This window comes from Antedon mediterranea, chromosome 5, assembly GCF_964355755.1.
Source record: "Antedon mediterranea chromosome 5, ecAntMedi1.1, whole genome shotgun sequence".
Taxonomy (NCBI): domain Eukaryota; kingdom Metazoa; phylum Echinodermata; class Crinoidea; order Comatulida; family Antedonidae; genus Antedon; species Antedon mediterranea.
The window spans coordinates 11,632,262-11,760,455 of NC_092674.1; the positions used below are offsets into that span (position 1 = coordinate 11,632,262).

The 128,194-nt window shown below is 33.2% G+C and overlaps 9 protein-coding genes and 2 long non-coding RNA genes across 12 annotated transcripts; 6 read left to right on the forward strand and 5 right to left on the reverse strand.

Annotated features, from left to right (window-relative positions):
- Window positions 1-4,628: 4,628 nt before the first annotated feature.
- On the forward strand, window positions 4,629-15,631 carry LOC140049257 (zinc finger protein ZIC 4-like). The gene is made up of 2 exons (XM_072094102.1): window positions 4,629-5,811; window positions 12,963-15,631. The coding sequence occupies exons 1-2, from the start codon at window positions 4,734-4,736 to the stop codon at window positions 13,400-13,402; spliced, it is 1,518 nt and encodes a 505-aa protein (XP_071950203.1). The 5' UTR covers window positions 4,629-4,733; the 3' UTR covers window positions 13,403-15,631.
- A 6,154-nt stretch (window positions 15,632-21,785) lies between these two features.
- Window positions 21,786-42,293, reverse strand: LOC140049300 (methionine--tRNA ligase, mitochondrial-like). Of its 2 annotated transcripts, none has more exons than XM_072094149.1 (12): window positions 42,253-42,293; window positions 33,742-33,937; window positions 32,626-32,816; window positions 31,399-31,485; window positions 30,021-30,134; window positions 29,327-29,438; window positions 28,204-28,334; window positions 26,244-26,350; window positions 25,470-25,569; window positions 24,633-24,744; window positions 24,333-24,548; window positions 21,786-23,311 (listed from the first exon to the last, which is right to left on the reverse strand). In XM_072094149.1, exons 2-12 carry the CDS (start codon window positions 33,905-33,907, stop codon window positions 22,938-22,940), a joined length of 1,710 nt encoding a protein of 569 aa, XP_071950250.1. In that variant the 5' UTR covers window positions 33,908-33,937; window positions 42,253-42,293; the 3' UTR covers window positions 21,786-22,937. The 2 variants fall into 2 exon arrangements, with proteins under 2 accessions (XP_071950250.1, XP_071950249.1); XM_072094148.1 differs by lacking the exon at window positions 42,253-42,293 and adding an exon at window positions 34,528-34,612.
- Window positions 42,294-44,611: 2,318 nt separating this feature from the next.
- LOC140049677 (alpha-N-acetyl-neuraminyl-2,3-beta-galactosyl-1,3-N-acetyl-galactosaminide alpha-2,6-sialyltransferase-like) lies at window positions 44,612-69,473 on the reverse strand. The gene is made up of 7 exons (XM_072094625.1): window positions 69,430-69,473; window positions 69,077-69,140; window positions 66,227-66,455; window positions 54,104-54,531; window positions 51,863-51,970; window positions 50,975-51,249; window positions 44,612-44,805 (listed from the first exon to the last, which is right to left on the reverse strand). The coding sequence occupies exons 2-7, from the start codon at window positions 69,085-69,087 to the stop codon at window positions 44,612-44,614; spliced, it is 1,245 nt and encodes a 414-aa protein (XP_071950726.1). The 5' UTR covers window positions 69,088-69,140; window positions 69,430-69,473.
- A 7,323-nt stretch (window positions 69,474-76,796) lies between these two features.
- LOC140049679 (galactosylceramide sulfotransferase-like) lies at window positions 76,797-78,076 on the forward strand. The gene is made up of 2 exons (XM_072094626.1): window positions 76,797-76,822; window positions 76,924-78,076. Exons 1-2 carry the CDS (start codon window positions 76,797-76,799, stop codon window positions 78,074-78,076), a joined length of 1,179 nt encoding a protein of 392 aa, XP_071950727.1.
- Window positions 78,077-81,687: 3,611 nt separating this feature from the next.
- Window positions 81,688-84,733, reverse strand: LOC140049680 (alpha-N-acetyl-neuraminyl-2,3-beta-galactosyl-1,3-N-acetyl-galactosaminide alpha-2,6-sialyltransferase-like). The gene is made up of 4 exons (XM_072094627.1): window positions 84,728-84,733; window positions 84,007-84,434; window positions 83,226-83,333; window positions 81,688-82,746 (listed from the first exon to the last, which is right to left on the reverse strand). Exons 1-4 carry the CDS (start codon window positions 84,731-84,733, stop codon window positions 82,404-82,406), a joined length of 885 nt encoding a protein of 294 aa, XP_071950728.1. The 3' UTR covers window positions 81,688-82,403.
- Window positions 84,734-84,735: 2 nt separating this feature from the next.
- LOC140049566 (uncharacterized) lies at window positions 84,736-92,672 on the reverse strand. The gene is made up of 3 exons (XR_011845303.1): window positions 92,619-92,672; window positions 91,906-91,962; window positions 84,736-84,929 (listed from the first exon to the last, which is right to left on the reverse strand). It is a non-coding gene; the product is annotated as an uncharacterized lncRNA (long non-coding RNA).
- A 2,219-nt stretch (window positions 92,673-94,891) lies between these two features.
- Window positions 94,892-96,592, forward strand: LOC140049682 (uncharacterized). The gene has a single exon (XM_072094633.1). It carries the CDS (start codon window positions 94,892-94,894, stop codon window positions 96,590-96,592), a length of 1,701 nt encoding a protein of 566 aa, XP_071950734.1.
- A 221-nt stretch (window positions 96,593-96,813) lies between these two features.
- LOC140049683 (uncharacterized) lies at window positions 96,814-98,157 on the forward strand. The gene has a single exon (XM_072094634.1). The coding sequence runs from the start codon at window positions 96,814-96,816 to the stop codon at window positions 98,155-98,157; it is 1,344 nt and encodes a 447-aa protein (XP_071950735.1).
- Window positions 98,158-98,173: 16 nt separating this feature from the next.
- LOC140049684 (uncharacterized) lies at window positions 98,174-98,764 on the forward strand. Its single transcript, XM_072094635.1, has one exon. The coding sequence runs from the start codon at window positions 98,174-98,176 to the stop codon at window positions 98,762-98,764; it is 591 nt and encodes a 196-aa protein (XP_071950736.1).
- Window positions 98,765-98,778: 14 nt separating this feature from the next.
- On the forward strand, window positions 98,779-99,240 carry LOC140049685 (uncharacterized). Its single transcript, XM_072094636.1, has one exon. It carries the CDS (start codon window positions 98,779-98,781, stop codon window positions 99,238-99,240), a length of 462 nt encoding a protein of 153 aa, XP_071950737.1.
- Window positions 99,241-103,587: 4,347 nt separating this feature from the next.
- LOC140049263 (uncharacterized) lies at window positions 103,588-104,483 on the reverse strand. The gene is made up of 2 exons (XR_011845219.1): window positions 104,133-104,483; window positions 103,588-103,662 (listed from the first exon to the last, which is right to left on the reverse strand). It is a non-coding gene; the product is annotated as an uncharacterized lncRNA (long non-coding RNA).
- Window positions 104,484-128,194: the final 23,711 nt, after the last annotated feature.

Genomic DNA, 128,194 nt, shown 5'->3' on the forward strand with positions numbered 1-128,194 from the left:
AACCGTCAAACATACTTTTGTAGGTCAACATTATTAACAAACTTTCCACGATTGAATAGCTATCATTTAATTTTTTTGTCGTAATTCCGGTAGTTGGTATTTAATTAAACAATACTAGGTATACGGTACCTATGTTACTGAGGAAATCATGTAAATGCAATTAAAAATACCGCTACACAATGTTATCATGAGCATGACATCAATAATTTCCGATTTGGTGTTACTCCTTGTGAATGGCATTCAGCAACAAAGGAGTAACCATAAATTAAACGAAACGATATATTTTACATTACACACTTGCTTAATTTTACGGGTGATGTAGGCCTCCTACCACCCGTACCGCAAATTAATTTCTGTAACTTACATTCAACGTTCAACCACCACTACGTAATATCTTAATCCCGTAGGAGGAAAAAAACACATGAAAGGACATTGATTAACTTGTAGTACTGGGTTGTCTTTTATTTTAATGAAAAATTTACATCATCATTTCCGTTAACCTGGGTCTAATAATGGTTCCTCTAGCCTAATTTTCTTTCTTTCTGTTTAATTTAGGATATTTTATAGATCATTTTTTATGTGTAGGGCTAAAGCGCGTAGAAACATGGTATTAAGCGCTATATAAAACTACAGATATTAGGCGTCAACAGATTGGATATCATTTATTTTAACGTGAACTTAACATACTATCTTAAGACACAGTTAACGCGATGGATCGAAATGAAAATAATTCAATTTTATTTGGGAACTGCAATTCCATATCAAGAGAAACAAGCGACAATACAACAAAATAATACAAATAAACACTTGCATAAAGAGATTCGATAATGAACCATTAACGTTTTATTAAATCAATTCATTAAAAAATGTATACAATATTGACTGTTAATTACGGTATTTAAATTAAACTCTGAAATACAACTATTACTGACCGTATTCAATTCTACAAATTAATGTAACTATACTTTATTAATTCCTATGTTTGGATGGCACAAAATGAATTATATAAATCCTCTAAATAAAAAAAAAGTCACAACTCTTACAAGATCTTTGTATTGATCTCCTTTCATTCACACGTGTTAATTTGACAGTATCAATGTAATATACTTATTGTGAAGAATTGCGATAAGATAAAAAGTGAAAAAATACATGAATTAATATATTCCACAATCACAACAACATAATAAATATGAACCCGACTGTCAATTGATTTTTTTATTGATATATTATTTATGTGGTTATTAATTAGGCCTATATTGGTTTGTAAAGATTTAACCTAAATGTATACAGTACATGGTATTCGGTAACAGATTATGGTTAGGCCTAATCATAAAATGTAAAATTAAATCCTCAACTAATGAATTATCATAAAAGCGGCAAGTCTTTCATTAACCAGATAAACATTGATAAAATACAATAGGGTTACACAGAATATGAATGGCTCCAAGCTAAGAACGGGAAGGGGTTGAATTAGCAGCTACTAAGAAGGCTTAATTAGGTGTCAAGTAGGATGGTTTAGGTATAGAATGTTTACCAATTAGGACTGTTCCATATATCGGTGTATTGACCACATCTTATAAATACATAATCACATGATGATTTAAATATTATATAGGCCTAAGTACGATCTATTGTTTTAACGTGATATAATATTTACACTTAAAATAAGATGACTATAAAATAATGCATTTGGCACCAAGACACACTGAAATGCAAACATATAAAACTAAGTATTAAGTCATTAGCAACAAAAAGCATTTTCTTTCAGATTTTCCAAACATCAATCTATTTTTGTAACGTTGATTCTTTCCACCAATCAATCGCTTGTACCGTTCCAAAATCTCAATAGAGTTACAACAAACACCATGCGCCAATAAGCATTCAATCGGGACGTATAACAATAACAGTATTTTTCCAAAGGTAAAATCGCAATGCATCATTATGTATACCCAGTGTTTGGCTTTTCGATCCGACAATTGTTTGTCAACCGTTAGATAAAAAATATGCCGAAAAAGAAAAGTCTACATTTTCCGCAGGATTGAGTTTTGTATTGACGGGCATGTTATTTCAAATTCGCATGGATGAATCTTTCTGTTTTATGTAACGCAAGTCGATTTAAGAAAATTCAATTTTTACACACGCTACGATATACTAAATTGGTGTAAATAGTATATAAACAGTATCGTATATTGAACATTCTTTGTAGGTCTATTCTTTGTAGGAAAATCGCAGTTACAAACCGAATTGAATAGATTTTTACAATGTATAAAAAATGTAAAGTAGACTTATATGATAACATATTAAAAATGACAAACGAATCGATATGCTTTTGTCAAGAGCCAAAAAAAACACCCAAAACAATATAACACATTTAAATTATAATTAAAAATATACAAAAGACTTCAATAAAAGGTAAAGGTATATTCATAAAACATGCCACATTATCAATAGGCCTACTCAATACACCTAGAACCTACGCGATAGAACAATATGCTTTTAATTAATAAAACAAAATTATTACTATAAAATAGAATAGTTTATATTCCGTACTTAGGCCTATACCATAACATTGTGGTTTGATTATTGACATTCTCACATGGGCTTTTGCGCAGTTTGAGCATGGAAGTAGCTCTATGATTGGAGTGAAGAACAAAGAGTGACGTAATATTAAACAAAACCCTTGGAGTATCACACTAGTGTGTTATCAAAGGCCTGGCATACCATTCATTGTACACAGAATAAATATATTTCCTATTTTGTATACATATTTAATATCAATCAATATACAATATATTCCTCGGTTGCGTGATACAGTTTTCATATACAATTAAGGAATTATTTTAAATGTTAGTTAAGGTTACATCACTTAAGTGAAACTGGATTTGTGAATTTGCCTTGATAAGCTACGGTACCATATACAGCTTTTGCCGAGATACACAGGAATCTGATAACTCGTGTGAACAAAAAGCACATTGGATATTGAATCGTTACAGACAACAAATGAACGAAGGGAAGACCGCTTTTACTGTGAAACAAAAGATAAAACTAGACCGTTAGAGTTTTACTTTGCGTTGTATTAATAATTGATGTTGAGTTCACTTTGGAATCAGGAAAACAACAGGAAGAAATAAAAGATAGAGACGAGTGTTTGCTGTCGCTCGTGTGTCAGTTTCTTCGTAAAGGCCTATAAACAATACAATGATACACATTATTATTTGTGTTTTCAAAAAACATTATCTACAATTTCTTTGCATTTCTCCTTCTTTAGGTAGGTTGTTTTCTTTAGTTTATAATTTAGTCACTTTTTATTTTGTTTTGGTTTATAATATTAGGAAAAGTTATTCTTAAAGTTATTATCGTTATTATATTTGATGATAAGCACATTATAAAATAATATACACACAACGAATTGTTATTTTATAATTATATAAATGCGATGGGAGCAAACGCAAATATTTAGTTATATATGTACATTTAAACAGTCGACTGTTCACCGATTTCGAGTAGTTTAGGCCTTTTTAGATTTCTTCAATATCATATTCGGGAAACACAGCATCGTTATATTATATTTGTTTCACGTGTATCGCATCATAGATCATAACCCATAATCTTCCGTGATACAGGCATCACATGTGAAAGAAATGAGGTGCTGTATTACCAAATATTCCTATGATACTTGAAAGTATGTGGATATACATCACTGGGAATCGTGTAAATTACTGGCCTGCAAAGACAAATATTTACGGCACGAATAAAAACAGACATATGGCCTCTTTACGTTTTTAAAACTACCGTAATTATTAGACTAAGCAATACGTTATAGTCCATGGTGAGTTTGATATAATGAAGCCTATTATGCATAATTATCCTATTACAATTGATGTAGGCCTACAGAAGACTTGAATAATAGGACATTAGTGCAGATTTAATTTATTATAGAAAAATACCAGTTACTGAGATAGGACTATAATTCTATAATTGTCTGAATTTGTTTCATGAACTGGTGGCAAAACTACAAAAAACAAATAATTGTTATTGTAAGTAATAATGTACGGTAACGGTAAAGTTTGTGTTACGGTACTTAGCGTGAGCCGGAGTATGTAAATATAATACTGCGGCCATAATTATAAGTAAAGTTATTGTTGTTCATTAATTACAACTCGGTAATAATGTAGTTTAGCTTTCTTTCTAAATAACTTTTTTTGTTGTTAAATTACTTTTATTTCACTTTATTTTAAACACTCGAAAGCGTGCCACTGATTCAAAAGTGTAGATTCCAAATAAATTAAAATTGTTATTACAAACATATTTCAGAGTTTTCTCTTTGAGGTTTAATAATTTCATTTAGTTGGTTTAATTTATAGTATTATGTGTATACTCTTTTGTTTTAATAAAATAGTCGAACGAATACAACCGTTTCACAACTGAACGTTCTGATAATCCAGTAAAGTGTTGAAGTGCCTATTTCACGCATGCGTGAGCATTATTGGTCTGTTTCATTGGACGTTCAGTAACTTGTCACTCACAAAAGGATCAGCCAATCACGCGGAAGCTTAATTACCTTTAATTCAATCGTATACTAATACAAGTAATAAGTATTCTGGCTGAGTTGTATTTTAAGTGTCACTTGGAGCGGTTCGCTCCAGAAGTATATTTTTGACCAGTAACAAGTTTAGTCCAGTATACTACGGTACAATTTGCAATCGAAAAAATTGAAGAAAACTGTTTAGAAAATGACCACCGAGGCGTTGCAGACCCCTTACATGGATCATTCTCTTGGGAAGTGCAACCTTAGATATGCAGTAGACGTAGGCCAGAATTTTAATGTTTCTGGGTTTGGTATAACCCATCCACACCACCCAACGGCAGATACCGGCGGTGATAGTATCACATTGAATCCTTACAGCATGGAAGGTTCACATCTCGGTGCTCTGAAACTTAGCCCAACGCATATGACGGAACATACGAATGTTTCGCAACCAAACTACAGCAGTCAACAAGTCAACGGCTACGTATCGCATCCTCACCCCCATCCACATCATGGAGTTAGTGGTTATGCTCCACAGCCCTTCGCCACAGGACGTGATTTCCTATTGAGAAGGGACCCACTCTCAGGTCCAATGTCGCGTGGCGGACTACCAACACACGATGGAATGACAACAAATTCAGCAATGTTTCCAACTAGTACCTCTTATCATGGACCACATACAGACGCTGGCTCGACAGCCCATGTTATATTTCCTGGTTTGCACGAGCAGGCCCCAACTGGTCATCATATGAATGGACAAATGCGGTTAGGTATTCCCGGGGATATCCACCCCAGACATGACCAGTATAATCCAATGCAGGCCACAAGGAATGATTATCTCACGTCTTCCATGACATCACAGCTTCATAATACGCACATGAACCACATGAATGCAAACATGAACAATTACATGAATATGGGAGCACATGGACCTGGTGCATTCTTCCGATACATGCGTCAACCAATAAAACAAGAACTTAGTTGCTTATGGATTGATCAAGACCAGCCCGAACCTAGGAAACCGTGCAACAAATGTTTTACAACAATGCATGAAATTGTAACACACATAACTATTGAACATGTTGGCGGACCTGAACAAGCCAACCATACATGCTTCTGGCAAAACTGTCCTAGAGAACAAAAACCATTCAAAGCAAAATACAAGCTTGTGAATCACATTCGAGTACACACCGGCGAAAAACCCTTTCCTTGCCCGTTCCCAGGATGCGGAAAAGTTTTTGCAAGATCAGAAAATCTGAAAATTCACAAGAGGACACATACAGGTATGTGAAGTTTGCTAAATATTTTTTCTAATTTCTCATATTATTCCTAAATTGAGGCAATTTGTTGCAAGACTTAATAAGTATTATATACTATAAGTAATGCGTTATTGTAATGGTAAATGTTAATTTTCAACAACTGCTTTAAAATGTGTCACAATGATGTCTCTGAAATCACAACAAAGATTAATTTCTCATTTCTCCAAAATATTTCTTTTTAATTTCAAGTTTAATAAAGTAATCAAAAGTCAGTTATTCTAGATAGTTCAATAAAATATTTTGTTCCGCAAAGTTAAACAGTTTATTTATGTTTACTGGCTTAGTTACTAGGCCTCCAGGACAAGAGAGTTTAATTTCAAAAGCTAACGGAAAACTGACATAGCTTTTTCTTTGGATGAGAGATATCTGAGAAATTTTAGCTCTTGGTCCCTCCTAAAACGTCATTCCAGCGAAGTTGCCCTTCAATATTATATTTCAATATGGCTTTCGAATCAAGCCAAAATGTTAAAACTTTCCTACAGTTCTTCAGTGCGCCAATAAGTTTGTTTCTTATCTCTGATTTATGGGCGCTCTAAAACGACAAATATCTCTTTTATAAATAATATAAAATATTACATTACAATTAAATTGTAACCGTGCTTAATTACTTTAGTTAATTATTATTAATATTATTATTATTACTCACTGTTAAATAATATTGTATACCAAGATAATCAGTGCATTTACATTACATTAGGCCTACATTGTTATAATGCAATATTTCAGAGATCTTACAGAGAAAAGTTTATTGTCGCAAGACTCTTTGAAAAACAAAATATCACAAACCAAGTTTTTGTTACAGATATAAACGCTACAATTTGTATTGATATTAAATTAATTATGTAAGATGTATAATTATTATCTATTGGCACTCGAGGAAGTTCACATGGTTTATTGTTGGATAGGCCCATTCAACTAATTACATACGACGAGGCTATGGTGCTAATAAATTACAAGTCAAGACGATTTAATGGGTGTTTTACGCGAAAAACTTAACACCTATACTTCCCAACAAATCAACTTTAATTGACAATTAGGTGAAACACATTATGTTTAATCTCAATTAGAGTGGCTACCACAATTGAAACATTAGTATTAATTTTTCTTCTTGAAAATTAACAAAACATAACAGCAATGTATATGTATTATGTAACGAAAAAGTCAAGGAAACCGAATTGCGTACCCGGCACCTTCCAACTACTTACGTAATCGCTAAAGAATGTTAAATTGATGAATAATAATATTATTTAAAAAATATTTCATTCACTTGTACCTCAATTATTAAATGTTAATGTTAAACTAAGGTAACCTTAACAAATAGGCCTTCTTATTATAGCAAATAACGTTTATCTTCGTTTCAGTATGCTATGTTTTGTCACATAACTCCCAAGCAATTTTGATTGATGAAAAATGTGTGTATGTTTTTTTTCTTAATTAGGCAGTTCGCCTGTAGGTTTCATTGCGTAATCCCGCCATCCGTAACAGGGATTAAATACTCTCTAAACTAATCTGTGTCTTTCACCAAGGAATTAAAACTTTTAAAATAAAGTTTGCAATGAAATAAACAGGACGAGTAGTAATAAACATCATACAGTTCCTATAGGCACACCGCACCGAGACTCCGTATACATTTGTATAGTTTATCATGGGTGTTTAGATTTTAGTTCCTAGTGAAGTTCATTGTAAAATATAATAAACGAATCATATCCTATTTTAATCCTTTTTTTAAACCACCTACCCCCCTCTCCCCACTTTAACACCCCGATACAGTATACTAGAAAAGTATATGATTTGTAAACACAGAAACATATAATTATTTCTGAGTGAAAGATTTATTACCGGATAAAGAAACAGTGACCAGGAAAATCCATGATTCCAATAATAAAATAATAGGCCTACCCTTAATATTTAAAAAAAAGTATACAGATTTGAACACAAATAAAATTTAAGTTGATTAGGCCTAATAATTTAAAGAAATATCATCCAATATCCTGTCGGTTGGCGGCGTATTTGTTTTGTTTTATACCATGATAATTGGATTTCATTAGATTAGTGACGTCATCATGACAGCATTGTGTATTATTATCACATCAAGTGCTTTTTTGTATATTTACCTCTTGTGATTATTATTCATCCACAATTAAATACTAAAGTCAGTCTGTTAACCAAACATACAAAGGTACACACACAATAGCATCAAGGGCATGTTTCATTAGAAATATCAAGTAATATACGTGGTCAACGATTCTACTTATACGATACTTCGATCATCAACTTTTTATAGTTGATTAATAAATAGAGTAAAAGTATTAATTAACTGTAATAATATTGTACTGATAAAAAAGTGTTTTATCCAAATAGTTTACAGTATGTATAGCATGCCTCTATTATACAGTACACTTACAACTGCAGAAATAAGTCAATCTTTCAACACTCCATTGTTAGTTATTCGGATATTATTGTAGGACTTAAGCCTACATGTATCCTATTTCTATAGTGATTTACACCTTCGAAGTGATGATAGGCGTGCATGCCTTGTTATTTAGTACGCGTCGTTGATTTTACTGTGGGCCTAGCTATGGCTGTAGGAATGGGCCACTTTTGGCAGGCCTTACAAACGGGTGACAATCACTCAATTAGAATTAAGAGATCATAAGTTTTGTTGTATTCTGTCACAGATGTATTGTGAAATGTGAAGTACTTCCACAGATGGAATAACTAATCTGTTTCTTTACCCTTCACAAGTTTATTGAAGTAAAACAAGGACCAACATGATTGACGTTTACAATAAATTTGATTATCTTTAATATATTATCAAATTTGAATAATTAACTTAATAATTTACTAATAATAACTGGTAAATAATATCTGTATGATATCTGAATAATATATTATTATTGTGCAAACTTATAATTATAGAATATAAATATTTTGTATTGAGAAAAATAACCTCATAAAGTATATAATAAGTGGGCTATATGCCAATCTAAAAAATACTTCAACAAATTATAACATGGATGAAGTAAATAACACTATGTAGTAAATATAGGCCTAATACATAATACACTCTCTAAATTATAATTAAGAAGTAGGGCCTAGATCAAAAAGATTATTAAAATTACTTAAATATGTACTGACTGATAAATGACTTCATAAATAAAATTAGGCCTAAACATAAATAATTGTAATAATCAATAAAATATACCAATGAACACAATTTAATTATTATTTTAACGTTTCCAATCCATCTAATTACCAATGAACTTCGTATTGACAAAACTTCAATCCATCAATCTTACTAACTTTCAATGGGCATGTCAAGCAACTTCCACTTTATCTTTTGACTCGTCTATGTAACGTGACAAGATAATCCAGTAAAACAATGGTAGATTAAAAAACAAAACGTTACGAGAAGTTCGTTACATCTGATTATTCTGACGAGTTCATTAATTAAATGTTAAAGTTATGTTAACGCCTCCGTGTGAGCGACAGGTTCCATGGCTTAACTGACTACGTATGTAGTGTTAACAACACAATTGAATTAAATACAGTTGGTTTAATCAGGGAGAAATAACCATGGTTTAATTATGAACCTTGTTCTTTATAAAGTTTAGGTTGCTATGGCTAAGAATAAATCTCAGTTCCTTTTCGAAAATAGAAAAACAAAATAATTAATCAAGAGACAAACATGTTAAAATGAACGCAAAATAACCCAATAAGAATTATAACTGTATGTGATAATTTAGTATTTATCGGAAGCTCTCTAAATTGGTAAAAATATAAATATTTTTTGTTGGTTGATATACTCGATGAACTTTCAATCATGCAATGTCATACAGTATACTATAGCCATGTCTAGTAACGTTTAGATTATAATTTTGCAACGAAGTTTGCAGGTTTTCTTTTTACCATAATTTATCAGTATTTTGGCCCTGTTATATGAACTTCGTTACTTAGCGGAAGTATACCAACTAATTGAGATATAGAAATTATAGTTAAGACCGAGTATTAATTAGGTATAAGTTAAACCTATAGGCAAAATTGTAAGTAGGCCTATCGACTGCTAAACCGTCTTTATACCTTTAGACCCTCTGGCGTAGATTTTCTTTTAATAATTGAGATAATATTTGCCTCCTACTGTCTATGGGTTTCCCTAGCATTATTTCTACGCGTGAAAGCTTGTAGAGTAAGCGTGAGTCAGCCAGCTCTCATAGCCGTTCCCCGCTGGTTGTCAACTCGGTTTCAAGCATTGGGTAACGCATCAAATCGTCTGCTTAAAGTTTGTATGGCTTACATGATCGTCTGCTCTCATGCAGAGCTTGTTTACCCGCCATGTTGCTAGATACAACTTTAAGTTGAATGTAGCTCAGTTGTTCGTCCAACAATATTGCTGATGTTACTTTGAGGCTGTGAATTCACACTCTTCCCATTGACATAAGAAATGTAATACTATAGGTATACTTTATTCATATTTGTTACACAGGCCTACCCTTTAACAGTTGATCACTATACATATTTTTAGATACAGACTGTCATAGAATTTCGAATAGGTGGGTGCCATCGTGGATTGAGAGTTCTGTCTTTATATTTCCGCACTTTAATATTTTTTTAAACAACTAAACACATACAAAAAAATTAAATATTTAATCATCAATATAATTTGTGCAATGTCATTTTAAAATAAATTATAAATAATAAAGGACAGATACCATGTGGTGATTATGACATGTAATAATGATAAAAGTTCGTCGCGTTTAAATCTTTTACATTTGTAAGCAAAGCTACAGTAAGTTAGTTAATCCATCTAGACATTATTTGTCAACGTCAATCAATCACCCTTTTAGGCATGGGTTCCATGTAAAATTATTTTGTTTTCCCATCTTTCCTTCAGTAATATATGCGCTGAAGATAAGATTCATGAATAGCCTATAGTTATATATAGTTCGTTGAGAGTGAATTAATAATCACAACCATACTTTTTATAAAGACATTTATAGACCACGTTTACTGTGGCCGGACCGAACATTTGGAACATTCATTAAACATGAGTGAATGCAATCAGTTTAGAGACACGAAAACAATTCCTTCATGCAATGTTGTATAGTATTTATGTCATGTTATCCGCTAATTATAATTAATGTTATAAGTTGATGAAGCATTATTATCATTATTCAAAATTTCCAAAACGAATTATAATTCCTTAGAAATTGACTTATTTAAGAATAATCAATGCAAATTGTATACAAAATACAGTAACAGTACAACCTTTAACCTTTAACCTCGTGGTGAAATACACTAATTGATTACCGCATCATCATTGCACCTACAACGATTAATCAATTCATTTACAAACTTTAGGGTAACGAAGCTTACTGATGAGGTGTACACACTCTGATTGACATGTGCTAAAAACCCGCTCATAACAAACTCTTTCACATTACAACATCTTTCATACAATCTTATTTTAAACATTTATTATAATTATTTGTAACCCAGTTTGTAACATTAAAACCTATAGGCCTAAAGTAGGCCTATATTGCGTATAATTCTGTGAGAATTCTTAAAAATATTCGACTTATACAAATAAATTATTTTTTTTCACATTGAATCACTATCCCAACAAGTTATACTATAAGACTCAATTTTGTTTACAAAAAACTTTATTTTACTTCAGGATTTGCATGTGTTTAAAAAATGAAAGTTATTTTTTTAACGTCTGAATGTTGAAGCATAGAATTACTCTCAATTTACTCTAATCCTCAATTAAGCTGGAGAAGTTTTTGACAACTTCTACCAAAGAATGTTTTCAGACCATCTGTCACGTCACACATAGGTCTCAAGAGCTATAATTGATCCAACTTTAATATCCTGTAATTAATTATTGACATCAATTTGATAATGCTGTTAGGAGAACATTCTCACAACCGGTGATAATGTAATAATGAATAATAATCATAAATCATAATTAAAACATGATTAAAGTGTAATAATTCGTTGCATTCCGTAGGCTACGTTTCCAGTATGTTATTCGTTACGGTATCTCAAAACCGGAAACAGCGAAATGCAGTCGTCGTCTAACTGCGCTGCCACAACACCAGCGTATTTTGACTAAACATTACAGTAGGCCTAAGGTTAACCAAGGCCAACGTTTTTATCTAAAATTTAGAAGAAATATGCCCTGTCATTGCTAAGATTCTCTTTCTGTAAGCAGACTTCTTAATTTCCTGACAGATAAATTCACAATTTAATTAAAAAAATTAAAATAAAATGTCTGTTTAGCTTGCCTGGAGTATCTAACAACTTGACGATTAAGCCCCTTCTTAACAGTCATCGCAATCCCCCATCTCCGGTTTAAGTAGTCTGCAGATCTCAAAATTGTTTAATTACAAGTTTTATATAAATTGTAATAAGATGTATGTTTATTGATAGATGGTCATTATGTTCTATTGAGAATCGAGTAAAGCACGAGGACCTGAGGGATAGTGGCAGTAGATTTACATTTCCTGCTGTTGATCCTTTTTTCCTCTACTATTTTTATAAACCTTTATTTTGATTGGTCTATGAGCATGCGTGAATTATTATTGCAGGTTAACGAAAAGTTATAACATGAACACTTGTCGGACTGTAAAGCCGAATCATTCCACCCATGTTTTTGTATATATCTATAGGCCTAATAACAAAATTTGCCTACAGTGATTTTTTAAAAAACTTTATAACATTTTACTTAGAGCATGCACAATATTGTGTAGGCCTGTATCCCCACGAAGAAACTTTATTACAAAAAAATATAACTAACTATGCAGATAGTGCATTGTAGGCCTAATTGTGCAATGGTTAAATACAACCTTCAATGTTAACAATAAAGATGAAACAGCTGTCGCGATTGCTTGACAATAATATTTTGTATATAATATTACACATTAAGAATTGTTCCTATATAATATATTGTTTGTACTAAAATCTTAACACCAGGGTTGGGTCTAATAAATGTTACCAGTTTTGTAATATAATAATTTCGTTATATTTTTTGTTCATGTTTGTTGTTTATAAAAAGTACATTCGTTTGACGTTTTCAATACAGTACGGTACTAACGAATTCTTTACTTATTTTTCAGGTGAAAAACCGTTCAAGTGTGAGTTCGATGGCTGTGATCGCCGTTTTGCTAACTCGAGCGACCGCAAGAAACACAGTCATGTACACACCTCGGACAAACCTTACAACTGCAAAGTTCGTGGATGCGACAAAAGTTACACCCACCCTAGCTCATTACGAAAACATATGAAAGTACACAGCAAGTCTCCACCACCACCCGGACTGTTTGAAGATTCATCTCCAAAAGCTTCACCCAACGCGACGCAAACGGAGGACATCTCTATCACGACGGTATCGTCAAACCCGCCTAACATCAATGAATGGTACGTCTGTCAGACGACGGGTGGCATGCCTACACCACCCAGTAACGAACATTCTCCTGTTAACTCGAACTCTACATCAATAACGACTGGATTACATAATAATAATAACAACTCAACGACGGTAACAAATTTGATATAGAAAACTGTTTACAAGAAAAAAGATCAGAGCTGCAATTCTTGTATACATAACTAAAGTTTTGAAACTAATGATTTCTTAATGTTTTTACCATATTTAAAGAAACTATTGTACTTTTAAATATCAGGCTACTTATTTTTTTTTACAAATCTAATTGATTTTCCAGTCCAGTACATTGTTATTGCATAAAAACTACTATTTATATCTATTTTTTTCTAAGGTACAGACAACATATTTTAAATAAAATTATATCCTAATTTTTATTGATCAGATTTTTTTTTTCATTTTGAAAAACACGAATCATTTTGTTTAATTAGGCCTATATTTCTGTATTAATAATGAATACGAATGTTTTCAATCGTCTTAGCATTCATAGACAACATTATTATTAAAATATAACTATAGTGATGTCTGAGAGCAGCAGATTGAACATCGTATCAAATTATTGTGGCAAATCATTTGGGATGATGACACAAAGTGGTTAATAGTTTAAACTTAAGGACCATCTAAAAGTTACTACTGCAGTTACAGTGTAGTCAGAGCACTTTGTTTACTCTTTATTCTCGTAATATATTTATTTATCAACCTGTTTACTGCTTCAACGTCTACTGCAGTTACTGCAGTAAATACGGTATCATATATGTTTTAATATCCTAATCTAACATAGACAACTATTTTTGATGATAATGAGTAGGTTTATGCCACTTATTTGATATAAAGGCCAATTAACACAGACGAGAGGTAAACGGAAAACCGTATAGGCCTATGTACCGTTATATCTCTCCCGAACGGAAACTGCCTGTCCGCTAAGCCTGCGCGTTGTGTAAATGGTCATAGATCCTATAAGTTTATTACAGTTACCGCTCGTCTTTGTAAATTAGACTTAAACTTAATTAAAAATTTTTATTTATATTATTTACAATTGTCTAAGTTGTGTATTCCAATAACTACAACTAGTTCTAACAACTTGTTTTTTCCTTTGTCAAAGAATGACATTGATATACTAAACAACATGCCAATTACATATGATAATAAATGAAAATTTGCGGGCTACGATATGTTTTTGCGTTAATTTTCAAACCATATCCCATTTCATTAACGATACTCTATAAACAATGGTGAAATTGAACCGGGCGGTTAGAAAATCATGTGCGTTAACAACGTCACAAGTTTCCTAGCAACAAACCAATGACTACAAATAAAGTTACGTGGTTTGTTACGAAAATATCCGTCTTGTTATCATAAAAGGCGGGGTTCTGAAGGCCAGTTGTAATAAAGTTAGAAAGCTGCGCTCAACATAGTACAATGGACTGCTCCATCACTGTTTCTAATTATGGGTTATCCATTCTTAACAATTAATGATTTGTACCAATTATACCGTCGCAAAATGTATTCCTTTGAAGTTAGTATTTTACAAAAAAAGTATTATTTACCTCGCATACAAATAAAAATTGTATTAATTATAAACTGATTTACAATACACACTTGAAACCGAATTCTTGCCAATTATCTAAAAAAAAAAAGAAATCCATTTAGAAATTCGAATACATTCCAAAGTGAATAACATAATAATTTAAAAGAGTATTTTGCATACATATGCCTACATTTTACAAAGTATTATGAGTATCTTAAAAAATATATAGCAATTTTCTTTGGAGAGCATTGATATTCTCTATATTACATGTTGCAGGACAATTGTTTCATTTGCATACAAGCAAATATGTTTGATAATAATATCACTTATTTGAAAGAAATTTAATTAACAAAAGAACAATCAATTGTAGTTTTAAAGATGTTTAGTTGAGTGTAATCAAAACTCAACATTGTGAGTTTAGTTTAAATATAAATGTGTAAAAGGTAAACTTTTTCTGTAAGAATGTTAGTTTTTTTATCTACATTCCGTGTAATTGTGATTGTACATACTGTCAAACAAATGTGAATAATGCCGTTGTACATTAGAACAAAAAACTTTTTAGATTTCGTAAATTAAATCTCCTATTTATTATTTCATACAAACAGAGTGTTAGTTTTATTAGGAATAGAAAATTTATCCCATAATATCAATTAGACTATCAATGGTTGTATTATAATTTATATTGCGTTACCATGGAAACATTCGACACGATCGAATTCTGAACCAAATGTAAAATCTATACAGGTATTTCAAGACTTATATTATCGATTGTAAAAATGTGAATAAAAATTTGAATATTTTGTTTGAACCATTACAAATCTGGTGTTTAGTTTTTTATTTGAAAACATTAGAGGGAGCATCTAGAACAAGAAATAAAAAGTTTCAAGAAGATAGTTTCTTAAGATTTTCCTTAGTTTTTAATGCTGCAACAACTGAATCACTGTTACAACAAAGAGCGAAAAATAAGAAAAAAATAAAAATAAAAAACCGGGAAAGCAAGAGAAAGAGAAGAGAAAAGAAATTCCAATCGATCGGTATTCAGTATAGGCCTATAATGCTGATTATCATGTTCGAAAGAAACCTACAATAAATTTATAACCAAGGAGAAATAATATTTGTCTACAGACCTTTGAAGGACCAAACCAAATTGTCTTTTCACCATAAGCAAAGCAATTTCCCTCTAAGAATAAAAATTCATTTGTTTCCGAACCAAACACTTACTATATTACTTACTTACTTACTACTACAATTATTTGAGAAGAAGAACTCAGATGACGATTATGTAACACTGAAACTTGAAATGGCAAAAACTACTGTTTATGTTTATAGGATATTCGTTACTATGATAAAATAATATTAGTGTAGGCCTACTTATATTTCACCATAATACACATTTCTAAAAATAATTCAGAAATTAGGCCTTTCTTTCATAATTAAGGCTTTGTCTTTTATTTTGTTTAGGGCCTAATTCGAAGCAAAATACTCAGAATCATGGAAACATTTCTATGAATCAGGAGATCCTCAGTTATGCAATACCGCTACACGGATTTAAACGAATGTCATTTCTATTTCCAAGAAACCATTAAATGTGGTAATTTTCTGATTGAAGACACACTTTCACAATTCAACTTTTTAGAATTCAACGAAATGTTGATTATTCTGTGTGATGACTTAAAGCCTACCGGTACGACTTATGTTATGATAAACTTCGAAAGATGACGAGAAACGACGATGGAAGGAAGAAAATCACGAAACCACGTTTACACTGACTCGGTCATTGACCCTTAAATAGTATTTAGGCCTATAATATTATGAGTAGTTTCTTTTAATTTTACAATTGTGATATACCTTACCCCTGTTACCTCGAGGTCAAAGATTCCGTTTCAAGGGCGGACACCCTCAACCTGTCTCACCGAAACTGAAATATGCAATGTTAAGTTAGATCATATACAACTATATTATGACTAATGCAAATTCCAACGCCCATCTTTCTTCGGAAAACAAAATGAACACTTTTTTTGGAAAATTCTAAAATGATCGTACAACTACTATAATTAACGTATTATTTCTTGAGATCTTAGCGTTGGCTTTCTGTTTGGATGAAGCCCATTCAACTTATCGAAGACGCTCAGAAATAATGCTCAAAATGTATAATGATGTGAAAGGATTTTTATAATTATTTTAAGTTAATAATAATAAATACAATTTGGCACATTTAGACATCATTTGTAATAATTTGCTCACGTTATTTTATCATGCGCGCGACAAAAGTCAAATTATTGATTTTATTCAAATGAAATAGGGCCAAACAAACTTAACGAAAATATTAACAATTGGTAACTTGCATATATCTGATCAAGTGGCCTACGGTTTATGCTAACTGCTTGAGCTCACAGTAACAAATATTAAGCAAAAAGTTCAATGTCAGGCCCAGTATGATTTCTGAATGCAGACTTGGCCTACAAGAGTTGAAAGTTAGCGTCACTTTCTTGGCCTGAATTTCGGTCATCCACCTTACAATAGAGCCTGAAGCATATTCGTTGTCGTTGGAATCTGAATCTTAACTACTATGATACGAGATACAGCTCATTTATACAGACAACACAATTCTAAACAATTATTATGTACTGGTACCGTATATAAAATCTAATTACATGGTGTTATTTTCTTTCTTTAAAGCAAGAGCACATTAATAATGCCGAAGAATTAGGTAGGGTAGGCCTTCATATCTATAATTTTATTTAGCATTAGGCCTACAATCAATTTAATATGTTTGATTCGAAATTCAAGAGAACTTTAACACAGTTCTTCATGGATAAATCTCTGCATGGTTTTTATAAATAAATGTACGTGTTTTTTTGCCAAGAAAAGTGATTTTCATTTTGTTTATTATAAACAATAATGTTTGTCTACAATGTCTATCGTTTCGACAAGAAGACAAACCGCATGAAACTTCAAATTGAATTTGGAATTTTTGTTAATTCCAAGATCTCAAATGTGTGTAAACTAATACGAAATGCTGTAAACGTCGTTAAATTAAGTTTTAGCTGGTTCAACGTATTTGTTTTTCTTGTAAACGACTTTTTAAATTCAATACTAACGACAATAACACTTTAGGCCTAGTTATAAACAATATGAAAAATGACGGTAGCAAGCTATCACACAAAAAGTGTTGAAGACACTGCAATCATCATCTCAGTCTTCGTGGTGGGTTTAGGTCGAATGCTAATTTATTTCCCTTCATTTGTTTACTATTATTTACTTTAAAGAAATCACGGATTTGATTTAAATTACATTTTAATTATATCCTATGAATTTCGATCATAGAGTAGGTGCCTGTATCCATTGTTTAGCACAATAGCCAGTGAGCGTGAGCGACAGCAAGAAAACCCAAACGCCCTCTACCGATCTATTCAAATGAGTTGTCTGTTATCGAAGATCCAGAAGATTGACAGAATTTAAACAGTGGGGCTGTTCAAAGAAAGTATAACAGTACAGGCGTAGAACAATAGCTAACTCAGAGTTTAGCCTCATTTAAAGAAAAAGAACAGACAAATCCTTTTGAAAATTATCACACACTTGTGAGAAAATTGTAGCGATTCTTTTGGCTCGATAAATCGTAATCGGAAGTGAGCTTGAATGGGTGTAAACGCATTGACAAGACACGCTGACTGCGACTCTCCATGTGCACCGTTAACTTCTACTAAATCACCCAGGAACCAAAACATTGCTGTTTAGTGTTTTAGTATATCTGTTATTTACGGATTACATTTAATTTGTATTGTATAAAATAAAGACAAGAACATAATACCAAGGCAATCCTTGCCTTATAATACAATATAATTTTGGTTTGTGTACGGTGTTTATCCAAACAGAAGTCAACTGGTTCATGTAGAGACTGATCCCCGGACTGATCATTGTATAAACCATTTTAAAGATTTAAAATGATAGTTAGCATAAACAGAAATCTTTTTAATTCCTTGTGTACAGATGTTAGGTTTTGACAAGATGACGTCGGACAGAACAGGACAATCTTGAACAATACCTTTATGTTCTGTGTTCTTTTGTGCAAACACAACAGATTTCAAATGAAATTCCTTGTTGTTATTATATCATTGTTAAAATACACAGGCACATCACTGTAAAACAACAATTAATTATTGTACTGTAACTCATTAGGTAATGATGGATTATACCTATATAATTAAGCGATAGAAAGTTAAATTAATTTTCATCAACAGGAGATATATTATTTCTATTATTTGTATTTGATTGTATGTTTTGTATTAATAATGAAAGGCTTATTAATCACTATCAATAACAATATTAAAAAGAATATAGCAATCCATTGTACTATAAACACACTTAAATTAGGCTATAATTGTTAGATTTATTTATAAGAATAGTTATGTGTTTTAATATACACGATTTTTGTTGTAATCTTTTCTCTATTATCATTATTTACCCTCATTTTCACTTATAATATATAAATCATCTTTTAATGTAGGCCTATTTCTTTTTTTTTTTCTCTTTAATGTTAACTTGTAACATAATTTTTCAACATTTATTATTTTTAAAAACATATTTTGCATTCGTTAACATACATACTTATATCTATGTTATAATACTTCATAAAAACAGGGGGAGTTTGCAATGTAATTTTACTCTTTTACTCTACCCTTCTGATAAAAACAACAATTCATACAAATAAATGAGTGTTTAATATTAGCCATAGTAAAATGTAAAAATAAATTCGTTGAACAGCAGCCAGTGATATTAAACATCGTTTACACCCCCTTGTTCATTTTTGATGCACCCCGTGAAGTAAGCTAAATGCGGGTCCCTCCCGGACAATTTACTACTAAAATGACTGTATATCCTGTCTAATAAAAATTCCGATATAACCCCTACGACGTACAATGTTGACAGTTTGCAGGGAACCTTCGAATTATGAATGAATGGGGATGTTATAGTATAACATGTAAGCACACGATTAGGGTAAGTGGATGGGCTATTATTTGATAGTAGGCCTAGTATCTAAAAAACAGTGAATAGGTTAAGACTGATGGACGGGTTCCGCTACAAAGAGAGTTCCAAGAGGGCAGTTTGATTAGCACTTGATCACATTTACCCCTTACACATTAATAAAGTAGGCCCAGGCCTCTGTATCTTGCAAATAGTCTGATATGGTAACAGATTTCGAACTTTAGATAATTCTACTTTTAAACATATATTGTTTCTAATGTTTTTGTTGAATATGCCATTTATAATGTCACATTAACAGTTATTTAATTTGTTGATCAAAAATTGGATCGAATAAAAAAAAAAAAAACAACAATTATTTATCTAAAAAAACTGTAGGCCTAAATTAAAGCAAAAAAAAAAAAAAAAAAACAATTTAAATTGACTGGAAGTCGTGCAATGGGGTTTTGGTTGAATTTAACCGTTCATTTTGTCTTTTTCAGTTAAGTTTTTAGAAGTGATTAATTTGATAAAAACTGCGAAATGGCCTACCGTCTTAAAAAAAAAATAATCTTCATTTTCATCTCTTAAAAATTGCAAGCGACATTGTAGGCCAATTGCAGGCGTGGATTGGAAAATTCCGTACGTATACGTAAACTTACAAAAACGAAAAGTACACATTGTGACATTAATAATATTATTTAGGCCTATTATTAATTTTAGAATAGGCCTAATTATAGTAAATAACCATATTTTAATGTATCAAATTGATCTAAAACTGAAGAGGAAAGTAAAAGTTACAATTATTAGACCTATATAATAATGTGTTTTTGGGTTTTTTTTGCTAATGAATTACAGTTTTTTTTCAAGTAGGCCTAAATATATACATTTTTCGATAAAATTTTTAGTCAAAGTGAATAACTATTATGTGACATTACAATGGCATATTTAACATTTTTCAGAGGAACTATGATCTTACCTTTGCTAAAAGGCGTACGTTGATAATTATTGTTGTCAGGCTTACGATTTTATTTCTGTTTTGTATTAGAGATCTTGAGCCAGATTTATATTTCTAATTTGATTCATAAAAAGTACGCATTATTTACGGTTTACCGTATGCGTTTATGCACGAATTGTACATTTATTTAGGGCCTAAACCTCATTACAATCTTTACTGAAACTAAACTATGAATGATGCTATGAGCGAGGTTTTGGAGGTTTGTAGGCCTATCTTTTCAGCCAAAAATTAACTTGATACGGTAAAACCTTACCATCATTATATTTTAAACCAAATATCAACATAGTTCGTACCAAACTCTGCCTTTCGCAAGTTATCATCCTTCTTTCATTTGTTGTCTATTTTCATTACAATGTTTTGCATAATTCGTCTCTTCTTTAATCTATTACAAATATTTTAGTGGACTTATTATTATATTACATAATTGTATTCAACTTTTATTATTCAGTAGGCCTAAAGTCTTACGTATTATTAGACAAAATATACACACGTATTTTATTCGGTTTTTGAATGCGATCCATCCTCAAAGGACTTGAGCTCACCGGGGAGAGGCTTGCGTGAGATGGCCTGATAAGACAACGATCCCCTCGATATCATTTAATTTAAAAGATGAAATGTGATCGTCAAACATTCGTAGACCTGTTTGAGTTGCTTTCATTTCAATTGCTAGGCCTGTATTCCAACTGTATTATATCCTAGTAGGGTGTATGGGTTCTCCTACGGAGGTTAATTCTTAATTAGAGACTGGGTCAAAATGCAAAGCTTATGAAGGCTTAATATTACAAGCCTATTTAATTTTAATCAAATTTTGGTGTCAACTTAACTAGGCCAAACATGCCGGGGCGACAGAAACATATTCTAGTCTACAATCAGTAATTAATTTCTTATTTTTTATATTTCGATCATATCTAATAGATACTATGAAAACCAATTTGTGATAGGCCTATTTGACAATATGTTTTACATTCACAAAACAGGGTTTAATAAAGGTACACTGAACATTACACACAGTTTAAATTGTCCAGTGTATGTAGTTGTAAAATACACGATTTTTGTTTTAACAGTTAATCGAAAGAACACATTATTTTTTTGTAAACAATTAGTTCCTTTATTTTTTGGTCAAAAAAAAACACAAAAAAAACAGGTAACAAAAAATACAGGAGAGGTTATTATTAGACAGTTACACTGTAATTTCACTTTTCCCTGATTATACTATGGGGCACATCTGATTCTTAACAAGTAAAGTTGGTCATTTAATGAACGGCGATGGCGCTGTTTTGAAATGAAATTCGTTCAGTATTTCTTTTCCCCCAATTATTTCCAATACTAAATATTATATATTATGAGTTAAATGTAACCATTTAAATACTTTGTTGATAAACGGTACGAATAAATGGATTAAACCATGCATGATTTTGACATTAGATAAAGAAGATGATATAATAACGCAGTCATATGATTTATTGTGTTCAAATTCTTCTGACTTGGGTGGGTTAGATATAATATTGTAATGGTAACACTCTTATTTTTACATTATGATAGTTATTTAATTACATAAGAATTAAAAGTAACAGTAACCTTAGAATGGTAACTTAAGAAAAGGTGACATATATTTCAAAGTCTAAGACTTAACCTGACAGTAAGGAATCGAGTGAATGAAAAATACTTATAGTATTGTATTTACGTACTGTTTATTACCATTATTAATGTTTAATTTTAGTTATTTAAATTTGTTTTTCTCTCTTTTCTCCTAAACATAATAATATTATACAAGAATAAGTCAATAAGTTTATATATTATATAAACTTATTCTTATTATATAAACTTATTCTTTCATATCAACTGTGACCCGATCTGTCACTACTGTAGTACCTCAACAGAGGGCGACAAACAGTATTTCATAATTTTAAAACAAGTGAAAATAAGCATCAGCTCAAAATAATGTAGCATTAAAGATTTCATTTCATTCTTCTTTTATGGAATTTATTTCAAAATATAATAGGCTTTTGGACCCTGTATTTATATATAAATTATTCTTGTTTTGAAGAATCGTGGACTCAATTTTGCAACAAAAAATCTCTAAATGGTTAGAGAAGGCAATATAATTATAAAGTATAAAAATTAACGTTTAAATATACATTTTATTAAATCTTAATTTTTTTAAACATAACATTGTCATTTGTACCAAGTTTCCTCAATGAATGTTGATTGCCAAGTTGTGTTCTAAACATCTTTAGGTGTTTGTTAGTTCTTTCTGTTTGCAATACACCAAGTCTGGTAAGAAGTCTATTGCAAAAAATTGGAATAATAGGCTGGAGCAAGAGACTACATATTCTAAGTGAATCCATAGCAACATGGATAACAGTATCGAGCCACGCCCTGTTTTCATCTGTTGGATTTTTCACAAGTGTCCATGGTTCATGTTGCTGAATGAAGGCATTTGTAAGGCGAAGGCAAGACATGATGGCCTCTATGCTTTTATAAGGTTTGAAATCTTGGTAATACTTATCAACCAATTCTGAAAAGAAATAATAAATAATGATTCTATGAAAATTACCTAATGGTACAATTATAGCACATTAAATAAATCATTGTGGCAAAGTACAGTTGTAAAAAAAGCGTCAGTCAGTTTTTTTAAAGCTGATTTTGTGGTAATGAGGTTTTGCTAAAAAATACTATGGTATATGGCCAAAATCTAACATAACAATAGAGGGCACTACAGAAAACTCTCATCTCATGCACGCAATTTCTACTAAAAATTTTAAACCTTGATTACAAAAAAAAAAAAGAAGCTGGCCCTAGATTTCATCAAATTTTGAGTTGGTTGGGATTAGTCAAAATAACTTGTTTACGCCTACATTGGATTTGAGAAAACATTTTTTCATTAAAGGCTGTAGGTTATCATAATAGTTCTGGGATGAAAATTGTTCTTTTGTTTTCTATAGGAAGATACGTATCTATCATCATTCGTTATCGACCTAGTATAAACAGGCTTTTATCCTTATAAGGGTGTGCGTGCGTTGGACTACTGTTTGTGAGATTGTGGGGTTGAACACATGGGTACTTGGTAAGGTCAAGACACAACTTTGCGCTGATTACTAGCTACATTATGGGAGTATGACTGGGGTAAAAATATCTACAGAAGTTGCTATTGTTAGTTCATTTTTATACTTGGTGACCTCTTCAGTCAAAGACTGATCTCCCAGAGGGCCCAGTTGGTGATCAGTGGCAGTGATGTACTAATACACCGGGGTAACCCCCTACTTGTCTCGAAAGATGTACTAGGTTCTTTTAAATGCACACGAGACCTACGGTTTATAGTCCTTATCCGAGAAGACTCGTTCTACCACCAGAAACATGGAGTGAGTGAGCCTCGAACTCTTGCCGATGTTATGGCTACGTAATTACGGTTCCACTGTCTTAACCGCTCAGCCACTCACTCACACAAGTTCCAGGTTTAACAGCATTAGGCGCTTTATAAATCCAGGTTATTATTATTATTAAACATAATAATGAATTTGCATGAATACTTGAGTCACCTGGCAAATGTTCTAGTTTTTCTAACAATTCATAATCTTCTTTTGTAGCTCTTGATCGGCAGCTACCATCTGGATGAATTGGGAACAAATCAGTGTGAAACTCTGGAAATGTTTGATCAGGGTTTAGTGACCTTGCTGTGACCCTTGAAAGAAGATTTCCAAAAGTGTCTGCTAATTCCGCATTTAAAATGGCTGCAATTTTCTCTTCCTTATAATCTAATGAATAAACATAAATGTTAATATCACTGAAAAGAATTAAAGTTTTCATAAAAAAAAGCAAATTAATATCAATATTCTTACCTCCGTCAGAGTGTAGTAGATCTTCACGTAGCAGACAAAATCGAAATCCATCGCAAGTTAATTTCTTAACGCACTCATTTGGATCAACAACATTACCAATACTTTTCGACATCTGCGAAGAAAGAAATATATGTAGAGTTTAGAAGGAGTCACACGACCAGTTTCTGTGGAGCGACTTCACTATTATTTTAATTGATATCAAATATTATTGTATTTGTTACCTTTTTATTGGTTGAATAAATGTTATTATACACACCGGCGGTATAGATTCTTGTCATTTGATTAGAGGATTGTGAGTCACATGACATTCAATAAATACCCTGGCCAAGACGACAAGAAAAAGGCCACACCAGAGAGGGTGCAATATTTGTACTAGTTTCCGGCAAAAGGGGAATGCTTCGTGACAGGGTTTGCGCTAACATAGGTGGCTAGTTTTCATTGATTTAAAGGTAGAATCAATTTAGCGATGGGCTTAGCATCCAGTATTGCTAAAATCTCTGCTAAAATTATGCGATAAATTGTGACATTTTGACACTGGACAGGCAAGGAACTACTACTACTTAAACTAATAATTTTCACCCCTTCATTTCTCACGCTTGTGCTACCAAATCCTCGGAAATATACCCCATAACGCTGCACCTCCTCATATTTTCCCACACCCACAAAAATATACCGCGTAAATGCAGCACCTCCCCATATAAAAATATTTAAGCGTAACCACCCGGGATAAATACTCTATTAAACTCTCACATCATCAAGAGTGCAATTTCAGTATATGCAGATCATTCTTGTTACACAGTGAGAGGCCTTAATGTAGTAAAGAAATCTTAAACTGACCTTTGAACCGTCTCTCGTCCAATGTGAATGGCAGACGATGGATGCAGGAGGTTCCATACCAGCAGCCATCAGAAAAGCTGGCCAGTAAATAGCATGAAATCTAATACAAAAATCATTCTAATAAAATGGTCTATTTATCTATCTGCACAATGTAAATTCTGAAGAGAGGCTAGCAGTATAATCACTAAATCCAGAGAGTATATATTGCATGACCTTTGACATTTATGTTGTGCTGTCTCATTGGTTGCATAATATGTATTTTATTTAGAGAATTCCTTAATACAGAAAGTGATCAGACCTCTAAGAAGCAATACTGCCAAACTGATTGAAATAGGAGATAATACAAATGTTTATAATTAAATTCATTCCTGCCAAAAATGATCAGAAAACGTAATAAACCACCCACACTATCAAACTAATTTGACAAAAAAGTGTGATACGCCCAAATTATGGTGGTGATATGACATCATCATGTCCATATATGGATACTTCACATTTGTTGTCACATAAAGTTTGATAGTGTAGACAGCGCTTAAAGAGATCACGTCCAATTAATAAGCCACTCCCCAGGGACTCTTTGTCAGACTTCCTAGTGGCGTATTTTACCACAAAGTACCAAGTTGGTGGTGGGTTGTAGTAATACCAATTCTTAGTAAAGAAAAAGTGCATGGTTTATCCTTTTTAATGATGGTTAATAAAATAAAATAAGTCAATTATTAGATTGCTTATATTCTTTCATCCGTTTTAACTACGGTAACGGTGCGTAACACATACTTTAATATATCCTTGCCAATGATATGAGTGGCTGGCCAAGAGACTAGTTTATCTGGATATCCACTCACAGTCAGATAATTAACCAGAGCATCAAGCCACACATATATCTACAATAATAAAAATGGAATATTTTATGAAGCAGCTACACATACTAGACAGAATATTTAAATCAAAACATTGGTGAAAAAAAAACCATTTTATAATAATCATATAAAAAATGTTTTCAGAACATTTTATTACACCTACTTTAAATTTGTCAAATCTGATTACAATTGGAAAGATCCTATCACAACAAAAAAGGGATTCTGTCTACGATATACTGTAGTGATGGTGCATTAAACGTTTATTTGAACAATCAAATACCACACACAACATAAGAGGGGCTTGGATGATTGACAAATTTTAGTTTAATGTGTTTAATCATTTTTATGATTTTAAAATAATCAGTATTTCTTTTTAGTTAAATTTGATCAATTGTGTCTGTTAAAACTTCACTTTTCCTCTTAAATTTGACCTTTCAAAGTACCGAAATAAAATTCTGAAGAATAAACAAATTGACGGTTGTAGCATAGCAAATAGTATGAATTTAACAAATTGACGGTTGTAGCATAGCAAATAGTATGAATTTAACAAATTGACGGTTGTAGCATAGCAAATAGTATGAATTTAACAAATTGACGGTTGTAGCATAGCAAATAGTATGAATTTAACAAATTGACGGTTGTAGCATAGCAAATAGTATGAATTTAACAAATTGACGGTTGTAGCATAGCAAATAGTATGAATTTAACAAATTGACGGTTGTAGCATAGCAAATAGTATGAATTTAACAAATTGACGGTTGTAGCATAGCAAATAGTATGAATTTAACAAATTGACGGTTGTAGCATAGTAAATAGTATGAATTCAACAAATTGACGGTTGTAGCATAGCAAATAGTATGAATTTAACAAATTGACGGTTGTAGCATAGCAAATAGTATGAATTCAACAAATTGACGGTTGTAGCATAGCAAATAGTATGAATTTAACAAATTGACGGTTGTAGCATAGCAAATAGTATGAATTTAACAAATTGACAGTTGTAGCATAGCAAATAGTATGAATTTAACAAATTGACAGTTGTAGCATAGCAAATAGTATGAATTTAACAAATTGACAGTTGTAGCATAGCAAATAGTATGAATTTAACAAATTGACGGTTGTAGCATAGCAAATAGTATGAATTTAACAAATTGACGGTTGTAGCATAGCAAATAGTATGAATTTAACAAATTGACGGTTGTAGCATAGCAAATAGTATGAATTTAACAAATTGACAGTTGTAGCATAGCAAATAGTATGAATTTAACAAATTGACGGTTGTAGCATAGCAAATAGTATGAATTTAACAAATTGACGGTTGTAGCATAGCAAATAGTATGAATTTAACAAATTGACGGTTGTAGCATAGCAAATAGTATGAATTTAACAAATTGACGGTTGTAGCATAGCAAATAGTATGAATTTAACAAATTGACGGTTGTAGCATAGCAAATAGTATATATTTAACAAATTGACGGTTGTAGCATAGCAAATAGTATGAATTTGTCTCAGCCAGAAGACAAAAAAAGAACTGTTATAATGTCCTGTCATTAGCTAGCCTTGCTAGATAATTGATATATATATATAGGTAACTTTATTTCCAAAAAATGTAACAAAACCACGCACTGCGGATTTACAAAATCTGATAAGTTCTTACATGCATGCCTCTTACAACAAAAAATATAAAATAACGTAAAAATTATGATTCAAAATAACAAAAGCCACTTATTTCTGTTATTACTTATGTTCTGTTAGATTATTGATAAACATTTAAAATGCTAAATAGACATTTCGAAAACTGTATTACATTTTACAATTATAATAAGATATTGCTAAAGAGACATTTTGCCAATTCAGAAACAAGTTATAGTACTAACCGTTTGGGAAGGATCATTCGGAACTTGTATTCCCCACTGTAGACGGTTCCGTTGACGGGATACTGATAAGTCTTGTAACCCAGCTTTAATCCACTCTCGTACAATGTCAGCAAACATGCTTGGATAAATCGCTACAAATATAACATATAGATAAATATAATAATGAAAATGTCAATAAAGATCCGGCACAAGTAACAAAGGGAGTGAGTGGCCAAGTGGTAAAGGCAGTGGATCCGTAATACACAGCCATAATATTGGAAAGGGTTCGAGGCTCACTTGCTCCTTTGTTCTGATGGTAGAACCGAGTATGTTTTTTTTAAAACCTCTGTGTACTAGTTCAAACAAAAACAGCCACTGTCTTAAGTGGGCCTTCTAGATCAGTGATAATCAATTTGTTGATTATGGAACTTGCGACTATGAAGATGGCAACAGATTTAATTAATGTATATTGAATTTAATATATATATATATAAAGGGAAGTGAACTAGATGATGTCTCTCATCTTTTCTAAGAGTGTTGAGCTGCCACCAAAGCAATCATCCAGTCCATGACAGGGGCTGATGTGGGTCATGGAAACCCTTACTTATACAGATACACTAGGCACTGCACCAGATGTGTACACTGGAAGTTCATATCAAAGAAGACTTGTTTTACCAACAGAACTATGTTTTGAGGAGGACTTGAACCTGTGCCCATAATAATGATTTGGTTTACACAAGTGCTGCTGTCTAACCTAAGCCATGCCTGTTCGTAATCTTTGTAGTAAACCCTTTCTTCATGTTAAATTTTCTCGTGTCAATGTTTGTAAAAATGGTATTTTCTGTAGACTCTCGTCTTTGTACAATTCATGTCTTTTAAAAAATAATTCTTTAGATATCTTTAACTGTAATTTCTCTTAATTTAAATGTATTATTAATGAAATTATTTAAATAATCTTATTTACATTTTTGTATATATTTATTTTGGCTTATATTTATAGTTTAGTTATTTTATTTTCAACCTGTTATTGGTGTTTTACACTGTTGGCTTGAAATAAAGAATAAAGAATAAATAAAATAATAATAATGGAATTTACTAGTGAATGAAATATAAATATTACATTAACATAATTACACTCATGTACCTCTCTTATTATTTTCAATCCATTCCAACAGCTTTGATTCAAACTGACTTAATCGAAACATGTAGTTGTGTTCTGTTGTCCAATGCACTGGATGGCCACTTTCTACAGACAACTTAAACAAAAAATAAAAACAAAATCAAAGACGCATGTCCCAAAAACATGAAGAAAAAAAATGTATAAAACTTTGATTAGGCAATTTTGTAGCTTTAATAAAGTTAATATCGATTTCGTCTATGAAAAAGACAAAATAAACAGATCAAATTAAAACCAGACAATGGGCTTTTGGTTTACTATTAAAAAAAATGCAGCTTTATCAGGGTAAAAATAATTTGTTTCTACAATCCTATGTTTGGTTTTAAAAGCAAATAAATATTGTATTATAACACATGTTGACTGATTGTGTATGAAAATCAACCTGTAGTTTGCCGTCTATAATTATTTACATAAAATCAAATGGTTTAGGCCTTGTTAAAAATATGTGCTTTATAAAACAAATAATGAAGGTTTTTTACTTGTAAAAAGAAACAAATCACTTGATTTGGTGAAAGATAAAATTTGATATTTTGAGTTCATGGAATTATTTGTAACATTGCACTCAAAAACATTCATTACTTGTATGAGAATGCCTTTCTAGCAATGTTATATCTAAATTGTATTAAACTCCCTTGTAAATAATCTTAAATAAGAAATCTACCTTTCCGTCTGGTGTGTCAATAACTTGAGAAGGTGTCAAAAATGATTCATCTGAAGTGCTGTACCAGCCTTCATACTTGCCCTCATAAAGGTAGCCAGCTGAATATAACTTGTTCTACAAAAAGATATGGATACAATTAACAATGTTAAGTATGGGTGTGTACAGTAAGCAGGCCTTAAAATCAGTCTTAACATAATCCTAAAATGCCTCTTAGAGGGTCCTATATACCAAACCTTACCAATTATAACCAAGCCCTACCATTATGAAGTGTAAATTATACAAAATAGGATATGTTTATAGAGTGTTACTGTTAATTGCATTTTCATTTAACAAAATCAAACTTTTGAGGCAATTTTGGTGTTAAAAATGTTAAATAATTGATCAGCCTTGAGAATGTTCAATGCGTCAGAAATGCGTCAACTAGTATGTTTGCGTCGACATATGACGGAAAATGTTGATGAGATTATTAACATTAATTTTCAACATTTTTTACAACAAAATCGCTCTAAAAATGTTAACTTTATTGATGAAAATGCAATTAACACTCTAAATAGATACTATTTTTTATGATTTACATTGTCTGGTTGGTAGGGCTTGGTTTTAGGAGGACCCCTTCTGAGATGCTAGATAAATACAAACAGCACACATAGTACCCCAGGAGTGGAGTTGTGGGTTGGTGGTTATGATGCTTGGCTACCATTCCAAGGGTCCTGGGTTCAAGTCCCGTCACATATCAGGATTTTTTCTAAGGACCAAATTACAACTCCACTCCCAAAGACTTTGTTTATGTAGAGCATCTTGTGTATATATTTGTCTTGTGAACCTCTGAGGGTCCCTGATGATCAGCATTAGCTGGATGGATCACCCTCAATAAATATTTTTTGAAAAATGTGTAACACACCTCTGTGAAAGTACATAATATAATAAGGAACAAATGAGGCCTTGTGTTTGAATATTGCAGGTGTGTTACAAATTGCACTTATCAACACTATCAAACTTAGCTAAATTTATTCATGAAATTTTGTATTTGTTTTAGTTAGATGTTGCTTTTCGATATATCATTATGTATAAGACCAAATATTTATGTCTGGAAGTGATTAGTTTGTTTTGGTATTATATTAAAAGAATGTTCTTTCATACCCTGAAAAAGGGTAGATAAAGAAATAAAGAATCATTATCATTGTCATGTACTGTGGGTGTGCTGTTTATAACTTGATGAAGTTTAAGTGTGAAGTAAATCACACTGGGTGGTTTGATCACATTTCCACACCTCAAAAGACAAGGCTTGCAAAAGAGGCCTACAACATAATTATTACTGACTTATTTTGAAGCTTCACAGTGGTGAATTATTATTTTCTTACCTCACTGAGATACTAACCCAAAAATGTTCAACTGCCTTTTGATGACGATGGTCAGTTGTCCGCACAAAATCAGTGTATGAAATCTCACAAAGGTCAAATATCCTCTAAGAAAAAATTAGAAAACAAATGAAAAAAAAATGAAAATAAGGGCCAGTTTTGTTTTGATACCGAAACTAAAATAAACTAGATTTGAATTTATGGATGAGTTAGGTTCTGTCGTGCAAATGCCATGTTCACGTCATACGCACAGAAAAATAATTATGCCATTGTGACCTAATGAAAATAAAATGTTGTTAGTTATATATACAGTATACACTATATACACTACATAGAGTGCAGCATAGTTGAAAATAACGGGACTGCCTTTTATTCCAATTTTTAACATAATGACGTCATCAAAACTGGAAAATAGAAACTTTGTTGCGGATAACCAATGAATATTGATTAAATAACAAATTTTATTCCAGAAAGGTGAAGCTTTATCTACAAACACTAGAGTTAACTCTGTTCTATTCAGGCCTAAGCGGCAGTAAGTACTTGTTTGATGACTTAACTCTGTTATACATCTGTGTCATTGACACCAAACTCTGACAGGTTTTGATACCTGGACAAGAAAGTTAATTCTGAGAGGCTGCAATTTCATAAAGACATTAGTGTGCAAACATGTAGCTTTAAGGGTTGTCAAACTTAAATGTTTAATGTTATGTGAGTTATATCAAGTGGTTAAGACAGTGGAAGCGTTATCTATTGCCACAATATTGAGGCTTACTCAATCCATGTTCTGGTGGTTAAACAATAAAGGATATTGATAAGGACTGTTTGTGTGCACTTTAAAGAAGCGAGTACATCTTTCGAGACAAGTAGTTATCCTGTTGTGGTAGTTCACACGGGAGAGCGCCATAGTTGCATGCACTAATGAGACATGACCCTTAAGCGTGGTTCTCAGCGCAACAATGTATCAACACAAAGTGCTGTATTGCTTAATCACAAGTGGGAACCGATGACGCAATTATAGTGCTGCAAACATCGCATGTTTGATTTCATGCAATTATTAGAAGGGCATTTGCTTACGTTACGTAGATTGCGTTACGTTGCGTCGCCAGTGGGAACCATGTTTTAGGGAAGAAGCATGTAATCAACAAGTGTAAAATCACATTCATTATGCAAAGCGCATTTGAACCTGTTTATTCATGAAAAGAATATGGTATTTATTTTATTATACGAACAAATTTTAATTTAAGTACTTTGAAATCTGATGACACCTTGTCACAAAAGATCTTGGGTTGACAATTATGGGAATCTGCCGATTGCTGAACCTTCTGTCCATGCTCATCTGTTCCAGTTGAGAAGATTGCACCTGTGTCTCCACATATCACTTGCCATCTGTGAGTGACATCAGCAAGAAGAGCAGAATATAGATGACCAATGTGCGGTGCTTTTTAAAAAAAGATGAATTATTTATAATGTAACAATACAGTTAGATATACTAATAAATAAGCGGATTCTAATAATTTAAGCAGGCTGCTATAAATACCAGAATGCATAGAACATGGATTGATATTTTTCTTTTGTATCTGTGATGCACCAAATTTTGATTGATTGTGAATGAAAACAAATAAAGCGAAAATATGGGGTCTTCTATAATTTGTATTAACAGATTCTGCCAAAAAAAGAAAGACAATAATTAATTCAGCAATTAGACAATTTTAGGCTAGGTCTATAATAGCTGGTCTACAAAGTCCATACGTTACAGCTTTTTAAATGTCTTTAAGTTTTTAGTTTCAGCAAGGTAAATAATTGTTAATATCAATTTTAATTTATTTTATTCCTCAAGAAAAACTCTTATAACAATACAAATAACCAACAAAATAGAAGTAGTGCTGAGGAGGGTCAAAAGGTCAAAAGGTCAAAAGCATAGAGACTACAATCACTGGAAAATTCAAATTCCAGAATATTGTAAAGGATTTGGTCCAGCGCCCTGAGAAAAATATCATGAGCGTTGAGCATGCTTTAACACTGTTGTCAAGTGAGGTCATTCATGCTCACTGTTGATTCGTCAAAAGAAACAAAATCTACCATTTCTGGAAACAAATGGATATTTTGATCCATCGCTCAAAAATTCGGAGTCCAAATCAGGTACGAAATCAAATCAACCATTTTCCACAATTTTTTTCTCAGAGAATTGGACCGAATCCAGGCATGATGTTAAAACAGCTGACGAGCAAAAATTAGTGAAATGGTCCCTGCATAAATATGTATTATAAATTGTCATATTGAATCAGTGGCGTGACGCAGTGTAGGGCCAAAAGGGAATGATCTCTTGCATGCTGTGAATGAAACTAATGTACTCATGTACTTACATGCATTTACATAGAATATTGGAGTTGTTATGAAAGATGACTGGTGTTTGAATCGTGTTAGAATGCCAACAGCAACAATTTTGTCAACTTTTTTTAAAGCACCGGATTTTAAAACTGTTGACACACCAAGAAGATTTGACCAAAAATGCATGGTTTGCAATAACATGCGAGTATCTAATGATGGTACAGTACACACCTAAAATTAACAAAAATAAAATAACATTATGGTACTGAAAAAAAAGGTATACTAAATATTATTTATTTTGTTTAGTTTGCCTATATACCATTATTATTGTGAGCCTAACTAGACCTCTCTCTAGGTAAGGTAGGCTAATTATTGACTAAACTTTGGACAGACAGTAAAGGGGCGACATTGCTTTTGTTTTGGGCAACTTTCTTTGCTATTATAATGGGGCGACTTTGCGATGGGTCAACTGTTTTTTTTTGGCGACTTCACTGGATCCCAGTCCTGGTCCTTCTACTTGGCTATACTAGTGTACTGTGTAGCCCTAGTTTAGTGGGTAGGGTAGGCTAGACCCTGCACCCCTAACTATAGCTAGGCCTAGCTAGCCCTCCCTATTATACTAGCTAGGCCTACTTACTAAAAGGCCTAGCCTCTAGTCTAGAAGACCCTAAGCCAGGCCTATAGCCTACTACTATAGTACAGGTCGGCGCTACTGCAGTTTCGCACCACACCATTATATCTTTGATTTCTCACCAAAACTTTCCTTTTTCACACTCACAACATAATATTATGCAACATGTTTATACGATTCGACCACTTACGAAGTAATTTTTGTTAAATAACAATACTTTTCAAAACATTTTAAACCATACTGAACTCGCTGTCAACACACTGCGAAATGTTCGCCATCTTATCACTTAATTGCCAGAATGTATGCATCATTTTCCCCCAAAAATGTAGAAACTATAGAAGGCAGTGTTATAAAATTCGATTACACATATTATAGGCCTATTTAGTTTTGAAAGGCAAGAAATGTTTTCAGCTGGCGAAATAGAGGTTAAATTAATATTTCATTATTAGTATTATTATTCATATTAAAAGGTCCTATCAATGTTTTATGTACGGACTCATATCGTCGCCGTTTTGATATGTACAGCTGGTTCGTGATAAAAACCACTCTTTGCAGTTTAAAAATAAAAACAGAAAATAAAACATTGATTTCTGCTCTTGCAATTTTCTGATTCTAAAATGGCCACAGTGAGCTATATTTCCTATACCATCCTGGCTAGTTGAGAATTCTCAACTATTTTATGTTTTTTTCTACCTTTCTGGAAAATGATATAATCCAAATTGTATTAATACTACCAGTAGTAAACATTTAGAAACACTTGCATACCTTCACTAATTTTAGTTGTTTGTAGTTTAAGACAATCTTAGTGATATTTAAATGAAAACAATACGATAAAAACTATTGTGTCTGTATTTTACAAGACTATGACTTCCGTATAACGTGCATTGTGGGTACTTCAATTTTTATAGAAAAGCTAGGGAATCCTAATTTAGTAGGCAGCATATGGGGGCGGGGCAACCAAACTTGCTTATCAAATCAAAGCACAGTAAAGCAAAGGATAAAATTAATGTACGATCCCGTTTAACACTGTTCTCAACTATAGTCATTTTGGTATACTTGAACACAGTGATAAAGAATAGGATAAACTTAACAATATACAACAAAAAACATTAATGTACGATCCAGTTTAACACTGTTCTCAACTATAGTCATTTTGGTATACTTGAGAACAGTGATAAAGAATAGGATAAACTTAACATTATACAACAAATAACATTAATGTATGATCCCGTTTAACACTGTTCTCAACTATAGTCATTTTGGTATACTTGAGCACAGTGATAAAGAATAGGATAAACTTAACAATATACAACAAATATCATTAATGTACGATGTAGTTTAACACTGTTCTCAACTATAGTCATTTTGGTATACTTGAGCACAGTGATAAAGAATAGGATAAACTTAACAATATACAACATATAACATTAATGTACGATCCCGTTTAACACTGTTCTCAACTATAGTCATTTTGGTATACTTGAGCACAGTGATAAAGAATAGGATAAACTTAACAATATACAACAAAAAACATTAATGTACGATCCCGTTTAACACTGTTCTCAACTATAGTCATTTTGGTATACTTGAGAACAGTGATAAAGAATAGGATAAACTTAATAATATACAACAAATAGCATTAATGTATGATCCAGTTTAACACTGTTCTCAACTATAGTCATTTTGGTATACTTGAGCACAGTGATAAAGAATAGGATAAACTTAATAATATACAACAAATAACATTAATGTACGATCCAGTTTAACACTGTTTTCAACTATAGTCATTTTGGTATACTTAAGCACAGTGATAAAGAATAGGATAAACTTAATAATATACAACAAATAGCATTAAGGTATGATCCCGTTTAACACTGTTCTCGACTATAGTCATTTTGGTATACTTGAGCACAGTGATAAAGAATAGGATAAACTTAATAATATACAACAAATAGCATTAATGTACAATCCCGTTTAACACTGTTCTCGACTATAGTCATTTTGGTATACTTGAGCACAGTGATAAAGAATAGGATAAACTTAATAATATACAACAAATAACATTAATGTACGATCCAGTTTACACTGTTCTCAACTATAGTCATTTTGCTATAGTTAAGCACAGTGATAAAGAATAGGATAAACTTAACAATATACAACAAAAAACATTAATGTACGATCCCGTTTAACACTGTTCTCAACTATAGTCATTTTGGTATACTTGAGAACAGTGATAAAGAATAGGATAAACTTAATAATATACAACAAATAGCAATAATGTACGATCCAGTTTAACACTGTTCTCAACCATAGTCATTTTGGTATACTTGAGCAAAGTGATAAAGAATAGGATAAACTTAATAATATACAACAAATAACATTAATGTACGATCCAGTTTAACACTGTTCTCAACTATAGTCATTTTGGTATACTTAAGCACAGTGATAAAGAATAGGATAAACTTAATAATATACAACAAATAGCATTAAGGTATGATTCCGTTTAACACTGTTCTCGACTATAGTCATTTTGGTATACTTGAGCACAGTGATAAAAAATAGGATAAACTTAATAATATACAACAAATAGCATTAATGTACGATCCCGTTTAACACTGTTCTCGACTATAGTCATTTTGGTATACTTGAGCACAGTGATAAAGAATAGGATAAACTTAATAATATACAACAAATAACATTAATATACGATCCAGTTTACACTGTTCTCAACTATAGTAATTTTGCTATAGTTAAGCACAGTGATAAAGAATAGGATAAACTTAATAATATACAACAAATAACATTAATGTATGATCCCATTTAACACTGTTCTCGACTATAGTCATTTTGGTATACTTGAGAACAGTGATAAAGAATAGGATAAACTTAACAATATACAACAAATAACATTAATGTACGATCCCGTTTAACACTGTTCTCAACTATAGTCATTTTGGTATACTTGAGCACAGTGATAAAGAATAGGATAAACTTAATAATATACAACAAATAACATTAATGTACGATCCAGTTTACCACTGTTCTCAACTATAGTCATTTTGGTATACTTGAGCACAGTGATAAAGAATAGGATAGGTCTAAACTTAAAAATATACAACAAAAAACATTAATGTACGATCCAGTTTAACACTGTTCTCAACTATAGTCATTTTGGTATACTTGAGCACAGTGATAAAGAATAGGATAAACTTAAAAATATACAACAAAAAACATTAATGTACGATCCAGTTTACAACTGTTCTCAACTATAGTCATTTTGGTATACTTGAGAACAGTGATAAAGAATAGGATAAACTTAACAATATACAACAAAAAACATTAATGTACGATCCAGTTTAACACTGTTCTCAACTATAGTCATTTTGGTATACTTGAGAACAGTGATAAAGAATAGGATAAACTTAACAATATACAACAAAAAACGTACATTAATGTACGATCCAGTTTAACACTGTTCTCGACTATAGTCATTTTGGTATACTTGAGCACAGTGATAAAGAATAGGATAAACTTAACAATATACAACAAAAAACATTAATGTAAGATCCCGTTTAACACTGTTCTCAACTATAGTCATTTTGGTATACTTGAGCACAGTGATAAAGAATAGGATAAACTTAAAAGTATACAACAAAAAACATTAATGTACGATCCAGTTTACAACTGTTCTCAACTATAGTCATTTTGGTATACTTGAGAACAGTGATAAAGAATAGGATAAACTTAACAATATACAACAAAAAACATTAATGTACGATCCAGTTTAACACTGTTCTCAACTATAGTCATTTTGGTATACTTGAGAACAGTGATAAAGAATAGGATAAACTTAACAATATACAACAAAAAACGTACATTAATGTACGATCCAGTTTAACACTGTTCTCGACTATAGTCATTTTGGTATACTTGAGCACAGTGATAAAGAATAGGATAAACTTAACAATATACAACAAAAAACATTAATGTACGATCCCGTTTAACACTGTTCTCAACTATAGTCATTTTGGTATACTTAAGCACAGTGATAAAGAATAGGATAAACTTAATAATATACAACAAATAGCATTAATGTACGATCCAGTTTAACACTGTTCTCAACTATAGTCATTTTGGTATATTTGAGCACAGTGATAAAGAATAGGATAAACTTCGAATAAACAGCAAATAACATTAATGTAAGATGCCGTTTAATACTGTTTTAAACTATAGTCATTTGAGTATAATTAATCACAGATAAAGAATAAGATCAACTTTAATACTATTTATTAAATAAAAAAAACTAATTCTATATTAACACATATTATTTACATATACTTTCACTGCTGATTTCTAGTATAAACAGGCCATAGGCCTATACATGGCTGCAGTCGCGTGCTCAAATTTGAGTTGGTGTTTACCGACCGACCGATCGACATAGTGAGCTGTAGAGTCGCGTTTGCACGCTACTAAAAAGTTCACAAAAACCGTAGGACGGGCACAGGGAAGTTTGTTCGAAACTCCAACCCCTCCCCTGGCTATGCGTTTAGATTTTTCATGCCTCCTTTACAAACCAAGATTATTAGAATACTATTAGGAGGATCAAACACAATTCTTGTTGCCAGATTTCATTGACATTACAGGTATGAAGTCTATCAATATACAGTACCGCTTAATACAATACTTGTTGAGGCCATATCCATCTATACATTTTAGTGTTATTCCACTTTAAAAAAGTCGATTTATATCAATACTCATCAACATACGATATAACGATAGAATTTATTGCAACTTGTCCATGTCGTATTCATCTACAAATAAAGTGTCTATTACCGTACTTTTAAAAATCTATTTATATCAATACCTATCAACGTATGTACGTGTGCATATTATATATACAAAACTATATACATCAACATAAATGTCATATCATCTACAGTCATTAGTGTTATTTCACTTTTAATATTAGTAAATCCAAAGGCAAAATACTGAAATAATAACAATGCTGTGGTCTCAATGGAGATACAAAAAAAAGAAGCGAAAAGCTAAATCAAAACGATAAAGTAAAACAGCCAGAAAAGTTAGCAGAGTTTTCGGGCAACACTAGCCCTTCATCAGTGCAAGTGAGGGTACTTGTACAAGATAGTGTTATTTAACGTTTAGTCGATTTATATCAATACACTCATCAACATATGTACGTGCAATTCACGTCTACAATCAATAGTGTTAATTCCTCTTTTAAAAGTCGATTTATATCAATATACTCATCAACATATGTACGTGTCCACGTCATATTCTTTATCACTGTGCTCAAGTATACCAAAATGACTATAGTTGAGAACAGTGTTAAACGGGATCGTACATTAATGTTTTTTGTTGTATATTGTTAAGTTTATCCTATTCTTTATCACTGTGCTCAAGTATACCAAAATGACTATAGTTGAGAACAGAGTTAAACGGGATCGTACATTAATGTACGTTTTTTGTTGTATATTGTTAAGTTTATCCTATTCTTTATCACTGTTCTCAAGTATACCAAAATGACTATAGTTGAGAACAGAGTTAAACTGGATCGTACATTAATGTTTTTTGTTGTATATTGTTAAGTTTATCCTATCCTATTCTTTATCACTGTTCTCAAGTATACCAAAATGACTATAGTTGAGAACAGTGTTAAACTGGATCGTACATTAATGTTTTTTGTTGTATATTTTTAAGTTTATCCTATTCTTTATCACTGTGCTCAAGTATACCAAAACGACTATAGTTGAGAACAGTGGTAAACTGGATCGTACATTAATGTTATTTGTTGTATATTATTAAGTTTATCCTATTTTTTATCACTGTGCTCAAGTATACCAAAATGACTATAGTTGAGAACAGTGTTAAACGGGATCGTACATTAATGTTTTTGTTGTATATTGTTAAGTTTATCCTATTCTTTATCACTGTTCTCAAGTATACCAAAATGACTATAGTCGAGAACAGTGTTAAACGGGATCGTACATTAATGTACGTTTTTTGTTGTATATTGTTAAGTTTATCCTATTCTTTATCACTGTTCTCAAGTATACCAAAATGACTATAGTTGAGAACAGAGTTAAACTGGATCGTACATTAATGTTTTTTGTTGTATATTGTTAAGTTTATCCTATTCTTTATCACTGTTCTCAAGTATACCAAAATAACTATAGTTGAGAACAGTGTTAAACTGGATCGTACATTAATGTTTTTTGTTGTATATTGTTAAGTTTATCCTATTCTTTATCACTGTTCTCAAGTATACCAAAATGACTATAGTTGAGAACAGTGTTAAACTGGATCGTACATTAATTTTTTTTGTTGTATATTGTTAAGTTTATCCTATTCTTTATCACTGTTCTCAAGTATACCAAAATAACTATAGTTGAGAACAGTGTTAAACTGGATCGTACATTAATGTTTTTTGTTGTATATTTTTAAGTTTATCCTATTCTTTATCACTGTGCTCAAGTATACCAAAATGACTATAGTTGAGAACAGTGTTAAACTGGATCGTACATTAATGTTTTTTGTTGTATATTTTTAAGTTTATCCTATTCTTTATCACTGTGCTCAAGTATACCAAAATGACTATAGTTGAGAACAGTGTTAAACTGGATCGTACATTAATGTTTTTTGTTGTATATTGCTAAGTTTATCCTATTCTTTATCACTGTGCTCAAGTATACCAAAATGACTATAGTTGAGAACAGTGTTAATCGGGATCGTACATTAATGTTTTTTGTTGTATATTGTTAAGTTTATCCTATTCTTTATAACTGTTCTCAAGTATACCAAAATGACTATAGTTGAGAACAGTGTTAAACTGGATCGTACATTAATGTTTTTTGTTGTATATTGTTAAGTTTATCCTATTCTTTATCACTGTGCTCAAGTATACCAAAATGACTATAGTTGAGAACAGTGTTAAACGGGATCGTACATTGTTGTTGTATATTGTTAAGTTTATCCTATTCTTTATCACTGTGCTCAAGTATACCAAAATGACTATAGTTGAGAACAGTGTTAAACGGGATCGTACATTAATGTTATTTGTTGTATATTGTTAAGTTTATCCTATTCTTTATCAATGTGCTCAAGTATACCAAAATGACTATAGTTGAGAACAGTGTTAAACTACATCGTACATTAATGTTATTTGTTGTATATTGTTAAGTGTATTCTTTATTCTTATTAATTGTACTAAATTATTAAAAGAAACAGTAGTAAGCATAACATTTCCCCACTCCTACATTAGCATGGTAGGACATTGTAATGGTCGCAGGTGGCTCAACTTTATTACTGCAATGGGATGGACATGGTCCTACTACCACCTTACCATCCAATAGGATTCCAGTAAATTTCCTTTACTACCAATCATAATTCAGTAATTAAATTACCCCTTAAGTTAACAAGGAAATCAGCCTATCCCATTATACCGGTAGGCTTCGTCGTTACAGGCGTACTGCGGTAATAGTTGAGAATTCTCAACTAGCCAATTTGGTATATTTTATATACCTGCCACAGTTCGATCAAAGTATTCGCGGAAAAGGAGCTGTTTTGAAAGGCATTTTTTATTGTGATAAAGGTAATATAACGGTGGCTAAATCATGGGAACATGTTACAGAATGGCCCAAAACTGTATGATGTGGGTGTGAGAAAAAAATTAAGCGAGAAGTCGAAGATATAACAGTGTGGTGCGAAACTGCAGTAGCGCCGTATAGGTCTAGCTAGCCTAGGCCATGAAGGCCTTTATTCAATGTGTACTGTAACTAGGCCTACTACTAATACACTAGGCCTAGCCTAGGCCTAGCCTAGGCCTCGGCTAGGCCTACTAGAGTAGAGGTAGCCTAGGCCTAGCTTACACTTTTTTTAGGGCACAACAAAACCTTACTCTATTTATTGTTACAGTATAAAGGCCACAGCGCCTAGAGTGGATACCTCCATGTATGTCACTTTAATGTGGCACACATGTATGTGGAGTTTTGTTACGTTTTTGAACAAATGATAGAGCCAGGCATGTACGTACATGTAATGTATGCATTTAACCAAAGAATATATATATATATTCTTTGATTTAACCATGGAGAGTAATTTATAGTACAGGCTATATGTGACATTTATCCTATGTAACCTTGAAAAAATTCTAATAAAAGGTCTTTTGGTATTTTCTTGTAGCTTTAGGTGTGAATAAATACCAAAAATTTTTTGCAGCCTTCTAGTTGCTGCGTTAGTGAGATATTGAGGGTCAAAGGTCAGTGACTTTTTTGTGGCATTTGATGGCTCGTAACTCCTCAATTCCTGGGTTTAAAAAGACAACTGTGGTGTCTACATCTATGTTTTAGTGGTCAAACAACAAAATAAAGTTTTTGCAAATTTCGGGTTACTTGTGCCATTGGTCAAATAGTCGGGTCAAAGGTCATTGACCTTTATTCATTAATAACTACTACTAGTTTAGGACCTGGGTAAGATTTGTATGCATTCAATTTAGGAGAGAATATCTCAACTGTTATAGGATAATTAGACCCCAAGGAACAACATGGGATATGTGCCAAATTCGTTAATGGGGGGGGGGGGGGGCGAACATGCCCAAATCGGGGTCAAAGGTTAGAAATGTGTGGTTCTTATATCTCGACAACCAAATCATACAGATTTGCTTTTGGTGTCAAATTGTTCAGAAAATACATATTTATATTCAGTCTAACACAACGTTTACCCCAAAAAATGACCGGAAATGCTTTTACTGACCTTTGACCAAACTTACTTACTTAATGTCATCCCACTATTAAGTGGGTGCCATGATAATTTGTCTCCACACATCTCTATCAAGCATGCTCTTTCTCAGTTTACTCAGGTCTAGTTTGGTATCTTTCAACAGAATGTCGAGCGAAGTCAGTTGAGGTCTTCCCACTTTCCTTTTCTCTTCTGGTTCCCAAAGGAGAACTCTTGAGGCAGGCTCAGAGCTTCTCATAACATGACCGGCAAGGCCCATGCGACGTCTTTGAATGATGGTCGTAAGACGGGGAAGGTTGGCATATAGTGTCTTGTTGGTGGCGTGTGAGGACCATGGGATGTTTTGGACTTTCCTCAGCATGTGGGTGTATGCTCCATCCAATGATTTTGAGAGCGATGAAGTAAGACTCCATGTCTCACAGCCGTAAAGAAGAATGGCTTCAACTGTTGACTTAAAGAGGCGGATTTTTGTGGACTTGTTGATACGAGATGCCCATATTTTTGAAAGACTGTTCAGCGCACCCCATGCTTGACCAAGTCTTGCTTCGACATCATGGTTAGTGGATGAACAGTAGCTTCCGAGGTACTTGAAATCCTCTACTTGTTCTATTGCTGATCCATCCAGTGTGAGAGTTATAGAAGGTGATGAGGGGTGTAAATGTATGAATTGGGTCTTCTTGATGTTTAAGTATAAACGTATAGCTTGTGTGGCTTGTTGAATTCTGTGCAGTAGATTTTCGGCAGCATGTATGGAATCTTCAAGAATGGCGATGTCATCGGCAAAGTCCAGGTCTGGTAGTACTTCAGCTGGATGTCTTCTACTACGGCGGAGGGTGAGACCGTCTGATGATGTAGTTGCTGATCGCACTACATAGTCAAGGCAGACAATAAACAAGAATGGAGCAAAAGGGTCTCCTTGAACTACGCCAGAGTCGATGTTGAAGCAATCAGTCTCACCATCTGGAGTCAGGACAACTGCTGATGTATTGATTACTCTGATGGCTTCTACAATTTTATGAGGGATGCCGTATGCTAAGAGGATCTTCATCATGATGTTGCGATTGATGGAATCGAAGGATTTGCGAAAGTCAATCAAGATAATGACTGCCTCTTTGTGATGGTTCTTAACCTTTTCAACAATTCTCCTCAGTGCAAGAATGTGCGTAGTTGTTGATCGTGCCTGACAAAAGCCATTCTGGTTGGGGCGTAAAACTTCATTAATCACAGGACGTATCTTATTTAAAATCAGGCGATTGTAGATCTTTGCAGCCAATTGTGATAATGAAATACCCCTGTAGTTATCTGGTTTTGAAAGATCACCTTTTTTCGGGATATGAACGAAATTCCCCATTCTGATGGCCTGTTTCCATCAAGAATTTGATTGCAGAAAGAAGTGAGAGCTTTCTGGGTGCCAGGTAATTTCCATATTTTGATGGGAAGACCGTCAAGACCAGGTGCTTTGCCAGATTTCATCTGTTTGCAAGCAATTGACACCTCAGCCTCGGAGAACCTCTCGGAGCTTATCTGGTGGTTAAGTTGAAGATTTTGACAATATCCATGTCATCTACCACTGAAGTCTCCACCGATAGTAGTTTGTGGAAGTGAGTTTTCCATGCTAGAAGACGATCCTCTCCCATGATGCAGGCACTTTGAGATCTCTTCCCTGAGAGTTGTTTGACAAGTTGCCATGCAGATCTTAAGCTGTTGGCCGATGCTGGTTGATCGAAAAAAATGACCAAAAAAAACACATTTTCTGGTTAAATTATTCTTTAAAATGTCAATGGACACACTGTATGGTATAAAATGGAAGCATATACAATATGCTACCCATTGCTACCCAACTTGTATTGAAATTTTTAATTAGAAATATAACTTTATGGAAAATGTGCATAATTGACTTCAGTATTTAGAATTATTAATTATTTATCTTTATCAACTGGTACGACCTTTCCTGATGATTTGAAGTTGGGTCTAGTTACATTTATTTTAAAGAAACCTTCACTGGATCATACTTGCATGGCAAATTTTCGATCTATTTCTAATGTCGCTTTTTTATCTAATTGATCCTTGAGAAATGCATTGCTTTAGATCTCATACATTTTCTTGACGACAATCTGTTCGACCCTCTTCAATCAGCATATAGAAAGCACCATAGTACAGAGTCAGCCATTCTCAATGTGCATAATGATATTATTTTAACTCTGAATAAAGGTAATTGTCTTTTTTTTGTGTACCTCGACCTGTCGGCAGCTTCTGATACCATGGACTATTCCATTCTTATTGCAAGACTCTCGTCTATTGGTATCTGTGGATCTGCTCTAAATTGGTTCAAGTCATATTTGTCTTCTAGGAAGCAGCAGGTCCGGATTGGTAATGTCAAATCCACCTCTATCGACCTGATATGCGGTGTTCCTCAAGGATCAATACTGGGTCCAGTATTGTTTTTAGTTTACATCTCGCCCATGAGTGATATCATTAAGAGACATTATGTCCAGACATATCAACAACATTAGTAACTGATACCTACCACCTTCGTAACATAAGATCAATTCGCAAACACACTCCTCGCTTATTAAACTTGTCCATGCACTAATAACATCACGGTTAGACTACTGCAATGCCATTTTGTTTGGTCTACCAAATTAAGAACTTAATAAACTACAACTAAGTCTTTTCTTTTTTATACCAAATATTTCATTACAACGCTACAATTATTTCACCTAAAATAAACTTACATTAATTTATACTCATTTTTGTCTAAATTTAATAAAATATGCATATTTTCCAAAAATAACATCACATAATTAAATACAAGTTGGGTAGCAATGGGTAGCATATTGTATATGCTTTCATTTGATACCATACAGTGTGTCCATTGACATTTTAAATATTTAACCCGAAAATGTGTTTTTTGGTCAAAGGTCAGTAAAAGCATTTCCGGTCATTTTTTTGGGTAAAAGTTGTGTTAGACCGAATATAAATATGTATATTCTGAACAATTTGACACCAAAAGCAAATCTGTATGACAAGTGGTTGTCGAGATATAAGAACCACACATTTCTAACCCTTGACCCTGATTTTGGGCATTTTCGCCCCAGATAACGAATTTGACACATATCCCATATTGTTCCTTGGGGTCAAATTATCCTATAACAGTTGCGATATTCTCTCCTAAATTGAATGCATACAAATCTTACTCAGGTCCTACACTAGCAGTAGTTATTAATGAATAAAGGTCAATGACCTTTGACCCGACTATCTGACCAATGGCACAAGTAACCCAAAATTTGCAAAAACTTTATTTTGTTGTTTGACCACTAAAACATAGATGTAGAAACCACATTTGTCTTTTTAAACCCAGGAGTTGAGGAGTTATGAGCCATCAAATGCCACAAAAAGGTCACTGACCTTTGACCCTCAATATCTCACTAACGCAGCAACTAGAAGGCTGCAAAAATTTTTTGGTAATTATTGACACCTAAAGCTACAAGAAAATACCAAAAGACCTTTTATTAGAATTTTTTCAAGGTCAAACCATATATAGCCTCTACTATTAACCAAAGATTGTTTTGTATAGAGATTGTTAGAATGTAACTAAAGAGGGCAGTATATATGCTGCAACCAACAACTTGTTACATTTACACGCGGCTAATAAATCAAAAATACCGTAAAATTTTCATTTTTATTCTCATTTATTTGACCAACAAACGAACCATAATGTAAAATATGGGTGTCACGAAACCTAAGACCACGAAAGCTAAGACCCCCTAAGACCTAAGATCACGAAAGCTAAGACCCAAGACCTAAGATTGCAAATTCTAAGATATACTACAGCTTAAAAACAATACTTGTTTATCCATACATAATTTTAAACATAGTAGATTTCATTTATTACCATAAATATAATTAAATACTACCGCAAAACATAGATAAACTCACATTATTTTCGCCCGTTGAGTAAATGTATATTTTTCCTTTACAACAAACAAACTTGACTGGTTGTTTGTTGGTATATATTTACTCCATTGTGTTGGTTCAGAGGATGTTTTTCTTTCGCACCTGCCTTTCTTGTTCTATTTTGACTCCAAATTTGTTAACTGACTTTATTCTGAATATCACACTTTAAAATTAGGACTTATATAAGTACTTTCAGAAGGAGAAACACACAAAAACAAATAAATAAATCCTTTAAATTGATGTTTTTACAGACGTGTTTCTTTGTATACTTTACTCCATGGTATACTGTAAGAACTCCTCATGCTCAATGTTTTTGTTTCTATGAAGCGCCAAAAGAGCAACAATAATAGTACAAGTATAAAAACAGAAAGAAAACGAAACAAAAAAACTTATTATCATGATTTTTAAATTAAAATTTATTTGCGAGTATTTATTTCTTCGTACTAGCATGATTATACTATTATTATTACAATTTTAATTTTACATTGTTCCATCCACACTGTAGATGGACTCTACAGAGTTTTCAGCCCTCTATATAATTTTTGCTCTATTGACGTTCCATAGAAACAAAAACATTGAACATGATGTAGGCCTAACTGTAGTGTAGGCTAGTCATGCGAAATTCGCAAACAGTATGTGTGCGAGAAAAACGTCTGTAAAATCATCAATTTGAAAATTTATTTGTTACTTTTTATGTGATTCTTTTTCATAAAGTGCTAATTCTAAGGTGTGGTATTCAGATGTTGGGAGTTAAAATACAAGGCAGGTGCGAAAGATAAATATTTGTAATCTTAGGTCTTGGGTCTTAGCTTTCGTAATCTTAGGTCTTAGGGGGTCTTAGCTTTCGTGGTCTTAGGTTTCGTGACACCCTGTAAAGGATACAGACTGAGACGGACTGCTAAAGTAAATGAGATTACTATAACTACAAGAGTTAATATAGTCGACGTTGTTTTGAGGATGGAGATCAACCTTGAATTACGGTCAGACTTTCAACATTGTATCAACGTTAAAAAATAGTGACGTCCTATCGACGATGGTAGATTGACCTTGAATTTTTAGACATCAACCTCGATTTCAACGTTGACTCAACGTTGAATAGTGCCGTTATACCAACAAAGGTGTATTGTCCACGTAGTAGTAGAAGTAAGTATCACGCTTCAAACTGAATTCAACGTTAACGTTAAAATAATGACGTAGGGTAGACGTCCGACTTTGACCTAATTTCAACGTTGATTAAATAAAATAAATTTATAATAAACAACTTAGAAGTACAGTAGATACAAAAAACAATTATTATAATCATTCATTCAATCAATCGATCTTTGATTTACACCTTTTACAAAATTTAGGCCTATGGAAAATAATCACATTTTGTCCTTTTTTTGGTAAAATTGTATTTTAATGAATAACAAATATTTTTGTAACATACCGTACTTGCACAACTTTTAAACCTGCCATAAATATTTTTATGGAAGTGGTTTAAAAAAAGAAATTTTAAATTCGCCTTACAATTAGAGCTTTTATAGGCCTATGTAAAATACTGATTTTATTCATTTTTGGCTAAAAATCGCACAAAAAAATGTTATCTAGAATGCTAATTCATACATTAAATGAAAGCAACTTAATGATAATGTTTATATTCATTGGAAGTAGTAATGGAAGTTGTTGTCATAAACCTATCATAAGTTAATTATTATAAATTTAGAAAATAATTCGTGACTGTGCGTTCAGTAGTCAATATGGAACGTATAATGCTTTTTCAATTGTTTTTGTTTTCTACTTCAATTCTACAAGACAGTATACGGTATCGGTTATGCTGGTCTGTCTGTCTGTCAATGTATGGTATGTCGGTCTGTCTGTCTGTCAATGTATGGACACTTTCAAATACAATATACAGTGTAATAATTTATTCAATGACGTGTGACTTTAAATATATAAATAAGGCGGCAAGTAAAGTGGATTGAACTCGTATGAATATAACGGCAGGTTTCATTTTAGCTCGACAAATTATCGATTAATCTCATCACAAACATCGAAAAATCGTTACAACTATAGCACAATATTGACCCAATCTGTTGACAACACAAACCCATGGTCCAGGCCTAAACACTATGCTCAATCTCGGATAGGTCAAATATTTGAAACATTAACAACTCCGATGAAATATCTTTTTTATCCCTGTATTGTTTCAGATCACAACAATAAGTATAAAGGAAAACAAAATTGCTACAAATTTCATTACGACGAACTGATATGACCACTCTCGCATCCAGACGAGAGACGTTGATTCAAAAATTTGGAGAAAGGCTCTTGAAATCGGAATTGTACAGAACTATTTTGCCCGACTACCGCATTATTACTAGAGAGCTTAGATCAACCACGGTAGATAAACCCCTAATTAATATACCTATTTGCAGAACTAACCGTCTTAAGACTTCGCCTGCCCTTACTATAAGTAGAATCCTTAATTTAAACAGTACCTGATCACGCTGAAGATGGCTATGTTATAAATATTTACATATATAGGCCTATGCATTTGTATATAAATTTTGTAATCTTTTTAACATAACATAATTTTATTTTTTTAACTGATTTTTTCAAATTTTTTAATGTTTTGTATAAATTTTTGTATTTTTTTAAATGTTTCTGTTTCCATATATTTATATATATATTTTTGTAAATCAACAATTTCAGCCTTCGGGCTGCATGTTTTTTATTGTATAAACCTGAATAAAAAAAAAAAAAATAAATAAAATAAATATATCATTTTATACAAATAATCCATATAAATTAAAATATATTTATCTTATGTCTACTACAAATACTGATCTCTACTAAGCTTGGAAAATATTATTATTTTTTTATTTAAACGTAGAAAAGAATTCTTAAATGCACTCTAATGTTACTTACATAAGTGTTACATTATTTTATTTGGGTCAAAGGCCATAAATAAATGTTTTTTTCGGATCATTCCAAGAAAGAAAGTTAAAGAGTTGCTATATTAGTCAGATTTAAGCAATACAATGAAAGCCCCAGTGGTCTAGTGGTTAGAACATCTGCATATAAGTAGAAGGTTCCGGGTTTGAATCTCGGTTGGGCGAATTTTTCTCATTCTCACATATTTCCTTATCTTAATTGTTTCAAATTAATTAATTGATTAATTAAATTTCAGTATCTCACCGGGCGGTTTAGAATTTATTTTGTGCCTGTTTATATTTTTATAAAATATATATATATATATATATATATATATATTCAGGTTGAAATTTTCAGACCGTTTGGATAGAGTGCTCAATACCAAGGTAGAGCATAAATAAATAAAATAACAGCAGAAAACTTGGTTACTTCATTGTTTTAATCACTACAAATTTGTTTCGTACGACCAGCATGTAGCTGGCCGCACTCTTCAGGTGAAATATAAAACATAAGTGACACAGTTGTCTCATAGTGCTTAATAGAAGTGAGTCATCGGGAAGTCGTATACAATAGCCTATTGTTTTAGATAAACTGTTTGGATCTGCAATTTAGTAAGAATTTTTTCCTATGTCTACAATAGTACAAGTAGAGACTAACTCGTTCTTACGGTTCAGTGAGCATAGCTCTGGTTGACATATAATAACATACATACACAACTGTGTCACTTATGTTTTATATTTCACCTGAAGAGTGCAGCCAGCTACATGCTGGTCGTACGAAACAAATTTGTAGTGATTGAAACAATGAAGTAACCAAGTTTTCTGCTGTTATTTTATTTATTTATGCTCTACCTTGGTATTGAGCACTCTATCCAAACGGTCTGAAAATTTCAACCTGAGTATATATATATATATATATATATATATATATATATATATATATATATATATATATATATATATATATATATCAAAGATGAATAAGCGTTTTCTTTACTTTTGATAGCTTACGACGTCTCCGTAAACGTTTAGTAATAAACCTTCTTCTCATGTTGTCCAAAAATGTTGTATGCAGAGTTCCGTTTTCGTTATCTTTTTCCTTCTTTTCTGGCCACGCGGGGTATTTAAAAGTTATGTTTTTCAAGGTTGACCACCGACGAAAAATAGCCTTTTCAGTGAAAAACAGATGACCACTCCGTGCCCTGTACTCACTCTTGTTATAATATGTACATTCTTGCGTATTATTCTCGTAATAGTGATATGGCACACTTGCGTTGGTGGTAGAACTGTAGAAAAGATTTGCAAGAGTTAATAATTGCATTAGAAGGTTCATTTTTCCTTAAATGCCCTTCAATCCAAACATTAAGACCAGCATAGGAAGTGTTAAATAAATATTGCTAGCTCATACACATGTTTTGGCCAATCCCTACCAGCAGTCAAATTTCACATTCTAGATCAAGCCTGAAACATGCATAGCCTTTTAGCATCCTGTCCTTCTCTTAAGCCTTGTCTACACTATCAAATTTTATGTGACAAAAAAATGTGATGTGCCCATATATAGACATGATGATGTCATATCACTACCATATTTAAACATAGCACTACCATATATGAGCACATCAAACCTTTTTGACACGTAAAGTTTGATAGTGTAGATAAAGCTTTAGATTGCTTCTATCAAAGAGAAAAAAGAACCCCTTCCATTCCCAGCAAAAATCCTGTATTCATACAATGCAAAGTTTAACCATTTATATATTTTTGAAACTAAGATAGAGTAGAAAAGTACCGTACTTTACAAGTAGGGTCTACGTTATATGATATATCATAACGCCAAATATGATGATACCGGTGTCTACATAGTCAGAAATTGAGTTTTGAGCCGCAATTTGGGTGACTTACTTGCAATAACTTTCATATGCCATACCGTATACAGTTATACTAGGGCATACTTCTATGGCAAACACCATTGTATACCATCCTGTTGTCAACATTGTGCGAGCTTCTTTTCTGTTACCATTACATAATATAAACAATGATAATATACATTATTAGCATTGTATAAAATGTGCATAAATATGTTAAATACTGTAACAATAATTCAAATATTGTATACTGTATACATTACGATATATGTTAGAAATAAAGATGTAAAGGTTGTATCTATATATAAATTTACGTAAGGGCAAAATTCGGTAAATCTCGGTTTATTTCTAGAATTTCTACTCGATGGTATATAAAGTTGGTTCATACTTTCGGTACTGATTTTAACCATCTGATGTAACCCTGTTTACTAATTAAATTGAGTTAGGTAATTAGTTATTGACGATTAAAACGAATTTAGGTTCAACGATTTGCCCCAAATAGGGGTGTTTTCCGATCGTGGTATACACTGTCTAATGGATGTCCATCTTGAAAAATACCCGCCACAAAAATACGAGGAGGCTTCGCATTTTCCTATCTCCTCCTACGATAATTGTTTTTAATAGCTGAAAACTGGTTGAACAGCTAGAGTACAGCATCATAATGTTGAAGACAGGCCGATTTTCTTTAAAAAATACTATTTTGATAGATTTAATATACGATTATACAAATGTATTGATTTGCGATGAATGGAACATTTCAATCTCTGTTTCACAAGTGTCTATTCCCTCAGGCGTCGTAAAGGCAAGTACAGTACTGTATACTCGAAATTCGATCCATTTTTGTTTTCAATCTGTGCTGCAGAGGTTGGATATAATTTTTTTTTAAACGGATAATGAGCTAGCGTTTTCACTCGCCGTATATTATGTACAAATCTTTATTATTGCAGTTAAACCACCAACATCATCACCTTTCCCTCACTGGCATGAGTAGCGTTGTAAAACCAGTAGAGAATAGGCCTACGGTACATCACATGCCCTAAACGCAGAACAACTTTGGTGGGTAGGGTAGGAACCAACTTAAGTATGAATTGGCTCTAAGAAACAATTGAAAACCATTAGGCCTACTAATTAAGTTGAGTTAGATAATTTAATATTTATTGACGATTAAATCGAATTTATGATTTTCCCCGAATAGAGGTGGTTTTCACAAATTGTTTTACATTATATTATAAACATATACACGTCGTAGTGATGTATCGTTACATGTGCTGTACTATTTCAATCGAGTAGGACGGTGATAGTTTCAACAAAGTATTACATCGCAATGTTTTACTGTGTTTAGTGGTATATTATTTGTAAAACATGAAAGCAATTAATATTTCGTTACTAAATGGATAAAGAATATATTTTAACATTGTTCCTCTTTGCACCCATCCTCTTCCCCATCCCTCAACCCTAATGTTACATACAAAACACAAATTAAGTTTGTTTAAATTTGACTTAAACAATTGGTCTTATTTTGTGACAAGTTTCTCTTTCGGAAGTAATAGGGTGCTAATTTTAGTTGAGTACATAAATCACAGTGTCTATTTATTCGTTCCTGTACACGACATGTATTATTGTCCTGCGGTACGTACATTTGAAATCGCCAGTTTTTTAACGCTGAAATTATTATGTATTCGAGAACCATCTGTGGGCACGACCTAGTAATATAAATTTACGTTAGGGTACAATTAAAAAACATTTACGTGTAAATAATAACCAGAGATCGTATACAGTCTCGGTTACTCACCCTAGCTATTTCGATAGGTAGATTTGAAAACAGCTTATTCTGACTATACGATATTGCTCAATATTTATCTTGTAGAGCGACTTGAAATAGTTTCAATCAAAATCTTTCATATGTCGTGTCTACGACGCGTTTAAAAATAAATTTCAAACGGTGAGTTACATTAAGCCTTTTTCCTATACTAGGCAAATTTAAAAAAAAAGCGTCGCAGGAAGGGATTTGAAAGATAGAAACATGAATCCACACGCATGAGCATAAGATGAAGCTTTCGATTCGCGCGAACAAATTCGCCTAGTGGTGGAAAAATGCCTTTTTAAAATCTTGTTGCACATTTCTTTATCTCGCGTTGTCTAACTAGATTGGTCACCGCAATTATTTCCGAAATTATGGTCAATAGAAAAAATTTTAAATAATCGCCAAAGAAATGGACTATCAACAAAATTACTTATACCCTACGTCTCAATTAAATTATAACGACGATTGAATTACCTTGTAAAACCTGTTTCTTGTTTAAAAAGGTCTTCAGCTAAAACCATTCTGTCTGGTAGAGATGAGTATATTGGAATATCTTGGTAAAGGTAGGCTAAAAGAAAGGCGTAGCGGTATTCTTCGTTTGTGAGCTTCGGGACTTCTTCAGTCATACTCATCCAACTAATGATAATCATCTGAGTTCGAGTTGTGTTGTTTACCAAGACCTCCAATAGTACATTCTTTTTGCCTAGCGATTTCCTAAAGTTCCGATGGCCCACAACTCTGACGGTCGTGCGAGTGCCAACATCATGTTCAAAGCCAACCACAGAGGCTAGATTCATTCGTATGACACAGTGGTGTTGATCAATCTCTCTTCCAGCGTTTGATCCTAATAAATGACCAGAGCTTGTCACGACAGCACAGTTATTGCAAGTAAGACGAAGACTCTAATCAGAATAATTAATATTAGTATTCTGCAATAATGATATGTTTAACTAGTTCGAATTTTGCAGTAAGTCATTAAATTATTTAATGATTGCTATTGATATTACCTCCGGCCGCCTATACCTATTTTTGTCTGAGATATTTGCGTGACATATTGTGTTCAAAAACGACTTCATTCAATTTTGGAGGCAATCCGGACCACTTTTTATTATTTTACTAATTTTAGGCCAAAACTACAAGACTCGTTTTACTCCTGGTGAAAGTGGTTGCAACCTTCTGACTGCTCTTGTTAATATTGATTTTTAAATGTTAAAACAATTTTAAACAATTTTGTCTATTTGTTTTATTTTTAAAAAAAACATTTAATTTTTCTTTTATCGTTTTTTGTTGTAAAAAAATGTCTGTTACATTTCACATGATTACACGACGATACAAACTAATTTTGATTGAGAACCAAAGCTGACCGTTAAATAAAATAATGAGTTTCATTTTGGTACCGCGCTCTGTAATCTAGTGAACTGAAATATCTTGATTTTGAATTGCGAATGATTGCAATATGGAAATGAAGAAACCAGTTTGAATTCGGGAGGTTCAACCCTATACATTTGTATAAATAAATATAGTCTAGATAGTGTTGTTTTATTTTGTAGGCCTACTGTATATCAATAAATTAATTAAGTTATTAATATGTCATAAAACATAGGATATACTCTAGTAGCTAGATCAACTTTCGTATGCACTTTGAGGTCCAGAGAATTTGACTTCAGAAATTGGTTTAGGGTGGTTAAACAATAATTTTTGGCTTGGTTACACATTTTGAAAATGTGGCTAAAGGTCAAAAGGTCAGGTGAAAGACCAAACACCAATATGCCCTTAAATCTCAACAACCACTGGTCACAGCGAAGTAATTTTGGTCTCAAATTGATCAGAAGGTATACATTTATATTCAGTCTAATGGGACATTTTAGTTAAAAATGACCGGAAATGCCATTTCTGACCTTTGACCCACAACCCAGGGCATGTATGTATCTCCGTAACTACTGGTCGTAGACACTTGAATTTGGTCTTAAATTGTTCGAAATATATATTTTGTTATTTGTTACACATTTTGAAAAATGTTACAAAAGGTCAAAGGGTCAGGGTCAAGGGTTATATGAACAAATAAATAAAGGTACTTGTATCTCAAGTCAATTTTGGTCTCAAAATGTACAGAAGGCATGCATTTATATTCAATCTAATTGGGCAATTTAGTAAAAAATGATTAGAAATGCCATTTCTGACCTTTGACCCACATACCAGGGCATCTTCATATCTCTGTAAGTACTGGTCATAGAAACTTAAATTTGGTATCAAATTGTTCAAAATATACATATTTACATTCATTGTAATAGAAAATGTGGTTAAAAGATGAACAGAAAAACATATCTCTACACAACTTATCCTTAGACAGTAATGTTATGCAATAACTGATACTTTTAATTGTTTCAATTTCAAGTACTATTTATTGCTGTCCATGAGAACATTTTGATAAACGTCAAGCTCAACAGTTCTTTTCAGAAATGTAGAAGTAACTTGCCATGTGTATCCGATTAAACGCCCCGGGCATTTGTTGTTCAAAAGGGTTTTTAGGGGGAGGGGAGGCATCTTTATTTGGGGTATAATATGGTAACATGTATAATCAAATAAATACCACCTAGATGTAAAAAAATACAGTTAAAAAAATGATAAAATTATGTCAAAATGCTTGGTAAATTGTAGATTATGGTAGTTAATGAATTGTGTTGTGATACATTTATTTTGTAAATGCATGTGGCGGAGCGTTTATTCCACATGATGTTCATTGGAGGGAATGGTGGTGTTTATTTGAGGGAGGCTTTTAGTCAAAGCGGGTGTAAATTTGAATAAATACTCAAGCTCAACAGTTAAGAATGCTAGAAGTAACTTACCATAGTTACCCGAATAAAAGGCCCGGGCATTTATTTATTCAGGGAAGGCGTTTTTTTGGGGGGGGGGGGGGGGTGTAATAATGGTAACATGTATAATCAAATAAATAAACGTTGTGATTTTACTTAACCAAGGTATAGTTTTTTACAGCTCCTGAAATATAGTTAAAATTTGACGTTTTCTAAATCTCGATTGATTTCTAAGTGAGTATAATACAGTGAATAAGTCAAGTTAAACCAAGTCTTTGTTAAGGTGGAAATTTTTACCTGAAAGAAATACTAGGAAAAAACAATTTATATATCGTTCACGTCTAAGCCCGGTGAAAGCCAAACAATGGCGTCAAAAACCCATAGAAACGGGACTAACAAAGGAATGTACAGTGCTGCACAGGCTGACGGTGACGAAATCAGCAGGATGAACGGGCAAACAGTAAACAAAGAACGTAGTGTAGTGAAGCCAATCTTTTTGAAGGCTGATCAAATACCAACAGGAAAAAGCTTTTTCAAAGATGAAGACCTATGTATAGCCCTACTAAAAATAATTGCTGCAGAAAGTGTAATCGGTGTTCAAAAAATACGGAACCTATGGCGAATTTATCTAAATAATAGAAATGATAGAGTGAAACTAATTACGAATGGACTAAACATTAGGATTGTAATATTACAATTCATGATAAAAATCCTTATTTGGCATACAACAACATGGAAACAACGAGAATAGTCATAAAGGATATACCATTATTGGTTGCTGACGTAGAGATTGCTAGCAAGTTGAAAGCGCTAGGATGCAAACCAATAGGAGATGTTACAAGGCTAAAAATAAGGGTTAATGGTCAATTAACCAGCTGGCTAAACGGTGACAGAGCTGTCGTTGTAGAAAAGCTAAAATCGCAAATACCAAGACAGATAATAATAAATGGTTTTAGAGCACGGGCTTTTCATGACGGTCAGGAAGTGAAATGCAACAAATGTACAAAGACTGGGCATTTAGCTTTTCAATGCAAAGCTGATATAATCTGTTTCAAGTGTCATTTACCAGGGCATACTAGGGACAGATGTAATGTTGAAGCGCATAATGTATCATCATCTGGTTCACCTGGTGCATACATTAATAAAGTTTGGGAATCGGTTTTTAACTTTGAAAACCCAAAAAATAATAATGCTAACGATAACCACTACGGGAAAAGAGCTACGGTACAATCTGATACAGAAACACATGATGAAGTGTTTAGTATTGATGGAAGTAGTGAATCATCAGATGATGAAAATGCGCAGAAAGAAACAAGTGTGATCACTATAGAACAACACACAAACCAAAATGAGCAGGAAGATGATGACAGAGAGGAGCAGAGAGAAGAGCAGGAAGTGGACGAAAGAGAGGAGGAGGAAGTTGAAGAAGGAGAGGAACAAGAAGTACCGGGAAGAAAGTACCAGAAATCTGAAGAAAGAGAGGAGCAGGAAGTTGGGGAAAGAGAGGAGCAACAGAAGAAGGTAACTGACTACTTTGAAAAAAGTATGCAAAAAAGTAAAAGTGTTAGCACAAACAAGAAAGCAGCGAGATATCTGAAGGAACAGTCCGGAAATGAAGGCAGGACAGAAGAAAAAACAAAGAGTATTGAAAAAAGAAGTTTAAGAAAGAGAAACAAAAACAAGTAATTTAATCTTAATAATATGTATTCTAAATATTGTAATTTCCCTAGGAAGCTCTTTACTCTAATCTTATGAATTTACATTGTATAACACTAAACGTTAGAGGAGCTAGAAATATAAATAAGCAACATAAGCTATTCCAATGGGTAACAGATCAAAAAGCGGATATATGTCTGCTTCAGGAAACCCATCTAACAAATGAGATTATTAATAAATCAAACTTTGTTTGGGAAGGTGAAGCGATCCATAGTATAGGTAATTCACATAGTAGAGGAGTGTCGATACTATTACGAAAAGGTCTTGAATGCAAAATTGTTAAAAAGTTAACTGATATTGATGGAAGATATATATTTCTTAATTTAATGATAAATGAAAAGGAATTGGACATTATAAATATTTATGCTCCTAATGAAAGCAAAAATAGAAGTGCATTCTTTAGGACTATACACAAATGTTACAATGACTTTGATGGAGGGAAGGGTAATTCTATCATTCTAGGTGGAGATCTGAAATGCATCATGAATAGTGACATTGACCAAAAAGGTAGCGCAAATAGGTCTGATAAATCTGTTTTTACGATTAAAAACCTAATGAAAAATTTAAATTTAAATGATATTTGGAGATCCAAAAACATGAATAAGCGACAATTTACGTGGCGTAAGAGATTTAACAACATTTTCCGTAGGCTGGATTACTGGTTAATATCAGAAGATCTCTTTTCAAATGGAGATGTTTTAGCCTGTGACATTCGTCCAGCTATTCTCACAGATCACCAGGCGGTATCAATTAAAATAGATTTGCATGAAAAAAAAACGCGGTCCTGGTTTATGGATGTTCAACAATAGCTTTCTGAAAGATGAAACATTAAAAAAATTAGTAATTAAAATAATTGATGTTTCAATACTAAAAAATAATAGAGAACCTGTAAGTGCAAGTTTGTTATGGGAGCTTGTAAAAACAAAAATAAAAGAATTTTCAATTGCATACGGAAAACAAAAAAATAAAAACCAGAATAAAAAGAAAGAAAAATTACAAAAACAAATAAAAAACTTAAATGAAACAATTATGAATACACAAAATTGTGATATAACCATTGAAAATAAAATTGAAAACAAAAAAATAGAGCTTGAAAACATTTATAATGTAGAAGCAAAAAGCGCGCAAATTAGGTCCAGAGTAAAATGGATAGAGGAAGGCGAGCGGAATACAAAATACTTTCTTGGGTTAGAAAGATCCAAAAGTAAAATGAAACACATAAAAAGTTTAATTACTAAAGATGGGAGCTTAGCAACGAGCCCAATTGATATTTTAAAGGAACAAATACAACATTTCGAAGGTTTATACGCAAAAAATGTTATAAACCCTGGAAAAATTAATAAATACCTTTGTAATTCTATTATAAACAAGCTTTCAGAAATAGAAAAAGAAAATTGTGAAGGTTACGTCACTATTGATGAATGTAAAAAGGCCATTTCAATGATGGAAAAAAATAAAACACCTGGATCGGATGGTCTAAGTGTTGAATTTTATGTGTTCTTTTGGAATAATATTAAACATTTAATTTGCGATGCGTTAAATGAAAGTTATAATTCTCAAGAATTATCCTTTTCGCAAAAACGAGGTGTAATCACCCTTTTGTTCAAGGATGGAGAAAGAGAAAATTTGAATAATTGGCGTCCCATTACCCTCTTAAACACCGATTACAAAATTCTTGCACATGTATTAAGTAACAGACTTAAAATGGTTATTAAATCAATAGTAAGTTCAGACCAAAATGGTTATATAAAAGGCCGTTTCGCTGGTGAAAACATTCGGTTAATAGAAGACCTGCTTTATTATACAGAGTGTAATGATATCGAAGGGGCAATAATTACCGTAGATTTTAAGAAGGCTTTTGACTCTATTAGTAGAGATTTTATGTTCAATGTTCTAGAAAAGTTTAACTTTGGAATGTTCTTTTGTAACTGGGTAAAAGTATTATACAATAACGTTGAATGTGTCACAGTTAACAATGGTTGGGTTTCAAACAATTTTAAAATGGAAAGAGGTATTAGACAAGGTTGTCCTCTATCTGCTCTGTTATTCATTTTAGTGGTTGAAGTAATGGCATCTAGAATAAGAAACAAAGATGACTATAAGGGTATTAAACTTCCAAATAATGAAAATAACATAGAAGCTAGAATAAGCCAATTAGCCGATGATACTGTTTTGTATGTTGGTAATGACAAAAGTATTAAGTCAGCAGTCAGTGTAATTGAACGTTTTTGTGAAGTATCTGGAATGACACTAAATAAAAAAAAAAACAATGCTTTTTGGATTGGTAAATGGAAGAACAGAATAGATAGACCTTTAGAATTAAATTGGGTAAAACACCCGATCAAAATTTTAGGCATATATGTAGGGTATAATACAGAAGAATGTACCAGAAAAAACTGGGATGTTAAATTAATAGAGCTAGAAAAGACTTTAAAACAATGGAATGCTAGAAATCGCTCAATTTTTGGTAGAATAATAATCCTGAAAAGTCTTGCACTATCTAAATTAACATATACTGCAAATATCACTGATGTTCCAAAATATGTATATACACAAGTTACAAATCTAATATATAATTTTATTTTGAACAATAAAAGGGAAAAGATAAAAAGAAAAACTCTAATTGGTGATGTTGAGATGGGAGGCATTAAAATGCCCGATTTTACTCTTCATGTTAACGCACTCATGTGTGGCTGGTTAAAAAGAATTATGAATGATGATGGTGCTAAATGGAAAAATATTCCAATGTATTATATTAAAAAAATATGTGATGTTAATGTTTTACTTAATATGTCATGTTATAACATTATTGATGTTAATTCTGATAAAATTCCACTGTTTTACAAAAATATGATAAAAGCCTACATAAATTATAACAGAATCTCTAAAAAAAAACCTGAAACTTATAACGATATAATGAATGAGCAACTGTGGGGAAACCACTACGTTAAACTAAAAAAAAAAACGCTTTTCTACAAGCATTGGATTGACAGTGGCATTATCAGTATTAAAGACATTGTTAATAAGAACACTTTTTTTAACATCAAACGAAATACTGGTAAAACTACAATGTAAAACAAACTGGTTAAATGAGTATTTGTGCATTATTAAGGCAATACCAATTCAATGGAAACGTATTATTAAGGAGGTAGATATTTTCAATTGTGATGATAATGATGAATTAGTTGGGACCAAGTATGAGATTAATACTACCAAACTAATATACTCATAATTTGTGAAAGAATATTTCATTATTCCAATGTCACAACTAAAATGGGAAGAGTACTTCAATGATAACAACATTGATTGGAAAACTTCTTGGTTACGGAAAGTATGTAAAATGAAAGATAAGAAACTAGCACAATTCAATTATAAGATGTTACATAGAATACTGCCTACCAACAAACGGCTGTATCAGTGGAAAGTTAAGGAAACACAAACGTGTGACAAATGTGGAGAAATTGAAAATGAAAATCATTTGTTTTTTAGTTGTAGATTTATTCAGAAATATTGGAGGAAAATGCTTAGTATCTTTGTAAGTTTAAATCACAATAATATATCATTTAAACAATTAATACTAGGAACGGGAGATAAGCTAATAGATTATATTTACACTTTTGCAGCATTTACTATTTATAGAATATAAATGTTATCTGCACTAAATAAGCCAGTGGGTAAATCTTTATGGAATTCATTTAAAAGCAATATGTTATATAACATTGAATGTGAAACATATAACAATAAAGAAACAAGTATAGAAAAATGGGTAGCTTTAAGAAATAAGATTATGATAATATAATTTCTAATTTGATACGATTAACCGAATTACAGTGATACGGGTTACTGGTGGTACTGAGCTATTATTGTTTTTTTTTATCATGTATATAAATATATTGTATAATCCGGGTTGTAAAATGAAAACAAACAAATGAAAATGTGTGAACTATTTTAAAACGGGATAGATGATAATGATGATCCTGTCAAGTGTATAACAAAATATAAGAAAATTAATGAAAAAAGGAGTAATACAGAATTCATATATGTAAAAATGTTACTTATGAACTGTAACGACATTTACAAGTTAAATAATATGATTTTATGTAATATGAGATAATATGAATGTGAATAAAAGTGGTGTTTGCGCCACAAAAGAGAAAAAAAAAACATGTATAATCAAATAAATAAACCCCAGATAAAAAAAAAATTAATTAATATAATAAGAATAATAACTGGATTCAATCTCATTCCCTGGTGCAAGTACAATCATGTAATAAAATGTATCAGAGACAACTATAATAGACCAATTCATTGTCATTATTCCGTAACACTGTTGCATAATATTTTTGAATGTTACCGACAAAACTTATACATAATATGTATAAGTTTTGTCGGTGTATATTATACACGTCTGTTCCCAGTGTAGATAATAAAACAATATATGTTTCTGGAGATTTATTATCAATACCACTAGAAACTTTGACATGTTTTAGGTACTGAAATGCATTGACAATAAAAGCATCAGAAGTTATCATAATAAAATCATACTACAACACTGTACTACAGTACACAAGGGTGTTTTCAGGAAAGCTGCACATATTGTACAATAGTAATGAAACTATGTATTGGCATTTAAAAATATGCAAAAGATTGTTGTCAAATTGTATTCACAAACAAACAGATGATAGAATGAAGATCCATTATGAGTGCAATCGTGTCAGGATAATGATATGTCATTGTTTTATATCATTATACTGGCACCTGGAGGAGAAGATCCATTTAATGTTATCTATGACAGTGTCACTTTTATTCTAAAAGACAGACACATTTTGTTAAAAAGCATAAAGAAGAAAACGAATCATGTAAAGTACCTTTTATCAGTTGAGAAACGAATTAAAATTATTAAAATTAGAGTATTTATTCGAATTAACACCCGCTTTGAATAAAAGCCTCCCTCAAATAAACGCCACCATTCCCTCCAATAGAACATCGTGTGGAATACGCCCGCCACATGCATTTACACAATAATTGTATCACAACACATTACATTAACTACCATCTATATATAAATTTACGTAAGGGCAAAATTCGGTAAATCGCGCCTTACTTTTAGAATTTTTACTCGATGGTATATAAAGTTGGTTCGTACTTTCGGTACTGATTTTAACCGCCTGATGTAACCCTGTTTACTAATTAAATTAAGTTAGATAATTAGTTATTGACGATTAAAACGAATTTAGGTTCAACGATTTGCCCCAAATAGGGGTGTTTTCCGATCGTGGTATACACTCTCTAATGGATGTCCATCTTGAAAAATACCCGTCACAAAAATGCGAGGAGGCTTCGCATTTTCCTATCTCCTCCTACGATAATTGTTTTTAATAGCTGAAAACCGGTTGAACAGCTCGAGTACAGTATCATAATGTTGAAGACAGGCCGCTTTTCTTAAAAAAATACTATTTTGATACATGTCATATACGTTTTTACAAATGTATTGATTTGTGATGAATGGAACATTCCAAATTATTTGGTTTAACCATACAGGTATAGATTTAGATTTATGGGCCCCCTTGGAGAATAAACATAAATAGTATTGCAATGCTGTACAATACTGTTATGGTATTAACCACTTTTGATCGCAATTTGAATCGCAAATTTCTTACTGTGTGAGTGTTGGTACTGTTAGATATAATATAAACAAATATACAAATAAACTTTATTACTGTGAGTGTGGGTAGGCCCTACTGTTAGATTATAAACATATAATATACAAATAAACAAACGTTATTACTGACAGTTGCTTCTCAACGTTTGTATTAATTAATAATTTAAAAATATATAAACGTCGTAGTGGTGTATCGTTACATGTACTTTACTATTTCAATCGACTATGACAGTGAGAGTTTTAACAAAGTATTAAATCGTAAATGTTTTACTGTATTTAGTGGTATATTATTTATAGGCCTATAAAACATTAAAAACAATATTTCGTTACTGAGTGGATAAGAATATATTTTAAAATGTTTCCTCTTTGTACCTATCTTCTTCCCCCATCCCTCAACCCTTAGACCTAATGTTACATACAAAACACAAATTGGGTTTGTTTAAATGAGTCCAAATAAAAAAATTTGACTCATTTTGTTTCTCTCTCGGAAGTAATTCCCAGGGTGCTAATTTTGGTTGACTACATAAATCATTGTGTATATTTATTCGTTTCTGTAAACGACAATGTATTATAGTCCTGCAGTACGTACATTTGAAATCTCCATTTTTTTCTCGCTGGAAATACTGTTATTCGAGAACCATCTGTGGGCACGACCTAGATGGTACGCGAGCGAATCGTGGTATACACTCTCTAATGGATGTCCATCTTGAAAAATACCCGTCACAAAAATGCGAGGAGGCTTCGCATTTTCCTATCTCCTCCTACGATAATTGTTTTTAATAGCTGAAAACCGGTTGAACAGCTCGAGTATAGTATCATAATGTTGAAGACAGGCCGATTTTCTTAAAAAAATACTATTTTGATACATGTCATATACGTTTTTACAAATGTATTGATTTGTGATGAATGGAACATTCCAAATTATTTGGTTTAACCACACAGGTATAGATTTAGATTTATGGGCCCCCTTGGAGAATAAACATAAATAGTATTGCAATGCTGTACAATACTGTTATGGTATTAACCACTTTTGATCGCAATTTGAATCGCAAATTTCTTACTGTGTGAGTGTTGGTACTGTTAGATATAATATAAACAAATATACAAATAAACTTTATTACTGTGAGTGTGGGTAGGCCCTACTGTTAGATTATAAACATATAATATACAAATAAATAAACGTTATTACTGACAGTTGCTTCTCAACGTTTGTATTAATTAATAATTTAAAAATATATAAACGTCGTAGTGGTGTATCGTTACATGTACTTTACTATTTCAATCGACTATGACAGTGAGAGTTTTAACAAAGTATTAAATCGTAAATGTTTTACTGTATTTAGTGGTATATTATTTATAGGCCTATAAAACATTAAAAACAATATTTCGTTACTGAGTGGATAAGAATATATTTTAAAATGTTTCCTCTTTGTACCTATCTTCTTCCCCCATCCCTCAACCCTTAGACCTAATGTTACATACAAAACACAAATTGGGTTTGTTTAAATAAGTCCAAATAAAAAAATTTGACTCATTTTGTTTCTCTCTCGGAAGTAATTCCAAGGGTGCTAATTTTGGTTGACTACATAAATCATTGTGTATATTTATTCGTTTCTGTAAACGACAATGTATTATAGTCCTGCAGTACGTACATTTGAAATCTCCATTTTTTTCTCGCTGGAAATACTGTGTATATTCGAGAACCATCTGTGGGCACGACCTAGATGGTACGCGAGCGAAGCGAGCGTGCCATCTAGTAATCTACAATTTACCAAGCATTTTTTTCACTTTTTTATATTAATTGTGCTGTATTTTTTTTTTACATCTAGGTGGTATTTATGTGATTATACATATTACCATATTATACCCCAAATAAAGATGCCTCCCCTCCCCCTAAAAATCCTTCAGAACAATAAATGCCCGGGGCGTTTAATCGGATACACATGGCACTGCGTTACTTCTAGCATTCTGAAAAGAACTGTTGAGCTTGACGTTTCTATCAAAATGTTCTTGGGGACAGCAATAACTAGTACCTGAAATTGAAACAATTTAAAGTATCAGTTATTGCATAACATTACTGTCTAAGGATAAGTTATGTAGAGATATGTTTTTTGTTTGAAACATTAGTAATAGTATTTCTGTTCATCTTTTAACCACGTTTTCTATTACAATGAATGTAAATATGTATATTTCGAACAATTTGATACCAAATTTAAGTTTCTACGACCAGTACTTACAGAGATATGAAGATGCCATGATATGTGGGTCAAATGTCAGAAATGGCATTTCTGATAATTTTTGACTAAAATGCCCCATTAGAGTGAATATGAGAGCCTGCTGCCTTCTGAACATTTTGAGATTAAACAGAGGAGGGGGGGGGGGGGGGCTCACATAATAAAGTAATACCTTATTAGTAGCTAGACTGACATATCCAGGAAATTCCGGTTTTGATTCCAACGTTGGCTGTATTGATGCATTAAAATCTTTACGTAACATCGTTGTATTAATTGTAGTTATACGTTTTCTGATGATAGATGTATCATGAAATAGAAAAAATACCGTCAACACACAGGAGTAGCTAATCAAAATCAGAAATACCGCTGGCTGGATTATTCTGGTAGAACTAATCATAGGCCTACATCAAATTAATGAGAAACGACATACGATTTTAAACCTTTTAATAGACAAATTCAACTCCATAATTGTTACTAAAGTTACTGTATTATCGTAATTGGCCTATAATGACAAATTGTTGAAAAAATGGACGAAGGCAGGATCCCAACAAGATGAAAATCTTGTGGCGGGATTGCCTTCACAAATTAATAATTTATAATTGATAATATGAAAAAAAAAAAATAAATGAATTTATTAAAAATAATAAAATAAAAAAAATATATATCAGTAGATAATGTTGAAAAAATAAAGTAAAAATTATGAACAGATATAAGAGTACAGCTGCAGAGGGTATAGTAACGAATACGATGATGAAATGAATACATTTATCTAGCACATTATATAACACACCTGAGTGCATCCTATTTGTTATAGTTAATAGGCTTACATATCTATCACGTGTCATTCAAAATTATCTATGTGTGGTTTAAAAGTGATATTTAACTATTATTTTACTATTGCACATCCGTCGTCAGCTTTTTGTGTACTCTGTGGTTCCAGATGCCAGACGCGTGACTGATTCGCGTTCGAAAAGCAACAAGCTGTGATTGTCGTCTTACCGAATCTGAGTATACTGCACCGCCTTTTGAAAACAGGTAATTGAATAAACATTGTTAGTGCATATGCGTATGTTATAAAACATTTTTGAATTTGTTGAATTCATTGAATTCGTTGCGAAAGATTGACTGTTAAGAACAATCAAAGTGATACTGTTTTACTAAACCTCGAAAAATTTAACCAGAGCGCTTCGCAGCTGCTCTGTGTCTTGATTTATCGAGTGCTAACAATGACGTTTGGAAACAGCAGAAATGCCATCCAAATCGATAGATTGCATTTGTAAACACTCTAATACATAATATTGACCTATGTTGAAATAGAGATCAGCAGTCACTTAGGCCTACATCAAGTTAATGTATATGGCCCAAAAATTTAATTTTTCATTGTTATACGTTGACATTCCGGCACTCACGACATTCAGTGAAAACAAAGATAGGGGAACCGTACATTTATAGGTTCACATGGATTGTGCTGCAACTATGGACTTGTGAATTTACACACATACTTTTCAAGAGTTCTTAAAGTTCTGTCTACACTATCAAACTAAGTGTTCTGTGCCCATGAGCACAACACATTTTGTTGTCACTTAAAGTTTGATAGTGTAGACAAGGCTTCAGAGTTATCACAATTGTGTTTGTGTAAGAAAAAAAAATACGAAAGACACAACGAACACCACCAATTTAAGTGGTCGTAACATTAAAACGAAGAAAGTGATGTAAATTACAGATGTATATGATTTAGCAAGCAATTCCGGTGGTATAACAATACAAAGTGTATGCTGAGTACGTACGTAAATGCATTAAATAAAAAACCTTTCGCAATTTAAAAAAAAAATAAATAAATAAAAAATAGTGGGAGGGGAGAGGGCACTCGAAATCCGCCTATGACAGTATTTTGACAAAGCGTATTTTAAAAATGCAAAGTATAGCTTGTATATTTGAGGAAGTGTTGCATTTATAAGACAAGAAACTGGTGCTATTGTTATTTTATCTAGACATAAGTACAGTGACACTTGCACAAACATAACACAAAGGTTTATTGTCCTAGATTGATTTCATTCTTCTCAGATAAAATAGATCACTCTGCTTGTTCAGTTGTGTCAACAATAGCAAGTATTACCCGACAAAATGAAATGAGAATGTCAACATCCGTGAAAAGTTAATTATGACATTAGAAAAAAGCCATAAAATGCATCTAACTGAAAATAATTGTAAACAAAAAATATTTCTTACAAAAAACGCCGCTCGAAATTTTAAAATTAATCATTGTTCTTTTGATTAATTTATGATTAATTATTAAAAAGATGTCCTTTAATCGTCAAGATACATACAAATCACAGATAGTTCTTTAATTATGAATCACATGTCCATTATGGCATTTTAAAATGGTCAATTTTGAACTTAAATGTGCTGTAGCGGCGCGAAAAAATTCCCAAAATAGTTGTAATAGTAATACTGTGGATTAGTTAAAATTGAAGAAAAATTACACGCATCAAGCAGTGCTTTTATTAAGGGAATTCTTAAGCTAGTCTAGTGTGTTATTGGTGAATACGGCCACTGCTCGACTAGTTCAGATTGAGGCTACGCGCGTATCGAATACTAAAAAAACAAGGCCATGGCTGCAGTCGCGTGCTCAAGTTAGTGTTTACCGGCCAACCGACCAACCGACAGATCGACCAACCGACACAGTGAGCACACAACCGGCACACAACCGCCGCGTGGAGCGTCGTGGAAACGTAAGATTGAGATGCGATTGTATTTGCAGTTGTGAAAGACACTTTAATCGTGAAATATCCAAGCGTAGGCCTACTTTACGGAAGTGGCAAAAGTCGTCTTTCAGTCCTATGATGTGTAAATCAGGTTGATAGAGACAATGTATGGCATTGTGACTTTTAAAATTATTATACCAATAACGTTTTGAAACTAAACAAAGTCATTTTAGCTTTTCATCTATTCGATTTATTCCTATTTTTTTTCTTATTTTAATTTGGTTAAAAATAGAAACGGAATGTCACATTATACTTACAAACATTGCATCTTTTTATCATACGTCGTCGACTAATAAAACGTGTGCGTCAATTATTGCAAGCCTATAAAATAACATATAGGTAACACTGTAAATATGCCAACGAAGGAACCTTTAATGGCATATATATGCAGATAACGGTATAGAAGAATACTCTCAATCCTTGTTTTGCGATATGAATTAACCATACTGTTATGTAAATTTATCTCCCGAAAAATCATCTCTAACCTTAACTTGTAAATAAAGATTAGCAAGAATTTACGGCATCAAATAGGCCTATACATTATATAATAGTGATTCCTTTACATGTTAGGAAAATGTCTAGAAATAATAATAATAATATCAAATGTTACCTTAAATAAAAATCATCTCAGGCTAGCTGTGACGAATTCTGTAATCTTTAACCGAATTTGATAATTTTTCGAAAATGTCCCTGTACTATGCTTTACATCCCTCTATACGTGTAATAATGATCCGCTTCAGTAAACTCACAGCAATTCAATACACGTGATTGATTCCAATGTATTTAATGTGTACAATCTAAAAAGCATGTACTATTGACCAATACATTACTTAGTCTTTGAATCGTATTTATAATCAAAAAAATTATAGGTCACAATAATGCCATCGAAATGTTCATTTTCCTAGTAGGCCTACTTTGAAAATAATTAATCTAAATATTGTAAGTAGCAAGATTGTGCGTTTGTACTGTAAAATATTTGTAGATCTATGGGCTCGTGGGCCAAAGATAAATGAATTCAGGCAGCATTGCCTAAAATGAATGATATTAATTAATTAGATATTCAGGAAGTACTTTAATCGCCAAACGAAATGCCATGTAAAATAATGACCGAATATTGTCGGCTACATAAGCCTACAATGAGCAGACAATGCAGAGCGCGTTTTATTGTTTCACAGCACTACATTTTCATATTCAATTAGCTATTATGCAGTATTATTATCAGTATTTCTAAATTGACTTTCCTAAAGAGAGATAAAAGCGAGAGGAACCTTCTGCTTGATATGCAGATGTCCTAACAATTACATCACTGTCATAATAATAAATATAGTGTGGATACTGGGTGGAAATAATACCTTTTTCAATAAGCAGTTAGAAAGGATACACACTGTTTCCATGGATTCTGATTCCGCTTCGCTAACCCATGGGAAACTCGATTTAGGTGGGGTGTAACAGGAAGAGAACATTCCTCTTCGGATTTTAGACATCATTCGAAAAACATACTATTTGTCTACTCTGATATAATAATAGACTAATCCTACCACATACATATAAATATAGCTATCGAAATTTCGACATAGTATTTTTGTTTTATTATATATTTAGACCGGACGCTCAGAAAGTTTATTCATGTAAAAAGCCACAAATGGTTTGATGGGATGATTATGTAGATATATGAGATTCAATAATCAATATTGCTGCCGGGGGATATCCTGTAAATTTTTCCTGGAGACACCAAATAGGATAGGAGGGATAGAAAATCGACTCTTAATAATGTGAAAAGTCACTCGGATAAAAGTTGTTGGACATTGTCCCCATATGTGTATACAATGTTAAAACATGACAGCAACTTTATCCTGTAAGTTGCCCGAGACAGTAGCCCAAAGTGACCACTAAAAATGGTGTTAATCATGTCAAGAGCCACAAGGCTAATTCCTTTTGTATTGTAACTGTCACACATTATGGGATGCCCAAAAATACCATTGACAGCTACTTTATCCTGTAAGTTGCTAGACACCTAAACACATTCCTGTCATTTGATTGGACGATTGTGGGTCACATGGCGTGCAATAGTACGCACTATTAAACGATCGTTTAATAGTACTTTTTAAAACGTTTTTGTGTACGAAAAAAAAACGTTTCGCGGATGAAAAAAAATCCCCTATACAAAAATTACTGTGAAATACAACAGCGCCACCTGTCGTCCTGCCTTTGTTGTAAACACCACCGCGGGATATGCAACAGCAGCAGATTTTTGTGTACGATTTGGAGATATATATGTACTAATTTCATTAAAAAAGGCATTTAAATTAGCTTTAGATCGTTTTTAGGATTTTGATTAATTAATGGGGACATCCCTACAAGACGTGGAATTGTTGGAAAAACCTTAATTAGCCTAGATAAGTTCAAATTTTCTGTCGAAGTTTTGCTTTTCAGCCAAGCTAGTACAGTACTACTACTAGTAGTAACTACTAAGCGAGGCCTGTTAGGATTACGCGTTTTAGCCTTGCTAGGCCTAGGATTGTTTAGTCGTTTGTTGACATAATTAACACTAAAGTAGTTGTGTTTATAAAATCCATACATATATAACATTTAATATAATATTAAAAACCAAATGTTACTGTTTTAATCAATGTGAATGAAATTTAGGCCTCTCTACCTATATTTCATTCAAATGAGAGGAATCTATTTAGGCCTAGATGTTTTATAAAACAAATAATGAATGTTTTATATTCGTGTAATGGTACAAATAATGGCATTTGGTGAATGATGAAAGGTTATATCAACTCGGCGTTGCCTCGTTGATATAACCTTTCATAATTCACCTCATGCCATTATTTGTACCATTACACTCATAAACATTCATTATTTGTATAATATATAGAGAATCAAAACATATCGTAAAATTATTATACAAAAACAAACTGAGATTATTCTGAGCACACACGCCAGAATCGTAACTAAACATATCGTAGAATGAATATACATAAACAAATTGTGATATAATTATTCTGAGCATACGCCAGAATCGTAACTAAACATATCGTAGAATTAATATACATAAACAAATTGTGACTAGATGCTATACTCGCTCGCTCGCGTACCATCTAGGTCGTGTCCACAGATGGTTCTCGAATACACAGAAATGTCAACGTGAAAAAACTGGCGATTTCAAATGTATGTACCGCAGGACTATACATTGTCGTTTTCAGAAACGAACAAATAGACACGATGATTAATGTAGTCAACTAAAGCATGGATTAACGAATAGAAGGATATGCATCGACGTGAGATCAAGGGTTCCTTGACTCTCGCCGACAGACCGCGGACCGCCCACAATGGAATGATGATGGGACAAAGAAGAAAAAGAAATTTATTCATTATTCGACATATTAAATCATTTAGGCAACTATGTTTTTTAATCATTTATCTTGAAGGAGGACGGCCAATTTTAGGGTTAATCTGTGACACAATGTATCCCGTAATGCCGTATGTTTTCCCATAATTACCATATATCTATGCTGTAATTATAATTTCGTATAGCTCAATGTGTAACAGGGCATTGCGGTCAATGGTATTTTCGTATATCCCAAAGTCATGGGTAATATTTACAATGCAAACGGAACTAGCCGTGTGACTCTTTGAGTTATTAAATCTTGTAGAGGGAGAATTAAGAAGTTGGGATACTGTCTGGGGCAACTTACATTGTAAAGTTGTTGTCATGAGTGTTCTCGTATATATCCTAATGCGTAACAGCTCCAACAAAAAATGACTTGTTTAATATTTATTTTTAGTGATTCACAAATATTTATTCACAATTACATTTACAATATTTAATAGAGTATACCAAAGGAACCGAGCGCTTGTCAGTTTGGTAACCATTTAATGCATTTAAATGTATGGTACATACATTTAAGTCGATTTAAGGACCCGACGTGGAAATAGGTATAAATTAAAGTTAAACTTGAGAAGAAATTCTTTTTCGTTTAGAGTTGTACTTTTGTGGAATGGTCTTTCTGACTATGTTGTTTCAGCTAGTTCTTTAAATTTGTTTTAAAAAATCGACTAAATGAGGCTTGGGTAAACCATCCATTAAAATTCACACCGTTTGTACAATATGACATGATAACCAGGATGGGCTTACAAGCAATATGCTTCGCCTCAATTTCCCTCTCTATTCATACGACTATGAGGGATTACAAGTAAACAAGTAATATAAACTCACCTGGTGCTCCAGGTAATTTTTTATGCAAATTAGGCTTGCCTAGTATGCTGGCTTGGGCAGTAGACTGTTGTACACGACTAAAGCTTTTACGGAACACGCTCAATAATACTTTAGTAGAGGAAAATCAAGTAACAACCTAAAATGATCAGATATGTATGTTGTAGCCAACATTTTATCGCATGGAACGCCTTAGTCTGTGTCTGACTTTTCCACTAAATTCCAAGTTTCCTGGACTTTCTGCACTCACTCCTCAAAGCATATTGATCGAAACGTCAAGAAACACAACAGTTCTTTTTTTAGAGTAATATACGTGGTGTACCGAAAACTTTATAGCTACATTATTACTATTAGTGAATATAAGACTTGCTTGAAAAATTGGTAAGTAACTTTTGAATAAAGTGTTTATTATTGAGTTGTTAATCAATTTTTGATTTTCGGTTGGGGAGATTTTCATTCTCATTCACAGATTAATTTTTCTTATTAATAATGTATACATTAATTTTATTTCCATCAGATTTGTCTCAGAACGTTGCAATGTATTCCTATACCAATTCATGCTGTAAGCGTAACATTTTGGTAAGTTAAAATACACTTTATATACACTTTCTCTTTGGTAAAAAAACAAATTAAACAATTACAATTTAATACGTGTAAAGTTGTACGTTAAATTTTCATAAGATACATCATTGTGAAAATAACATGAACGTTTTTTAAAAAAGTAGAATGCACTTATGCTGTAGAAACATAAATAAACTCTAAGTCTAGTTCCACCAGAAAAAAATAATTCAAAAATTATATATAATAAATGTTTTAAAAGTAGTCAATAAATAAAAAACTAAAATATGAATAAATTAATACGTTAGTAATAGCTATGCCATTTCAAAACTTCACAAAGAAGAAATATATGTCATTATTAAAGTAATATGTGTTACCAAGAGTTAACATTAATTTTAGGTTCTATAGATTAATACACAATAATTTCAGCGTAAAAAAAAAATGTTTTTTTTTAATGCACATACCGCAGGACTACAGTATAATACATTGTCGTTTACAGAAACGAATAAATAGACACGATGATTTATTTAGTCAACTAAAATTAGCACCCTAGTGAAAATTACTTCCGAAACAGAAATTTAAACAAACCCAATTTATTTTAATTTTCTTTCATTTTTTAAAATGTTTCTGATATTTAAGTTATTGAATATTAAATATGAAAAAAAAAACCTATTTGGACGGACGAGACATTTTTGTGCTTATATATCTAACAGTACCCAGAACAGAAAAAAAATAGACAGTAAACAAGGAGAAAGTCTTTTTACCCGAGTCATTATCATTCTGAGAACCATCGTCTCGGCCTACACATCCAAGAGAGAGAGCGAATCGAGCTCACCTTCTAATTAAAAACAATTATCGTAGAAGGAGATAGGTAAATGAGAATAACAGTAGGGCCTACCCACACTCACAGTAATAAAGTTTATTTGTGCTTAAATATCTAACAGTACCCACATTCACAGTAAGACATTTGCGATTCAAAAAAAAATAAAAAAAATCGGCCTGTCTTAGGGATATTTTTTTACATCTTCATTATACAAGTAGGCAGAGTCCATATTCATAATTGATTTATTACAACATTGTATCCAGTATATGAGCCATTATGGGAATATGCTTCCATACGTGTTTTATCCAAAAATGACTGGGGTAATAATATGTACAATAATGTAGTAATAATTATAAATTTAGGATAGTATTATTATTATTATTATTATTTTACATATGATCCATTTTCATGTTAACTTATTACGCTCTTTGGAGTTTAACATTGAATGCAAGTTTAGGCAGTCATTTATCATTTTTGACGGTGATTAAGCAGAAAGGTTTAACAATACCCTACGGTACTATTTCACAAAACTTTTACATTTGTTCAAGACAGACCACAATATAACAGGTTTTACCACAAAGTTGGAATGAAATTATAAATAGAAATAAAAAATAAATAAAGCCCCCGGATATGGTTGAGTTTAGTTTTACAAATGTTTTTGGGAGAGCTTAAATATTTAATCTGTGATGTATTTAAATAAAGGTTATTTAAGTAGCGACATGAGCAATACAAAAAGAACTACACACAACTATTTATTTACTAACCACAGCTTATAAACTCTTAGTACACATATTCTTAGTAATAGAATTTGTTGTAAATGGGGATCCAAAATGGATATATCAAAGGCCATTTAGCTGAAGAAAACTTCAGACATTTGTGTAACTTGTTTTTAGAAAGGCAATCTGCCTGTTTTTTAATTTAATTTTGTAATTACATTACCCAATAATAAAGTGTTATTACAACACATGTGTCATTAAATGTATGGGTAACATTTAGAAATAAAATGTGGTATAAAACAAGAAAAATTATAAAATATAAAAGATAAAAGTGCAGAATTATACAGTAAATGAAAAAAAAAATCACAGAAAGAGGTCTATTCATTGTTTAAATAAGAACAAGGCAAATGCAATGGAGATTGGAAAAACATAGATAACAACAAAGATAAACCGTATATAAATTTAACTGGCTCTGTTCCAAAACGTATTTTAGGAATTATGCAAAAAATGAAACTGTGCTAAATGGTTAACCAGTCTTGAAAAGTTATTAAATACTTGGAAACCGTATACTTTTTTGGAAAAATCACATTTGTTTACAATGTATCTATGTCTGCGAGTGGGGGATAAAACAAATCAAGATTATATAGGAATCTGCCACTGCAATTAATCCCAGTTTATCCCAACCGCTCCAGGTTCTGATTTTTCAGAAGTACGCCCTAACGTAATTTTTATATGACACAGAGCACTGATTGTAGGCTTATGAATTGACGTCATTTCGACAAATCACGTTCACGTGTTTACATAGGCTATGTAATAATAAAAAAATATGCCTGTGTATCACTGGTACATTTAGTTTCAGATTTTATTTCACACAAAATATAACACAATACATACATATAAATGATAAAAAATGTGTGTAGAGATTGCATTAAGCCAACTTGGCTTTAAGTCTGAACGTCCAAATGAAACAAATATATACATATTGTATAGTAATGACTGAAATAAGCAAGAAAAAAATATATATGTATGCACATTTGATTCAATAATACATAAAATAAATAAAGAACAGGAACAATTTCAGCTGAATTATTTGATTACAAAAGTATGTGGTTATAGAAGGATAAAGCAAACTGATTTTTAAATGAATTTTTTTTTAGCCCTGATAACTGATGATCAAGAACAATCACTTCTAGAGTAAATCATCTATCCTTATAATTATCGAAACTAAATGACCAATTATCTTTCAGATAACATGTGTGTTTTGTATGTTGGTTGTATTTGTTATGTTGGTGTATATCAATGAAGTACCCAGTTATAAAAACAGTGATGGCAAATTCTACAACCGAATAAGGTGAATTTCGTTTTATTGAAATTGTTTTGATTAGAAAGTAAACATATATTTTGAAATGATGATGGAAAATAAATACTTAAAAAATGTAGGAAGGTAGGACTGTAAAATATTATTCTAGAAAAAAACACCTTAGTAGTTCTGTCCATAAATTAGCGTTAATAATATGCTTATGACGGCCTTCTCGTACAGAAAATAAAAGATCTAGGCTTGGCCTAAGCCGCACACATAGCCTGGCCTAAACCCGTGTACTACCACCGGCCCAGCGATGGAATAGCTTCAGGAGCGCGCGCTGCTACATGTAGAGACTACAATGTCAGATCCCAATGTCATTACGTCGTACGTTCACTGTCAACTACGACCCATGTGGGTATGAACTTCGTGCACGTTAACACAAGTTAGTGTAAAAGGAAAATGATAATTTATTATTTATATTACAGGAATAGACCATTAGGCGATTATCATGCAAATCTAGAAAGCCACAAAATTGATTTTTGGAGAACATTTGGCAATGTTTCAAGCTGTTTACCAAAAAAGAAAAATGTTTGTTACATAAAGACGCACAAGACTGGTAGTACGACCATCGGACACATCATGAATATATTTGGATTTCGCCACAACTTATCATTTGCGTTCAACAAAAATAAAACTACTAATGGCCATATAGGTTCTTTTACGGTTTTAAACAAAGATACTCCTCGTCATAGTTTTCTCCCCCCATTAGGAGTTGAAGAAGGTGACTACGATAATTATAAGTATAACTTGACATCTGTTCACTTCCGCTATATCAGAACAGGACTCATTTCATTCATGAACCCTGATACAAAATACATAACAATAATTCGGGAACTAGCCGGGCAATTCGAGTCTGCGTTTGACCAATTCCAATTAAAGAGAGCATTGGTAAGAAATAAAACTGAATCAGACTATGAAAACATTAAAAGGTTTTTACAATATCCTGACCATTATTGGGAAAACCTGAGGAAAGTCAAGTGGCGAGGGAATTCTGGAAGAGCTTGGTATTATGCAAGAAACAATCAACTGTTTGATCTCGGATTAGATCATAAATATCACGGGGACACACAGCTAGTGGAAAGATATCTTGATCTGTTGAACAACGAGTTTGAAATGGTTATAATTTTAGAACACATTGGTGAATCGCTTGTTGTCCTAAGGAAAGAGCTGTGTTGGTCTTGGAATGATGTACTATATATAGCTAAAAATGGACGTGAAAACGTAACAGCATTACCTAACAAATTACAGGAGAAGATACGAGCGTGGAATTTTGCAGATAGAATGCTTTACTCGTATTTTAATAAAACACTCTGGCAAAAAGTACAAAGATATGGCTCAACGTGTGAATCAGACTTAGCTCTTTTTAGAAAGTTGAGGCAACAGGTTAATGACGTTTGTGAGGTTAAAACACATATTAGAAATAATAAAGTTTTTCATAACCAAGCAAAAGGGGCGTCCTTAGAGTGTGAGCTTTTAGGTATGCGGAAAAATAGGATGTTCAAAAAAGTTTTTCTACGCCAAGGAGGAGACAAAGCGACAGAACAAATTGACGAAAAAGATTTTGACCCTTTCTTTTAAAATCCTTATTTCGAATCATGTCAAAATTAAAGCTAGTGCTAATTTATAAACCTACATGACATAAAATACAAGTTTGATAAAACAGTAACCCAATAACATTAATTTACAACTGGGATTTTACCAGATACGCTGAAGCCAGCATCTCATTTTTGCACACGGCGTGAACCTGTTTCATGGAAAGTTAGGTTAAGGGTTAGGTTAGCGCTTATGACGCTTACGTACATGAGTTTGATATGTGATAGTATCACGAAATTTGCCTATGATAACGAACAAAGTAAAACAGGCATATCATATTTGACACATTCTCTACTATAACAGTGTGCATCTGGAGTAAAGTTCAGTTGTCCAGTAACACTTTTATGACTGATACTAAACTAGGTATGTAAAATTGATTTTTGTAGTAGTAGTGAATAATGTCCGGTAGTTTCATTATTACATAAACTATACTTTTCATTAGCTCAATAAACATATTTAGACTATCGCTCTCTGTAGATACACGTATATATGTAGTTGTGCACCAGTTTCAGTGCTACTCGAATAGGTATTGTTAATTATTTTTCAAGCGTGTATTTTTGATTGACCATTGCGAACCCATTATTAATCCTTATATTAGGGATTCTCCCAACTGTACTAATTAATCTGTTTCCTGGCTTCGTGTTTACGGTTCGGGTAAAGGATAAATCTATTGGTCACTGTTATGGGAGAGGTTTCCTAACTATTAAAGATTGTTTGACCAATCATAATATTGGAAAATCATGGAAGGATAAAAAATATTGTAATTTGATTTAATTCTTTTTTTTGTCTTTTGTGGGGTCGTTCCACTTTTATTCATTAGAGTTGGTGAGTACCCTGCCAAAATACGCAAATTGAGGGCGGTATGCTTTGCCAAAATACGCAAATAATGCCAAAATACGCAAATTGAGGGCGCTATGCTTTGCCAAAATACACAAATCATGCCAAAATACGCAAATGAGGGCGCTATGCTTTGCCAAAATACGCAAATCATGCCAAAATACGCAAATTGAGGGCGCTATGCTTTGCCAAAATACGCAAATCATGCCAAAATACGCAAATTGAGGGCGCTATGCTTTGCCAAAATACGCAAATCATGCAAAAATACGCAAATTGAGGGCGCTATGCTTTGCCAAAATACGCAAATCATGCCAAAATCTGCTTTGCCAAAATACACAAATCATGCCAAAATACGCAAATCTACCTGGCCAAAATACACAAATCATGCAAAAATACGCAAATTGAGGGCGCTATGCTTTGCCAAAATACGCAAATCATGCCAAAATCTGCTTTGCCAAAATACACAAATCATGCCAAAATACGCAAATCTGCCTGGCCAAAATACACAAATCATGCCAAAACACGCAAATTGAGGGCGCTATGCTTTGCCAAAATACACAAATCATGCCAAAATACGCAAATCTGCTTTGCCAAAATACACAAATCATACCAAAATACGCAAATTGAGGGCGCTATGTTTTGCCAAAATACACAAATCAAGCCAAAATACGCAAATCTGCTTTGCAAAAATACATAAATCATGCCAAAAAACTCACATTGAGGGCGCTATGCTTTGCCAAAATACGCAAATCATGCCAAAATACGCAAATCTGCTTTGCCAAAATACAAAAATCATGCCTAAACACGCAAATCATGCAAAAATACGCAAATCTGCTTTGCCAAAATACACAAATCATGCCAAAATATCATGAATCATGAAAACTAGATAATAAGGATGATAGCATGTGCCATGTCCATTGAATGGCATTGCATTCAAACAGCATGTGCTGTTCACTTTCTGATTTATACAATTGTCACATAAATATTTTTCTGCTAAATTCCATAGTTTTAATTTTTTAACACGGTAATATTCGATGTTGGAGTTTAAAGTTGAATTGAGCAACTTTAACTATATGTTTCATCTTGTATACCTTATAATACCCTACTCCAATCTATTTCTACGTTTTTAGCTCACATTCCCATTTTCTTTGTGAACCTAGTTCATTGGAACGTTTGTTTATAAAATATTTATAGTAGATAGATCATTTAATGTTCTTATGCAACAATGAATCAATATTACCTACATCTTGATTATTTGTATTGTCTTTTCTAATAATTTCTTTCCACACATTTGGTATGGCATTCATAAGCTGTAAGTATTCAATTAAACCATTATGTTTTTTATACAAAAAAAAAAAAAATTACATACCTATCATTTATAAATATATCACCAATTGTTTTATAATCAGAATATAACCATGATTTGAAGTACAATGATTTATTGTTAGATACTATAAACTTGTTTTCACATAATTGTTGATTTTTTATTTCTATTAAAGTTGTTGGTTTTGGATACACAATATTATTAAATTATATTCAATTGGGTGAAAGAAATATTTTGGTATGCATTTCAATTTACCTGGATCTGGACTTAACAGTCGCTTGACCCAATTTAGTTTCAGTGATTCAACCACAGTGCTAATATCTGGCATGTTTAAACTACCTTCTTTAATATTTTAAATTTAGGCTGTTCTCTTTATCTTTTCCCTTCTAGTTCCCCATAGAAATGTATATAGTAGTTTTTCTATTTGTTTAACTATATCTTTTGGAACAAAAATTATACTTGCGACAAACTTGGACAATGCAAGTGTTTTAACAATAATAATTTTACCAAAAAATGTAAGATTCCTTCTTTTCCATAAGTTTAATACATTTTCTAGATTGGTAATTTTTTTATCCCAGTTTCTCTTTTCACATAGATGTTTAATGTAGTCAACATGGATTCCTAAAACTGGTTTACTAGTCTACGTAATATCTAATTGTTTACACTAATCCACATACCATTTGTCTTTTTTCTATCTAATTTTAACCCTGAAACATTACAAAAAGACTCAATCTCATTAAAGAAATATTTTAAACAACAATTTGATTTAACTCTCATTTACTAATTTTTTCCAAATGTCGGTATTGATCAACTGATTGTAACGATAGCTTATTTATCGAATGTCAAAGAGCTGTTGACGCTTTAGTTGGTCTATCGCACGCTACTTTAGACAATAATTTATCTGACGATAATATCCCAGATGTTGGATTACTGGAAGATGGTGTGTTTGGCGATCTGGACTTTGATTTAAAAGTCAGTCAAAGTCTTTCTGAGACCGGTAGCCTTTCTCTTATGGATATTTGTGATATTAAGTGCCGTAGAGAGAATGAAATGCAAAATAAGTGTTCCCGAGCATTCTGACGATCAATAATAATTTTAAAATTTAGCATAATTATTTTCACCATTTTGTTAACTTACACGTGCGTAGCCTGTCACATTTGACGTGCTCGTATAACGTAATTTCGAGTTGAAAAGTGAATCAAATATGATGATAATATTGAAGAAAGGTTGTAAAAATTCTGTGCACTCATGGCAATTTTTTAAATGCTTAAAATTGCCTGAAACGTACTCTCGCGTACGCATGCGTTATATGCGCTACGCACGTAATTGTATTTCAATATGATGAAATATGACCTGAAATTTATGAGTACCAAATTGTATTTAATTGTGATTCATGCTTGTGAAGATATGATTTCAAACGTGATTTCGTTAAATCGTGCGTAGACCGCGTAATTTTTGATCACATCGATTCCTGGCCATAAGGAATATACTCTGAAAAATTGACTTCGCTAGATGAAACTGATATCAAGACACGGCCATATAATATACAAGTTAGTGTTTACCAACCGACAGACTGACCGATCAACCGACCGCCCGTATAGTGAGCTGTAGAGTCGGTAACACACACGCACACACAAAATAAAATCAACCTTCTCCTAAAAACCCACCAAATTCAAATGAATGTTGAGTCTATTTAGATTCTGACACCAATTAAATTAGTTTTAATTTGAAGCCAATGTGTGTATTCAAGTATTAAAGTATCGATTCTATGTTCAGATAGAACAAAAACTCAGTTAGCAGATGAATGTTTTGACATGTAACTCTTTCTTAACTCTTTCTTAAGTTTTAAACATTTCGTTTTGATTGAAATCGGCCTAAAAATGTGTAGTCTTTTATTCAATGATCAATAATATACAAATATAATAATGCGACATAGATATAACGCTATTTCGTAAATATCAGAGCGCTTTGAGTATTAGTTGCTTATTAAAATTATCTAGACTCTCTACAGGAAATAGCCCAACCAAAGAAAACCCGTTAATGACAATAATAAATTATTTAATATTCTAACGAAATAAGAACATTGGACCCCGCAGATATCTGGTTTAACATCAGAAATTCAATGCTATGTAATATATTTATTAGTATTGTTTACAATCTATGCTTTGTTACTGGTACCTTTCCTTGTCTTGTTCCTGTTATGTTCGATGTTCGATTAGTATCATGTTGTTTTCTGCGCCGCCGCTTAGATCCCCGACGACGTTGAATCATTTTATTCAAAAATTTTGTATTTACTGTTCCATTTTCTTTTATTTTTTCTGGCCATGTGGGGTATCTAAAAGTAATGTTTCTGGAGGTTGACCACCGACGGAAAATAGCCTTTTCGGTAATAAAGAGATGACCACTACGTGTTTTGTATTCACTCTTGTTATAATAGCTGCATTCTAGCTTACTATCCTCATAATAGTGATATGGCACACTAGTGTTTGTAGAACTAAATTAGAAAATATGTATACGATTTTAGAATTTGTATGTTTTAACACAATTCAGTACAACAAACCACTTTAAAAGTTATCTGTAACACAACTCATAAGAATGGGTATGTAAAATGTATTAAAGAAGAGAATAAAAATGAATGATGCTTATGATAGACACAATGTTATTTACGATTCTATTATTTATGTACTGATTGATATTTATGTATTATCTGTATGTATTATTATTATCTTTATTAGTGTTATTATTTTTGTTATTGTTGTTGCTGCTGCTGCTGTTGCTGTTGCTGTTGTTATTGTTATTGCTATTGTTATTGCTATTGCTATTGTTATTGTCTATTGTTATTATTGCTGTTGTTGTTTAACATATAATTATTTCAGAGCTTCTGCTCTTTGCACATTACTAAGACGATAATACGATGGTATTAAATAATGAAAACGCACAGTTCCTAATGAAATAGTTGTTATATTGCGTTACCTGCACAAATTCTCATATGCCATCCCGTATACAGTCATACTAGGGCAGAATTCCATAGCAAACACCATTGTATACCATCCGGTTGTCAGCATAGTTTTAGTTTCTTCTCTGTTGTAACAATAATATTATTGATGATTAATAATATTGATGATTAATAAAATAATAATAAAATGATAAGGTAGAAAAATAACAAGAACTGGCTTTTGAAATCAAGAGAATAAACAGCGCAAAAGTTAGAGTGGTCTTGGAACAATTTTAAAAACTGCAAAAACATGGTATGCAAAGTTAAATGTACCGGAAATTGTAGGGAGAGCTCAAATGTCGGCCATCCTGGGAACAGCACATTTATTGAGGAAGGTGTTTTGTCTCTAAGCTGCGCGAAGCAGCAGCAACAACAACAACAACAGCAGCAGCAGCAGCAGCAACAACAACAACAAAACACTAGGCATACACAAAATCAAATTAAAATGTCTAAAACAATAGTCATACAAACATACATAACATTCATTAATTGTTTTATAAATCTCTTATGCCTAATGTTCTAAAGTAAACTTGATTAATCCGTTGCTTCCATATTGAATCGATAACCATAATTATCAAAGTGCTTACCAAAAGCTGAACGTGTAATAGAACCATTTAATATAAAAATTAAACGTTTGTCATGCAGTAGAACTAATACTTCACTTACATGACACAAACTTAACCACATAGTAAGGACACATTATGTAGAAGTAATAGTAATAATAATTTTGCCATTTTTTGGCCAGTAATAATGTAGTACCTTGTAAATCCCGTTTCTTGTTTAAAGAGGTCTTCAGCTAAAACCATTCTGTCGGGTAGAGCAGAGTATATTTGAACATTTTGGTAAAGGTTGGCTAGAAGAAAGGCGTAGCGGTATTCTTCGTTTGTGAGCTTCGGGACTTCTTCAGTCATACTCATCCAACTAATGATAATCATCTGAGTTCGAGTTGTGTTGTTTACTAAGATCTCTCGCAGTACGATCTCACTGCTCAGACCCTTGTTAAAGTTACGGTGGCCCACAACTCTGATGGTCGTGCGAGTGCCCACATCATGTTCAAAGCCAACCACAGAGGCTATATTCATTCGAATGACACAGTGGTGTTGATCAATCTCTCTTCCAGCGTTTGATCCTAATAAATGACCAGAGCTTGTCACAACAGCACAGTCATTGCAAATAAGGCGAAGACTCTAAGAATAATGATCAATAATTAATATTAAATTTAAATTATTATGTTTAATTATTTCGGGTTTTAATCTTCAAAACTTCAATTTCAATTGAATTTATTTCCACAATTATAATAACATATATACAGGATAATAAATGCAATGAGGTAATGTTTAGAAATTTTTATATCCGGAAGTATGTTAATAATTTAGTTCTGAAAAGAACTGTTGAGTTTCTCAAATTTAATATATTTTCTTATAAGTAACCAGATAACATCATAAACAATTACCAATTAATACCTTATTAGAAGCTAGACTGACATATCCAGGAAATTGATGCAACACTTCTGTTTCTAACGTTGGTTGTATTGATATTACAACGTTACGTAATGTCGTTTCTTTACTTATGAGTGTTTTTACTCCGAGGGTTAACGTACCATTAAAGAAAGTTAACGTTAATAATGCCGTCATCACACATGAGTAACAGATTACAAGCAGAAATGGTATTGTTGAATGTTTCTAGTAGAAATATAATAATAATAATAACACTAATAATAACACTAATAATAATAATAATAATCAGTTCTTCAAAAATGATGAGTAAATATAATAGATATCGAATATTTATAACATTCTGTTTCTACTACTTCCATCTTCTTTCTACACAATAACATACTTATATATTATTAAATGGTATGCTCGCTTCGCTCGCGTACCATCTAGGGGTCTCCACAGATGGTTCTCGAATACAATAGAACCCACGGGGATATTATTGGGACACTAAACAAAAACGGAAGTGTCCCCTTAATTGGGGTATTCGGAAATAAAGACAAAATAACGACTACTGGATACCATAAAGAACAATTCATTTATGTGGACGAAACTTGGAGAAATTGAGGAGAAATGAAAATTTAACTACGGGGATTGGGCGGCACGGGGTGGTGGTGATAGAACCGTTGATTGTATTTATACAGTAATAAGAACCACACTAAATAAATACAGTAAGACATTCGAAGATCGAAACATGTTTATGTTATGTTGTGTTCCGTTATGTTTTCACCATTGACAGCCATTGGAGTGGAGCTGTATCATGGAGGTTGGTGTTTTCCTTCCAACCCCAAGATAACGTTTATTTTGTATTCTTGTTAGTGTAACCATGTACACATCAGTAGGCCTTATAATTCGCTGGTTGGATGGTGACCGAAAACGTGAGCTATATCCGCAAAAAATCTCGACCACCAACTCTTGTAAGGGATCGCTTTTCATAATCGACCATCTCTCGTAAGCAACCACCGCTTTTAACGATCACACTTCTCGTAAGTGACCACCTTTTTTAAGGGACCACAATCTCTCTCTCTCTCTCTCTCTCTCTCTCTCTCTTAAGGGGCCACTATGGCACGCCAGGACGGACAAAACCATTTCAAATGCCAATCCCTAGCTGTTGAGTTTACAAATCCCTACTAGTCAACATCGACTAGACACATACCTATCGGTCGAGTTTACCACACAGCACTAGTTAATGACAAACTATACACATCACTAATGGTCGAGATTTACACATCTTGCTACCGGTCGAGTTTTAAACACACATCGCTACCGGTCGAGTTGTTTTTATACACACATCGCTAGTTGTTGAGAATTATTTTAGTAGACATGCGCAGTAAGGGTTTGTAGTTCAGAAAAGTTAAATATACTTGTTGCGCCTAGACAAAAACCAGAGTAGGATCATTTTTGGTGTTCGCAGCAAAATGACGGATCGTAATTTACGTGAAATATTTGACCAATGTAAACAAAAAAAATATTAGGCCTTTATATAGGCCAGGCCTAGCCTAGGCCAGGCCTAGCCTATGCCTAGTAAAAGTAGGCTAGAGGCCTCCTTTATGATATAGTTAAGCCTTTTTTTAGTTGCGCCTTAATTATGAATTAGACAATGCCTCAACATAGTTAATACTCTAGGATAGCCATAATAATACATATATAGATAGATTGAGGTAAAACATTATCTTACCTAAACAACCTTTCAATTTCTTGTTCCCTTAAACTTTCGCGGGCATATATATATATATATATATATATATATATATAAACACATTAGGCAATGAACATTAATTCGAAACCGCCCGGTGATATACTGAAATTTAATTAATTAATTTGAAACGATAAAGATGAGGAAATCTGTGAGAATGAGAAAAAGTCGCCCCAACCGAGACTCGAACTCGGACCGCCTGCTTGATATGCAGATGTCCTAACCATTAGACCATGGTATTGTTCAAACTCGATTGGATAGCGACTCTTTAACATTCTCGGCGTGGTATATATATATATATATATATATATATATATATATATATATATATATATATATATATAATCAATGATGTTGCGTAGCACTGTGTAAATTATATATAAATCATACTGCAAATTATAGAAACAGTGCTCATATTCGGAACATGATCTCATAATCGCGTCGAGCATAGCTCATTGGCGAAAGTTCCGTATTTTTTAGTTGTATGAAAAAATGTCTCTGGCGGGATTCGAACCTGCAACCTCTCGCTTACAGGGCGAGTATCATACCACTAGAATATATATATATCGTATATCCAAAGGCAAATTACTGAAAAAAATGACAATGCTGTGGGTATCAGTGGCTGGATCTCAATGGAGATACAACAAAAAAAGCGAAAAGCTAAATCAAAACGATAAAGTAAAACAGCCACATATATAGACCGAGTGGTCTAATGGTTAGGACATCTGCATATCAAGCAGGCGGTCCGAGTTCGAGTCTCGGTTGGGGCGACTTTTTCTCATTCTCACTGATTTCCTCATCTTTATCGTTTCAAATTAATTAAATTTCAGTATATCACCGGGCGGTTTCGAATTAATGTTCATTGCCTAATGTGTTTATATATATATGAGATAAAATAATGTTGCAAACAACTAACTATACTAGATAAAACTATGAATTATTATATGAATATAATAGTAGAAGATAATGTTACATAAGAAGCAAAGCATTATTAAAGTAGAAATATACATTCATAAAGAAAATTATATGTGTATATTAACAATTTATACTTAAATTCAATGTGTATAAAATATAATACCATAAGAAAATTATAATTACTAGAGGGTGAGCTCGCTTCGCTCGCTCCCCCTCTAGGAAGTGTAGACGATGGTTCTCGGAATGATAAAACTGTTCTCCTTGTAAGTTTTCTGTCGGTTACCATTATTAAAAATGCTTGACTTTCGTAAAACTAAACTACTCTGTTTCACAGTGTTTTAGATGATTAATAACATTTTAAAGTATAGTATTTATTGTTTTGTAGGGTCCTTTGGGGAGGCGGAATTCATTTGAGAGAGGTGCTTATTCGAGGGATATATGTTAATTTTTTTAGTTTTAATAATATGGTAACATTTCTAATCAAATGAAATCCTCTAATAGATATGAAAAGTAGTAAAAAAGAATTACAAATGCTTGGTAAATTGTAGATAACAGTGCGATGAATTCTACTACAAATAGTATAATGATTATTATTCAAAGTGATGTTTTATTGGAGAGCCGTTTATTCAAATAAATACTATCCTAATAATTATTAATACATTATTTAATTTAAACATCTTTTGAAACTAACTGCCGTGACAGAGTGGCCCAAGAAAGAAGACATTACGGCTTGCAACATGGGCAGACATCTCGGTCCTAACGGGACACAGATAGCCTACAGTTATTCCTGTCAGCTAATACTCAATCAACTATCAGGATTTCACTCGATTTTAAACAAAATATCTTATCATCAAATCTCCCTATGTAATTTTATAATACTATTTCCCACAATATATTCCGATTCTTTATGGCGTATATTTAATTTGATTTTTATTAATTTGCAGTATAATTTTTATATTTTAACTACTGTACCTTCACACACGCGCTGTCCGTTCCTAAAATAAACAAAAAACTGAAATGGCTATGCAATTTAAGTTAGAGTCCTACTATCGGTTTTTTTCTTCCTTCTTCCAAAGGGACACTGTATTGATTGATGGAAAGTACCAGTTACCTTTAGGGTCAAAACTATTATTTTAACTGCTCCCTTGTGTATAAAAGAGAGAAAATAGCTGAAACCAGGTTGTTGCAAGATGAACCCGGAAATTACTTTGATCCGGGAAGAATTGAAATTGAGTTGAAAATCTACTGTGGAAATCATAAATTGTGTTAAAAAACTCATTATAATATCTTCCTAAGGTAGCAATATGGAAAAATAGCGTCGATGTGAAAACCAATGTTATCAAATCTACGTTTCGCGGTACATCTGAGATAGATAAGGTAGGTATCCAAGGCGGAGATTTGTACCGAAGTTTTTGCATTGTGCTCGCCTATTATATGTCAGAATTAACCATAATTTATATATAGACTAGAGGGTGAGCTCGCTTCGCTCGCTACCCCTCTAGGAAGTGTAGACGATGGTTTTCGGGATGATAATGTTCTCCTTATACGTTTTCTGTCGGTTACCATTATTGAAAATGCTTGACATTCGTAAAACTAAACTACTTTGTTTCACAGTGCTTTAGATGATTAATAACATTTTAAAGTACAGTTTTTATTGTTTGGTAGGGCCCTTTGGGGAGGCGGAGGTCATTTGAGGGAGGTGCTTATTCGAGGGATATGTTAAATTTTGTAGTTTTAATAATATGGTAACATTTATAATCAAATGAAATCCTCTAATAGATATGAAAAGTGCTAAAAAAGAATAACAAATGCTTGGTAAATTGTAGATAACAGTGCGGTGAATTCTACTACAAATAGTACCGTATAATTGTGTTGTTATAAATATGTGGATGGACGTTTATTAGATAGTTGGGTTGGGGGGGGGGGGGGGTTATTATTCAAAGTGATGTTTTATTGGAGAGGCGTTTATTCAAATGAATACCATCCTAATAATTATTAATACATTATTTAATTTAATCATCTTTTGAAACTAACTGCCGTGACAGAGTGGGCCCAAGAAAGAAGATATTATGGTAGGGCTTGCAACATGGGCAGACATCTCGGTCCTAACGGGACACAGGAAGATAGCCTACAGTTATTCCTGCAAGCTTACTCAATAAAACTCAGCTAGCTATCGGGATTTCACTCGATCGAAAAATGTCTTATCATCAAATCTCCCTATGTAATTTTATAATACTATTCCCCACAATATATTCTGATTCTTTATGGCGTATATTTAATTTGATCTTTATTAATTTGCAGTATAATTCCTATTATTTAACTACTGTACCTTCACACACGCATGGTATGTTTTAAAATAAACAAAAAACTGAAATGGCTATGATTAATGGCCAACTTAAGCTCCAGTCCTACTATATCTGATTTTTTTTTCGTCTTCCAAAGGAACACTGTATTGATTGATGGAAAGTGCCTGTTTCCAGTCACCTTTAGGGTCAAATCTATTATTTTAACTGCTCCCTTGTGTATAAAAGAGAGAAAATATTTGAAACCAGGTTGTTGCAAGGTGAACTTATCTTAAACCCGGAAATTACTTTGACCGGGAAGAATTGAAATTGAGATGAAAATCTAATGTTGAAATCATAAATTGTGTTAAAAAACTCTTTATAATATCTTCCTAAGATAGAAATATGGAACAATAGCGTCGCTGTGAACACTAATGTTATCAAATCTACGTTTCGCGGTACATCTGAGATAGATAAGGTAGGTATCCAAGGCGGAGATTTGTACCGAAGTTTTTGCATTGTGCTCGCCTATGTCAGAATTAACCATAATTTATATATAGATGTTCGTGTAAAAAGAAGGTGTTAAAGAAACGCTATGAACATGTTTAAATTATAATTGTAATTAATAATTGGTATTAATTAAAATTATAATTGTTTTTTCATGGCTATCTGAGTAATAAATACTTGTAAATAGTTATGAAAATATAATTTTGTTTTATAATTATTATTATTATAATTATTATATCTTAATGTCTGTATAAGTAAAAATTAAAAACATCTGTATTAATTGAGTAGAGTAAAGAAACAAATATTAATGAAAATTTTGCATATAAAGATAAATATTATTTACAAAAATATGCATTTTTATAAAAAATAAAAGAGAGAAAAGAATTAAGATTATGGATGCCGTCTTGTTCCCCCATAAGTACGTTCACATTCTAATTAAATATTCATCATGCAACTGGTTTAATTCCTTAGGCTAAAAATTCATTTATGAATTGAAAATGACGCACTGTTTTTGTTTGAACTACGACTAAACTTCGACGTAAGGTTAATTGTGCTATTGTTACATTATTAGTTTTCTTATATTCAAAGTATTTTCCATGACTTGTATTTGGTAAAATACAACAATAGAGCATTTCCAACAAATAGTAGGCTTACTAAACAAACAGGCGATGAGAGAAAGCCACTACGAATAATACTGTGTCTTAAAGTAGAGTTGATCACGCCATAACGTTGATGTTATTGCTGTTCGATTTATAAAGCGCTTAGCCTATACAATCGAAAGATTGTCACAAAGCGCTGAGAGAAAAAACAGAAAGAAATTACAGAGAAAAAAGATAGATTTTTAAGAGTGTTTTGAAAACTATGATAGAGGATGCATTTTTAATAGTTTTTTATAATAATAAAATAATTAATAATAATAATCAAATTTTCTTTTCCCAAAGTCATTGGCAACAGGCCATACCATATTACTATTTAAAATGGATAACTGACATGATAAATATTTGGCAAACCCAACATTTATTTGAGCGAGCAGCTCCTGAAATTGAAAAGCAAAACTGGGACAAAATTATAAAAAAAAATTGTAATGGATTTTCATTTACATCCACATGCACATGTTATAGGCCAGACTCTTAACCATACGTATGCCCTAGAGTATAGTTATCGTAGAACTGTGAAATATCGTCTGATTTCAGTGTATTTCGTTTATTCTCAAAATACGAAAATCCTAATATATTCTAATTTTCGAAGGAAATGTTCTTTGAGTCAATTTTATTACTTTACTAGTGGTATAGATTTGTTTTCCTTCAGAGACAACATAATCTACAAAATAGTAATAATATCCTTGCGCTGTACACAAACACGATTAATGATACATTAGTCGCATACTATACTTTGTTCTACAGATTGGTATTACGATTTCTAACACGAAGTTAATTCATACATTCATATTCCAGGCAATGCTGCCTGCCTTTAATTATAATTATATTTAGGCCACGGGCACGTAGATTCACAAATATATTACAGTACATACCGGTATGTGGATTCTCTTATTTAACGATACAAATAAATGCTTTGACAGATAAACGTAAGCACAATAATTTGTTAGTAACTTAAATAACTTTGAAAAAGAAGGATTGCGCTAATATAGGGACTCAGTAAGGTTTCCCATTCTGTCTTATAAGCCAGACATACAAGACAAGCGTGATGTGCCTACTCGTCATTCAATGACTCATCATTAATGTTTACATTACAATACAATACTCACATAGATATATTGAATTCTTCTACAATACACCGGCGCCATTACAAATTTACGTAGAGACTGTAGAAATAAACAATGGATATTTACAAAAATAGTGACAACTCATCAACAAAATAAACGAATATAGGCCCCTATACGTTACCTAGATAAGATAAGATAAGATAACTTTTATTGATCCTCAAAAAGGAAATTCATTGCTCGTCATAATAACAAAGAAAACACTATAAAATCAAATATAGCATAAAACCATTCATATAAAAACATCTAAAAAAATTACAATATAAAATTATCTTCTTGACTTCCTGCTGTACTGGATGATACCGGAGGGAATAAAAGATTTAGCAAATCGATTTGTTTTCACACTGAGGAGCCTCAATCTACCACTTGGATTAAGTTGGTCTATGATCACTTTGTGGAGAGGATGAGAGGCATCCGACTCAATGCGTTCGAAATCTTTCTCGAGGTGTTCTAGGTGCACATCGGTAAAGGAAGGCAGTTCCAGACCAATCATTTTACCAGCCCGACGGATGACAGTTTCAAGGCGTCCTTTATTCCCTCCGGTAACATTACCAGCCCAACAGGAGAGGCAATACGTCCAAACACTACATATAACGGATCTATAGAACGAAAGTAACATCAAATCACAGGAGTTAAATTTATATAAAGTTCTCTATTTTGTATCATAGTATTATATCAAATTAACAATAAACTGTTACCTCTAAAACCGAAAATACAGTGGACTCATTACCTTTACCTATCTTGATCTTGGTGTGTGTTAACTATACGTCATAAGACGTTTCGTCAGTCGGAAAATTATTCACTTTGTTCGGAAGCTTATTGACTTTGTGAAGTCATGTCTTTCAAATAAATTATACGGAGGCATGTTAGTGACATATTCGTCAACACATTCTTCATACTATAATATTTTTTTAACTGTTGCAATTGCCATAATCCATTATTTTTTTTTAATTCTAGGGTTAAAAACCGTCAGTACAGTACTGTTTTTATTGTAGTATAGTCATTAATGTATGGTCCTTGAATAGTTATTGTGTAAATAACAACGCAGAATAATTACATTTACAGATTTGGCATTTTCCAAAAAAAATCCAATAATAATATAAATTGATCTGTCCCTGCACTAATTTACGGAAGCGTTAAAGTGCCATTCACTTGGCGACTTGTCGAGATATTTTATCTTGTCAAGTCGACATAAATGTATGACTATTGTGTTGCTCCTATTTTAGCTGCATCTTGCCTTTCCGAGAGAGGGCGTATGTAATTAGGATCCATGTTATAAGTTTCGCATTGACTACATGTGTTCTAGAATTCGGCTTCTAAATGTCTTATTGTGCCGAGATAGTGTGTAATTTACTAAACTAGTAGGCCGCACATTGCTTGTAAGTTGTTAGAGTATTATATTACAATAATTAGAATTATATAAACCACAGTAGTGGCCTAGATTATTAATGCTATACTACATTGTCGTAGGCCTATGCCTGCGTAGATTGATTTATGAATCGTATACGATCGCTCGAACAGCATGGCGATAAACACGAGTCTCCGTGTAGAGGGCGGTGTTCTATTTTGTATGCCGTATCTATAGAAGTAGTCACGTCCATATGAGAGCGCTGTTGATTATTTGATATCTTTATTTACTATGTTCTTTAGGCATGTACACCTCCGTAAGAGGGCGCTACGTTTGATCTGTTTTGCAGATAGTTTTATATTTATGTTATGTTTATTATTACTATTTGGAGCTGGATTTAAGTATGCTTAATTTCAGTTCACCCTGTTTATGGCTGAATTTGCTGTATTAAAGAGTCAGTCAACAAGTGATTGTGTTGCAGTATTTTTTGTCGTGGATTGGGTTTATCTACTGAATAGCGAGTTTGACGGTTCAAGCTTGTGAGGTCAGCACAGTGAAAAGCAATGTCGACTTCTAGTAGAAGACGTGATGGTGCGAGAGATGAAGCAAGATCAATAGGGTCAAGGAGCCATAGATCGAAGGCTTCATCGCAGTCAGTGTCATCATTAGAGGTATCTGCTGCACAAGCTCGTGCTGATGCTGCTGTAGCAAAGGCTCGTGTTACATTTGCAAAGAAGAAGAGTGCCGCCAAGTTAGAGGCGTTGAAAGCTGAAATGGAAGCAGCTAAAGCCATGTTAGACATAGACGAATAGAGAAAGAAGAAGAAATGGCTGCAGCACAGGCTAGAGCCAATGTCCCTCAAGCAGAATTGCAACATATGTCTTTTGAAGATATTGAGGAAGAGCTTTCACAGTTAGAAAGCAATAATCAGATGGAAGATGTGCAAGGCGCACCCCAAGATACAGTACCCAGTCAAAGAATGGCAGAGGTGCTAAAAGAACTTCCTAAGATGGAACCCAGTCAGCGGATAGAGAATTATCTAAACAATGCTGTAGAGGTACCAATGTCTACTCTTAATCCTGGAGCTAGACCTTACGAACCAAATCATATGCAGGAGTACATTCGAATACTGGCACGTCAGCGATTACCCTTGCAAGAACCGGATATTTACTCTGGGGATCCTATAATGTTTCTACCGTGGAAAAGATCCTTTGAAGCTATGGTGAAAACAGCCTGTGTGGACACTGTTGAAAAGCTGTCATTCCTGTGTAAATATACTACTGGCGAAGCAAAAGTTTTGGTTGATCGATTCAGACTAAGGCATGTTGAAGATGTTGACAAGGCCTATCATGAGGCCTGGACTGAGCTAGAAGACAGGTTCGGGAACCAAACCTTAATATCAGCTGAAATCATCCTGAGACTTACCAAATACAGAAGATTCAAAACAGGTGATTTGACCGCACTCCAAGAACTGGCTGATTTGTGTGGAGACGCAGTTGCTCAAATGCAGGAGCTACCCCATCTGATTACGTTAAACACTCCTCATGGTATTAAACCAATTGTAAAGAAGTTACCACACTTCATAATAAATGGAGAGAAAAGGTCGCAAAACACAAAAGCAAAATGAAAACGTTCCCAAATTTCAGCATTTTCACAGAGTTTCTAAGTGAGATGGCTCACATTCAACGTGATCCTGATGTCCCAAGAGGAACTGTCGATGAGGTCAAAACTGATACACCTGGAAATTACCGTACACAGACAGGTTACCGTCCTAAGGCCACGCAACGTTCAACTGTAAATGTGAGAATGACTGAGGTGAATAAATCTGAAGGGATGTGTCCGCTACACAATGGTCAGCATCCGTTGGTAGACTGTAGAAACTTTCTGGCCAAGACTTATGCTGCCAAGAAGTCATTCCTTAAGGAAAACCAAGTATGTTTCCGATGTCTCTCATCTACATCACACATGGCTAGGAATTGTGATAGAAATTTCAGGTGTGGAGAATGCGGTAGTGATCGTCACCCGACTGCATTCCATGGTGACCGTCCGCAGAAGGCGAATGGCGGGGAACAAGTAAAAGCGGAGCAAAAGGCGAATGGCGGGGAGCAAGCAAATGTGGAGCAAAATAAGGCGAAAGGCGAGGAGCAAATGGAAGTACAGCAGAAGGAAAATGTCGGGGAGCAGGGGAAAGAGTCGCTGAAGGCGAAGGATAAAAATAAAGTAGTAAGTACTACAGGTACGGATGTCTGCGGTGGAATTGGGCTGAGCCGATCGTGTGCTAAAATTTGTTTAGCAAAAATATATTTAGAAGACAATCCTAACACTTTCATAAAAACCTACATTATACTAGACGACCAAAGCAATCGCTCGTTGGCCAAGAGTGAGGTATTCGACCTTTTTAACATCAATGCAAGACTTACATCGTATACTTTGAAGACCTGTTCGGGAGCGGCTGAAGTTCAAGGCCGAAAACTGGAGAAGCTGATAATTGAGTCCATGGATGGTAAAACAAGAATAGCAGCCCCATTGCTACTTGAATGTAATGACATACCTGGGAACAAGGCAGAAATTCCCACTCCAGAGACAGCCAGCAATTTTCCTCACTTGAAGGATATTGCGGACAAGATACCACCCTTGGATGAGAATGCAAATATTACCATACTGCTGGGCCGAGATGCTGCTCAAGCTCATAAAGTCCGAGAAGTACGCAATGGACCAAATAACTCTCCATGGGGCCAACGACTTGATCTAGGCTGGATGGTTATTGGCGACGTCTGCTTAGGGGGAGCCCACCAAAAGAATGTTGTCACCACCAACAGAAACCATATAAAGGTTTTGAGAAATGGTAGGCCATCCGCCATGTTTACAACTTGTAAAGGAATGATCAGTGCGAAGGAAATAACCCTGCAACGCAGCTGTGACGTACTCGGTGGTAATGTATTCCAACAGAAAGAAGATGACGAGCAGTATGGAATGTCCAGAGAAAATGTGGAGTTCGTGCAACTTATGGGAAAAGAGATGAAACGAGGTGAACAAGGAAATTGGATAGCCCCACTTCCTTTTCGAGAAGAAAGAAAAAGGTTACCCAACAACAAGCAGCAAGCATTGAATCGTATGCAGTCTCTTATTCGCACACTGGATAAGAAGCCAGAGATGAAAGCTCACTACTTAGCGTTCATGGAGAAAGTATTCTCAAAGCAACATGCTGAGCTCGTCGAAGATGAAAGTCATGATGAAGAGTGCTGGTATTTACCACACTTTGGTGTGTACCATCCACAAAAGCCAGGGAAGATCCGGGTGCTTTTTGATTCCAGTGCGCAATAATTCCAAGATACATCACTTAACAACGTGTTAATGAGTGGACCAGATCTGGTATATGGGTTGCTTGGTGTATTGATACGGTTCAGGCAGGATCTTGTGGCGTTTGTAGCAGACATTGAGCAAATGTTCTACTCATTTCAAGTCGTGGAAGAACACATAGATTATCTTCGGTTCCTGTGGTTCGAAAAAACAACGACCCCAGCAAAGTATTGAGAACGTACCGGATGAAAGTTCACATCTTCGGAAACAAACCTTCTCCAGCTGTTGCTACGCTAGGACTGAGAAAGACTGCACAAGAAAGAGAGAGCGAGTTTGGCGCAGATGCAAGAGAGTTCGTGGAGAAGAATTTGTATGTCGATGATGGGCTGAAGTCTTTAGCTACTTCAGATGAGACGATCGACCTGCTCAAGCGCACACAAGCCATATTAGCCACAGCTAATTTACGGTTACACAAGATTGTCTCAAACGATGCAAAAGTGATAGCTGCTTTCTCACCTCAAAATGTAGCAAGTAACATGTGCAACCTCGATCTCGGATCTGACACCCCTCTTATGCAAAGGTCATTAGGGGTACTGTGGGATGTCAAGTCAGATGCTTTTAATTTCTCTATTACGGAGGTTAGCAGCAAGGCATTCACTAAGCGAGAAGTGCTGTCAGAAATCAACAGCATATATGACCCAATTGGCTTTGCGTCACCCGTCATTATAGAGGGAAGAAGGCTGTTAAGGGAAATGACAAGAGATCAATTCATAGATTGGGATGAGCCATTACCGAAACAGCTACATGATTCATGGCAGAAGTGGCGGAGCTCCATAGTTCAACTGTCAGATGTTCTGATCCCTCGTCCTTATACATCATTTCCATCAAACCAGTCCATCCAGAGAGAACTCCACACATTCTCTGATGCTTCTAACACAGCCATTGGCGCTGTGTCTTACCTCAGAATTACTGTTAAAGTGGGAGAAGTTCACTTGAGTTTTGTTGTTGGAAAGGCAAAGCTAGCACCTAAAGCTGCGACATCAATACCTCGCTTAGAGTTGTGCGGAGCAGTACTTGCCGCAGAAGTCGCAACATGTGTTAAGACTGAATTGGATTTTAACTTGGATGCCACACATTTTTACACCGATAGCAAGGTCGTTCTCGGTTATATCAGAAATAAAACCCATAGGTTCTACATGTACGTGGCGAACAGAGTGGAACAGATTCTTCAGTCGACCAAACCAGAACAATGGAAATATGTTAAAACAGACATAAACCCAACCGATCAAGCTACAAGATCCATCAAGGCTAAAGACTTACAGAACTCGGCATGGATTCAAGGACCAAGATTCTTACTTAATACGAACTCGTGTGAGAGAAACACAACGGTCTGGGACATCAGTGAAATTGAAGAGGATCCTGAAGTAAGACCTGTCGTAGCTGCCAGTGCTACAGAAGTTCAGTCAGCCAAATCATTGGGATCCGAGCGATTTAGCAGATTTTCAAATTGGGGAAATCTTGTGCGAGCAATTGGGAAGTCTTGTGCATATTGCTTGTACATTCATAGAAACCGAGAAAAAAGACTGTAGTGGGTGGCATGTATGCATGATTCCACCACCTGTATTGATCAAGGCAAAACAGATTGTAGTAAAATGTACTGAACTTGATGAATTCACAGATGAAATCAATCACATAAAGAATGGGATGCATCTTCCTAAGACAAGTACGCTAGTAAAGCTTACACCCTATTTGGATAACGAGGGAGTTCTGCGAGTTGGAGGACGTTTAGGAATTGTACTAGCCGAAGAAAGAGCGCATCCCATGATTCTTCCTAAACATCACCATGTCACAACATTAATCATCCGCCACTACCACCAACAAGTTCAACACCAAGGCAGACACCTAACACATGGCAGAATACGTAGTGAAGGCTTCTGGATAATTGGTGGCAAGAGGTCAATCTCAAAGGAGATTGGAAAATGTGTAGTTTGCAAGAAACAAAGAGGAAAGCAAGAGACGCAGAAAATGGCTGATCTACCCAAGGAACGCTTAACATCAGCTCCCCCATTCACATATGTAGGGCTTGACGTATTCGGTCCTTGGATGGTACGAACACGGCGCACAAGGGGTGGACAAGCAAACGGAAACGATGGGCCATTTTGTTTACTTGCATATGTAGTCGGGCTGTCCATATAGAGGTGATAGAGTGTATGGATACCTCAAGCTGCTTGAACGCCCTTAGAAGATTCTTTACGAAAAGAGGTCCTGCGAAACAACCACGGTCAGATTGTGGGACGAATTTTGTTGGTGCGTGCAATATCTTGGGTGAAAGTATTCAGAAAGAAGGACAAGATAAAATTAAACGCTATCGATTGACCCGTGAATGTGAGTGGGTGTTCAACCCGCCTCATGCTTCCCATATGGGAGGAAGTTGGGAACGTATGATTGGAGTAGCAAGGAAGATTATAGATGGTATGTTTAGAGATCTTGGAGAAACCAAGTTAACCCACGAAGTCCTGGTAACACTAATGGAAGAAGTATCAGGAATTATTAATGCACGACCCTTAGTAGAAGTCTCTACTGATCCTGAATCACCACAAATAATATCAACAAACACTCTACTTACTCAAAAGTCTCAACCATTCGCAGCACCTCCTGGAGCGTTTTTTTAATGCTGATTTGTATGGTAAGCAGTGGCGAACGGTACAGCACTTGGCTAACAAATTTTGGTCAAAATGGAAAAGAGACTATATCCCTACACTTCAGAACAGGAGCAAGTGGCAACAGGAAAAGAGGAATATAAAGGAAGGAGATATTGTTCTTCTAAAGGAGAAAGACACCGTCAGAAATGATTGGCCTATGGGACGAATCGTTAAAGCAATTGAAGGATCAGACGGACGAGTTAGGAGAGTAGAAGTGACTGTTTATAGAGGTGGAGAACTGAAAACCTTTGCAAGACCGATCAGTGAATTGGTGCTGATAATGCCGACTCATTAAGACTGTTACATTGAACATTTTTGTTATAATGATTATTAATTATGTCATATTATTTTGTATTCTTTATGTTTTAACTTTTTGATATAAATGGTATCTTTTAGATACCAGACGGGGAGTGTGTTGCTCCTATTTTAGCTGCATCTTGCCTTTCCGAGAGAGGGCGTATGTAATTAGGATCCATGTTATAAGTTTCGCATTGACTACATGTGTTCTAGAGTTCGGCTTCTAAATGTCTTATTGTGCCGAGATAGTGTGTAATTTACTAAACTAGAAGGCCGCACATTGCTTGTAAGTTGTTAGAGTATTATATTATTACAATAATTAGAATTATATAAACCACAGTAGTGGCCTAGATTATTAATGCTATACTACATTGTGGTCGTAGGCCTATGCCTGCGTAGATTGATTTATGAATCGTATACGATCGCGCGAACAGCATGGCGATAAACACGAGTCTCCGTGTAGAGGGCGGTGTTCTATTTTGTATGCCGTATCTATAGAAGTAGTCACGTCCATATGAGGGCGCTGTTGATTATTTGATATCTTTATTTACTATGTTCTTTAGGCATGTACACCTCCGTAAGAGGGCGCTACGTTTGATCTGTTTTGCAGATAGTTTTATATTTATGTTATGTTTATTATTACTATTTGGAGCTGGATTTAAGTATGCTTAATTTCAGTTCACCCTGTTTATGGCTGAATTTGCTGTATTAAAGAGTCAGTCAACAAGTGATTGTGTTGCAGTATTTTTTGTCGTGGATTGGGTTTATCTACTGAATAGCGAGTTTGACGGTTCAAGCTCGTGAGGTCAGCACAACTATTATGTCGACATAGTAACCATTATATGTCTATATGGCGAGATAGTTTATCTTGCCAAGTTGACTTCCTAATAACTACATGTTGACTAGACTAGATAGATTAACTTGCCAAGTTGACTATACTTCGACGCTTGGAGCGTCCAAGTGCCATTCATTTCGCGACTTGTCGAGATCATTTATCTTGTCAAGTCGACATAAATGTATGGCTATTATGTCGACATAATAACCATTATATGTCGACATGACGAGATACATTATCTTGCCAAGTTGATTTCCTCATAAATACATGTCCACATGACGACTACTACATTATCTTACCAAGTTGACTTTTCCAAAGAGTTTATGTCGACATGACATGCTAGACAATCTTGCTAAGTCGACTTCACACAAGAGTGTATATCGACATAGGTATAGAAACAACAGCAGAATAAAGATACATTGCCGCCTGCCAGGCAGAACATGTCTTGGCAAGTTGATGCTCAACGCGCGACACACGTGGGGAAATATTTTTACTCGCCACCACATTGACAACCAACCAGGGTGTGTAGAAAGCGACGACCTCGAATTGGACGACCCCAACGACCCGGGCGACCTCGAATTGGACGACCTAGAATTGGACGACCCATAACACGAAACCGACGACCCCTATAATAGCCTAGCCTAGCCTAGGCCTAAGTATGGTATAACATCCCGAAGCCGAACATAACCAAAGATCTTTAAACCATACCTTATATAATACTCGCAAGCAAGCAATTGATTGAAAAAATACAGAAATATCGCCATTTGATACTGAATGTGTCGACACGAACAAACGAACAGATATGGAACGCCAAGAGTGCATCATTAAAACTGCATTCGACTCGATTAGCACACGAAATATCATAAACATGGCAAACCAGGCCCCTTTTTCAGCGGCAGGTAAGGTTTGACCATGGAGGTACTCCATGGTTTGACCAGCTCCATGGTTTGACCATGGAGGTATAAAAATATTTTTATACCTCCATGGTTTGACCGTATACAATGCATGTGTGAAAACGTTATTTTCTATGGAACGCCAAATGCTTACTTTCGCCGGTGCTCGTTTCTATTTAATAGAAGTTCTATTTATATTAATTATTAGATATAACGATGTATATTCCAAAGTTTATATATCAAGGTTTTTAGTATATATTATTAAATATTATAATTAAAGAGAAATAATTATGAATATCTGACTTGTAGATTCCAAAATATAAGGCCTAAAACATGACCGAAAATGATCGTTTTTAGCCAAAAATGACGTAAACATGTTGCCCCCTCAGGCGGCAGTTGAAGTAAAATAATTGCATAAAATCACCGTTTTTTAGTAAAATATTTTGTGTATTAATTACGGGATTAATTAACATTGTAAAATTCAATAAAATATGATATTAAAAGATAGTAAATAAAAAATAATAATTATTTAACCTCATTCGAAGAATATCAATACTCTATTAGTCCTGAGAGACAACGTGATTTTACGTGGTAGGCATACACGCGAGAAAAATATTATGGAGTGCACTGCATTTTTACCTTGAAAGATTAAAAACAATTAAATTATTAAATATGACTACTTTCCTTTGCTGTTTCAAACCAACAAAATTGTAGTACTGTAATTATTATTTATTTTCATGACACAATAAACCTAAAGACCATGAACTTATGTAGGGCCTACTAGGACACCACTCTATCACTACGCGAAATATCGTAAAAGACGCACTGGCCGTTTCATAGAAATTACCGGCGGCTCAACTTGTCGGCGGCCCAACCGGTCATATCCCCACATGCACATGTTACACATCCACGTCAAACAGCGAAAATGGGACATTAAGTGTTCCGAGAGCCGTTTTCATTGTTTAAGTTAGCCGGAGCCTTTTTCGATTGGCTATAAATAGAAAGTTACCGAGCATTTCGAGCGACGCGAGTTCTGACTTCCGTGTTTTATAGGCTGTCTAAATTTCCCTTTTAACGGGTTTATATTAAATTATATTGTTGTTTGATTTATTTCTGTTTATAAAGAACATTTATATTAAACAAAAACCACAACAATAGCAATTTTAGTTGATTATGGATTAATTTATTCGAATTCTAAGATAAACGTCTAAGCCAAGTGTAAACGTAAACAAAGCGAGTCATACGGCGAAAACAAAAAAGTGAAAACTAACTAATTTGTTAAAATAGCTAACATTAATTTGCAATTTTTAAATGAAATTCTGAAAACGCTATAATATAGTCTTATATGCATTTTCAAAGATTTCCAAATATAAGCTTGGGGTTATTTTTCAAACAAATTCTATAAGGAGTTGAAGATAGTGTATTTTGAGCGAAAGTGCGGTGCGCGTAGGCCTAGGAAGACACGGCAGGGCTGGAATACTCGTTTCCTTAGGCGACGAGAACGACGGAAGATGCGCTCCATCACTGTGCTCTCAATTTTAGTTCTTGTTAAGTGGATGATGCAGAATCTTATAATATGGGCTTATAAATTTTAAAATAAAGTGCTCAACTTTCATTTTTCTTAAAATTATGAAGATTAGTGTGAAGTGGGGACTGTCTGCATGCCTGAACAGCTGACTTGGTAAAATACTGAAAAATCAGTCAATTAGTTAGGCCTAGGCTAATTAATTAATGTACAGTATATAATGTCATATTTTTATGAATAGAGCTAAATCTACTAGTAGGCTTACTAGTAATCTCATAATAAATCTGTTAATGTCACCTGTCACTAACATATGATTGATTTAAGTATATGCTGAAAATGTTTACTTTTTATCGGAGCTAAAATGAAATTTCGCAGTTCCCTGCTTTTTATTATAATAATGGAGCAATAAATGAAATACAAATACACACCAATTAACATTTTAACTTTTAATATTATCACAAATTTCACCTTAAAAATCAGACAAGTTTTCTACATCAACTTAGCTAACATTTGTACTAAGCCTAATCTTCAATAGATTTACTATTACTGTAGTAGGCCTATTACCATTATTTATTTGCCAATTTGAAATGTACATTTAAACTTTATTAAACTACTGCACAACAACCAACTGCCACTTGAACCTTTAAATAAGTAAATTAGGATAAGTTAAAGTTTTTACAAAATAAATGTCTTTTTGGCAATACATCTATAGATATCCATAATTACAGTATTAATAGTGCTTTTTCAAATTATATGCCAGAAGTAAATTAATATGACTCATAAGAAATTGTTGTTGATTTAATGCTATTTGTATTGAAGTATGTAGAACAATCCTCTGTGGTCTGTAAAAAAACAACAACATTCAATTAATAATAATCATTATTTAATTATATTTGTATATTTATTCTTATTTTCTTAGGCCTATAAACAACACGCGCCTGACAATGAACACGCGCCAATAATGCACGCACTACCCCACTATTATAGGCTAAAGCCTGGCTCTCCTACTGTACTACTAGGCCTAGACTATATTGATTTATAAATAAAACAAAGAGGCTTTGTAGAGTTTTATGATTTAAAACAGCTTTCCTATATATTATATGTTTCCCTTATTAATTTACAAAACCACATTTCTTATCTTATGGCGTAAAAAATGATTTTAGCTACAACCATGTGTTCCATTTTCGATAGTGAAATACCCAAGAAGGCACATGTTTAAGCAGCCATTAAAAAAAAATAAAAAATAACCCCAACGAGATTTTTTTATTAACTACTATTGAAAAATCAAATATTCAGAAACTATAAAACCCACCTTCTCAAAAAATTGCGTTGTTTTATTACAGCCTCAACAAATTAGACGAAATTTTAACATTCGAATAGCCTAAAATTGTTTAAAAAACATCGGTGTAATTCACCCTTGTTTCATAAAAATATAATGGGTTCGTCGATTAAAAAACAATATCACGTGGTTCGTAGATGCCTTGTCAAAGGTTTTCATGAATTATTCATTAGTAAATAAATCCAAAAGTTCCAATTGGCCAGTTTGCAAAAACCTAAGATTTACTTTTCAAAACAAAGTTGCTTCCGGGTAATTGTCAACGCTGTCTCGTGTGCAAAAACGATTCGCTGCCGATAGAGGGCTCACTACTTTTTGTCCCTGGTGAATTGAGTGTGGTTACGCTGCTTGGTAGGCCTATAGTGTTCGTTATAAGACTTAGACGAGATGTAATTATACGTCCATGGTTTAACCATGTACAGTATTGTATAATATTTATTTCTTTTTAATTTATTTTTAATATGTCGAATGCAGTTTTAATGATGCACTCTTGGCGTTCCATATCTTTTCGTTTGTTCGTGTCGACACAATCCGTATCAAATGGCGATTTTTCTGTATTTTTTCAATCAATTGCTTGCTTGCGAGTATTATATAATAAGGTATAGTTTAAAGATCGTTGGCTATGTTCGGCTTTGGGATGTTATACCACACTTAGGCCTAGGCTAGGCTAGGCTATAGGGGTCGTCGGTTTCGTGTTATGGGTCGTTCAATTCGAGGTCGTTCAATTCGAGGTCGCCCGGGTCGTTGGGGTCGTCCAATTCGAGGTCGTCGCTTTCTACACACCCAAATTCAAACGTATCCGTATACGTGTTGTGACACTGATAGGTATTCGTATACGTGAGTTTGCCCAAACTCTCTAGCAATAATATTATTAGGTATACACATGGAGAATTCTCCATGGTATACAGATATCCGTGAATGGTTGGAAATAAAATGGCCCTATTAGGACTTTCGTCTTCGAAGCAACACAGCTAATATTGGAACGTAATACATCAACACTATTTATTATAGTTCATAATCGTATTGTGTGAACATTGTTATTTGAATAGTGATTAGAAGTATAATGGACAAGTGCTAAAACACTTCTAGATTATGGACTTATCAGTCTCGGTAGTGTGTTACCTGCACAAATCTTCTTGTTTAGTAAGCCTACTATTTGTTGGAAATGGTCTATTGTTGTATTTTACAAAAGACAAGTCATGGAAAATACTTTTGAATTTAAGACAACGAATACTGTATTCATAGCACAAAGACCAAATATTGTTTGATTTCTTTCCAAATCTCTAAAAAAACAGGTGCGGATCCCGGATTTTTAAATAGGTGGCCCAGATACTAAGTATTTGAGGCCACAGAGGTTGTGGTCTCTTAAAAAAGGTGGTCACTTACGAGAGGTGTGGTCGTTAAAAGAGGTGGTCGCTTACGAGAGATGGTCGATTATGACAAGCGATCCCTTACGAGAGTCGTTGATCCTTTAAAAGAGGTGTTCACTTACGAGAGGTGTGGTCGTTAAGAAAGGTGGTCGCTTACGAGAGGTTATCGATTATGAGAAGCGGTTCCTTATGAGAGTAGGTGATCACTAACGAGAGGTGGTCGCTTACGAGAGATGGTCGATTATGAAAAGCGATCCCTTACGAGTGTTGGTGGTCCTTTACAAGAGGTGGTCACTTACGAGAGGTGGTCGATTATGAAAAGCGGTCCCTTACAAGAGTTTGGTTGTCCTTCAAAAGAGGTGGTCACTTAAGAGAGGTGGTCCTTTAAAGAAGTAGTAACTGGAAACTCACGTTTTGTATATCAATATCGTTGTTAAATCGTATATGAATGCTAATTCCAGGTAAATATTATTCGTAAAATCCACAATGTAATAGTATATTTTAGTAATTTTAGTCTGGACTTTCTAGGGAAATTTAAAATACGTTCAAGCTTGACGCCACCAACGACCAAGTTGGTGCAATGGTGCATGAAAAAGCCATCACGAATAATACTGCTTGTGACAAATGGTTCTCACAAAAACACAGAAATGAATATAGTGTCAAATGTCATTTTATTCAATAATGACGCAAAATAGGGAAGCACCCAATTCTAAATTACATCTAAAAATATGAGAGTATTGTGCCGTCCCTACAAAAGGCGAGTCACTCTCTACATTAACATAGTACAATATAATAATAATAATAATCCTAAAACCAACCATAGGTGCAATGCTACAAAAGTGAACCATAGTGGGATTTTTCGAATTCTCGTGTTTTAAGGCACACTATAAAACTTAATTGAATATTTTTTGATAAAAATGAAATCATTCGACACTATGCACACATTTTCAGCAATAACTTTAGATTCAGCATTAGAATCAGAAAAGATAATTTTATAATTCACCTTAAGGGTTTCTCCATAAGGAAAACCAAGCACTAAACCATACATAGGGGTAACTTCTTATATTTCACCTTATGGGAGAATATATGAAATATAATTGCTAAGTGGAAATTATATGATTTTTATCAGAAATCAGTTGTCAATCTTTCCAGAATAAGCTATTGAGATACCATAGACAGTAACTGGGTCTACCAACCAGACATTTAGCACACGTTCAAACTTCCTGAGTTTACCTAGAGTATGGCATGTGAGAGAACAGTGCAGTAGTGGTTTTTTAGAATCACAATAAAGTTAGAACAGTTTAAACATTTTTGTTGTTTTTTTATTCTTTGAACAATATTATTTTTGTTAATACTTTGGTGAGAAACATTATCCATGGCAATATTATACACAATTATATTACGCATTCATTTATGATATTAATGTGTTTGTTCTTTATTAATATGTTTAGGCGAAATGACCTCTTTTTAAGTACAAGTAGTACTTGTAAACATGTAACATTATTACAATACAACTTTAATTAAATATGACTTCAACTAATTCATATTGAATTGTATTTCAATTAAATCATAATGATTAACTCTTTCAACATTAATGTGTTAGATCGAATGACCTCTTTAAGTACAAGCAGTACTTGTAAACACTTACCATTATTACAATACAATTTTAATTCAATATGATTTCAACAAAATCATATTGAATTAAAATTGTATTTCAACTAAATCATAATGATAAACTCTTTCAACATTAATGTGTTAGACCAAATGCACTTGTATATAGGCTATCCGCCAAAAGTACTGATCAACATTGCATGCGTTCAATGAAATAAAGGACTACATACGATGTTTAGCATTTACATTTGTTACTCATTGGATCATGAATTGTATATGTAGGCCTATGCGAATTATAGACATTACGTGTGTTCAATAACTGACCTCTATAGTACTAAAAATTAGTAGATATCCGTGGTACAAACATGTCTACATCCATCCACTAGCAGCGCAAGAACTGATGTGTGTGCTCGGACAATAGTTATCCACCCAAAGAACCGATTACCAGTAGATTTATTTTGTATGAATACATGGATTTCTATAGGAATCATGTAAATCCTATTTTATATAGGAACCAAAATACGTTTTCATAAATATAAGTAATTTTATCTCAATCCATTATTAGGAATTTGGTTAACTCCTATTTCTTTAGAAGTGGTATGCAATGTGTTTTATGTGCTTTTTGGTGTCACATTAATGTACTTAAAAAAAAATCATCACTTTACCTTTTAGATAGAAAATACCCATTGTAACCTCTCAAAAACGTATACTACCAGATTGCAAATTAATGTAATATAACGATATACTTTTATATTTAAGAAATTGACCTTTGTATTGGAATTCAAATAGGTTCACAAACTTGACCCAGAAAGTCCAGAGGAGAGTTTGTCCAGATGTTTTAATGACCATTTAGTTTATAATAGAATCCCTAAAGAAAACACTTAGCTTAACTTTGTGACTGTTCCCATCGTAAAACAATTAGATATTGACAGTTTTTAGCAGAGATTCGACAGGGCCAATTCATCATTGTAACCTCCCCAGATAAGATCAATCACTCCCACTTAAACACCCCTGGATCAACTTAGGACCAATCGTTACCCTCACAGATTACGTAGTGACATATGCAAATGAACCGAGGGCCAATATACTCCCAAGTTTCAGAAGGAACATCTACACCTTACAGCCACCTCACGGAGCACACACCTCACAGCCACTTCACGGAGCACACACCTCACAGCCACTTCTTCAGAAGAACATCTACACCTCACAGCCACTTCTTCAGAAGAACATCTACACCTTACAGCCACTTCTCCAGAAGCAGACCTACACACTTCACACCTCACCGACAGCATCACTGATCCTCTGTATCCTTATCCTAATGGTATATTGTACCGAATCATTATTGTACTGAAGTATTATACTGAATAAACAATATATGTGTTACGACAGTTAAGCGAGTAAGAGTCTTTCATTAGTACAACAACGAAACATTATATTACATGGTGGAAGACCCGAATTTATAAGGAACAGAGTGAGAAAACAGAATAACAAGAAAACAAGAAATAAACACTTAACAAGACACGAAGACGAAGACAAAATAACCATATTTGTTTGAAAGGAGAAAACCAGAAATTTACTTTGACTCAAAAGACAAGCTGAAATTATATTTGAATGAGATCGAGACAAGCAGAAATTTTATCAAATTATTACCATTGGATGAAGACAACGAAGATAATCGAGGAAGACACAAAAAAAACAAGCTGAAATTATATTTGGATGAGATCGAGACAAGCAGAAATTTTATCAAATTATAACCATTGGATACAGACAAAGAAGATAATCGAGGAAGACCCAAGAAGAATCAAAACAGAAGCAAGCGGACAAGAACTGTTTCGTTTGGACACTTTCAACTTCACGCCGTTTTTTTTTTCGATCGTTTTTTTTAACATTTACTTTTTTGACCATTTTGAACATTGATGAACACTTTTAACATTTTTTTTAATTCGTTGTTTGAACATTTAAACATTTTTGAACACTTTTTGCATTCCTTTAATTCATTTTAATTGGATCCGAAGCATATGATAGGACACCCACCCAATTGCAATCAGATACCCTTACACATCCAACTAAAGTAGAACCCCTTAACTTGCAACCTTACGTTGACTGTGTAGAGAATAACATGGGATTAGCAGCCCCATTCCAAATGAAAGAAGAACAAATAAAGGAACAAACTAATTTAATTATGACAGCACCTAATGATTCAAATATGACATTAAACCGAGGTAGATTTAAAGCAGGACATTTCCAAGTTTTAGTTTCGTATTCTAAACCGACTTCAGCCAAACGCAACACCGATAAAACAAAACACGAATCTAATGATCGCAAATTTTGGTGGAATATTGACAGATATAACGATACAGATAAATTAATTAAAGAGATCATTAATGATAAACAGATACCGATAAGTGGATCGCCAAAACGATTCATAAAACGTTTGTATAATGCAACGAATTACTGATTTATTTTTTTTTGGAAGATTATTTTTAAATTACGACATTTGCTAAATTAATGATAGCATAGTCTACGTATTTGATGAGATTTGTTTAGTAATGATGTGATTTCAGTTAAAAGAGAATTGAATTTATGTTTAAGTATTGATTTGTAACGAGTTTTTTTTTTTGATAAAGATTAATTTTGAATTTTGATGATCGATATATTGAGATATTGAAAAGAACGACAATCATTTTGTAACAAATATTTTGTTTAACCTTTGAGTCGTTAATCTCAAGCATTAATTAATTGATATACAATAACAGGAGAGTACAAAAGTCGAATTTGTCGACCGATTGAAATCGTAATTACCTGTGAATATAAATGCTTAAATCGATAAAGTTGTGACGATAACGATATATTGTGGATAAGTTTGTGTCAACGGGACATACACATTTGTTTCTTTAAAGCTTTAAGTGATTAAGTTTGATATTTCGATTTTAGACTTATGAGCCACAGTTTCTTGAGTTTTATGTTTTAATTTGATTGATTTATATTTGAAGACCATTAGAACGCGATGAGTGTATGTTCAATGTAACATACTATTTTTAAGTTTTGTATTTTTATTTTCAACTGATTTATGTTTGATTTACGCGAATTTTATACCAAATTCATTCTTAATTTCATTTTTTTAAGAGAGAGAAGAGAGAGAGTGAAAGTGATAAGGTTACACTTCAGAGTCAATGGTTTTGGCTAACTCAATTTTTGCTTATATGTATAATAATTTTTTTTTTCTTTTATATAACTTTAATTTTGCATGCCACTATTATAACCATTTTTATATTTAAAATAGATTAGAAGAAAAAAAAAAGGGAAACAGAGGGATGTAATATAACGATATACTTTTATATTTAAGAAATTGACCTTTGTATCGGAATTCAAATAGGTTCACAAACTTGACCCAGAAAGTCCAGAGGAGAGTTTGTCCAGATGTTTTAATGACCATTTAGTTTATAATAGAATCCATAAAGAAAACACTTAGCTTAACTTTGTGACTGTTCCCATCGTAAAACAATTAGATATTGACAGTTTTTAGCAGAGATTTGACAGGGCCAATTCATCATTGTAACCTCCCCAGATAAGATCAATCACTCCCACTTAAACACCCCTGGATCAACTTAGGACCAATCGTTACCCTCACAGATTACGTAGTGACATATGCAAATGAACCAAGGGCCAATATACTCCCAAGTTTCAGAAGGAACATCTACACCTTACAGCCACCTCACGGAGCACACACCTCACAGCCACTTCACGGAGCACACACCTCACAGCCACTTCTTCAGAAGAACATCTACACCTCACAGCCACTTCTTCAGAAGAACATCTACACCTTACAGCCACTTCTCCAGAAGCAGACCTACACACTTCATACCTAGAGCTCAGTACCTACCTGTAAAAACAAATATTAGAGGTTTAATATCAGTTTTTTGTTTTGAGAGAATTGAATTTTGATTTTAAAAAAATGTATAGCAGTGTTTAATTTTCTTTCCAATTATCCATGCTTTTTATTTGCTGCCTGTCTCTTTTCATGACTTTGTTCATTTTACTTGTTTACTTGTTTCCCGTACACTTTCGTCTACGGGATCGAGGCAAAACACTTGGTGCTTAAAAGCCCCTCTTAGCGATAAAATCATATTCAATATAAGGTGAAAACTTCAGCGGGTGGTTGGACCATGCGAAGTTAAGTTTCGCTTTGAACGAGTTCACCGTGGCACATGAAACTACTGTACATCCGTAGGCAGAGCATTCCGTAAGAGAATAACTCTCCTGGAGAACGTGTCCCGGCCCTCCTAATATTAAGACGAGAGCTTTTAAACTTGAGTTTATATGGGTGTCCACGGGTCCTAGATTCTAGATCAAATTAAAAAAATCAAAAAATCCTAAAAACTTGGATAATATCCGCTCTCTGCCTACAATATCTCATGGTAGGAAGACCAAGAATTCTCAAACGTTGTTCATAAGGGATGTTACGGTACCCAGGAATCAATCTTGTTGCTCTTTGCTGAACCTTCTCTATTAAATCCTGATCTCGCTTTCTAATAGGATTATAAACAGTATTACAATATTCAAGCGTTGGCCTGACAATAGACTTATATAGCTTCAAAAATCATCTTTATTCAAGAATTGAAATGATCTATAAATCATTCCTAATTTCTTATTAGCCCTTTTACAAATATCCGCTACATGCAAATTAAAGATTAAACCAGGATCAAAGGTCACCTAGATCTTTCTCCTGCTTTACCTCATATAATAAATTACCAGCCACTGAATACAAGAAATTGGGATTATCACGACCATAATGAAATACCTTACACTTAGTGTCATTAAATGGCAATTGCCAAAAATTAGACCAATGGGAAGCACTGTCAATGTCCCTCTGAAATAAATCCGCATCATCAATGTTATTGACCACTCTATACAACTTTGTGTCGTCAGCAAATAAACGAATACTAGACTCAACAAAATCAGGTAAATCGTTAATGAAGATTGAGAATAAAATTGGGCACACAGCACTACCCTGTGGAATTCCACTTAATACTGGAGCCTGTGATGATAATTGATCATTAACACTAACTCGTTGTGTTCTATTCGACAAATAATTAGAGAATCAACCTAGTAGATTTCCCGTAATACCAAAACCTTTCAATGGTGTGGCAAACTATCAAAAGCCTTTTTATAGTGTAAATAGACACAATTAAAACTATCAAGGTTATCCAAGTTAGTAGTACAATTCTCAAGGACATCAAGTAGTTGTAATGCACATACCTTGTCTGAATCCAAATTGTTCGTTGCACAAAAGACCATTACTCTCAAGATACATTACAAGTTTATTCCTAATAATCCTTTCCATCATTTTCCCTATAACTGACGTTAAACTAACCGGTCTGTAGTTAGCCGGGTCCTTCTTTTTACCTTTTTAAAAGATAGGTATTACAGTTGCCACCTTCCATGATAGAGCAATTTGATCCTTTAATTCAATCAAAACCCGTGGGTGACAGCCATCAGGGCCAGCTTACTTATCCATAACTAATTTAGACAACAGCTTTTTAATATCTTAAACTCAATATCTGACAAAGAAGCCTCAATCTTTTTATCAAGATTCATAACTTTTATGTGAACCGTTTTCCAGTTGTTTCGAAAATCTGTGTTTTGAGTACTGATGAATTCCTCCACTTCCTTCTTTCCTGCAATAAAAAAAAAGTAGTCATGTTAAATTTAGCTGTTTTTAATTTTATATTTGACTTGTTGTTACTTAAAAGTCAAGTTATAAGCCAAAATACGTTTAAAATGGCGGCCATCTTGGATTTCAACATGGCGGCTGAAATAGAATATTTACAACTTCTTAATAACAAGATATTTAGAATCCTCAGTATCACAAACATAGGTATAGAGATCATTTTTAACTTGCTATGTTACTTAAAAGTCAATTTAATAAGCCAAAATATGTTTTTAAATGGCGGCCATCTTGGATTTCAACATGGCGGCTGAAAAAGAATATTTACAACTTTAATAACAATATATTTGGAATCCTCAGTATCACAAACATAGGTATAGAAACCATTTTTAACTTGCTATGTCACTTAAAAGTCAAGTTATAAACCAAAATACGTTTCAAATGGCAGCCGAAATAGAATATTTGCAACTTTAATAACCATATATTTGGAATCTTCACTATCACAAACATAGGTATAGACACCATTTTTAACTTGCTACGTCATTTAAAAGTCAAGTTATAAGCCAAAATAAGGCTGAAATGGCGGCCATTTTGTTTTTCACATTTTAAGAGTGAAGATCTAAAAATTGAGCCGGGTAAACAGCAGATTTGAATTCAGCACCCCAAAATTCCCTAAAACACCTGTTTTTTCACTTTAACACGAAATGCCTACAGCATTTCATTTTTCTCAAATCTGGACCAGTATAGTCTATTACAAGAGCGAGACGCGAAACTTTAAGATACTTAATTCTATTTGGTCTAGCATATTTTCAGGCGCAGCTATTGATAGTAAACCAAATTGATTATACAGTGCTAACCCTAACCCCTCCATACAATGCTAAATAACACCCCCCCCCCCAATTTGACTACTGTAAAGTGTAACATTGTATGGGGCAGATGCAATAAACATCTAAATCATAAACTTCAAGTGCTTCAAAATAGGGCAGCAACATTAAAACCCAAATTCACATTCCAGTTTTGAATCTTAACCACAACTTCAAGTTAATTCCTGTTGACATCTGTAACCTTCTTCGGAGGTTTTAAGAATACACTTCTATATATAAATTTACGTAAGGGCAAAATTCGGTAAATCGCGCCTTACTTTTAGAATTTTTACTCGATGGTATGTAAAGTTGGTTCGTACTTTCGGTACTGATTTTAACAACCTGATGTAACCCTGTTTACTAATTAAATTAAGTTAGATAATTAGTTATTGACGATTAAAACGAATTTAGGTTCAACGATTTTCCCCAGATAGGGGTGTTTTCCGATCGTGGTATACACTGTCTAATGGATGTCCATCTTGAAAAATACCCGCCACAAAAATGCGAGGAGGTTTCGCATTTTCCTATCTCCTCCTACGATAATTGTTTTTAATAGCTGAAAACCGGTTGAACAGCTCGAGTACAGTATCATAATTACTCTAGTAGCTAGATCAACTTTCGTATGCACTTTGAGGTCCAGAGAATTTGACTTCAGAAATTGGTTTAGGGCGGTCAAACAATCATTTTTGGCTTGGTTACAAATTTTGAAAATGTGGCGAAAGGTCAAAAGGTCAGGGTGAAAGGTCATAAGACCAAACACCAATATGTCCTTAAATCTCAACAACCAGTGGTCAGAGCGAAGTAATTTTGATTTGCGATGAATGGAACATTCCAATTTCTGTGTCGTTCCACAAGTGTCTATTCCCTCAGGCGTCGTAAAGGAAAGTACTGTTGTCATATTATTTATGTTGTGATTCTCTGTGTTTAGAGAAGGATGCTTTAGACCAGGTCCGCCTTATTATTAGCCAATCAAAATTGTATAATTTTTGGAGGGAAAATGTTATCCTCCTCTGAAGCCTAAAATTTGCATATCCAGTATAAAAGTAGAATGTAATAGATATTAGAAGAGAAGAGAGAATAAGATCAAAGTAGATGTACGGAAAGATGATAAAGAAAATATTAAAGCTTGACTGGTAGTGGTAGAAAGATGTATTAATCGAATTACAAGGAATAAAAGTTCTAGTTGAGTTAAATATACTTTTTGTATGAGTTATCATTCAGTGACAGCAGTGTACGTCGCGTGGAAATATATACGCCTGAGAAAGCTCGGAACCAACTAAGATAAATTCACTACAACTGTATACTCATAACAGAAATTTGATCCATTTTTTTTTCAATCTGTGCTGCAGAGGTTGGATATAATTTTTTTTAAACGGATAATGAGCTAGCGTTTTCAGTCGCCGTAATATTTATTACCGATTAAATCGAATTTATGATTTGCCCCGAATAGAGGTGGTTTTCACAAATTGTTTAACATTATATATAAACATACGTCGTAGTGTATCGTTACATGTAGGCCTACTGCACTATATCAATCGACTACGACGGTGATAGTTTCAACAAAGTATTACATCGCAATGTTTTACTGTGTTTAGTGGTATATTATTTGTAAAACATGTTAATTAAAATTTCGTTACAAAATAAAGAATATATTTTAAAATGTTTCCTCTTTGCACCCATCCTCTTCCCCATCTCTCAACCATAATGTTACATACAAAACACAAATTAAGTTTGTTTAAATTTGACTTAAACAATTGGTCTCATTGACAACTTTCTCTTTCGGAAGTAATTCCCAGTGTGCTAATTTTAGTTGAGTACATAAATCACAGTGTCTATAATCGTTCCTGTAAACGACATATATTATTGTCCTGCATTATTGTACATTTGAAATCGCCAGTTTTTTAACGCTGAAATTACTGTGTATTCGAGAACCATCTGTGGGCACGACCTAGATGGTACGCGAGCGAAGCGAGCGTACCATCTAGTCTTAATAAATTTTGTTTATTCAACTTTATTAAAAATGGTATTTGAGAAACTATACTTATAAATATTATATTTGAATTAATATTTTAAATTATTGGGAAAGTTAGTTTAATGTTTGTGTATAAGCACAGATATGTATGCAAAATGGGTCCCATATATTATACATCAGCTTGCCAATATGTTCAGCAGATGGGAACAATTATATGAACTTGTCTATTATGTATTTTAGCCCAGATGTTTGGCAGATGGAACCCATATAGATTAGATATGGGCTTACTCATTATGTATTAGCCCAGATGTTTGGCAGCTGGGTCCCATATAGATCATATATGAGCTTGCCCATATGTATTACCCCAGATTTTTGGCAGATGGGTCCCATATAGATTATGTATGAGCTTGCCCATATTTTTGGTAGATGGGTCCCATATATATTAGATATGGGCTTACCCATATGTATTAGCCTAGATTTGTGGCAGCTGGGTCCCATCTAGATTAGGTACGGGCTTGCCCTTATATATTACCCCAGATGTTTGGCAGATGGGTCCCATATTATTATTATTATTATTATTCTTTATTTCATATAAAACATCAAAAACATTAGACACCACCATGCCACAAGTTACCACTAGTGGCCAAAGGCCAGATTGTGGGTAACTTTTACATGCATGTACTTAGACCAATAAAAATATACAAAATTGAAACATACAAAATAATAAATTATACAAAAATGAGTGAAAATCAGGCGTTAAGCAGGCGGATAAAATAAGGGATTGGGCTGTTACTGAAACGGGCGGTTCTGGATGGTAATTGTGAAATGTTATTACTATTACGGAGCAACCTCCCATGACTTTCAAACCGTGTCACCGGTAAAAGATCAGCAGAATGAACCGTCTGAGATATTCCCTTGGCAAATTTGAGACTGTGAGCTATTCTCCTTTCAGTAAGGGATGAGATGTTACAGACCTTTAGAGCTTTGTCATAGATTTTATGGGCTTGCCCGTATGTATTACCCCAGATGTTTGGCAGATGGGTCGCATATAGAATATATATAGGCTTGCCCATATGTATCAGTCCAGATTTTTGGCAGATGGGTGCCACATGGGTTTATCATGGGGAAAACCCATCTGGGATATCCCATAAGGGGTCTTTATTTTTTGAAATATGGGATGGCCCAGATATTTAAGTCATGGGCCCCATGGGCCTGTCTTTGGGATCGGTATAAACAGGCAACATTTTGTGATTAAAACATTCAAATGAATATTCCACCCACCCTTATGTCTTATAATGTAAAATTCTTCTTTCTGAAACAAGAATTCTATACAAATAAAATCCGTAAATCCTTACTTATTTTAAGAAAAATATTGCTTAAAATAAGAATTTTATTAAAACAAAAATTGAAAATTTTTAATTATTTAAAGAAAAATATTGCTTGAAATAAAAATTCTATAAAACAAAAATCGATAATTTTATACCTATTTTAAGAAAAATATTGCTTAAAAATATAATTCAATAAAATAAAAATGGTAAATTTTTACTTATTTTAAGAAAAATAAGGCTTGAAACAAGAATTCTATAAAACAAAAATCTGATTTTGTAACTTATTTTAAGAAAGTTTTGCTTGAAACAAGAATTCTATAAAATAAAATCGGCAAATTCTTTCTTATTTCAAGAAAAATATTGCTTGAAATAAGAATTTAAATAAACAATTAAATTCTTGGTAAGAATAATTTTCTTGATAAGAATGTTTGCGATTCTTGGTAAGAATTTTACGATTCTTGGTAAGCCAAAAAGTATTGAAATACGGACGACCAATTAGGGTACTCGCACCCAACGAGCGCATGTTTTGAAAATGAAAATAAAAGAATCAATAAAAATAAGAAAACATGGTAACACTATGAACAAAGACCCAAAATTGTACAACAACTTACTAAAGAGGAGGCCCCGACAATCCCATTTGGGAAAACCTGAACGATCTATAGATGGCGCTATACCATATACGAGATCTAATGGTAACAAGTTCAAGTCACAGAGACTCACTCATGATTAAGCTGCGTCGTTGACCAGCGAAAGCTAGAGTAAAAAACGTAAGTTTACGAATTTTATTCGACTTTGGATCATCCAAAAGAAAATTTACTATTTAATATAATAGAATTATCTTTAACAACACAACTATTAAAAAGAAGACAAATACGTGAGATAAATCCATTATTGGTAGCATTGACACGACAATACGGCACATAAAGAAGATTACATTTAGAATTACGAGTACGATAACCAACAGCTTTAACATGAAAGGAAAACAAGGAGATAACATTAAAATTGAAACGTGAATTCATACATTTATACAAAAACTGAAGATCGAACATGGAACGACGAGAGACAAGAGAAGGGAGAGAGACAGATAAAGGAGGGCAGTGACAAGAAGAATACACAAGACGGGTACTATGAGCAGACGTAAACGAATTAGACACGCCAGGATAGTGTTCTGCGCTTTTTCTCTGCTTGTTGTTGTTCTATGTAATTTATGCTTTTTGTATTGTTTTTGTTTTATTTTTTCTGGATAATAAATGAATATGAATATGAATATAACACTACAGTATTCAAGATGGGGACGGACAAGTGAAACATATAAATGAATTAAAGTATTAGAATTTTTAAAACACCAGCAATTACGACGAATCATGCCCAACATTATGTTTGCTTTATCAGCAGCATCAACTTGAGGAATAACATTTAAGTTACAGTAGATAATAATACCAAGATCTTTATGACGGTCAATTCTTTCCAAAACATGATTATTAATGCTGTAATCATATTTGATATATTGTCTTTTCTTTATAATCGTCATAATTTTGCATTTTGGTAAGTTTAAACTCAGCTTCCAGGTGGTGGTCCATCTGAAGAGAGTACAAAGGTCATATTGAAGGGAAACAGTATCATTAGGGCCATTGATAGTATTAAAGAGTTTAAGGTCATCCGCAAAAAGTAAGTAAGAAGAAGAAAGATTAGAAGGGAGGTCATTGATAAAGATATTAAATAATACGGTACAAGGATCGAGCTCTGGGGGACTCCAGACAAAACAGCTAGTAACACAATGCTTGTAATTTTGTATCAAAATTCAGCGGCTTCGAGTTGAGCTCATTTTGTTATGTGTTACTGTATATTTAACATTATTCTATAATGTCATAGAAAAATGTTCAATACTATTTATTAGTATTGTTTACAATCTATGCTTGGTTACTGGTGCTTTTCCTTCTTTCTTGTTCCTGTTATGTGTTTAAGATTAGTACCATGTTGTTTTCTGCGCCGCCACTTAGATCCCCGACGTCTTCTCATTTTATCCAAAAATGTTGTATGTACTGTTCCATTTTCTATTTTTCTTTCTGGCCATGTTGGGTATCTAAAAGTAATGTTTCTGTAGGTTGACCACCGACGGAAAATAGCCTTTTCAGTAATAAAGAGATGACCACCATGCTTTCTGTACTCACTAATATTATAATAGCTGCATTCTAGCGTACTATCCTCATAATAGTGATATGGCACACTAGAGTTTGTAGAACTAAATTAGAAAATATGTATACAATTTTAGAATTTGTATTTTTAACATAATGCAGTACCACATTTCAAACCATTTTAAAAGTTATCTGTAACACAACTCACATGAATGGGTATGTAAAATGTATTAAAGAGGAGAATAAAAATGAATGAAGCTTATGATAGCCACACTGCTATTTACGATGCTATTATTTATGTACTGATTGATATTTATGTATTGTCTGTATGTATGTATGTATGTATTATTATTATTGTTGTTGTTGTTGTTGTTTAACATATAATTATTTCAGAGCTTCTACTCTTTACACATTACTAAGACGATAATACGATGGCATTAAATAATGAAAACGCACAGAAAACTAGTGTTTTCCAATGAAATGTTTGCTGTATTGCGTTACCTGCAAAAATCCTCATATGCCATCCCGTATACAGTCATACTAGGGCAGAATTCCATAGCATGCACCATTGTATACCATCCGGTTGTCAGCATAGTTTGAGATTCTTCTCTGTTGTAACAACAATAATATTATTGATGATTAAAAATATTGATGATAATTAAATAATAATACAAATGATAGGTAGAAAATAGCAAGAACTGGCTTTTGAAATCAAGAGAATCCACAGAGCAAAAGTTAGAGTGGTCTTGGAACAATTTAAAAAAAATGCAAAACCATGGCATGAAAAGTTAAATGTACCAGACATTGTATATAGGGAGCGCTCAAATGTCGGCCATCCTGGGACCAGCACACATATTGAGGAAGGTGTTATGTCTCTAAGCTGTGGGAAGCGGCAACAACAACAACAAAACACTGGGCATAAACAAAATCAAATTAAAATATTCATACAAACATCTCTTAGGCCTAATGTTCTAAAGTAAACTTGATTAATCCTATGCTTCCATATTGAATCAATGTCGATTAGGTGAGAGGCAAAATGCCAGTGGCTCGGTTATATATGGCGCATTATATTATACAGTACAGGCTTTTTTTTAAACAAGCAAAAGTCATCAACCATATTTCTCAAAGTGCTTACAAAAAGTTGAACGTATAATAGAACCATTTTAATATAACAATTAAACGTTTGTCATGCAGTAGAACTAATACTTTACTTACATGATACACACTTAACCACACAGTAAGGACACATTATGTAGAAGTAATAGTAATAATAATTTTGCCATTTTTTTGCCAGTAATAATGTAGTACCTTGTAAATCCCGTTTCTTGTTTAAATAGGTCTTCAGCTAAAACCATTCTGGCGGGTAGAGCAGAGTATATTTTAACATTTTGGTAAAGGTTGGCTAGAAGAAAGGCGTAGCGGTATTCTTCGTTTGTGAGCTTCGGGACTTCTTCAGTCATACTCATCCAACTAATGATACTCATCTGAGTTCGAGTTGTGTTGTTTACTAAGAGCTCTCGCCGTACGGTCTCACTGCTCAGACCCTTGTTAAAGTTACGGTGGCCCACAACCCTGATGGTCGTGCGAGTGCCCACATCATGTTCAAAGCCAACCACAGAGGCTAGATTCATTCGTATGACACAGTGATGTTGATCAATCTCTCTTCCAGCGTTTGATCCTAATAAATGACCAGAGCTTGTCACAACAGCACAGTCATTGCAAATAAGGCGAAGACTCTAAGAATAATGATCAATAATTAATATTAAATTTAATTTATTATGTTTAATTATTTCGGGTTTTAATCTTCAAAACTTCAATTTCAATTTAATTTATATCCACAATATAATAACATATAATTATACAGGATAATAAAAGCAATGAAGTAATGTTTTGAAATGTTTTATATCCGGAAGTATGTTAATGACATGAATCACATGAGGAAAGTAGGTTAGTGTGGGATCAAACTCTGCCTACAAACAGAGAACATGATCTGTTATAAGATGGTGATGTAGTTTGAAGGTTTTCATGGCGAAATCAACATGTTGAGATAAAGTTTGAGGTAAAAAAAACTGTTGAGTTTCTCAAATTTATATATTTCCTTATAAGTAGCCAGATAACATCATAAACAATTACCAATTAATACCTTATTAGCAGCTAGACTAACATATCCAGGAAATTTTTTACTTATGAGTGATTTTACTCCGAGGGTTAACGTACCATTAAAGAAAGTTAACGTAAACAACGCCGTCATCACACATGAGTAACAGATTACAAGCAGAAATGGTATTGTTGAATGTTTCTAGTAGAAATATAATGATAATAATAATCAGTTCTTCAAAAAAGATGAGTAAATATAATCGATATCGAATATTTATAACATTCTGTTTCTACTACTTCCATCTTCTTTCTATACAATAACATAATTATATATTATTAAATGGTATGCTCGCTTCGCTCGCGTACCAGGGGTCTCCACAGATGGTTCTCGAATTCAATAGAACCCACGGGGATATTATTGGGACACTAAACAAAAACGGAAGTGTCCCCTTAATTGGGGTATTCGGAAATAAAGACAAAATAACGAATACTGGATACCATAAAGAACAATTCATTGATGTGGACGAAACTTGGAGAAATTGAGGAGAAATGGAAATTTAACTACGGGGATTGGGCGGTACGCGAAATTTTCTTTACTCGTCAGAAAAGGCAGAAATCATGAATAATTCATTACCTTAATTATTTTCTATTATAAAGAATTGCAAGATAGCTGATCTACTTCCTAAATATACTAAACCTAACCCTCTAAATAATCTCTCTCAACTATTTAAAAAAAACATGTTCTTGAAAGACCTCGAAACGAGGGCTCCAGCGTAATAGGTTAAAGCCTTTACCACTAGACCAAACATTTCGGTTGGCAAACGCTGTTTACACAAATTATTTAATATCTCTGCAAGCTTATATAGCGCCCTCTCTAATGTGGCATATTATTATCTGACGAGTAAAGAAAATTTCGCGGGCGGCACGGGGTGGTGATGATGGAACCGCAGTCATAAAGTTGATTGTATTTATACAGTATAAGAGAACCACACTAAATAAATACAGTAAGACATTCGACGATCGGAGCATGTTTATGTTATGTTGTGTTCCGTTATGTTTTCACCATTGGCAGCCATTGGAGTGGAGATGTATCATGGAGGTTGGTGTTTGCCTTCCAATCCCAAGGTCCGGAGTTCAATCTTGACTTAGTGCCATATATGGTTATAACTCACACTCTTTCATCTGCACTTTCCTAAGCCTCAAATGAGACTTAGTTTAACTGCATGATGCCTATTATATACTCTACGATAGAACCATTTGATTTCATAAATTTTTATTTGATGTTGTATGAGTAGGTCTAATAAAGTGTATTTTGTATTCTTGTTAGTGTAACCATGTACACATCAGTAGGCCTTATAATTCGCTGGTTGGATGGTGACCGAAAACGTGAGCTATAGCCGCAAAAATGACCTAGTTTAGTTCTTATAAGCCTAACTACACTCCCAGTTCGATGAATCTTCATGAATCGGTCGTGGATCTAAAATTATCCGAAAGCCACTCTTAGTGTTAAATAAGTTTACTGTTCTGTATACAACACCCGACACTATTTCTAATCTAAGCATTTGTCGAAATAATGCTCCCTCTATTTACCAAGCAATTTGAAGCTTCAAATACAGATTGGAATATGTTCCATTCATCGCAAATCAATACATTTGTATAAACGTATATTAAATTTGAAACCAAATTTTCGTTTATATTGAAGGACAAAACTACGTTGAAACTTACTCAACGTTTCATGCATTTTCACCGCACTTTTTCAAGGTAGTGATGTCAGCTTGTTTTGCCCACACTGATCATGGCATAGTCACGTGATGTTATTGTGACATGCGCCCTCTATTAACGTATATTAAATCTATCAAAAGGGTACTTTTTTTTTAGAAAATCGGCATGTCTTCAACATTATGATGCTGTACTCGAGCGGTTCAACCAGTTTTCAGCTATTAAAAACAATTATTGTAGGAGGAGATAGGAAAATGCGAAGCATCCTCGCATTATTGTGTGCGGGTATTTTTCAATTGTATTAGGCAATGTATACCACGATCGAAAAACACCCTATTTGGGGCAAATCGTTGAATCTAAATTCGTTTAAATTGTCAATAACTAATTATCTATCTCAATTTAATTAGTAAACAGGGTTACATCAGGTGGTTAAAATCATTACCCAAAGTACGAACCAACTTTATATACCATCGAGTAAAAATTCTAGAAGTAAGGCATGATTTACCGAATTTTCCCTAACGTAAATGTATATATAGACTAGATGGACATTCTCGAATAAACAGTAATTTCAGCGAAACAAAACTGGCGATTTCAAATGTACGTACCGCAGGACTATAATACATTGTCGTTAACAGAAACGAATAAATAGACACGATGATGTATGCAGTCAACTAAAATTAGTACCCTGGGAATTACTTACCGAAAGAGAAACCAAATTTTTGATTTTTGGACTCATTTAAACAAACCCAATTTGTGTTTTGTATGTAACATTAAGGTTGAGGGAAGGTACAAAGAGGAACAATTTTTAAACATATTCTTTTTCCACTCAGCAACGAAATATTTTTGTTCATGTTTTATAGGCCTATAAATAATATACCACTAAATACAGTAAAATATTTGCGATTTAACACTTTGTTAAAACTGTCATAGTCGATTGAAAGAGTAAAGTACGTTTATATTTTTTTGTAATTACTAATTAATACAAACGTTGAGAAGCAACTGTTAGTAATATAGTTTATTTGTATATTATGTGTTTATAATCTAACAGTAGGGCTTCCCACACTCACAGTAATACAGTTTATTTGTATATATGTTGATATTATATCTAACAGTACAAACACTCACAGTAAGAAATTTGCGATTCAAATGGCGACCAAAAGTGGTTAATAAGTATTTACAGTATTGTATAGTATTGCAATACTCTATCTTTTGGTTTTAAGTTTATTCTCTAAGGGACTATAGATTTACCTACCTTTGTTAAACCATGGAGGTATACCTCCATTAAACCGAATAAGTTGGAATGTTTTTCAGCCATTAAAAACAATTATCGTAGGAGGAGATAGGAAAATGCGAAGCATCCTCGTATTATTGTGTGCGGGTATTTTTCAAGATGGACATCCATTAGAGAGTGTATACCACGATCGGAAAACACACCTATCTGGGGCAAATCGGGTGGTTAAAATCAGTACTGAAAGTACGAACCAACTTTATATACCATCGAGTAAACATAATAGAAATAACGCGCGATTTACCGAATTTTGCCCTTACGTAAATTTATATATAGATTATCTCCTTCCTTATTTCTAATTATATCCCAGTGCCAGATTTAGTATGCCCGTAGACCTACTAATAATTTTCTAAAGTTTTGATATTATTGTTTAGTTTTGTTTTCTCTTTTGTAGCTTGAACCAACACTTTTTTCATTTATTTTTCATTCAATCACTTAAGTGTTAATCAGTAATATTTTTGAGTTGTTAAAAATCTAGGTTTTTCATAACTTTCGTATATAACTTTTATATATATTATAACGAACCTTATGTAAAAGAAACAAATATCAAATTGTTTAGTATAATTAAGATCCAGATAATTACAAAATGATCGGGCTCAAACTACATTTAAATGTTACTCAATCTCTTTCATAAAATATGAATTAGCTGATTTACAAAAAAGAGGCATAATATCATTAATTATTAAGAACAATTGGAGACCAATTAAATATCTATTATAAAATCATTGCTAATGCTGTTGCAAACAGATTAAAACCCAGAATTGGTAAATTAATAGATACAGACCAAAAAGGTGTACATCAAAGGGAGATTTGCCGGAGAGAATGTTCGGCTTGTTGAAGACATTTCAGAATATACACTGATAAGCAGAATAAGGAAGGGGTTCTTGCTTTTTTAGATTTTTCGAAGGCATTCGATTCAATTGATAAATATTTTTTAATGAAGTAATTGTCAAAATTTGGTTGTGGTAAAGATGGGTGAAAACCCTATATTGTAAAAGTAAGTCTATTACTACAAATAATGACTGGTTATCAAACGTTTTAATACGAATAGTCGGATTAGAAAAGGATGTCTTCTATCTTCATTACTTTTTTATTAGCTGTTGTTCTAATGACATAGTGAGCTATTGGGTTGAAAAGGTAAATATGTTTGAAAAAATTAAAAAAAAAAAAAAGAAAAGAAATCTAACTCTATTTGGTAAAGTAACCGTAACAAAAATATAGCATTGTTAAAATGAATCTATATAATGCCAGCATTATTGACGTTCCAAAGCATAATATAATTTACGTCAGGGCAAAATTCGGTAAATTGCGCGTTACTTCTAGAATGTTTATTCGATGGTATATAAAGTTGGTTCCTACTTTCGGTGCTGATTTTAAACACCTGATGTAGCCCTGTTTACTAATAAAATTGAGTTAGATAGTTATTGACAACTGAAACGAATTTAGGTTCAACGATTTGCCCTAAATAGGGGTGTTTTTCGATCGTGGTATACATTGTCTAATGGATGTCAATCTTGACAAATACCCGCACACAATAATACGAGGATGCTTCGCATTTATCTATCTCTTCTACGATAATTGTGTTTAATAGCTCAAAACCGATTGAACAGCTCGAGTACAGCATCATAATGTTGAACACTATTTTGATAGATTTAATATATACATTTATACAAATGTATTGATTTGCGATGAATGGAATATTCCAATCTCTCAGTCTCTCCTAGTATAATTATTTGGTTTAACACAAGCCCTTGGAGGATACAAATAAAACCTTTATATAATATATAGTATTTCAATACTGTAAATACGTATTAACCATTTTTGGTCGCCATTTCAATCGCACATTTCTTACTGTGAGTGTGGGTAGATGTAAACACATATACAAATAAATGTATTACAGTGAGTGTGGATACTGTAATCACCTGTAATCACCTGTCTTGTCGGGCTCGTAAGTAGACCATACATTTCTGTATGGTACATGTCATGCCCTCCCAATTTCATCAAGTCATCACTGCATGGTTTGTTTTTTTTTTGGTTTGTTTTTTTTTTTCATTCGTTTCCTTGATTTAAATTCTTATGCAATACACTTTATCCCATAAAAGTAAATTTGTTGTATTTTCTTTCAATGAATTTATCAAGTTTATTTTTAAAGGCGTTTACTGTGGTGGTGTTAACGGCTTCCTCTGGTAGACTATTCCATAGGTTAACAATTCTGTAAGAAAAATTGTACTTGCGGATATCCAGTTTAGGTCGTCGCTTATATATGGTGTATCTATGTCTTCTTAGGTTTCTCTCGTATGTTTTCATAGGGAAGAAGTTACGCATTCCACTACCACTTAGGCCTGTCACCATTTTAAAAACTTGAATCATATCTCCTCGTAATCTTCTAAAGGCCAATGTTGGTAGATTTAGTCGTTTTAGGCGTTCTGTATAATCCAAGTCTTTTAATGATACTGATAGATGTATAAAGGCATAATATACAAATGAACTTTATTACTGACAGTTGCTTCTCAACGCTTGTATTAATTAATAATTACTCAAAATATAAACGTCGTAGTGGTGTATCTTTACATGTACTTTACTATTTCAATCGAGTAACTGACACGTGCCACTTTTTCGTATTCACGTACAGCAATTTTTATGAAAATAAGGAATAATTAACTTAAAACTAGTTGCATCTATCATTCCGTCGGATCAATTTTTCCATTGAAATATACATCCAACCAATCGTGATCAATGCATCTAGCGCGCACATTTCGAACAGCCGGGGCCGGTATTGTCTTCTTACGCCAAGATATAGTTACAAGTTCTTTTGTGCGTTTGAGTGTTAGTTTTGTGGTATGATGTCTCCCGCGTGATTATGGATGATCGGGCATGTTATAAACGCTATTGTAGTAAACGCCAGCAATGTCGAAACAACTGCAGTAATTCACCAGTAATGTAGTAAAACATCCAGCTAATGTAGAAACACCAACAGCTTATGTAGTAAATAACATGGCCACAATTTATACTTAATGTGTATAAAATATAATACCATAAGAAAATTATAATTATGTTCGTGTAAAAAGAAAGTGTTAAAGAAATGCTATGAACATATTTAAAGTATAATTGTCATTAATAATTGGTATTAATTAAAATTATAATTGGTTTGTTATGGCTATTTGAGTATTAAATACTTGTAAATAGTTATGAAAATGTAATTTTGTTTTATAATTATTATTATTATAATTATTATATCTTAATGTATGTATAAGTAAAAATTATAAACATCTGTATTAATTGAGTAGAGTAGAGAAACAAGTATTAATGAAAACTGTGCATATAAAGATAAATATTATTTAAGAAATAAAAGTGGGTAAAATCCCCACAAAAGAGTGAAAAGAAATAAGATTATGAATTTGAATGAATTTAACCCATAAGTACGTTTACATGCTAATTAAAAATCCATCATGCAACTGGTTTCCCTAGGCTAAAAATTCATTTATGAATTGAAAATGACGCACAGTTTTTGTTTGAACTACGACTAAAGTTTGACGTAAGGTTAATTGTGCTATGTTACATTATTCGTTTTCTTATATTCAAAAGTATTTTCCATGACTTGTCTTTTGTAAAATACAACAATAGAGCATTTCCAACAAACAGTAGGCTTACTAAACAAACAGGCGTATACAATGAGAAAAAGACACCACGAATAATACGGTGTATTAAAGTAGAGTTGATGTTATTGTTGTTCGATTTATAAAGCGCTTATACAATCGAAAGATTGTCCCAAAGCGCTGAGAAAAAAAAAAGAAAGAAATTACAAAGAAAAAAGATGGGTTTTTAAGAGTGTTTTGAAAACTATGGTAGAGGATGCATTTTTAATATTTTTTTTAAAATAATAAAATAATTAATAATAATAATCAACTTTTCTTTTCCCAAAGTCATTGGCAACCGGCCATACCCATATTACTATTTACAATGGATAACTGACATGATAAATATTTG

Excerpts from the sequence above, each read along its gene's own strand:
- LOC140049684 (XM_072094635.1), top strand. The coding sequence starts at position 98,174 with ATGATTCCACCACCTGTATTGATCAAGGCAAAACAGATTGTAGTAAAA.
- LOC140049685 (XM_072094636.1), top strand. The coding sequence starts at position 98,779 with ATGGATACCTCAAGCTGCTTGAACGCCCTTAGAAGATTCTTTACGAAA.
- LOC140049683 (XM_072094634.1), top strand. The coding sequence starts at position 96,814 with ATGAAAGTTCACATCTTCGGAAACAAACCTTCTCCAGCTGTTGCTACG.
- LOC140049680 (XM_072094627.1), bottom strand. Across the intron at positions 83,334-84,006 it reads CAAGAAACGGGATTTACAAG|AGAAGAAACTAAAACTATGC; the intron begins GTACTACATTAT and ends TTGTTACAACAG. Across the intron at positions 82,747-83,225 it reads GCATATGAGAATTTGTGCAG|TTCTACAAACACTAGTGTGC; the intron begins GTAACGCAATAT and ends TTTCTAATTTAG.
- LOC140049257 (XM_072094102.1), top strand. The coding sequence starts at position 4,734 with ATGACCACCGAGGCGTTGCAGACCCCTTACATGGATCATTCTCTTGGG. Across the intron at positions 5,812-12,962 it reads TCACAAGAGGACACATACAG|GTGAAAAACCGTTCAAGTGT; the intron begins GTATGTGAAGTT and ends CTTATTTTTCAG.
- LOC140049677 (XM_072094625.1), bottom strand. Across the intron at positions 54,532-66,226 it reads TCAGTCTAGCTACTAATAAG|AGTCTTCGTCTTACTTGCAA; the intron begins GTATTACTTTAT and ends TATTCTGATTAG. Across the intron at positions 44,806-50,974 it reads TAAACGTTTACGGAGACGTC|CATCGGCCAACAGCTTAAGA; the intron begins GTAAGCTATCAA and ends TCGATCAACCAG.
- LOC140049679 (XM_072094626.1), top strand. The coding sequence starts at position 76,797 with ATGTCAGATCCCAATGTCATTACGTC. Across the intron at positions 76,823-76,923 it reads GATCCCAATGTCATTACGTC|GAATAGACCATTAGGCGATT; the intron begins GTACGTTCACTG and ends TTTATATTACAG.
- LOC140049300 (XM_072094149.1), bottom strand. The coding sequence starts at position 33,907 with ATGTTATTGCAAACCATGCATTTTTGGTCAAATCTTCTTGGTGTGTCA. Across the intron at positions 29,439-30,020 it reads TTGACACACCAGACGGAAAG|TTGTCTGTAGAAAGTGGCCA; the intron begins GTAGATTTCTTA and ends TTTTTGTTTAAG. Across the intron at positions 25,570-26,243 it reads ATTGGCAAGGATATATTAAA|ATTTCATGCTATTTACTGGC; the intron begins GTATGTGTTACG and ends TTTTTGTATTAG.
- LOC140049682 (XM_072094633.1), top strand. The coding sequence starts at position 94,892 with ATGAAAACGTTCCCAAATTTCAGCATTTTCACAGAGTTTCTAAGTGAG.